Source organism: Ictidomys tridecemlineatus, chromosome 10 (assembly GCF_052094955.1).
Source record: "Ictidomys tridecemlineatus isolate mIctTri1 chromosome 10, mIctTri1.hap1, whole genome shotgun sequence".
Lineage (NCBI taxonomy): Eukaryota > Metazoa > Chordata > Mammalia > Rodentia > Sciuridae > Ictidomys > Ictidomys tridecemlineatus.
In genome coordinates, this window is record NC_135486.1 from 118,461,953 (window position 1) to 118,581,540 (window position 119,588).

Below are 119,588 nucleotides of genomic sequence, written 5' to 3' on the forward strand. Positions count from 1 at the left end.
GTCCACCAGGGCTCCGCGAAGCCCTAACCCCAGTGTCCTGGGCCACACGCCCATTCAAGCTCCTCGGCGTCACATGCTTCTCCCAAGGGGACAGGGTGGGGAGTGTGGGACCCTCCAGGTCACCAAGTCAGCAGCCAAGAGCTCGTCCGCCCCGCGCCCAGGTCCTCTGGGCCTGACCAGCTCCCAGAGGGTGGGACCCCAGGTTGTCCCAGGTCCCGCTGCCTTGGTGGGGCTCTCTTGAGGGGCCACTTTTACGCCGCTCCTACCCTGAGCCCCCAACCTACTCCTCCTGGGCAGAAAGGGGAGCCTCTGGATGCTGGAGATGTCCCCCAGCCCCCCTAGAGCTGCACCAGGGGCAGTGGCCGGTCCTGCCCCTAGGCCCCTGCCCAGGCCCCTCAGAATGTCTCTGAGTCCTCCACCTAATGCAACTCAGGGTGCCCTCTGTCATGGGGGTGACAGGTGCTGTTGGGCTTGTTAATGCCCCCCTGAGCTTAAAGCAGGAATGACTTAGGTTAGACATAGGGAGGACTGTTGAGTGTTAAAAGAGATGCCCCAACTGTGGACAGCAAGTCTCAGCGGGGTGAGGGGCCCTGGCTGGGAGCAGGGAGGGGACAGCCCCTTCCCCCCACGTAAGGTGCTCCCTTGCCCACCCTGCCCCGAGCTCTGGGAGGCAGTGGCCTCAGGCTCCTCTCTATCATAATATTTACCCACAGGGCCCCGACTGAGCCAGGCAGCCCAGCAATTACCATCACGTCACCATTATTGCTGATAATTCTGATCATAAGCATAAATTACAGACAGGAGCGGGCTCAGCGGGGAGAGCGGGAGGCAGAGACTGCTCTGGGCGGGTGATGGTTGAGGCCAGCCTCCTGCCTGGCCCGCCTCTCCCCTCCCGCCACCTCCCACTTGTCCCCCCCTAAGCCTGGCCCCAGGCTACTGTGACTCCAAGTGGCATCCCCGCCGGGGCCCTGGGCTGTCCTGGCCACCTCTCCAGGAGCCCCACTCCGCCTCCCACTGACTGTTAAGGGGCAGTTATCACCGAGATCCTCCATCCAAATCCATCTTCCGTTTCTCCCCAGCTGCAGCCACGGAGACCCCCGGCCCCATTCCACGCCTTGCTCCCGAGATTCCAGTGGAGGAGGATCGGGGGAGCCAAGGGTGAGGGCAGAGATGACAGGGACGGAGGGGCGAGGAGAGGGACGGAAGGACCAACATGGAGAGACACAGAGGCTCAGACACACCCCACAGAGCCAGAGATGCAGGGACAGAGATGAGAGGGGAGAGCCCAGAGGTAGACACAGGGGTGATGACCACTGGCTTAGAGACAGAGCAGAGAGAGACCAGTCACAAGGTCCTGACCCAGAGGGCACAGAGGGACAGAGAGGGGCCAGCCCAGGCAGGGCCCACACACGCTTTGCTGGAGAGCAACAGGCAGACAGAGAGAAATAAGAGGCCACTGCAAGGCCCGAAGGTGGACAGAGAAGGCCTGTTTTATCCATCCATCCATCCATCCATCCATCCACCCAGGTGGAGTCCTGCTGTGCGCCAGGCTCAGTGCTAGACACTGGCAACATCCAGGGATTTGTGAGCACTCAGCCCTCCCCTCGCATGGGGTTTAGAGTTCCCGGGCGATTGAGTCCCCCTTGTGTTGCTATAACAAAATACCTGAGGCTAGTATGTGATAAAGAAAAGAGGTTTATCGAGCTCACCATTCTGGAGGCTTGAGGGCCTGCATCTGGTGATGGCCTTCATGTCCCAAGGCAGTGCAGAGCTTCTCCTGGCCAGAGTCCCCAGGAGTGCACCTGCAGATCTCCTAAAGCCATCAGGATTCACTTGAAGGGACTCGGCTCTGGTGACCTTATCAAAGGCTCCCTTCTCAACACCACAGTTGGATTGAGTTTCCACCCTCTTAATACATCCAGCCGGGCCCCCGTGTCAACACAGGAGCCCTTGGGGACACATTCAGACCACATCAAGCCACAGCCATGGGTGAGTCACACAGGGATCAAATAAGAACTCAGGCAACATAAAGTTCCCCGGGGCTGAGAGCCCGGGCGGGTGTGGGTGGCCGGGGCCGTCAGGAGGGCTGAGACGGGAAAGACCAGGGGCTGACCTGGCGGGGGACCTGGGACATTGGGGGTGGGGGCGCGGCGTGTCGGGGGCCACCTGAGCCCGCAGATGGCAAGGCAGACCTGGCTGAGCCGGGCCAGACCCCTCCCCGGGGCACTAGAGGTCTGGAAGGCCGGACGCCTCCCCCGGGGCTGGAGGTGCAGGAGGTCCTGGGCTTCCAGAAAATTCTAAAGCCCCACGGAAACAGTTTAGCAGGTGCGGGGCCTCCCGGCCCTGGATCTTTGGTGTGAAGGGGAACACGTGGCCCAGTGGCTCGCATCCCCGAGGGGCTGGAGGCGTGTGGCCTTGGCGGGCCCCTCCGTCCCCGGGCAGAGTGTGGTCCCCTGTGTGCCCTCAGAGCTCAGGGTCCCTCTCGGCAGCCCAGCAGCTGGCCCAGAGCTCCCAGGACAGGACGGGCCACGTGATGCCCGACATGGGCACGTCCGTGGATCACGTCCCAGGTCGCCTGGCCCCACCAGATGCCAGGCCTGGCTGCCTGTGACTGAGGAGCTGGCACCTGGAGCCCGGCGGCACAGGGGACATGGCCCTAATCGACACGGCGTGGGCTGGTCCAGCGTGGCTGCGTGTGGTGAGACCACAGAGGTGACAGTTTAAACGTTCCTCCCGGGACGAGAAAACCAGCGCACCCCAAATCTGAATGTGCATCCGAAAAACCAGGGGATGTGTTCTAAAGTGAAGTTGTCCCCAGGCCTCACCCCACCCCTGTGTCTGAGCCACCACGTCCCTCAGGAGCGTCTGGACCCGGCTCTTCACAGGCCCCAGGTGAAGGGGTCGGGGCCCAACCTCCCCGCATCAATGGCGCAGATGGAGGAGGCTCAGCTGACTCCAGTGTGGGCTCTTCCACATGCCACGCCTGGCCCTGCCCGGTGCCAAGCCCTGGGCAAGGGGTGACCTCACTCTGACGCCCTTCTTGCCGTGCTACACTTCACAGCGCGGCTGCCAGGCGTCCTCTCTCCCCCAGCACCTCCCATTGCCTGAGGAGCTGGGGGAGAGGTTCTTCTCTAGGCCGTGCAAAGGGACGGGGGCACGGGGCAGAAAGCCCCCCCAAACTCCCGGGTCAACCTGGGTTTCCCCCCTCGTGTCTGGGGACGCTGCTTTGAGATGTTTTCCCGCCTGCTTTTCCTTAGGAGCCCAGATATTGTTCTGGATCTTCATTGGTTTCTAACTAGATTCCTTTAGCAGAGCAGCTGCTAGAAAATGGAGTCCTGCTGGTTCCCGCTAGTGTTGGGGGCACGTGGCTTGTGCACCCCAAGGAGAGGCCGGGTGCCAGGATTCAGCAAACGGGTCCCTCCCGTGACTGGTGCGGATGTGCGCGCACTGACCGGGTTACCCACTTGTCCTGAGCCCTCCCAGCGGGGGGCACGGGGCCTTCTTCCCAGGAAGGTGCCCCTCAGACCCTAAGAGGCCAGGGAGCGTCCTGGTGGTTGGTGGAGAACATGCTTGAGGCCCTGGTGCCATCCCCAGCCCCCTAAAAGAAAGAGAAAGCTCAGCCCTCTCCAACCTGTTTGTCTTCAGAGGGACTGCCACCTCCCTGGCCCCATCTTGGACTCTAATTACAGACGGGTCTCACTGAGTTACTTGGCGCCTCACTTTGCTGAGGCTGAACTTGGATTTACAATCCTCCTGCCTCAGCCTCCCAAGCTGCTGAAGGCCATTACCAAGTAGGAATGACGCATCGAAATTTCCTTGCCTAGTGTACCCCATGCTGCTTAGAGGACATTCGATGGGACATTGCATGCATGCTTTAATAAGGTGACCTTGCTCAAGGACCAAGGCGGATCCGGGTTTAGAGCTGATCAGGTTTGAGGAAGTAACCGGCTCCTTGAGTTTAAGGCGTTGCCAGTTTAAGATAATGGGTTTTAGGGAAGTTGGAGGTTGAAGATTATTGCTGGGAGTAGGGCGTGCCTGCTGCTTGTTCCCCTTGAGTTCTCGTGAGATTAAAATGGGATTTGGAGATAGCCTTGTGGGTGGGTGAATTGTGCGGGAGACAGCAGAACGCGATTGCCCCTGGACCTGCGGGGAGGCGGTGTGAGAGCGGGAATAAAGAATTGCTGTTTGAACCTACAAAGCTGTGTGGTGGCTCATGATTCTGGTGCCAAGCCGAGCCTTGGCACCAAGCCGTTGGGGTTACAGATGTGCACCACTGCGCCGGGCTCATTGTCGTATTTGGGACAGCATCTTGCTATGTTGCCCAGGCTGGCCTCAAACCTCTGGGCTCCAGAGATCCTCCTGCCTCAGCCTCTCAAGTAGCTGGGACTACAGGGAGCACAGCTCTGGGAGCACTTGCTTCAGTATTTTCCGTGGTTTCTCCACTGAGATAGGAATGAGAGATGGCGGGAATTTGAGGGTGTGTGTGTGTGTGTGTGTGTGTGTGCGCGTGCGCGCACATGTGTCCACAGGGCCCCTCAGAGAAACTAGAGGGTGAAGAGCTGTGGCGGGTGGCTTTACTCTGGCTTCCCTCTTGAATCCACTGGGCTTCTATCTGAGAATTTCCTGGGAAAAATAAAACGTGGTTTAAAAGGATCATGGAATGATGCCCTGACTTAACACTGACCCACATGCAGCCTCTGGTCATCAGTGGCTCATGAGCACTTTAAAGTCCACCCAGTCGAAATGAGATGCTCCCTGAGGGGCTGGGGATGTGGCTCAAGCGGTAGCGCGCTCGCCTGGCATGCGTGCGGCCCGGGTTCGATCCTCAGCACCACATACCAACAAAGATGTTGTGTCTGCCGAGAACTAAAAAATAAATATTAAAAATTCTCTCTCTCTCACTCTATCTTTAAAAAAAAAAAAAAAATAGATGCGCCCTGAGTGTCACATAGACGCGGATTTCAAAGACTAAATGCAAGAAAAATCATGTAAAGCTGTGCGTGGTGGCGCACATCCGTCATCCCGGTGGCTGCGGAGGCTGAGGCAGGAGGATTGCAAGTTCAAAGCCAGCCTCAGCAAAAGCAAAGTGCTAAGCAGCTCAGTGAGACTCTGTCTCTAAATAAAATACAAAATAGGGCTGGGGATGGGGCTCCGTGGTCAGTGCTGCTGAGTTCAATCCCAGTACTCTCTCCACTCTCCCCCCAAAAAGTAAAATATCTCCATTATTATTATTATTATTATTTTTTCTTGGTACCAGGTATTGAACCCAGGGGCCGTTAACTACTGATCCACATCCCCAGCCCTTTTCTGTATTTCTATTTAGAGACAGGGCCTCGCTAAGTTGCTGAGGCTGGCTTCAAATTTGAGCTCCTCCTGCCTCAGCCTCCTGAGCAGCTGGGTTTACAATCCTGAGCCCCTGCTCCACTTCGGATGCTCTTTTTGCTGTCTGAGCAGCCTGGAGGGGCCCTGGAGACCAAGAGCTCGGAGGATGTGGCCCGGCATGAGGTGAGAGAAGCTGCCCTGAGACCCGGGGATGGCACTGCTGGGGCTGGACGTTTGGGGCACAGACACGGGGCTCCCAGGGTCACAAACCTCCGTCTTGGTCCCTAGAGCCAATCCAATAACCAAGACAAGGTTTTTGGAAAAAAAAAAAAAAAAAGTTTTTCTTACTTTGCTAGTCAAGGAGAGACACAGGGAGCTCCTATCCCAGAGGCAGAGGTCCTGCCCCTCAGGGGGAACAGGGGACTGTCAAAGAGGGGATTCCAAGGCCACGTGGCAGGTGTTCTCAGTGGGAGCTGGAGATGGTCATTTCTGAGATCCTGCCGTCCCCAAGTCTGGATCACCGCATTCCTGTGGTGGGTGGTGCTCAGGACGGAGCTCTGCCTGGGGTGGGAAGGATCCTGATCCTGTTTCCCCAAGTTAGGAAGGGGGAGGGAGTAGAAGTAAACATGTCCTTCTCAAAAACAAGTCCCCAGGCCGAGCGGCAAGGCCTGGTTCAAAGCTAGAGGTGGCCTTCTCCAGCAGCACACCCGCCCGCACCTGAGCTGGTGGCCCGTCCTGGCTGGCAGGAGGCCCTGGAGTCCCCGAGCCCCTGGGTGGCTCAGCCTTGTGCTTCTGCATCCTGCTGAGACATTTTCCTGAGTCCTGAGCCTCCTCCTCCCCTTGGTCTCCATGATGGGGGACAGCACGAGGGACACGGTTGTGGATTCCAGGGGCCTTCAAGGGCTTGTTTTTTTGGTGCTGGGGACTGAACTACCATTGAGCTACACCCGGAGCTTTCAAGTCGCATTTTGAAGGGTAAATAGTCATCATCAGATAAAATCATATAAGCCTGAAAACACAAGAGAGCCATGGAGTTGGGAAAAAGAGGCAGGTGAGCCCCCAAGTCCCCGCCGCTCCCCGGGGTTGCTGGCCCTGGACCTGGAGCTTCCCACCTGCAGGACGGAGGCTGAGGGTCACTGCCCTGCCCGCGGCTCTTCTAATCACATCCAAGGCAGCACAGCCCCGGCTCTTCCCGGGGTGGCCCCGAGGTTCAGAGAAGGGCTACGTGGTTAGGGATGAGGGGCTGTCCCTCTGCCTGTCCCCACTTCCCCTTCGGATCTTACCTCTAAGGAGTCAGGAGGGGGTGTCCAGCATCACAAGAAAGGAAGTGATGTTTGCAGGAAGTCAGGGACCCGAACCCCAGGGGACCTAGAGCTGAGTCCCCTCGGGCAGCTCTGCCTGATGACCAGTTCTACACGGGGCCAGGGGAGGGGACTGGGAGGTCCCGGCTAGAGGGGCAGCAGGACCCACAGGTGCAGGCTCATCTTCTCACAGGACTGGCATCCTGCACCCCCATCTGTGATTGGGGCCCCCCAGGCCCAAGTGCTGGGAGGGTCCTCGGGAAGCTTAGGTGCCTCTTAGGTGAACCAGGGCACGGGGGCCTGTGGCGAGCAGCAGTGAACACGAGGGCAGGGAGAGGAGCCTCAGTGTCCACATCCACGTGGCCGGAGAGGGACAGGCCTGGGGGTGATGAAGCAGGACCTGCAGGGAGCCCCAGGCCCGTGAGGGGACAGGTGATTGGAACCTAGGGATTAGGGTTCTTGGGCTCAGGGGGCTTGGGGAAAAGCTCCTGTAGGCGTGGAGAGGTCACTGTGGAGGACTTCTCATCCAAACTCCCTTCAGCTGCCGAGAGCAGTTGCCACCCTTCTCAGGAGAACTTGAATTTGATAAAAATGTGAATGTTCCCGACCTTGAACTTTAAAATTCCCTCCTCTTTAGCAAGAGCCATTTCACCCAAGACTCTGGGTCTAACTCACTCTCTAGATGAAACCAACGAATGAAAGAGGAAGGTGGAAAGTCTGTGATTCCAGTGACTGGGGAGGCCGAGGCTGGAGGGCCACAAGTTCAACGCCAGCCTCAGCAATTTAGTGAGGCCCTAAGCAATTGAGTGAGACCCTGTTGCCACAGTCTGGCTGGGCACAAATAACCGAGCCACCAAAAAGCCTTGTAGGTTCAAACAGCAACTCTTTATTCCCGAACTCTCACCGGCACTCTACCCACACTTCCCGGGAACACATTCCTCTCGCCAATTCTCCCGGAACTCCAAAGTAGTGGGCGCCAGAGGCAGCAGGATCTGCCTTAATCCTGGAGCCGCCCTATTCCCAGCAGGATCCGCCCTAATCCCGGGGAGCCGCCCTATTCCCGGAGCAGGGTCACCTTTCAACCACACCCTCTGGCAAAATGCCAGGCTCATTCGGACTCAACTGTGGCTCTCAACACCCTGTCTCAGAATAAAAAGCAAAAAGTGCTGGGGATGTTGCTCCGTGGTTAAGCACCACGGGAGTTCAATCTAATCCCTGTACCAAAAAAAAAAAAAAAAAAAAAAATCAACAACAGAGAACTACCTTTTCTGAGCATCTACTATGTGTTACTGTGCCCTATGCTAAACATTTCTCCTGTATTATGACTATTATTTGCTACTAGAGGTGGATCCCAGGGGTGCTTTACCACCGAGCTACACCCCCAGGCCTTTTTATTTTTGAGACAGGGTCTCACTAAGTTGCTGAGGCTGCGCTCACACTTGTCATCCTCCTGTCTCAGCTCCCCGAGTTGCCGGTTGCTGGGATTACTGGTGTGGGCCACCGTGCCTGCCTGATTTTTGATTCTGACACAGGGTCTCACTAAACTACTGAGCCTGGCCTCAAATTTGTAATCCTTCTGCCTCAGCCTCCTGGGTGGCTGGGATTACCAGAATGCGCCCTGTATTGTGTCATTTAATCTGCACAGAAAATTCACAAAGCAAATTTACTTAGCTCTGCTTTACAGGAATGATGAGAGGAAGCGGAGGCCCCCAAAGGCCAGCTGGCTTGGCCCAGGGCACAGAGACCCAGTGCAACCAGAGGGGATGCCCAGATCGCAGGTGGCTGAGAGGGGCCTGGACATGGCAGGCTGGGGCTTCTGTTGTGCCAACTGCCCCCTGGTCTCTACTTGGCCCTTCTGGCTGTTTGGCCCTTCTGGAAGGCTGGGGTAGTCCAGAGGCTGGAGGACAGGATACCCACTCCCTCCAAGCTCACTGCTCGGCTCTGGATTCTGCCTGCAGAGGGCAGTACTGAGCGCACCATGGTGCTGCACCCCTTCTAGGCCTCATCTCCTCCAGGCCCTGGGTTCCAGGACTTGGAGCTCAGAAGAGCCCACTCAGCCTTTCCCAGGACCAGCTTCCTCCAGTAGGGCCCACTGAGGCCACGCCCTGGCTATGACTTCTCATGGGTCAGTGCAGATGTAATGGGGACACCATAGGTCAAGGGGCAAAAGGAGGGCTATGAAACAAGTCCTGGCAGTGGCCCTCATGCCCCTTGTGTGCTGAGGACTACATTATAAAGCAAGGCCACTGGTACCCACCCTGCAGAGTGAAGACTCTTAAGTGTCCAGTACCTGGCAGGACTTTGACACCGGTGACTGTCATCAGCGTTATCTACTGTGGGGTTCACACTGGGGTTGACCCCGAGGCTGTGGGAAGGGGAAGTGGAGACCCAGAGAGGGGAACTCACTTGGCCAAGGCCACGGGGGTGGTGAGAGGAAGAGCCAGGGTTTGAATCACTCACTCGTGCTGCCAAACCAGGGCCATGTGGAGTGCGTGAGGTGGGTCAGAGGGGCTGCACAGGGAACTGCATGGAATTGTCCCTGGGTCCCTGGCACCTGTGGTCTTACTCCCCATCCCAGGTGCTCTGTGTGGGCCCAAGGGCCCCTCTGGGCTGGGCCTTGGGCTCCTGCAGGAGCCTTTAGTCTGGTGGGCTGTGGGCTGGCCAGGGGAGGCCTGCTGAGCCCAGGTTAAGTTACCTGAGTTCTGGAGCACCCTGCCCTCAGGGCTGCGGGGACACCTGTGGGCTCTGACAGGACCTGGTGGCTTCTCATCTACCTGTGGCCCACTCCACCTAGGCCAGGAGCACTCTGGGGCTGGGGACCCCACAGTGGCCTATTGCAGCAAAGGCATGGCCAGGCCCCGGGGCGTTGCGTTGCGCTGCCTGGTCACTGGCCATGAGTTAGGACACAGGCTTTGGGGCGATGATGGGAGGCGTGTTCAGTAGGCCCCCCGGTGTGGGTGGGGAGGGGAAAGCCTGGATGGGGGATCCGAAGGTCAAGGTGAGACCCGGGGTCCACTAGGATCTGCTGCGACCTTGGGCATGTCACTGCAATCCTGCACAACCCGGGGGACAAAGCCTGACTGAGGGCCCAGGGCCCAGCCCTGGGAATATAGCCGGGGAAAGGCCAGAGGGAGCAGCGGGGCGGCCCCTGGGGTCTGGGGTCGGTCCCGGGGGCCGCGGGGGCCGCCGGTGACCTTGACCCGCCGACCGGGCCGGCCGGCGTCGTCCTAATCCGCGCGGGCGGGCGCAGCCGAGCTGCCCGCGGTGCCCGGCGGGCGGGCGGCGGCGGCGGGCGGGCTAATCCCGTATGTAAATGGCAGCCAATGGAGGGTGGTGTTGCGCGGGGCTGGGATTAGGGCCGGGGCGAATGGCTGGCAATCTTACTGGGATTACAGAACAAAGAGCCTCCCGCGCCCGCTCTCGGCTCCGCGCCCCGCCCTCCGCCGCAGCCGCCGGGGGTGGGGGCCCGCAGCCCCCGGCCGGCCGCCCGCGCCCTCCGCGCTCCGAGCTCTCGGCGGCGGGAGCTGAGTCCTGGCCGCGGGCCGGGCCCGGGGCGCCGCGGGCCGAGCGCTTGGGGATCCTCCAAGGTAGGAGAAAGTTTGGCGGGGGGCGGGCGCCCCGATCGGCCTCCGCCCGCCAGGTGCCGCGGGCCGGGGTCCGCGGGGGGCGCGGGCACGTGACCGGGTCATCCTCGGCCGGGGAGGCGAGGCCGGCCGCCCCCACCTGCCGGGGCCCCGCTACCGCCCCTGGCCCTCCGGCGCGGGGTGCCCGGCCGGCGCCCGCAGGCTGCCGCAGTTGGCGAATGAGGTCAGTGGGCTGCCCGCGGCTGGGGCGCGGGGCGGGGGCGGCGGCCGGGATGGGGGGCTGGGAAGGCCGCGGTCCGCCCCCCCCCAGTCCCCCGTCCTGCGCCCGCGCCCCCCACCCGCGCGGCCAGGCCCGCCCTGCGCGCGCTGCCGCGGGCAGCGGAGCCGCGGCGGGGCCTCGGGGGTCCCGGGGAGGGGGCCTTCCGAGTGGCGGCACCGAACCCGGTGGGGGTGGGGGAGACTTAGAGGACAGTGTGGGGGGGCACAAAGGGCTCCGTGCCGTGGGGGGGGCACAAAGGGCCCAGTGCCGCAAGTTGGGGGAGTGGGTCTGTGGGTGGCCTCTGAGTTCTTGCACATGGGCGGGGAGGGGGAGGAGGGGCGCCAGGGTGCCTGATGCCCCTCCACCCCCACCCTGAGCCCCTGGGAATGGTGGCCTGATAGCCACCAGCAGCCAGGGACAAGGACCGGGCCCTGGCCTGGGCCCAGGGCAAGTGGGGGTCCCGCAGTTGAGACTTCTGCCCTCCTGCAGAGCTGGAGGGGACTCAGGCTCTGTGGGCTGGCCCAGTGACCCTGGCTCCCAGGACTAGACTTCTCCTGTTGGCCCAGTGCCCCTTTCACAGCTGAGGCACGGGAGCTTGCCATGTGGGGGTCTTCCTGTGGGCATGTGGGCAGCGTGGCTCTCAGCGGGAGTGTGATAGATGGTGTGGGGATGCCCTGAGCCTGGAGGGCAGCTTCCAGAGGAGCGGGCGATTTGTGGGGGCTTCTCTTACTGCTCAGAGCAGAGGGGAAGGGCGGTCCTTGCCACCCTGGCCCCCTCCGGCCATCGCCTGCCTGGTGTGTTTGGCTGCCCTGTAGCCTGGGCTGCTGGGACCTTGGCAGTGGCCTGGGGCCTCGGGGCTTGGGAGGTGCCTTGCAGCAGCCCATTTATTTCAGCAGCGTCATTCCCACTGGGAAAGGGCACAGGCATCGATTATTTATTCGGAGCAGGAGGAAGTGGTGGGAGGCTGGTGGCTGGTGGTGGGGAGGGGCTGGTCACCAGGGCAGCCACGATGGGGGCCATCATGAATCACCTGTTTGGGCCCGGGGTGTGAGATTGACTTTGGCCTCTACTGAGCAGGTACCAGCCTGGCCCAGAGGTGACACAGAGTACCAGAACCCACCCCCAAACTGCTTCCGGGCCATGGGAACCTTGCGCCTGTACCCCATTTTGTATCTGCCCCAAGGATGACCTAGAAATGATCAGTTCCAACTCCGAGGGTCCCAGAGGACCCACTGGAGGAAATGAGGAAGGGTTGGGACTCAGCCTCGCTCCTTCCACCTCACTTGAAATATGGGAGAACTTAGGGATGGAGATGGCAGAATGGTCCTGCCCAAGCGGCGTGTTCCTGGGCGAGCTTAACCTACTTAATAGACTGTCGTCTGGGTGCGGAGAAGGCCATGTATTTGCAGTGTGTTCATCACAAATTATTTCATCTATTCCTGTGGGGGGGGTCTCCTGGGAGCCCAGGAGCCTCTGACACAGCTTTGGCGCCTGAAAGCCGCCTGGGAGGTGCAGGGACACTGGAGGGGGTCTGGGGGGTGGCCATCCTGCAGTCTCTGCAGAGGCCAGGGCTTGCAGGGCTGGGTGGGTAACAGGTTTGGTGACAGCTCCGTTGTGGAGGCCCCAGCTGTGTCTCCATGATGTGGTGGGTGACAGCTTGGGGGGATTCGTGTCTGGACTCCCAGTCACCCTTGTCCTGCGTGGCTCTCTCTGCCCACCGGCTCCATCTTTGGCCTGCCCGTTGGACCCTGCCGGCCTCACCCTCCCAGCCTGGCCTCCACACACACTGCCATCCTTGCCTGGGGTCCTCAACCTCCGGGGCTCTCCCACCCTTCGAAGGGGCTGGGGGCTTCCTTAAATGGTCCCCCTGACTCAGGTGGAGGTGTCAGTAAGGCTGTCCCAACATGGATCTCACTCGGATCTGTCCTGGTGGCGCCGGATCTCATGTCTGCCCTGGTGGCGCCGGGTGCGGTCAGGAGAGGAGGTCTGGTCCTCAGCCACCTGTTGGACGGCCACGTGAGGAAGGAATGGGTGACGTCCTGCTGCCTGGACTCTGCTGCCTTCCTGGGTTCTCATCTCTGCGGCAGGGTCCCCACCACAGGAGCTTCCGCTCCCCGGGACTGGGGGCCACTTTCTCTCTCCCCGTCGCCCACTGTCTCGCCCAGAACCTTAGCCTGAGGCTGTGCCCCCCGCACCTCCTCCATCCTGCCCCTCTCTGTTCTTACTCTGCTGTCCCTGGGCAGCCAGTAACACAGACAGGTTCTTGGGGACTAGCCCGCTCCTTGGGCCGTGCAGAGGCCCCAGGGCCACCCAGGGAGCAGGACCTGCTCGTTCACAAACACCTGGGAGCAGAGCTGGCCCCCAGTGGGGGTGTGGGCCTCATGCCCAGCTGGGTTCAGTTTACTGAGGGGCTTCTGGGAGGGAGTGGGACCCGTGGGACAGGGGACCTTCCGGGAACTGGAAGGAAATTCCCAGCAGGACCTTGGAGCTGAGGTGAGGGGACATGAACACAGCTGGCCAGGAGAAAGTGGGATGTGGCCTGTGGTCGGCGACAGGGGACGTTGGAGGCTTCTGGGTGTAGGTGTCAAGGTTCCTGGTGGAGCAGGAGGGCCAGCCTCCCGGAATCCCTCCAGTGGTCTGGGGGAGCGGGTTGTGCCCTGGCCGGGCCTGGAGTGGTCTGGACCCCACTGCTTTCTTGGAGCGATTCCCAGCCTGGTTGTCTGCGCAGCATGGGGTGTGGCGGAGGGCGGGGGTCCCCGTGTCTCCCTCCCTGGCCTGCTCTTTGGACCCCGCCCCTCCTGCAGGACTGACCTGGCCTCAGTCCCCTTCCCTTCCCTCTGACCTGATGGGCTCTTAGGTTCCCTGGCTTCAAGGATGTGGAGGATGGTCCGGGCCTGAGTGGGGTGGGGGGACCTCGGCCTGCCTTGCCCCCCACCAGGTGCCCAGGTCCTCCATCTCAGGGACATCTGACGGGGGTGGCCACTCAGTTATGTCAGACCTGGCTGAGAAGGCGAGGGGCTCAGCACCGGCTCGTGTGTTGCTGAACGCTGGGTCCTTGTCCCCTACGCAAATCCAATAACGAGGACACTGTTTTGAGAAAAAGAAAAACAAGGCTTATAGCTTTGCTGGCAAAGGAGGAGCACAGGGGACTCCTGTCCCAAAGGCTGGGATTCTGCCCATCACCGGCAACAGGGTTTTTAAAGAGGTGACTCAAAGGCTACACTCCCTGCGTCCTCTGAGTCGTAATTCACTTGTTAGTTTGGGAGATGGTCATTTCTGAGACCTTCTGGTGCCGTTCCCAAGACTGGATGGCTTCATTCCCCTGGTGGGTGGTGCTCAGGACAGAGAGCTCTGCCTAGGATGGGAGGAAGGTGACCTGTCGCCCCTGAGATCGGGGACCGGGAGGTTAGGGAGGAACAGGGAGAGGAGGAGAGACATGGCCACTTGAAAAGTAAGTCACAGTGGCCGAGCAGCAAGGGCTGTGTTCAGAGCGTCAAGTGGACACAGTTCCACGTGGAGGTGAGTTAGCGGCGAGGTTGCGCTGGGTCCCCACACGGGCTTGGTCCCCACTCAGGGCTGTCTTGAGCAGAGCCTCCTTCCCAACACCCTCCTCTTGACCCTGGCCTGGGCCGCTGACCTGGAGCTATTTGTGTGCCCACCTGTTGCCCTCCTTCAGGACCACCTGCTTCGTGTTGCCTGGTTTAGCAGACAAAGTCCAGGACGCTCAGTTAAATTTGGATTTCCGTAAGCAACAGATAATGCAGCACTGGGGACGGACTTATACCAAGAACTCATCATCTGGTTCTTACTGGGCCGGAAGTCCTCTGCCCTGGGGTGTAGCTGGGCCTGGAGTTGGGGTCTGGGCACCCCCTGAGGCTCTGGGGACGTTCTGCCACAAGCTGCCTGATCCATGGTCCACCTAACTTCCTGGGGTTTTCTCCAGTCTGTGACCCAAGGGCCCACATTAGGCCTGGGTGACCTGGAGGGTGAAGTGTGGGTAGTCTCTGGTGCTCTTGGGGGTCCCTAGCCTGGGAATCTCTTGTTTCAGGGGCTTCTGTGCCAATGTGGTCCTAACAGCATATTAGGAAATGGTGGGCTGGGCACAGTGGTGCTCACCCGTAATCCCAGAGATTTAGGAGGCTGAGGTAGAGGATCACAGGTTCAAGGCCAGCCTCAGCCATTTAGAGCCTGTCTCAAAGTTAAAAAATTAGAAGGACTTGGGCTGTAGCTCAATGGTAGTGCTTTCCTGGGTTCAACCGCTAGTACCAAAAAGAGAGAGAGAGAAAGAGAGAGATGCTGGGAGGAGGGAAGTATCCAGAAATACCCTGTTAGAATCCAAATTATGACTTTCCATCAAGATTTGCAAAAGCCGAAGTCCGAGTACTAGCAGATGGTTTCTCTGCACCTACCATTCAAAGGTGAGGAGATCCTGCTTCTGGGGGGTCTGCATTTGGGGCCTGTCCCCTCTGGTGAACTGAGGTGTCTTAGTACCTTTGCTGTTGCTGTAACTGGATGCTGTAGGCGAGGCCTTGTTAAAGAATGAAGGTATACCCAGGTCCAGGGCATTGAGGTCCAGGACAGAGGGTTGCATCTGCTGGGGACTCTAGAGTCCAGAGGTGGCCCGGCAGGTCACGTGGTGACAGCAAGCGTGCTCCCCAGGTCTGTTCCTCTTCTTATGAAGTCACTAATGCCGACCCAGGGCCTACCCTCATGCCCTCACCTCTTAGAGGGTCAGAGTGGGGTCACATTTCAGCGTGAGTTTGGTGGGACTTCCACATTGTGGCAGGTGGTCACCGGGAATTGGCAGCATCCCTCCATGTCACTTGTCACCCCTACCTCAGTCTGGGCAGTTTGCTTGGATTAAAAGTGGAAATGGTGCTTCCCGACTTGCCCGGCCCAGGCAGCCTGGTTGTGTGGGTCACCTCAGAGCAGGGCTGGAGTGCAGCCAGGGTGGGAAACCACAGGTGGCAGGTTGTGGCTGGGTGCTGGGTACTGAGTAGCTCCAGGGTGCTGAGTGGCCGTGCTGAGTGCTCAGCGAGGAGGGGAGCCAGCAGCTGGGGGCACCGTGGGCCTTTCCCCTCCCACACTCTCCTGCCGGAACCCCTTCTGGAAACTTCTAGAGGGCAGCATGAGGTTAGGCCTATTTGCTGGGGGCGGGGTCAGGCTGTATTTTCTTGCTATGGACAGAACCACAGGAAAAGGGAGTCTTGTCTGTCTGTCACCTGCCTGTCACTCCTCCAGCCGGTGAGGCACCTGCAGGGCACCAGGTCTGGGTCTCGCTGGGAGCGTGTCCTCATTCAGTTGTGGTTGGGTCTGTCTGTCGTGGAGGTCTGAGGGACAGCCTGCCAGCTGCCCCGCCCCCTGTGCCTGGTGACCCCTTTGCAGTCAGTCCCCTCCCTGGCCCAGGCCCTGCCTATGCTTCTCTGTGGCTTCTGCCTCTAGTTTTGCATTTCCAGTGTCATAGACGTGGGATCACAGACGTGGCCCCGGAGACTGGCTTCTTCCTGGCCGTCGCCTTCCCTGGCAGTGGCTCTATGGGGTCCTGGTTCTGTTACGGTCCGGGGCGAGGCAGCTCTGCTGTCCTCTAGGTGAAAACCTAGCAGACGGGCTGACTGGGCCCTGTGCCCCTGGGACCACCCAGGAGGAGAGGTGCCCCTTCCTCATTTCCACCGCGGGGCCATCTGGGGGGCAGCCCTTGGCCTGCACCCACCCTTAGCCCCTGTCGGGAGCTGACCCTGCGCCCGGAGGGCTGCACACCTCGGTCCTCAGAGCTGGAATTTCATCCGGTGTCTCTGGTGACTCATACCGTGAGCCCCGCGATGAAATTACAGCTTCCTGCTGCCTCCTCGCCCCGGAGCCTCCGAAGTCCAGGTGGGCTCTGGAACAATGGATGCTGTGGGGCTGGGACAGCTGGAGGGCGGGGGCGGCGCCAGGCGGGGAGCTGGCAGGGCCCTGTGATGTCTTGCCCACCTCTGTGCCCTGCCCCGGGCAGGGGTCCCTGGCCTGCGTCTGGTCCCTGCACCTGCAGCTGTGCAGCTGGGGATTCTGTGCTGCTTCCAGAGTGGGGGGGAGGCTGGGGAGATGGGAGGCTGCCCCGCGGCAGGAGCACAGTCACCTTGGGTGGGCTAAGTCCTCACCCCCCCATTCATGTTTTGTGTGTGTGCCAGGGATGGAACCCAGGGGCGCTTACCCCCACATCCCCAGGGTGAGTTGCTTAGGGCCTCCATGGGTTTCTGAGGCTGGCTTTGAACTCATCATTCTCCAGCCTCAGCCTCCCCAGCCATTGGGATTATAGGCGTGGCCCCCGGTTTGTGCATCTTTAGACGGGGAAGAGAACTCTTGGTTTGTGGGGCCACCGCGAACCCCAGCTGGGAGAATTTAAGCCCGTGGGTGACCAGAGAGCCTCGTGGGGCTCCAGCTTCCTGGGTCCCTTTGTGCCAATTAGGACCGTGTTCGCAGGAGCCGCCTGAGAGCACTGCAGGTGAAATTTTGGTTAACAAAACATTTGGGATCTGCTGCTGCCCGTGGTGGCCCTGCAGGAACAGTGGCTGTCCCCAGGAACCTGTGTGTGGGCAGCTCCCAGAAGCCCCTCGTAGGGCCACTTCAAGCCTGCACGGGTTGGCTGCGTGTGACGTGGCACCTGCCGAATCCGCAGGGCCTCGGATTCTCCATCTAGAAAATGGAGGTGGCAGCTAGTCGTGGGTCTGTGCGGGGTGGCTGGGTACGCATCACCAGTGGGGACCCAACCAGAGCTGTCCGTCTCCCTCTGGCAAACCCCGGGTGTCTGGCTTCATAAGACCGTCCCCTGGGTGACAGCGTGGCTGTCATGGTGTCCTAGAGTGTAGGCTTTCGGGGTCCTGGGGATGCAGCTGGGGTGGGCAGGTGGGTGCTCTGCCCTGAGTTGCACCAGCCCCGAGACTTGGGGGTTTGAACTTTGGGCCTGAGGAAGTGGACTTGGCCTTTCCCGATGAGTCAGGGCGGCCCCAGCGGCACCACAGCCCTGTGCCCCACAGCCCTGTGCCCCACGTCGCCCCCGCCCCTGTGTCTCCTCAGAGCCTGGCCTCCTGGGACCCACCCGGGCTCCGATACTCAGCGGGAGGCCTGCAGAGACTCTGGTCTGTCAGCCGGGTGCTGGGTGCTCCTGGGTGGCGGCCTAGAGCAGGTGGGACCCTGCCCGCCACCCACCCACCCAGCTCCAGGGTGGTCCTGGCAGCCCCCGGGGTCCTGTGCGGCGCCTGCTGGGGCTCTGTTTACCCAGGAGCTGGTTTTTCAGGTGTGGTGGCTCCGGGGTGAGGCCCGGCTGGGAGGGAGGCAGGGCCTCTGGGAGGAGGGGGCGGCCCTGGTTCCCCAGAGCATCCTGGCTGCCAGCGGGGTGTGGCCCGGGCAGGTGGGCAGACCACATCCTCCCCGTTGGATCTCTGTCCAGGCCCTGGGTGGCTGTGCGGGAGATGCTCTGAGAGGTCTTGGCTGCCCTGGGTTAGGCCAGGGCTCTCCCCGGCAGTGCTGCAGGGCTCCCCACTTCACAGCGGGGGGCGGTGGAGACACCAGTGCCTTTGAAGGCAGACGGATGGGACTTCAAGTCCCAGCCTGACCACTGGCCTGCTCTGTGGCCTCGGGCAAGTGACTTCACCTCTCTGAGCCTCAGGGAGCCATCGAAGTTAGCTCTGCTGTGTGGCTCGGGACTTGGGAGGCTCGCCGTTTTCTGCTGGGAGAAGCTGGCCACCATCCCAGCTAAGCGCATTTTCTCAACTTGTCACATGATGACCTCAGAGGCCAGCCCTTCAGGAGCCTCCACTCCCGCCCAGAAGGAAGCTGGGCACCTGTTCCCTGTTCTGCGATTGCCTGTCACCTGTGAGCCATGGCGGGGCTGGGCCTGGTCCTGCTTCTGCAGGGAGAGCTGCCCGCCCCTCGCCCCGGCGCTGGACTGGGTGCCAGTGTCTGTCCAGGGCTGGCACTGCCAGGCAGTGGGACAAGGCTGGTTTTGGTTTTGTTTTGCTTTGGTCCTTGGTGCAGGGCTGGCACCTGGGCATGGCGCAGGCTCTACCGTGAGCCGTGCCCCCCTGGGCTGGTGTTGGGGGCTGGCGACTCCCTCTCCATGTAGATGTCCCCGAGAGCTGGCTTTCCAAGGAGCACTGGGGTGGCTTAGGGAGCGGAAGCAGGTGGGGGTGGGCACCTGGGGGGTGACAGTGGGGACAGGGAGCCAGAGACGGGGTGCATGTGCTGCAAGCACCGTGCTCAGGAGTGACAGGAGGTTCCCTGGGACCAGCTAGGGGGTGGCGCTGGCCAGGTGGGGGCCTCCCTGCCAGGGGGCACCGTCTCCCCCAGCTCTGGGAGAAGCTTCCCCGGGGTGGCCTCATGGGGTGGTCTCGCACCTTCCCTCTGCACAGCCAGCGTAGGCCCTGCTGTGACCTCTCCTGGGTTCCCCGCGTGACGGGCCACTCTGCCAGCCACATCCCGGCCCCGTGGCTTTTCCCTGTGTGACGTCCTGTGCCATCAGCTGGGCTGATTCCTGCTGCAGACCTCAGCTTGGATGTCCCTGAGTGCTGGAAAGTGTCCCCAGCCCGTGCCTGCTCCAGGCCGCACCCCCGGCCATGCTTGTCCTGTCACCTTTACGGGCAGAGCTGTGGCCTCCCGTGGGGCTGTGGTCCCCCGTGGGTCAGGTCCCCAGTGCTGTCCCCCCTGCATCCCCTCCTGGTCCTGGAGGAACGTCCAGGAGTCAGAAGCAAGGTCACGAGGGACTTTGGTGGGAGTCCCTCCATTCCAGCCCTTGCCATCTCACCCCGTCCCCCGGGGCTGCCCGGCCAGCCTGGCTGTGGCACTCAGGGCATCAGATGGTGGCAGTGGCTCTGTGACTCCCTGAGCCGGGTACAGCCCAACTCAGGTCCCCTCTGTGAGGAGCAAGCAGCTGGTGGGTGGCTTGTGGGAAGCCGAGCCGCGGCCTGAGCCCCACACCTGATGTGCGCAGCGGGTGAGGGTCCAGGGGTCACCGGCCACGATGCGGGGAAACTTGGCCTTCGGCTGAGTCCCCTGGTTTTCAGAGTCCCTTCCAGCCCTGCGGGTGGCCCGGGGGATGGTCCACGGTCAGTGGGGGGTGCATTGCCATAGGTAATAGCAGGCCTATGCAGAGGTCGGGGCAGAGGAGTTTGCTCATTGCAAGAAAAGCCAGGGGTGGGCAGCTGAGATGGGGCTCAGCAGTGTCTTCAGGGACTTGAGTCTCTACCCTGTCACATTGTGTGTGCGCATGTCCAGTACTGGGACTTGGACCTGGGGCGCCTACCACCGAGCTACAGCTTCCTTTTTTTTTAAAAAAAAGACTTTTAGTTTGAGACAGGGTCAGGGGGTGTGGGTGGTACTTGCCTGTAATCCCAGCAACTCAGGAGGCTGAGGCAGAAGGATCACAAGTTGAAGTACAGCCTCAGCTATTTAGCAAGGCCCTAGCAACTTAGTGAGACCCTATCTTAAAATAAAAAGGACTGGGTGTGTGGTTTAGTGGTTGCATGTCCCTGGGTTCTATCCATGGTAACCCCCAAAATATTTTTTTGAGTCAAGGTCTTATTAAGTTGCCCAGGCTGGCCTGGAACCTGGATCCTCTTGCCTCAGTCTCCTGAGTTGCCGGGATTATAGGCACATGCACCCCCACACCTGACTGAATGCATTTTCTTTCTTGAGCTTGAGCCACATCCCCAGCCCCCCAACTAAATGCATTTTCAAATTAGCAGATTCTTTTCTTTTTGGCAGGGGGGCACTGGGGATTAGACTCAGAGGCATGTCACCATTGAGCTGCGCCCCCGGCCCTATTTTGTATTTATTTAGAGACAGGTTCTCACTGAATTGCTTAGCACCTCGCTTTTGCTGAGGCTGGCTTTGAGCTCGTGATCCTCCTACCTCAGCCTCCCAAGCCACTGGGATCACAGGCGTGCGCCACCATGCCTGGCCTCAAATTAGGCTATTCTATTTTCAACTTTCTTTCTTTCTTTCTGTTTTGGTACAGGGAATTGAACCCAGGGACACTTAACCATTGAGCCACATAGCTAGCCTTTTTATTTTTTGAGACAGGGCCTTGCCAAGTTGTTTAGGGCCTGAGTGGCTGAGGTTGGCCTCAAACTTGCAGTCCTGGGCTGGGGATGTGGCTCAAGCGGTAGCGCGCTCACCTGGCATGCGTGCGGCCCGGGTTCGATCCTCAGCACCACATACCAACAAAGATGTTGTGTCTGCCGAGAACTAAAAAATAAATATTAAAAATTCTCTCTCTCTCTCACTCTCTCTTTAAAAAAAAAAAAAAAAAAAAAAAAACTTGCAGTCCTCCTGCCTCAGCCTCCTGAGCTGCTGGGATTGCAGGTGTGTGCCACCATACCCACCTTGCCTATTTACTAGTATTCTTAATTAAGATATAATCACATTAAAATATTATTTATTTAGAGACAGGGTCTCACTGTGTTGCGCAGGCTGGCCTCCATCTCCTGGGCTCAGCGTCCTCCTCAGCCTCTTGAATAGCTGGGATCCTCAGGCGGGCCACCGCGCCCAGCTTGCTCTGTGCTTTTCAGCCAGGAGTGGTCGAGTTGGAAGGGACCCCAGGACATGTTGGCCTCTTGTCTTTTTCCGATGTGGAAACCAAGGCCTGGGGCTGGGCTCGATTTGCAGAGCCCTGCGGGGGCTCGGGCATGGGCTCCTTGTGCTCCTGCAGGTGCCGCCTGGTCCTCAGGAGGCGGGAGGGGCCCGTGGCAGCGGAACAGCTCCTGGCAGGTTCTGGAGCAGACTGTGGTGACTGGACAGGGACAGGGGTGCAGTCAGTGACAGAGCTTCCGAGATGCCCTGAGGGAGGAGAGGACGAGAGTGTGACGACACCACTGTGGAGTGTGGCCGGTTCTCGTCCCCAGGGACAGGCTTGGGAACGTGGCACCGCTTCGGCTCTGTTTTTTTTTTTTTTTTTGGTACCAGGGATTGACCTCAGGGGCCCTCGACCACTGAGCCACGTCCCCAGCCCTATTTTTGTATTTATTTAGAGACCGGGTCTCACTGAGTCGCTTAGCCCCTCGCTGTTGCTGAGGCTGGCTTTGAACTCAGGATCCTCCTGCCTCAGCCTCCCGAGCCAGGTCTGGGCCACCGCGCCCGGTTCCTGATTCTGCTCCTTAGAGCCCCAGGTCCCTCCAGCCCTGTCTCTTGTCCAGTGGAGCCCAGCAGGCAAGGTCCTCAGGGTCTGCTGGGTGAGGCTGACCACTGGGAAGGGCTTCCCAGGGGAGGGACCCCAGGCGCTGGCCTGGGCAGTGCGAGTCTGGGTGCTGTCCCCTTAGGGTCCTGCATCTCCATGCACCCCTGGGTCACGTCCCCCCTGTAGGGGCTGCCGAGGGCACTGGGGGTTTCTGGGCACTGGGTGTGGGGTGGCAGGTGCGCATGGCTCAGCTCAGGGCTCCCTGTTGGGTGGGGACAGTGACCGCTCTCTCCCTTCTGTGCCCAGGGCTGGTGAAGCAGGGGTGCCCTGAGTGACCCAGAGCCTGGGGGTCTCGGTCATGGCCAGCCCATTCCAGGACCTCTCCTGCCTCCGTGACCCACCCTAGATCCAGGAAAGCCTGTGACCTTGGCAGCGCGGGACCCTTCTCCTGCTGCATGGCCCACTTCAGACTGGGTGTCACCTCCATACCTGTGGGGTCCCTGCTGGTGTCCAGGGCCCACCAGGCCTCCAGAAGTCTCTCCTCAGGGTTTCCCTACAACCCGCGGCCAGGCCCTCACGCTTCAGCCCGGGAGGCGGGACAACATGCTCGGAGCAGCCCAAGGTGGGGCCGCTCAGGTCTCCTGTGGGCCAGGCCAGCGTGGGCAGTGGGCCGGATGGAGGGCCTGATGGAGCACTGTGCTGAGGCTCTGTTTAGGGGACACCGGGGACCAGGAGTATGCCTACTCTGGGTCCCAGCAGACTTGGTTTGAAGCTGCCCCAACTCTTCCTGCTGTGTGACCTTGGGCAAGTCACTCAGACATTCTGAGCTTCCACACCTCCATTTATGCCTGTTGCCTGAGCATAGCACCTGCTGATGCTGACCCTACTGGCTCGATGTGACCGTGGTGTCCAGGAAGTAGTCCCAGGCCCTGCTGGGCCTGTCCTTCAGTGAAGGGGTGCACAGACAGGCAGTGGTCAGCCCCCTGCACCAGGGCCTGGCTCCCCTCCCCTCTGCTCTGTGAGGGAGGGGCAGAGCCTCGTCAGTGTCTTTCCCAGAGTTGAAGCCTGGGGTCCAGAGAGGGCAAGCAGGTGGCCTGGCCTCACACAGCCCTGGAAAGGGGAGAGCAGCTTAACCCAGGGCCCAGGGGCCTGGCCCCTGGGGGTTCTCCAGGTGACAGTCGGTGAGCGGCTGCCCGCCATTGGTGTCAGGGACAGCTCTCAGTGTCCCTGTGGGCTGGCCGCCTGCCTGCTGGGCCTCAGCCGTCCAGCTGTGAGCTAGCTTGCAGGACCCATCCCCGTCCCCTCCCGGGTGCCCCAGGTGTGAGAGATGCGTCAGCAGAGGGACGCGCGGAGCCTGTGTGGGCACGCATGTCCCCCTATAAAGCCAGACGGTGTGAGCTGCCCTCTGTGCACTTCACCTGGGGGCTCCCTGGCCTGGTGGCCCTCAGTGGGTCTGCAGTGGGTCCTGAGTGTGTGTGAAGGGAGCGCCTGGGCTTGGGGCCTGTTGGGAACGGGCCGCGGTGTTTGTGTGCAGGCGAGATGGGCAGGTCCCAGGGGATGGACATCTGCCCAAACCTGTCTCCACTCCAGTGTGTGGGAGGAGAGCCTGCTCGGGAGCCGGGCAGCACAGATGCAGGTCGCCGAATCTCTGGGCTTTGGTGTGCCCGCCTGTAAGTGTGTGTGAATGTGTGGGCTGGTGAGAGTCCTGCCCGGCCCCAGAGAAGGGGGTGGATGATGGGAGACGGTTGTATTTTCTGTTGCTATAACAAAGTATCTGAGACTGGGTGGTGTATAAAGAAAAGAGGTTCACTGAGGTCACAGTTTGGGAGGTTCAAGAGCATAGTGCTGGTGTTTGGTGAGGGCCCCTTGGTTGTGTCACAGTGTGGTGGCTGAAGTCATGGCAGGAGCATGTGTGAGCGGGAGAGATCCTCTGCGAGCAAGGAGGGGCCAGCCTTCCTCCTTCCATGACAACCTGCCCTCCTGAGAGCTGACTCAGCATAAATCCCACCCAGGGCTTGCCCCGGGGACCCAGGGACCTCCTGCCAGGCCCCACCTCCTAAGGGTCCCACCCCCACTCTTTTGGGACCAGGCCTCCATCCAGCACAGGTGATTCGGGCCACACCCCATGCAGACAGTAGCAGTGACTTGTCACCCATCAGCACCTGGCCTGGCCTGGCCTCCAGGAACCTGCCCAGAAGCTGCTGAGATTCCTTCCCACTGCACCCTGCTCCCCCGCCCTGTGCCCTGCTCCTGGTTTCCCTCCTGAACCTCCATCTGGCCTTTGAATCCAGTCCTCCATCCTGTCCCGAGCTCTGGTCCCCGTGAGCAGTGGATGACGCTGTGGGTGACCAGGTGTCATTCAGTTCCTCCTCCCCCAGGTCAGGGTCCCGTCCTGATCTGCCCCGGTTCTAGGTGCAGGTGAAGCAGAAGCAGAGAAAGGGCTTGCACTTAGTTAGGTCCCTGGCATCCCATAGGGTGCGGGGCGCAGGGGCAGGGGCTCAGGGCCAGGGGCTCAGGGCAGGCTTGGGGAGTGCCTGGTGGAAATGAAGAGGACGGGGTGCAGGAGGGCATTTGAGGAGAGGCTGAACCTGTGTCATTTATTTTTTGGTACCGAGGATTGACCCCAGGGGCGCTTAACCACCAAGCCCCCCCCGCCCCCCCCCCGCCCTTTTTTATATTTTGAGACAGGTTCTTGCCAAGTTGCTCAGGGCCTCCCTAGTTTCTGAGGCTGGCTTTGAACTCGAGACACTCCTGCCTCAGCCTCCAAGTTGGAGGGATTACAGGTGTGCACCAGTGTTCTTGGCTGAGGCTGGACCTGTTGACTGCAGAGAGAGGATGGCTGGAGGCCCAGAGTGACCGTAGAATCTGGGGGGCGGGGGCGGGGACAGGCAGGAGGCTGGATGCGGCATGGGTGTCGGGTGGTACTCCCAGCCCAAGTTCTCATTTCACATGTGGGGAAACTGAGGCCAGCGGGGCCAGCGTCTGGCTGTGCCTGAGGGGGCGTCTGGAGCTGGAAGCCAGGCCTGCCTCAGCCCAGCCTGGCCCAGCCCCTCCTGGCACCGCTCCCCCCACCGCGTCTGCTGGGAGGCTGCGGTGGGTGGAGGGCAGGGAGGCTTGGGCAGAGGCCAGCTGGGTGGGTGGGGCAGGAGCCAGCGCCCCGGGATTAGATCACCCCGCTCTGGCTCGCACGGCCCAGCATTTCCCGACAAGAGGGGCCTGGCACTGCGCAGCCTGGGTCTTCTGAGGAGGAGTGTTGACGTCTGGCATGTGTGTAGGGTCCCGGGAGATTCCCGGGGCCTCGCCTGGCGCTGGGTTGCCCCCTTGGCCCCTCCCCACTGCCCACCTGGCCCCAGCCTGGGCCACGGCACCAGCTCGGTGGCCCAGCTGGCCCAGCACCCTCGAGGCCCTCCTTCTGTCCCCAGCTCCACAGAAGCTAAAAGCAAATCCATGTCCCTACAGCACAGGGCCAGGCAGCACCTGGCACCAGGTGCCACAGCTCGCGGCTGGCCCATTGCCAGCCTGCCACATCTGGGGACAGATGTGTTGTTGGCGGGGACAGGAGAGCCCATGTCCAGGCAGTCCCTGGGGAGGTGCAGCTTAGCAGGTGACGTCAGGTGATGCAGTTGTCACTGCCACTTCCATAAGGGGCGCTTTTCCTCCGAGGCTCTGGGCCCTCCCTGTGCAGGGATCACCCCAGCCACTGGCACCCTTGGGCCCCAGGGCTGCGAGGCAGGGAGGGGCTGAGCGTCTCCCAGGGTGACCAGCTCCTGAGAGCAGGTGCACTTGAGCCTGTGTCTCCCTCCTCCTGCCTTCAGGGTGGGGACCAGGGGTGCTGGGGCTTGGCCCGCTTCCTCCTGTGTCTGCTCGTGGACCCGCTCACGTGCTCAGCTGCGCGCCACGTGACATTCTAGTTGACCGGCTGTATACATGGTGGTGGCCCCATGAAGTCCCGCTGTCCAGTGACGTCTCAGTTTGTTCGTGATGTTGGCACCACCCAGAATCACTGCGGTGGCCTTACTCCCACTGTGGCCTCGTCCTGAAGGCGTGTGACAGAGGACCTACTGCAGACCAGGCATTGCTGGGAGCTCCCTGGGCTGTGGACACTGCTCCTGGGTAGGGAGGCGAGGTCACCGCCCTGACTGGGCCTTTGTGTCTGACCTCCACGCCACCTTCTGTGCCAGCCTCCCCTCTGTGACAGGGCCTGTGGTAAACAGCTCAGAGAGGGCAAGATTGTGTAGGCGCACAGGTTGAGGGTCCGGTCCATGGTCAGCCAGCTCCATGGCTCTGTGGCCTGAGGTGACCAGACCATCATGGCAGAGGCCCAGGTGGAGGAAGGTGGGCAGCTGGTGGCGGCTGGGAAGAACCCAAGGAGGGAGTGGAGATGGATGTAGTCCCCAGGACGCACCTCCCCTGGCCCTACCTGCCTGCAGCTCCCGCCCCTCCCGCAGGGCAGAGTGTTAGCCCTTCTAATGGGTTAATCCACCGACTGTCGGAGCCCTCCTGATTGGGCACTTCCCAATGCCCCATCTCTGAACATGGTCATATTGGGGATTGAGCCTTCAGCCCATGAGCCTGAGGGGACATTGCAGATCTGACCATAGCACCTCCCCAGCAGACGGGTCGAATGCAGAGCTCTCTGTGGTTGGGGACCCTTGGTGATCCTCCTAGGGTGGCCGAGGGGCTCTGTGGCGCAGTGTCTGGGCCTGTGAGAAGGGGGAGAGACTGGGAGTCCTGGCCTCGGGCAGGGGTCCCTCTGCAGGACCCAGGAGCCAGGCCCGTAGCCCAGGGCCAGCTGTCCCCATGCAGCCCCGCTCTCTCAGGGGCCTCTGGGAGGTTGCTCTGCGCCCTTTCCCTGCTCCCCAGACCCCGCAGCTCCACCTCCACTGCTCCCGGGCACCCTCCTAATGCCCTCTGCTGTTTTGGTGCTAGGGATCGAACCAGGGCCTTGTGCATGCAAGGCTAGCGCTCTCCCAGCTGAGCTCTGTCCCCCGCCCATCCTGATGCCCTCTGATCTGCCTCCCTGCCACCCCCAGTCCCACCTCCCTGTGGTCTCCTGTGTCTTCTTGGCCTCAGTTCCCTGAGTTCTCCATCTCCAGCCTCCCGGGCAGGGTCATCCACATCAGGGCCTCTGCTGTACCCCACGTCTCAGAGCTCGTCCCTCCAGCCCAGAACCCCCAAGCCTCCAGCCCTTTTGTGCACAGGTCCCAGAGGGTCCCCCCACCCACCGGGTCTCCACTCTTCCTTCCCAGCCCACTGCTCGTGAGTGCAGGCCAGCCCCACTTGTGCCCTAAAGCTGGCTTGCCCTCGCCCACCGGCTCCCAGGGGCCCTCAGCGGCTCCTTGCTGAAGCGCCTCCTGGGGTCTTTGCCTGACCTCTGCAGCCAGGCCCGTCTGCACCCACTGCTTCCTGCCTGCCCTGCCCGGCCCTGCCCGGCCCTGGACGCTGCAGCCACTCAGCTGGGCCTGTCCCCACCTCGCCCACTCCTGAGCCTCTAGCCAAGGCCGCTGCCCTGCTCTGCCCGACCGCGACATGTGGGCGGCCCAGGCTGGCGGTCGGGTTTCCTGGGCAGCCGGGCACTTGGCACCCCTTCAGAGCCTTGCTCAGCATTGGCATCCAGGAGAGGTGGGTGTTGTGGGGCCAGGAGGCGTCCTCCAAGGTGGTGGCATCCTGTTGGGACGTCCCCTAGTGCAGCCTGCCTGGCTGCCCTCCCCCGCCCTGGGAGCGTCACCACTGACTGTCCCTGGAGGAGGTGTCCTACTGGGGGTGGAGTGCTTGGAGGGCCCCCGGGTGACCACCGCTGGCCGTGGGAATCACCCTGCTGTCTGTTGACCCCGTGGTTTTTAATTCCAGTCATCTATTGTTCTGTCCCCTCCCAGCCTGGGGTCCCTCGAGGGTGGGAGCACCCACTGTTGGTCCCAGCGTTGTGTGGGACCAGGTGTCCTGGTTCACATAAGCTGGTGGCACATTCCCACCTGCATGGTGATCCCCTGTGTGGCAGAGGCGGTGGCCATGGGGACTTGTCTGTCCATGGGCCTGACCTGAGGACCCCTCAGCGGGGACATGGGTTTGTCCTGTTCCCCAGCCAGGGCCCCTGACAGGAGCTGCACCCGCCCGCCCGGGAGGCCCTGCGCAGGCAGCCTGGAGCCTGTCTCCAAGGCCAGGACGCCGGTTGCCATGGGCACACGGGCCCGGGCAGGGCCGCCAGGGCTCATCCTGGTCACCAGGTGGCTTCCCCTGCCCGCCAGGAGCCAGCTTTAAATAACGGGGGTGGGGTGGGGGGTGTGGGGAACCTGACCCAGGAGGGCTGTCTGCCCAGGGGTGGCCTCCCCACCTGGGGGGGGGGCAGGCCCAGGGAGCCACACCCCTCCTGATGGCCCAGGGCCCTGCAGCTGTGCCTGGGCAGCGTAGGAGGTCCCCTGCGGGAGCTGGGTCCCCTGGCTCAGCCTGCTGCCCTGTGCTGGGAGAGGTGACTGGCTGGCCCTCTGGGGGCCTAGACCTGCAGCCAGGCCCTGGCCTGCTGTCCTGCTGCCCACTCGGTTCCCTGGGAAGCTCCTGGGCCCACCTGCCGCCAAGCCTAGGACCAGGCCTGGGGACCCTTTTCCTGTGCCAGGTGGGGAGCCCAGTTGGGTGGTTTATTTTTAAAAGCACGAGGTTCCTGTCTCATCTTCCAAATGGTGATGGACAAACCACTGACTTTATAAAACACATAAAAGCAAAAGGAAGGGCAGTCAGGCCCTGGAGAGGCTGTATGCAGCTTCCCTCCCTCTCTCCCTCCTGGGGCCCCTCTGCATGTCCCTGAGGCCGTCTGCGGGGGCAGGGCATCAGGAGCCTGCTCTGGCCTGGCCTGTGTGTGTCCTGAGTGCTTCTGTGACTCACCGTGTGCTGCGTCTTTGCGTCTTGGATAATTTCTCAGGATAAAATCATAGAATGAGAGTCTTGGGTTCAAGAGTGGCGACGTGGTTGAATGTAAACCCTGTGACAGTGACGCACACGCATAATCCCAGCAACTCAGGGATTGAGTTGTCCCAGCGACACAGGCCAGTCTGGACAACTTTGCAAAACCCTGTCTCAGAATACAGAAAGGGCTGGGGATGTGGCTCGGTAGAGCCCCCCAGGTTCAATTCCCAGAGCTGGGGGTGGGGGAACAACCCCACAATTTTTTTTTTTTTTGACATATGTCAGCAGATCACCAAATTCCTTTGCACAGTGGACCGCATTGGCCCAGGGCCTGGGCAGGGTGGCTGGGGTTGAGCTGCTGGGCAAGTGCTTAGCCATAGGTGATGCTCTGCTTTTGAGAGACATTCCCTCGACTCTGGCCTGAGGAGTCCTGGAGCGGCTCCCGCAGCCTCCAGGCAAGGCCCTGGGGTGTGCAAACAGTTGAAAAGGGACAGCGTGATATGTTCGGGTGCCTGACGAGGTGTCTCAGGACCTGAGTCTTCTACAAACTTTTGTTGAGGAGAAAAAAGTCATTTATGACAAGTAGGCAGCCCCTCCCCCAGGTCACAAGCAGACCAAGAACACCCCCAGCTCCCGAAGCCCCTGTCCCCGCCCTGCTGGGCTGGCTGCCAGGGCCTCTGACGTCTTTGAACCCTGCGCTGTGTGCCCTCGCACCCGGAGTGTTTCGTCACGGTTTCGACACTCAGCCGCGCTGTTGCATGAGCAAGAGGCTGGTCCTCCCTCTGATGTCTTTTCCAGCTGACCAGGCGCCAGGGTAAGGGGGGATGCATTGGGGGCAGACACACAGGCGGCTGCCGAAGTTGGGATCCTGTCTGGATCATTGCTCATTTTCCAAGAAATAAAGTTTGCTTCCCTGAAAGCCTCCTGGGGAGCAGGAGAGGAGCGATGGGGGTGCGGCTCAGCAGTGGAGGCTGTGCTGGGGCACGAGCCCCCATGGGGTCCCCAGCACCCTCTCCCTCTCCATTCCCCCCCAAATCCCAAGCTCAGCTCCCCAGGTGGACAGAAGTCAGCTGACTGACCTCCGCCTGCTTGACCCTGCAGGTGCGTGTCTCTAGGTGCAGAGGACAAGTGGGCAACATCCAGTCCCAGAGAGGTGGCATCGGTTCATCCTGAGACGATCATCCCAGTGGGCACTGCTTCTTTGCATTTGGATCTTCAAACTGTTGGTTTTTTCTTTTTTTTTTTTTTTTGGTACTGGGGATTGGACCCAGGGGTGCTTAACCACTGAGGCATATTCCCAGCCCTTTTTTGGGGGTGGGGTACTGGGAAGTGAACTCGCGAACTTGGGCGCTGAGCCCCAACCCCAGCCCTATTTTGTATTTTATTTAGACACAGAGTCTCACTGAGTTGCTTAGGGCTTGCTTTTGCTGAGGTTGGCTTTGAAGGATCCTCCTGCCTCAGCCTCTCTAGTGGCTGGGATCACAGGCGTGCTCCACCGCTCCGCCCTTTGACCTCACAGTTCTTTGAGGTTGATGTGAGTGAATCTGGCCTTCATATGGGGCCTCGGGAGCCAGCATCATGAAATGGGGGACCTGGGAGAGGTGGGGTGAGCCTCAGTAGGCGTCAAGGGACTGGTACGTACTCAGCAATCAGGGGCAAGTGACTGTGCTCAGTAGCCGTTGCTGGTGCTCATCTCCATGGTCACTAGCTGCAGGCACCTCGTTCTGTGCCCAGTCTCCAGACGCTTTTTTTTTTTCAAAGGAGAAGCACAGGGGACTCCTGTCCCAGAGGCTGGGATTCTGCCCACCAGAGGGGCCAGGTTTTCTAAAGAGGTGATTCATAGGCCACACTCCGGGTGTTGTTGGTCGGAGTCGTAACTCACTTGTTAATTCAGGAGATTTCTGAGATCTTCCGGTGCCATCTCCAAGTCTGGGTCACCTCATTCCTGGGCTGGGTGGTGCCCAGGATGGAGAGCTCTGCCTGGGGTGGGGGGGGTGAGGAGTGATTTTGGGGGAGTGGAGTGGAAGGAGAAAACTGTCAATTTACGACTGAGCCCCAGGCGCAGCCCTGCTCCAGGCCTGAGGTGGAGCCTGCCTCACTCCCCGCTCCCCCATCCCCGCTCCCCCATCCCCGCTCCCTGCTCCCTGCTCTCGGAGTGCGCCTTCCATTCCTGGGAAAAGTGGGTGACAGCCTCTCCAGGCCGCTTCCTGTGGAGAGATGGTGAAGTTGGGGGAGGTGACCAAAGTCCTGTTCTCCCCCAGGGGGGTGTAGACAGCCCTGGGTGTTGCTGCCCGGGCCGTATGGGGGTCTGGGTTCCTCTTGGTACAGTCTTGCTGCTTGACCTTTGGGAGTGGCTCGATCCATGCAGCTTGTCTTCAGGGTCCCTCCATGGTGTGGCCGGGCCAGGTGCGTGTAGAGGGCGGCTGCTTACCCAGTAACTGGGCAGTAGACGCTGCGTGGTGGTGACGTCGTGAAGAGCACAGTTGTCCAGAGGCCGGTGGGAAGCCTGCATCCTGAATGCTCCCCACTGTCACCTCTTTGCCAGCCTTAGACGTGTGCCAGGTGGGAGGCTGGCCACCTTGGCTGGAGGGGACAAGGCTTTGTGGGTGGGGTTGTGGCAGAGGGAAGGACACCCTTCTGCAGACATCTCAGTGGGAGGAAGCAGGTGCGGCTGAACATGAGGCCCCGGGCTGACCTCCCACAATGGCAAGGTTGATGGACAGGGCAGCTCATTGGGCAGCTTGGAGCTGAGGCTTTATAAAAGTGGGTCCCATCCACCCATCGCTGCTGTCTGACCTTCCTAAGGGTGCCGGCTGGTGCCCATTCTATAGGCGGTCTATAGACGAGGTTTGGGGGAAGGAAAGCACTTGCGCATTGGACGAGCCCCCGGGAAGGCAGGGCTTCTCTCTCATTCTTGAAACGTGCCTGGAGTCGGAGCTTTGAGAGTTATGGGATTGGTCGGTTCCAGGGTGTTTGTGTCCCATCCTATTGCAGAAGTTATTTGAAAGACTCATCAAGGAGCATGGCAAGAGGGGTCTGGGGACGTAGCTCAGGGACAGACACTTGCCTAGCGCTCATCAGTCCCCCACTTCCATCCATCCCCTCTGTCATAGGCAGTGGCTTTGATCATCCTGATCTAAGGGGCTGCAGCCTCCAGGAGACGGAAGGGTTAGCAGCCAACACCTGCTCTCGATGAGAAGTTCTGCCCGTGTCTTTGGGAATGTCTCACTGGCCAGAAGCTGTCCCACGGCCATGCCTAGGCTGCAAGGAGTCTTTGGTATCCAGAGGACTCAGTTCCAGCACCCCCAAGGCAGGCACCCCAATCCAAGGAGGCTCAAGCCCCGTGGGTAAAATGGCGCGGGATTTGCCCAGACCCAGGCACATGGCCCGTGTGCTTTAAGTATCTCTAGATGACTTCATGTGACTGGCATGGCAGTAGCTGCTGCGCCGCATAGTTGAGGGAATTATGGCAAGAAAAGAATCTGTTCAGTTCAGCTGCAGGTTTTATTTCTCAAATATTCAACCCACAGTTGGTAAAAATCTGTGGACGTGGGACCTGTGGACGTGGGGACCGGCTGTGTGTGTTCCAGCCCCTTGGAGTCGGGGACAGGGGAGAAGGTGGCTGTGTGAGGCCTGAGTGGCCACAGGGTTTGCCTCAGGGCCACGCCCACCAGGGATGCACGGCCAGCACAGTTGCCCAGCCGGGTTGCTCCAGGTGGCCTCAGTGAGATGCCCCTGCTGCAGGTGGAGGAAGCCCACACAGGACATGGCCTCAGCAACGTGGACTTCTACTGTACAGCGTGAGGCCGGGAGGTGGCTGGTCTGGACTAACAGAGACCAGGTCCTTCCAGGGTCTGCTGCTCTGCAGGTGGCCCCCCCTCCTGGACGGTGGTTCTCAGGGCCGTGGTTGGGGTGCCCCTGCAGGATGAGGCCACCCCAAGACCCTCTCCAGGCACAAGCTCCCTAGTAGCTCTCTCGTTTCCGTGGCCAGGACTGGACCGGTGCTTCTCCTTACCCCAGTCCCCGCCATGGGAACTGGAGGGCCCTGATCCAATCTGGAGACCCGGCTTCACCCTCAGGCCTTGGACCATAGTTGGAAAGTGTGTTCCTGTCTGCACTCGTACAAGATTCAGTCCCCAAATCTTGCATTAGTGGCTTTAAGAGTGTGGTAACAAACCAACTAGGGTGTTTCGGGTGGGCTTTGGGAGTGGTTAAATTTGGGCACTGGGATGGGCCCCAAGCACCTGCTTTTAGGTGCCAGGGCACAGTGGGCAAGCCGGCTTAGCAGGAGGAGAAGGGCCTTTGAGGTCTGGGCCTGGGTTGGGACACAGATGTCTTGACCACACTCCAGATCCCCTCGTACCGCACTGCAGCCAGGTGTGAGACCCCCTCTGGCTGTCAGCCCAGAGCCTGGCCTGTGTGTCCTCCCTTAGCTACAATGATGGGTGGCAAAGGGGGGTGGCCGGAATCTAGTGCCACGGGTGACACCTTCCCCACTGGGGAGCCACTGGGGCAGGAGATGAGTATCCGGGGGGAGGGTGGGTCTGCCAGGGAGGAAGGATGTCCCCCGGCTGGGAGGGGAGGAATGTCATTTTGTTTGTTCTCTCGAGCTGCTTTTTTGGAGAAACAGGCATATGGCAGCACTGGCGGGGGCGTGCTTGGGTGGCGTGTGAGCGGCTTTGCCTTTTGCAGGGCTAGGTTTAGTTTTTCCGCCGGCTGCCGTCCCCCCCCCCCGCCCCCTCCCCCCAGATGGCCCGCAACTCAGAGGCGCTTCCTGGGTGTCTGGAAACGTCCGCTTCTCCAGAGGCCCTTCTGGGGTGTCCAGTGGCAAAGGGGTTGGGGAGCTCTCCAGCAGACCAGGCCTGAGCCTTGCAGAGAGGTCTGAGCTGGGGACTGCATGTCCAGGGCAAAGGGTGTGGGCAGCGAGGGCCCCCCCGAGCTTCAGGAGGCTGCCGTAGCAGGTGCAGGCTGGTGTCCCTTATCCACAAAGCTTAGGGCCAGACGTCTTGAATTTCACATCTCAAAGGATTTTGCGGTATTTGTCAGAATGTCATGACATACATGTCTTAGGAACCCGAGTCTACGCTTCTGCTTCATGGACACCTCATGCATGTGGCCTGAAGGTGATTTGTTGCTGTCATTTGTACCAGGAATTGAACCCAGGGCACGTAACCTGAAGCCGCATCACCACCCTTCTTATATTTTATTTAGAGTTAGGATCTTGCTTAGTTGCTGAGGCTGGCTTTGAACCCACGATCCTCCTGCCTCTGCCCATGGGATCACAGGTGTGTGCCACGGTGCCCGGCCCCAAGGTGGTTTCACAGTGTCTCCAGATGCCTGTGTTGGCGTGGGGCTGGGGTGGAATTTTCTGCTGCGGCGTTAGGGTCCTTGCTCAAAAAACACAGTGTGGGTCTTGGAGCATTTCAGGTTTGGGATTTTCAGATTGGGACAATCCACCTATTCCACGCATGTGGTGCCTTGCAAGAGCAGCGTATGTATTTTCACAGTTCTGGAGTCCGGAGTCCAGCGTGTCACCTGTGGGCTCAGATCAAGGTGTGGGCGGGGCCGCTGTTGAGCAGAGACTCAGCCCTTTGCTTTCCCAGCCTCTGGCGGCTGAGGCTCTCATGGGCTTGTGGCCACGTCCTTGCAGGTTCAAGGCCACCGTCTTCAAGTGTCTGTCTGCCCTTGGTCTTCGCTCCTGCCAGTTCCCCTCTCTCTATCATAGGGAGATGTGACGGCCTCCAGGGCCTCCGCAGGTCTCCCTTCTCAAGGTCCTTCAGTGTGTCACCCCCTGAAGTAGTTTTCCCTTAGAAGGTGACATTTATAGGCCCCAGGGATGAGGACAGGTGTCACTTGTCGGAGGTCACTTTTGAACCTACCAGGTGCTCCTAGGGGCAGATTTGCCTCCCTTCGTGCTGTGGTGGACAAGGCCTGGGAGAGGAGGGCAGCTGGGGATTCCTGCTGACCCTGTCCTCTCTTCTCGCCTCAGCCCTGTCCCCACTGGTCACCCTGGACACGTGCGTGTACCTAGACCGTCCACCAAGCTTGTCCATGCTCCCAGCACTGCCCCTCGGGCCTGACCTCTGCAGGGCCTGCGCTGGGTGTGCCAGTGACCCCCGAGACAAGTCGCCTGGACCTGGCTACAGCGCATGACAGTCCCCTCCTATCTCAACCTCTCCCCGCTGGGGGTTGACTGGGCTGGGCCAGGTGGGTCTTGCCCAAGTCCTGTCCCGTGGCTGCATTGGAGGGTGGCCAGGGTTGGGGTCATGTTAGAGACATCGTCAGGCGCTGGCCTGGTGCCTGGGCTGGGGAAACGGCCAGGGCCTCTTGGGCATCTCCCTCTTTTTTGGCATTTCCAGGACGGTTCCGCCAGGACAGCCGGGGTCTCGTGGCCACTGTCTCAGAGTAGGTGGGAAGTGGGGACCCTCGAGCACTCCCAGCTCCTTGGCTGGTTCAGGGTGAGCAGTGAGGCCCGACGTCAAGAGTGGGGAGTCAGTCCTCACCACTCAGTGGGCCAAGGGCCAGAGAACCCCTAAAGCCACTGCAGGATGGCAGGCTAGTGTGGAGTCCCCTGGGGCCTCTGGGTGGCCTGGAGCGAGTGCAGGCTCTGGTGGGTGTGTCCCCTCAGGCTCCAGGGCTGCTCCTCGCGGAGGACTCTGAGCGTGGCCTGCGGAAGCACAGCCGGGTTCTGGAGCCAAGGGCCGGTTCAGGTGGGAGCTCACCCTGTGGGCCTGTCCCGGGTCTGGTGGCCTGTGCGACCCAGTTCACTTCGCTGGGTGGTGCCCTCCGGGTTCCTCGTGGCGAGCATCAAAGTTCCCTTCCTGAGTCAGTGTCTCCACCTGCTGTCCTGCATGGTTTGTCACATGCTCACCTGTGGTGCCACCCTGGCTGCCCCGCGTCTGGCACTGTGCGCTGAGCCGCAGGCCTCAACCCTGTCCTGGGTCCTAGGTGGACTGTGGATGTGCAGCTGCTGGTCCCTGTGACTGTCTTAGAGGTGACGAGCAGGGGTGCTGTCCCCATGGTGGCCGTGCCCATGTCCACTCCTGTGCTATTGCGTCTAGGGTTCTGTTTACGTTTATCCTTATCAGATACATAATCGGCAAGTATTTTCCCGGATCTGCGAGTCGCCTTTTCTTCTGTCGACATCGCCCCAGACGCCCTCCCCTGTATCCCCGGATGGCCAAGGCATGCTTCTCCCTTTGCTCTGTGCAGACGACCCCGGGCTTTCTTTCACGTACCCAGAGAACTCCTGTCCCCCCTTCAAAACCCGTCTCAGCCTTGGCTGGCAAAGCCCTTACTTCCCCCAAAGTAGGTAAATGAAGGTGGGAGTAAAACACGGGCCACCTGCCAGGCCCAGGGGTGCCCCTGTTGTCCTAGTGACTTGGTTGCTTGAGGCAGGAGCATCATGAGTTCAAAGCCAGCCTCAGAAACTTCTTAGCGAGGCCCTAAGCAATTCAGCAAGACGCTGTCTCTAAATAAAACACAGAATAGGGCTGAGGGTGGGGCCCAGTGGTCAGTGCCCCCTGGGTTCAATCCCCTGGGACCCGAAAAAGAAAAAGAAAGCTTGGGTGACCCCATTCTGTCCTCCACACGAAGCTCTGTGCCAGGCGGCTTCCCCGTCCTCTCTCCGAGGCCCTGTGACTCTTTGTGAATACACTGACTCTGTGATCTCCAGCGGGCAGAAGGGGCCTTGCCCAGCACAGGCTCCAGCAGGTGCTGAGTGACCGATTGTGGGGTGGCCCGGCCAGGGGAGGCGCCCAGGCTGCTTCCCTGGCCTCCCACGGGCCACCACCCTCCATCTGGGCAGAGCCACTGCTGCTGGCCCCTCTACAGCTCATTGCTTAGACTGACCCAGTTGATGACCAGGCAGGGTGACCACTGGGTTCTGTCCCCTGGTTGGGTAGCTGATAAGACGGGGACTTGGTGACTGCCAGAGTTCAAGAGTGTGGCGGGAACAATGGGGGAGCTTTGTCCCCGTGGGGCCAATGGCCCAGGTGCCCTGCCAGGCCTCCCAGGCACCCCTGGCGCTGGGCGGGCTGGTGCCTGGAGGGGCTCAGTCTCCTGGGCGGTCCTCCCCCCTGCAGTGGCCCTGCCAGGGGCCTCTTCGCCTGCTGTGACTCGGGTGACGGGCAGGCAGCACGGAGCCCCCTGACCTGCTCACGGCTTCCAGAGCCAGCGCAGAGGCCGTGTCGTTGTGTAGGGTCAAAGGGACCTGACTTGGTTCTCTCAGGTCCCCATTGGGCACCTCCTGTCTGTGGGGCCTTTGGCTGAGGGTCTACTAGCCCTCAGCGGGGCTCCAGGGCCAGCTGGAGTGGGCTGTGGGCCCAGTACTGTGGGTGTCCCCTCTGCTGGTGACAGGCCTGCCCTGGGCCTGGGCAGCACCTGCTCCCCCAGGGACACAGCTCTCGGCCAGTCTTTGGCTCAGAGACCCCCTGGGCGGCCTGCAGGGCAGGCAGGATGCAGAAGCCTTGGAAACTGGGTCGCAGGCTCATCCCTAGGACTATCCAGGTCCTGGCTGCCATCAGAGTCCCCAGGACTTACCACGCAGCCTCCTGGACCCCCTGTTGGGGGTGTCACCTCTGAGCCTCAGGGGTCACCAGGTAGGTGGTGGCAGCCTCTGGCCTGTGGGTGGGCACAGTGGGTAGGGATGCCAAATGAGGGGCAGGTCACGGGCCACTTCACAGCTGGGACTCAGCTGGGACTCAGCACCTTATGGTGACTTCCCTCCACCTGCCCGGCTCTGCCATTGGGGTTTCACACTCAGGCCTGAGCCCCGAGTCGTGGCGTCCTCTCCCCATCTCCCCAGGTGCAGGGCCCTGCCTCCTCCCGCGCTCCGTGTCCCCCTGCCTGCGCAGCCCAGGCCTGGCTCTCACCTTGGGAAGCAAGTTCATGGTTTTGGACCCAAGGATGGACACACATCCTCCCTGTCCCTGTCTGTCCATGTTCTTTGCTGCTGAGGGAGGTGTGTGGGCGCCTGGCCCTGATGGTCCCGTGTCAAGGCCAGAGCCCGGTGACCAACTGTCCAGAGACTGAGGACACAGAACTCTCTGCTAAGTCCCGGCTGTTCCTTGGCAACTGAGGGCTAGTTGGTCACCCTGGTCAGCTCTGCATATGGCCCTCTGGTCTCTGTGCTGGTCATCGTGGGAGCACAGGCCTCCTGCCTCAGACTTTGAGGCAGACAGGACGTGTCCCCACTGTCTGCTGCTGGGGCCTGGGGAGAGTCCCCTCTCTTCTCTAAAACAGGCTGCTGTAGCAAGGACGCTCCCCAGACCGGCGGCCAGGTGATGCAGGCGCTGCAGGTCCTGGGGCAGCACCTGGAGTATGGCCAGGTCACTTCACTGTGTGCTGGAGGGACCACCCAGAGCCCTGGAACCCCGCAGCCTCTGTTCTCCATCAAACTGCTCTGCCAGAGAGGCCGCGCCTCCCGAGGTATAGGCTCCCAAGGGTGGCCAGGTCCTGCCTGCAGCTGGCCGACGCCAGGCTCCCCTGGCATGGTGGACTTGAGCGCCTGTTAGAGGCGTGTGTGTCTTAGCACCTGGGGATGCTTGGGCCAGGCTGCGGCCTGCAGGACAGACACAGCCTGTGGCCTTGGGGAGACCACGTTCCTGTGGGGACACTGGGCAGGAAGTGCATGGGCTGTGGCTTCAGATGGCAGCATGTTCTGTTGAGGATCCCAGGAGGGGTGGGTGGTGAGGGGCCGGCCTCTGCCTAGCTGGCCACGGCGGGGGAGGCCCTAGACCTGGACAGGCCTGGACCTGGGCAGAAGGGAGAGGCAGAGGGCTGTGCCCACAGGCCCACCATGCACAGGGGAGTGTCGCATTGGGTCTTTGTGCAGGGACAAGGAGCGTCTGGGCAAGGGAGGAGACCCCACCAGCAAGAGGGGAGGCCACTGCACACGCAGGGCTGGTGGGCACGACTGGACGTGACTGGAGGTGGATAGACTGGGGTACGTTTGGGGCTGAGCTAGCAGGGTCGTGATAGGAGGCAGGAAGAAAGGGGTCAGGATGTTGTCCTGCGTCTCGCCTGAGTGGTGACCCTGGGCCCCAAGTGTGTGCTGACCACTTGTGCCCTATCAGGAGCCAGTGGCCACCACGTGTTCTGGAGCCTCGTCTGAATCTGCTCTGATCTTCTTCTGTGACTTCCCGGGCTGGGGCTCCCTGTGACTGCACCATCTCCTGGGGACCTTCCCTCTGGCCTCACCGTCGACTGGTGCTCGCTGTCCCCATGGTCCCCTGTCCTCTGCACGGTGAATGGCAGAGGAAGAAGGTGTGGTCCAGCGCCAGGCCCGGGTCTCCTGGGCTCCCGCCTGCCTGCCAGCTCCAGCCACCCAGGCGTCTGGGGAGTGGGCTCCCCGCTGCCCCCGCTCGGCTGTACCCTGGGCTCCGAGTGCCCGGCTGGCGGGTGTGGACTTGGTGGCCCCAGCCCAGCCCCCTTTCTGCTCCCTCCCGGTTCCTTCTTAAGTGGATTAGGGCTTTGCAGGAAGGAGCCGGTGCAGTCTGGGCGACCGGAGGCTGGGGGAGGCCAGGGCCAGTGTCTGGGCTGCTGCTTGGCCTGATTCGATTTGGGCCTTGGCAGCGGGAAGCAGTACTCAGAGGCTGGGCTGGGAACGGCTCGGGTGATGGGGGACAGCAGCAGGGCCACCAGCTCCCAGCTGTGCCCGCTGCCTCCTTGAGGGTCCTGGGGACTATCCACACAGCAGACCCCTGGGGGGACATCATGCCACAGATTGGCCCAGGAGATGGCTGGGGCCCGCCTCCGGGCCCATTAGCACAAGTCATCTGTGGGCTTCTGTCACCTCCAGCCTGTCAGCCATCAGCACCCCTTCATTCCCCAGATCCCCAAGTTCTAAGATGAAACGCCGTCTGCAAACATTCAGAAGCATAGCGTGCGCGCGCGCGTGTGCGCGCGCGTGTGTATGTGTGTGTGTGTTATAATAATAATAGTGATTTTTTAAATTAAAATTAATTTTTAGTTGTAGTTGGACACAATGCCTTTATTTCACTTGTTTATGTTTATGTGGTGCTGAGGATCGAACCCAGGGTCTCACAAGTGCGAGGAGAGCGTTCTACCACTGAGCCACAACCCCAGCCCCAATAATTATTATTATTATTTTGGTGCCGAGGTTTCAACCCAGGGGTGCTTAACCAATGAGCCACATCCCCAGCCCTTTTTTATATTTTATTTAGAGACAGGGTCTCACTGAGTTGCTTAGGGCCTTGCTAAGTTGCTGAGGCTGGCCTTGAACTGGCGATCCTCCTGCCTCAGCCTCCCGAGCTGCTGGGATTAAGGGGTGTGCCTCCGCATCCGGCTCCAATACATGTTTTGACCAAATGCCAGGCTGGCCAGTTGCCGAGGTCAGTCTTCAGCCCTAGCCAAAGGGCTGATCTGAACCAGAACTAAGGCTGGAGCTCCGCTGCAAGCCCAGTTAGATCCTCGGGATGTTTCTGTCACTGGGGTGTCACTTCTTACCCCCTTGTGTGCGATGGCCTCTGACACCTTCTGCTGTCTGTTGGGACCATCCAGTCTGGGTTTGGACCATCCACCTTGGCCTGTCACATACCGGGACATTGAGGTGGCCCTGGGGCAGGCAGACCTGGTTTTGCCCTTGCTGAGCTTATCGTCCCTCTGGACCTTGGTGGCCTGTTTCCCTAGGCAGCAGGACGTGAGGACCTCCAGCCTGCTGTGCCCTGCCCGCCCACTTGTATCCAGGAGTCACACCCCTGGGCCTTTCAGGCCTGTTCCCTGCCCACTGCCCTGAACTGGCCACTGACCCCCAGCCAGGGAGCAGGCACAGCCCTGGGCTGAGGCCAGGGAGGGAAACCCTGGGTCACCGCTGTGCTCTCTTCCACTTGCCTTGGGGATGGGGCAGGAGCTGCCCTGGGCAGCCGGTGGGGCCTCCATCTGATTCCCGGGGTCAGGAAACGGAGAGCAGAGCCGGGGGAGGCCCAGCTGGTGGGGGAGGCCTCCCCTGGTCCGAAGGCACCAGGATGGGGACACGCACCTCTGCCTCCAGGAACCCCGTAATGACGGGACAAAGTCCTGCCCCAGGCTGGTGGAGGGGCCTCTGCCCTGCCCTGCCTGCCTACGCCCTGAGGCCCTGAGTAGATGGAGGCCCAAAGGCAGGGGCAGTAGTCTTGCTCTGGGGACATGTGGCTTGCTACAGAGAGGCCAGCGAGGGCACCCAGCCAGATAGGCTGGCAGTAGGGTTGTCCCCGCCTTCGTTGGACTGAGGCCAGGGGACCCAAACCTGCAAAGGCAGCTCGGAAGGACACTGGTGTATTTAGGGGGAAGGACACTGGTGTATTTAGGGGCAGAGAGACCTGCAGCCTAAGCTGTGGGTGTGGGAGGGCGCTGGCCAGGAAGCCAGAACACCAGGAGTTGAGCTCTCAGGGGCAGTAGGGAGCCATGGAGGGTGTGTGAGCAGGGGCAAGGCCGTGGCCAGAGCTGTGTACACATGGAACGGTGGGATTTGGGCTTATCTGGCAGAGCAGGCATGGTACTGGGCTTGGCCCAGGGCTGGTGGTGCCATGAGATGCCCCTCCCAGTGATGTCCTGGGCCCGCACCATACAGGCCTGTGCGTGAGCCGCTGTCCAGGGCTCAGATTCCTGAGGCACGCAAGGCCTTGATCTGCTGCAGCTGGAAGTCGAGGCGGCCTTAGGGGTCTGGGGATTGGGGTGGTGGCCGCCCTGCGGGCCCTCCCCCAGGGCCTGGTGCCCACTGTCCTGTCTCTCCCCTCCTCCTCCAGGTGACCATGGCCTTGCTGGGGAAGCGCTGTGACCTCCCCGCCAACGGCTGCGGGCCTGACCGCTGGAGCTCCGCCTTCGCCCGCAAAGACGAGATCATCACCAGCCTCGTGTCGGCCCTGGACTCCATGGTGAGCGCCCACCCGGCGCCTGCGCCCCTGAGCGCCGTCCTGCCTCAGCGCGGTCGCAGGGTCCGGCCAGGTCAAGTCCATAGCCTTGGGATGAACGCTGGTGCCTGGGCCTCGTGCCCTTGTCCCCCCACTCCTTGTCCTCCTAGGTCACCTCTTGCCATTCACATCCCGCGCCCAGGATGAGCCGGCCCCTGGAGGTTAGGACGGAATACTGTCCTTTTCCTGGGAGAAGCTTCTGTGCCGGGAGCTGGCAGGTGTTAAAGAGGTCCTTCTGGCATCTCTTAGCTGTACCCCTGGGTCTTAGGATGATGAAGCTGAAGCTCAGAGAGGGCAGAATAGAGCCTGGAGTCACAGGAAGATAAAAAGCAGCATTTATCAGGCGCCAGCTGTATACCACAGGTTTATAGACAGGGTTTTCCTATTGAGATGCTGGTATCTGACTGTAGGAACCCTCTGTGCCGAGGAGCTACCAGCTTAACTCTGGGGCATGGACCCACAGAGGTGGCCCAGTCTAGGGATGGCTTCCTTCCCGCCCCTGGTCTTCATTCAAGCTCTAGGTGTGGGCTTCTGTCCCCAGCTCTGTACATGGGCCAGTGGAGCCCAGTGGGCTGTGTCCTCCCCCGTGCCCTGACCAGAGGAGCCAACATGGAAGCCCAGGTCCCCTGGAGCTGAGGCAGGAGATCCCTCTAGATCTAGGAGGACCTCAGAGGGAGGAACAGAAGGTGCATCTCTTCTCCCGGCTCCATGGCCAGTCTCTGGGGGCCTGTCACTTGTCCCCACTGCGGATTCAAAGACGGAGGACGGTGGAGGGGCGGCCTCTCCCCTGCGCTGGGTCCCTGCAGCCTGAGCGGACCCCTGTGCCCCCGCCCCACCCGCAGTGCTCAGCGCTGTCCAAGCTGAACGCTGAGGTGGCCTGCGTGGCCGTGCACGACGAGAGCGCCTTCGTGGTGGGCACCGAGAAGGGCCGAGTGTTCCTCAGCGCCCGCAAGGAGCTGCAGGCCGACTTCCTCAGGTTCTGCCGTGAGTACCGCGTCCCCCCCTCCCCCGCCCCGGCCCTCCCCGTGTCTGCTCACCCTCCATGGAGTTGGCCGGACATCCGGCAGCCTGCCCAGTGGCCCTAGTCCACAGTGGCTGGCTGCGTGAGCGTGACTGAGCCACTGCCATCTGCCCACTTTCAGGCGAGGACACTGAGCCTGGTGTTTTCACCTAGGTCCTCTCAGCCGCATGTCCCTGAGCCTGGGCCAAGGGCCCTTGTCCAGCTGAGGTGGGTGGACACGTGGGCCACAAGCCCCTCCCAGTGAGCTGTCTGCCCCGGCCTCCGCCCTGGGGTGGGCACTGTCACTATGAGACCCGAAATCATCTCAGCTCCCTCCTGGAGGCTCGTGGGGACAGGGCCACGTGCTGCCCACTGGGACATGCTCGGCAGGGGTGGCCCTCGGTGGTCAGGGTGTGCTGGGTGCCCAGCAGGCTCCAGAACGTCTCCTCAGCTCACAGAGAAGGGTCGAGGCCTGGAGGGTACATGCCCCCCGTCCCCCCCGCGTGTGGTGAGATGGTGGTAGCCCCAGCTGCGGCCCCGTCTGCGGCCCCGTCTGTGGGTCAGTGGGCTCCAGGCCCAGGCCGTCCTGATGCAGCCTTGAAAATCAGGCACATGCACAGCTGGCACCCAGGGCCCAGGTCCCCTCCAAAGGACCAGCTCTCCCTCTGTGAGCGAGGATCCCGAGCAGAGGGGGCTTCTGCAGTCCCCGTGCCTTCCCGTGCCCCTCGGCCCAGGCCTGGCCTCTGCGGCCCCTCTGGACCCCGGTCCCAGGTGTCCTCTCCTCTGCCTTGGCCCCTGCTGCTGCCCCTCTGGAAGGACCTGGCGCCTCCCCCTGCCTGGCAGACATGTCCCAGCCTCAGAGTCACGTTCCGTCCTCCTTCCCCGTGCGCCCGCACCTGGGCCCACACCCGCACCCTGTGCGCCCTCGCCTCCCACCCTGTGCGGTGGCCCCGGCACCCCGCGCCCTGAATCCCTGTCCATGTGCTGGTGCCTCCGCCTCCTTAGGAGGTCAGCTTCACCTTGATGTGACCCAGGACTGGGACCAGCAGGGAGGGACCCTGTAGGATGAGGGCCCAATCCAGCCGGGAGGCCAGCAGCCGTGGGCCACGCGGCTCAGCCCCGGGGTCTGGTGAAGGTCCAGGCGCATAGGCCTGAGTGGGTGGCCTGGCCACCAGCCCCCAGCCGCCTGGTGCAGGGAAAGCACCTGTGGTTCTGTGTGTGGTTCAGAACCCGCCGCAGAGGCTCTGAAACCTGCAGCTTTTGAGTATCCTGTGTCACGTTGGGAATTCCTCACCTGCTGGTGACAGGTCAGGGTCACAAGCCCAAGACCAGGACACCCACCAGAGGCCGTGCATGCGGCAGGGTGAAACCTGGGTCAGACGCGGGTCCCTCCCCAGGTGTGTCGTGTATTCTCATGGATTTCAAAATGGGTGAACCCCAGCTTTACGACTCCGCTGCCCCATGGTGAAGGATGCTCATCCGGGGCCCTGAGGGCCTCAAGCTGCTCGTCTGTGAGGGGGCCCGTGGGTGAGCGGTTGCTGTGGCCAGCACTCAGAACAGAGCCTGCACGTTGTCCCCTGTGGCTCCAGCTGTGGGGCCACTGTCCTGAGCATTCCTGATCACAAGGGCTGCTCCCGGGGCCAGCGTGTGGGCCCTGGGCACCCCCGGCTAGGCACACCGTTGTGGGGCTTCCCCTGCCAGCACCCCTGTCCTGCTCAGCCTAGAGCCCGGGCCTTCCCGAGGTCAGGGTGGGTGCTGGGCTGAGGTGCGGCAGGCCTCCAGGGCCCCAGGTGGCCATCCCATGGGGCTGGGGCCGCAAGGTGTACCTGACCTCCTGGAGCCAGGGAGCCACTATTTATAGCCCTGGGGACTCGGGGGGCCGCGGGACCCTCCCTGTCCCCTGCTGGTGTGGCTCTGGCACATTCTCCAGGATTCGGTCACACTCCCAGGCCCAGCCCGGCAGGAATCTGCCTCCTTGCAGGCCGGGGTCTCTGTCCTCTCCACCTCTGGCCAGTAGGAAATGGGGGGCCAGGGTGCTAAGGTGGAGTGTATTAGGGTCAGAGGACAGTGCAGTGGGTAGAATTGGTGCCATGGAGCCCCCGTGGTTGTCCAGCACTCAGACTCAGAGGGAAGGGACTTACTGAGGTCACACAGTGAGGTAGGGGTGGCCAGGGAGGAGGCCACAGCTGGGCCGGCCCTCCAGGTGGCCGGGCAGGTCTGGGGCACTGTGCAGAGCCAGGTCCCAGCCTCAGGTTGACCTGGGGCCATGGGTTCACCGTGACCTCATGCTCTGTCCCACAGGAGGACCCCTGTGGAAGGACCCAGAAGGCGAGCACCCCAAGAAGGTGCAGCGGGGCGAGGGGGGCTGCCGGGGCACCCCACGGTCCTCCCTGGAGCGCGGCTCCGACGTGTACCTGCTGCGGAAGATGGTGGAGGAGGTGTTCGACGTCCTCTATAGTGAGACCCTCCTCCTCGTACCTGGGCCTGGGGGGGGGGGGTCCCTGGCTACCCAAGCTCCGCACCCAGGGCTTGGTGTCCTGCCCGCCCTTTCCTGAGCTGCCACCCATCTCCACTGTCACTCGGGCCACTGCCACTCTGCCCTGGAAATGACCCCGGTGTTGGGGGTCCTCAGCACAGTCTGGTCTCAAGTGCTCCCTGGCTTGGGGCTGACGTCTAGGGGCCCACCGCTGCTCTCCCACCCCTCCCACAGCCCTGTCTCCATGCTCGGCTACACCAGTGTCCTAAGCCACATTGCAGAGCCCCTCCTGTCCCCAGCACGCCCTTGCACTACTGTGTCATGGGCCATTGCCTTCCCCATCCCTGTCTGGGGGACTCCTGTGTCACTCTCTGAGGCCTGGCCTCAGGAAGCCCTCTCCTCCTGGGATAGGGCCTCTCTGGCACCCACTGTCCCCTCACCAGGGGTGGTGCTTGCCCTTCTGGCTGTCCCCAGCCTGGGAGTTCAGGGCCCAGCACCGCAGGGGCTCAGAGCGTTTGTTGAATGACTGAATGAACCCTGTCCTGTGGAGGTGGGGAGGAGGCCTGGCTTGGCCTCTCGGGAGTGTCAGGTTACAGGAAGTCTCTGGGCCCCAGCAGTGATCTTTACACTCCCTGGATGACCTTGGGCCTGCCCCTGAGGACCCCACCTCGTCCATTAGGAACCTTTTTATCTGTTCTGTATGTAGCTCTGGGTTCTGGAACAGACCGGAGGAAACCCGCTGGTTTGAGATGAGGAGAAGGCCAAGGGGACCTAGGGCCCCAGAGGCCCCGGGTGGAGGGCTTGTCGGCACACTGACTGGGGCGCGCTGGTCACCTTTGCCAGCCACGGGGACATGCCAAGCCCTGCTGTACCCCTGCCCATCCAGCCTCAGCCCCCCTTGCTCACCTCGAGGGTCAGGTGGCTGAAGGGTGCAGACCTCTTTCTGGCTCTGGGCAGGGACAGTGGTATAGGGGTGACCAAAGGTGTCCCTAAGCCTCGGGCCCTCTGTCCCCAGCCCTTCCTCCCTCTCAGCCCTCTTCCTTTCCATGCCCCTCTTCCAAGTCTGTTTCTTCTTGCTCTCTTCCCTTTTCCTGGGTCCCCTCCTTGTGGGTGTGTGTGCCAGGGACAGAGCCCGGGGCCCTTTACCATGAGCCACATCCCAGCCCTTTTATTTTACGTTTTGAGATAGCATCTTGCTAAGTTGCTGAGGCTGGCCTCAAAACTTGCGATCCTCCTGCCTCAGCCTCCTGAGTAGCTGGGATGCAGGCGTGCCCCACCACACGTGGCCGAGTCCCCCCTTCTTTCCCTCTCCGTGTCTTCTCTTGCTTTTTCTCATCCTCTCCCTTCATCCTGGGCCCTCTGGCGTGCCAGTCCCTTCTTCGTCCCTGCCCTCCCTTCTCTCTCACCCCTGGCCCTGGCCCTGCCCCAAGCCCTGCCTGTAGCCCCTACCCCAGGGCTTGAGTGCAGGGGAGAGGCTGTCCCGGGAACAGGTGGCTCCCCACCAGGGTGCCTGCCCTCGGGTGCAGACAGCGGGGCCCTGGCCTCAGCCCCCCAGGGTTTCCTGGGCTGGGTCTGCAGCTGGGGGCCTGTGGGGGTCCTGTGTATTTCCTGCTCCCAGCCTGGCGGCCCCCTGCTGACCCTCCTGCTCTCTCTCTGACAGGTGAGGCCCTGGGCAGGGCCAGCGTGGTGCCCCTGCCCTACGAGAGGCTGCTCAGGGAGCCCGGGCTGCTGGCCGTGCAGGGCCTGCCCGAGGGCCTGGCCTTCCGGAGGCCGGCAGAGTACGACCCCGAGGCCCTGATGGCCATCCTGGAGCACAGCCACCGCATCCGCTTCAAGCTCAAGAGGTGAGCAGGGCACGGCCTGGGCACAGGCCTGAGGCCACTGACCGCCAGTGGCGGGGCTGGAGAGGCCCAGGACCTGGTTGTGAAAGCCCCCTGAGCTAAGGCTGAAGGCCAGGCTCAGAGCAGGACCACAGCCAGGGCTTGGGCCGGGGGAGACTTCCCGGGGGACTTGTGTCGCAGTGACAGGAGAAGGGTTGCCCCGGTGGTGTCCCGGGGTCAGGGACAGAGTGCGCAGCAGTGGAGGTGGGGCCTCATGCGCGAGGATGGGCTGGGGTCAGAGTTGGTCATTAGGAGCTCCCAGGAGAGGGGTGGCTCGGGCTGGGAGGCAGGTGGGGCTTCACCTTGTACCCAAGAGCCGTCACCGGCACCCTTCCCAAGCAGAGGAAGGAAGCAGCCAGCAGCCGCCGTGACCAGGAGCCTGGAGCCCAGAGGCCCGGAGCCGGCTACAGGCTCCAGGGTCCCAGCGGTATGGCTCTGGGCGCCCCCCAGCCCTGGCCTGCAGCCCCACCCACAGAACAGGGGCTGCTCCTGGCTGTCCAGGGTCCAGGGTGTAGGGGGCTGTTGAGGGACAGAACAGGACAAGGACAGTGTATGAATGCCCCACATCCTCTGCCTCACCCAGGCCCCTCGAGGATGGCGGGCGGGACTCGAAGGCCCTGGTGGAGCTGAACGGCATCTCCCTGCTGCCCAGGGGGTCTCGGGACTGCAGCCTGCATGGCCAGGTCCCCAAGGCCGCCCCCCAGGACCTGCCCCCCACGGCCACCTCCTCCTCCGTGGCCAGCTTCCTGTACACCACGGCGCTCCCAGTACACACCCTCCGCGAGCTCAAGCAGGAACCGCCCTCCTGCCCGCTGGCCCCCGGTGACCTGGGCCTGGGGCGGCCCGGGCCTGAGCCCAAGGCCCCCGGAGCCCAGGACTTCTCCGACTGCTGTGGTAACACTGCTGCTGGGACCTGCAGGTTGGGGTGGGACACGGGTCGCACACGTGGGTCGCACACATGGGTCGCACACATGGGTCGCACACATGGGTCGCACACATGGGTCATTGTCTCAGGCGGCCAGCTCAGGCCCTGCCCACGGCTGGTAGGAGGCATGTCTGGGCTGAGAGCCAGTGGGACCCAGGCCTCTGTTCAGCCCCCTGACACCAGGTGATGCCCGAGGGGACTCTTCGAGGAGTCTGAACATTTAATGAGCACCTAGTACATACCCAGCCTGGTCAGGGCCCTGGGGAGAACAGGAGGAAGACTTGGGTTCCTACCCTGGCTCTTCTGCCCAGTGGCTGTGTAGGTCTGAGCCTCAGTTTCCTCACCTATAAAATGGGGTGCTTGTACATATTGTAGCCCTTCTCCAGAATTCTTAGGGCCAGAACAAAGCAGAAGTTTCAGATTTTCCTCCTGGTTTTGGAACATTTGCATATGCATAATGAGGTATTTTGGGGGTATCTAAACATGAACTCCTTTTCTCTTTTCATCTATACCTTATATGCATAGTCCAAGTGTCATCTTGTACTTTGTTTTTTGGTACCAGGGGTTGAACCCAGGGGTGCTCTTCCTCTGAGCCACATCTCCAGCCTTTTTATTTTGAGATAGGACCTCATTAAGTTTTAGGGCCTTGCTAAGTTGCTGAGGCTGGCCTCTAACTTGCAATCCTCCTGCCTCCGCCTCCAAATTGCTGGGATCCCAGGTGTGCCCAGCTTTAAATAACACTCTCCGCTCGCCTCCTCTGTGAGCTGGACCTGTGCCATGAGGCTAGGTGTGGAATTTTCCACTTGTAACTTAGTGTCAGCGCTGGGCAGGGCGGTTGCCATGGTTGAGCGACAGGGCTGCGGCTCCAGCAGCTCTAGATAGAGCTGGTTGGAAGTGCGGCTTCCTGAGCCGGGGTGCTGCTGGGTGGCGAGTCCCCTGCCAGGACAAGGCCCTGGGCTCCATCCTTAGCACTGCAAAAAGAGAAAGGCAGATCTCAGGGCCACATTGCTGCTCTGGGAGGGGCTGGCGGACTAAGTCTGCAAGGAGTGCCCGTGCTCAAGTGTGAAGCACATAGTAGGAGCTTTTAGTGATATTGCTATTAAGGAAAGGAGAGCAAAAGACTGAGCCCTCCCCAGGCGTGTGGGCTGAACAGAGGGGGGCTCACACCTGACGGTCCCCACCTGGACAAAGTGACCTTCCACATTTGTTCTTGTGGTATTTGGATAGTAGATTCTGGTACAGGATGACGTGGGACCCCGGTCCTAGATTGGCCTTGGTTCGCGGTCACAGACCACTGTTCTGGGGTCTCCCAGTCAGGCGAGGCTGTTACCCCAGGCCTGAGGTCACAGCTGGAGCTGGGTATGACCCCCTTGAACCTGTACCTTCTCTCCCTTGTCCAGGACAGAAGCCCCCGGGGCCTGGAGGGCCTCTCATCCAGAACGTCCACGCCTCCAAGCGCATTCTCTTCTCCATCGTCCACGACAAGTCAGGTAGGGCAGTGCCCGCGGTGGCACGGGGGCAGAATGGGCATCCGGTGGACGGTGTGGCCGAAATAGAAATGTGCCCACCGGGTCTCTGTGGGAGAAGGAGGAACAGCTCTGCCCTAGGGACCGAGTTAGCATCGGGTGTAACAGTAACCTGTGCTGCATAACAAAGTGCCCCAAGATGTAGCTCAAGGAGCATGGGTTGCTCACAGTCTCTGAGGGTCAGGAGTTTAGGAACGGCAGGTGTGACAGGTGGTTCTGGCTCAGGGTCTTCAATGCTGCATTTACAATGTCAGCCAGGGCTGCTGTCTCATCTGAAGCCTTGACTGGGGCTGGAGGCTCCCCGCCCAGGCTGCTCCTATGGCTGTGGACAGCAGGCCTTGGCTCCTCCCCACGTGGGCTGGTCTCCAGGACTGCTTGAGCTTCCTTCCCACATGGCAGCCGGTTCCCCGAGTCAGTGACCTGAGAGAGTGGGGAAGGCACGTCCTTGATGTCTTTGCCTCAAAAATTGCTGTCACTTTCCCCACATCCTATCGTGAGAACCTGAAATTTGGTCCATCCAACGCTCAGAGAAGGGTCATACTCCACCTCTTGCAAGGAGTATTTAGAAAGAAAAATAAAATAGAAATGCAGGGTCAGGGAGTGTTCTCGCCGCGCATGCTCCAGGCCTGGGTTACATTCTGCAAGATAAATAAACAAAAGCAGAATATCTGTAGGTGACCTTCCACATTTGCTCTTGTGGCATTTGGGTAGTAGATTCTGGTACAGGATGATGTGGGACCCCTGGTCCTGGACTGGCCTTGGTTCATGGTCACAGACCACTGTTCTGGGGTCTCCCAGTCAGGCGAGGCTGTTACCCCAGGCCTGAGGCCACAGCCGGAGCTGAGTACCTCCTTGAACCTGTACCCTTGTCTCCCTTTGTAAGAGCCACACAGAGGGACCGAGAGCAGGAGAGCTGTGGTTACACCAACCTCAGCAGGTTTGCTCAGAGGGTCTTCAGCTCTGCTGAGAGGCTCTTTAAGAAAACCCAGTCCCCTGGGACCACCCTACCCCCAAACAAAGTCCAGGTCCGGAAGAGCAGGAGGTTGGCTGTCCAGGTGGAGGAGCATGGTGGGAGGCAGGTCAGGGGCACACTGGGGACCTCACAAGGGTCTCTCGCAGGGTTCTCAGCTGCAGTCTTCCCGTGTACAACATGGGAGTGATGTCAGTGTCTGGAAGTTCCTGGGAGCTAGGCACGGTGGCGCAAACCTATAATTCTAGCAACTTGGGAGGCTAAGGCAGGAGAATTGCAAGTTTGAGGCCAGCCTCAGCAACTTAGCGAGACCCTGTCTCAGAATGAAAAACAAGAGGCTGGGGAGTAGCTCAGTGGTCAAGTGTCCCAGGTTCAACGCAGCACTTGGGGGAAAGAAATTTCCTCAGGGAGACTCCCCCAACCATCTGCATCCCCGGGGCAGGAAAGGCCAGGCTGGCCAGGCCTGAGCTGCACAGCACGCAGGGCACATGGGGACAGGAGGGAGCCCGTGGGGAGCCCGTGTGCTGCGGGAGGCCCTCAGAGCACCAGGATGGGTGTCGCGGGATGGTGTGGGAAGGTGGCTCTGGAGGAGGAAGCCCACCCGGGCCATGGACTGGCACCACTGTCATGGGGTGCAGGCCCAGCCGGGAGGCCCAGGGCAGCAGGGAGTCGGGGCTCCTGGGGGCCGCGCCCTGACGGTGCCCCCTGGGTTCTGATAGAGAAGTGGGACGCCTTCATCAGGGAGACGGAGGACATCAACACGCTGCGGGAGTGTGTGCAGATCCTGTTCAACAGCAGATACGGTGAGTGGGCGGCGGCCGTCACTCTGTTCCCCAACACAGCGGCGGGAGCCATATGCCAGCACCCGCCACCGGCCACGCTGCGCCAGCCGGCTGGGTGGGGGCGGCTGTGTCAATATTTCCCTTGCAGACTCCTGGGGGCGGAGCGGATGGCAGCCCTGGACCTGGTCTCCTGGGGAGAGGCAGGCAGCGCCAGTCTGGGGGACACTGAGGCCAGGACACGCATGGCCTCCTACTGGCAGGTCCCAGGCGCCTCGCCCTGCCCTGTCCTGCCTGCGACCTGCACGTTTGGGGCATAAACACCTAAATCCTTTTCACGATTCAGCGTGGGGGACCCCCTCCAGGTCCCTGGGCGTCCAGCCCTGAGGGTTCCCCGTCCTGCGTGAGCTCTGCAGGAGACATGCCTTGCCTGTTGCCTGCCCTGCTGGTCCCCAACACCAGGACAGGCCCAAGGCAGATGCCAGCCCTCCAAATCTAAGCTGAGATGCTCCCGCTGCAGGTCCTGGGGACCCCTGTCCTCCTTGGGTCCTCTGGTCTCCACTGCCGCACCCACTTGCTCAGCCTTTCTTGAGCCCTGTCCATAGCCACATGCTGTGTGTCCCCTGCCTGAGCTGGTGGCTTTCAGGCACTGGGAGGTGACACAGGCCCAGGGATCACTCTGTGACCAGGTGGGGTGTCACGATCACCTGCCTCACGCTGACCTGCACTTCAGGCTTGTCCCTCGTGTGACAGTGCCCAGAGAGCAGAGGGAGGGGACCCCCAGGGCCAAGAGGCCACAGGCTGTGGATTCAGCAGGCGCTGGCCCGGGGCCTCCAGCCAGGCCCTTTGCCCCCTGCCTGTCCCCTCCCTCCAGTCCTCCCACACGGTTGCTGGCCTCCTCGCTGGCCAGTCCTGCACAGAGCCCCCACCCTGAGCCAGGGACCATGATGGGGTGATGTGGCTGACTGTAGTCTCAGGGGCTTCAGCAAGAGGCTGGAGGTGCTGCAGTGGTATGCAGTGGTGCTCCGTGTATGCAGTAGTGCTTGGTAGTGCCCAATGGCCGGGGTTGGTAGGGCAGAACAGCTGGAGGAAGCTGAGGTGGGACAGGCCACAGGCGCAGAGTGGACTCGGTGCCCTTTGATCTGGGCTGCGCCAGGCAGGCTGGGCCTGGGCCGGGAGGCTGGTAGAGCCAGGCGTGGGCGTGGGTGGCCTGGTGCCTTTGATGTGGGCACCGTGGCCCACCGGCTCCTCCTGGGCCTCGGGCTCCTGCTGTGGAGGGCGCGTCTGCCCAGTCTGCACCTGAGTCAGCCGCACCCAGGCAGGTGTGAGCCCGACCGTGGGCGGGGGACGGAGTCGGCTCTGTCTGCCCAGGCAGGCTGGGCCCCGCCAGGCTGGCCCTAGAGGCTGCGGTCAGGCCCAGGCGCCACCAGGCCTGACATGGTCTGGACTCTAGGACGCGGAGCCTTCCCAGGCGGAGCACTGGGGCTGGATCCTGGGGGTGTGGAGCCTGGCTCTGGCTCAGGGCCCCCCCGAGGAGGAGGCAGCGCCCACCATGCTGGGCCCGTGGAGGGGGTGCTATCTGGCAGCCGAGGTGTGCATCCCCCAGACCCCGAGTGACCAGCAAATCTGGGCAGAGTGAGCCCAAGATTAGGGTGTGGGGCAAAAGAATGAGGTACGCCCCAACCTTCAGGGACTCTCAAGGACAAGAGGGACATCGTCACCTGGGAAGATGCTGAGACCAGAGGGTGCTTAGGGCCGTGCACAGGGCCGTGCACACAGACTCTTCCCAGGGGCAGGATGGGGGGTGGTGGGGTTGCTCCTCCGTCCACCGAACCCCTCATCCCGAGGAGTTGGCGCACCAGGCAGAGGAGCCCAGCTGGAGACGTCGTCACCATGCAGGGGGCTGGGGGCCCGCGACGCGGGGGGCGGGGAAGACACATGACAGCTGTTGAGATTTCAAGGGTTTAATTTGACAACGAGCTAAGTGTGACTTCACAGCGGGAACTGGCTGCCGAAGCCACCCACGCGGACCTGGGCCACATCAACAGAGAAACAGCGTCAACAGGGAGGGAGGGGGACGGGCACAGAGCTGGGGACAACTCTGGGAAGCAGATAGCACTGTGAGGACACGGCTGCGGGGACAGTGAGAGCTCAGTGTGCCTGGGCCCGTTCCCAGGCACATGAACCCCCAGCCAGCTCTTCCCCGGAGGCCTCCGCAGCCTGGGGGGCCTGGGGCCCGGCACGTGTGGGTGCTGGAGGTGTTTGGGTGAATGAGTGAGGACGGTGGGCAGGAGTGGCCCTGGGCACGGCCAGGCCCAGCTGTGGGAGACAGGGCAGGGAGCCGCGCCAGGCCCAGACCCTGAGCACCTGCTGTGGCCAAGCACCAGCCTTTGGAAAGATGAGTGAAAGGAGAGGACACACCTGTGCACACCTGCACACACCTGCGTGCAGTCCTCCCGCAGGGCTGACCTGGAGCCCATGCTGTCTCCAGGCTTTCACTCAGCTGTGGTGCAGGAGGCACACTCTGTGCCCAGCCCTGGCTGGATCCCAGGGGTGGGCACCTGAGAGGAGGGAGGGTGGCCAGGGCGGATGGAAGAGCTCATGCAAAGGTCCTGAGGTGGCTGGAGGCTGGGAGGCACGAGGCTCCAGAGAGCCAGGCTGAGGAAGCCCAGGACTAGAAAGTGGCAGGCGAGGTCAAGGGTGATGGCGGCATATGGGCTCATGGCAGGACTTCGCCTGTCACTGGGGTGGGAGCCCCTGGACATCTCTTAAAGAGCAAGGGTCGTGATTTGATGTCTGCTGCCGCACTGACCTGGAGGGTGCTGGGTGATGGGCGACTGTGAGCTTGGCCCCCGGCCTTGCTTGCGCTCAGCCTTGCCATTGCCATTGCAGCGGAAGCCCTGGGCCTGGACCACATGGTCCCCGTCCCCTACAGGAAGATCGCCTGCGACCCCGAGGCTGTGGAAATCGTGGGCATCCCCGACAAGATCCCCTTCAAGCGCCCCTGCACATATGGGGTCCCCAAGTTGAAGCGGATCCTGGAGGAGAGACACAGCATCCACTTCATCATCAAGAGGTATGGGCTTGTCTGGGGTGGGCCTCTGCTGAGCAGGGATCGGGCAGGCCTGGAGAGCAGCCTTGCTGGGTAGCCTCCCTTTCTGGGCCTCTTGGAGGATTAGGTAGAGGCACAGTGCCCAACCTGAGCAGCTGTGCTCTTCCCCCTAAAGGAGACCAGAGGCCTTGCCCTCACTGGCCGGCCTGCGCTCTACTGGGTCAGCCGCCCCTTCACACTCTCCCCTTGGGCTGCCCCGCCTGCCCTCCCGGCTTGCCCATGTCCCCCGGCCCAGGTGGGTGGGAGGACTCAGCTGCAGCCCCTGGGAGCCCCCGGCTGCCCCTCCCAGAGCTGCCGCCTGCCCAGCGAGAGCCAGCCCTCCTGCGACCCCTCCTATGTGGGAAGGAATGGAAGGGCGGCCTTCAACACAGCGTCCAGCCCCCTGCCCCTAGCCACTTCCCAGCGTCTGTCTGGGAGGTCCTGTGGCCCGGGGGTCTGTTCCACGTGCACCTCCACGTGGCCTGGTCACGCTACGGAGCTGGGCCAGGCTGTGATGCTCCTTGCTGATCCCCAGTGCCCAGCGTGTCCCCTGGCATCACAGTGCCCAGTGGGTGCTGGGGGAATGAGTGAGCACTGGCCTCCCAGAAGTAAGCCTGGCTGGGCTGGCTGCGGTCAGCACGGGCACTTCCCTGCCCAGCGTGGGTGAGGCGGGTTCCATCCGAGCAGGGGAGAAAGGGCAGAAATCAACAGGGTAATGATGGGCGAAGGACAGGCACTGGGGTGGCCGGGCACCTGTGAGAAGGTCCCTGTGTCGGCCAGAGCTGAGCAGGGCAGGGTCCAGGCGGAGGGGTGGTGTGCAGGCCACAGGGAGCAGGGAGAGGACCACTGGGGTCAGCTCTGTGATGCCCCCACCCGCAGGAAGGGCCATGGGGGGGGCTGGGGTCTGACCTGCCCTCTGGCTGCTGGGCAAAGGCAGGTCCTGGGCAGCTGGAGCCTGGGGTCCCCAGGGGGCTAAGGCCAGCGATGGAGGGGCTGGCCGGGCCCACGAGGGTGAGGCAGAGGTGGCCGGTTTGCCACATGGTGTGGGGGGTTAGGGACGTGGGCGGCGGGCACTGTGGTCTCCCTGGCTTCAGCCTTCCCCCAACAGGGGCAGAGGCAGCCCCTGCCCAGCGTCCTGCTTCCTTCTTCCATGTGTGTCCGGCCTCCAACATAGGAGGAGCTGGTGTGAACAGGCCCGTGTCAGCGGCTCTGCTTGGCCGTGGGGACAGGGACACCGGGAGTTTAGGGCACGGGGAGCCGGGTGCCTGTGTGTGTGTGTGTGTGTGTGTGTGTGTGTGTGTGTGTGTGTGTGTGTGTGCGCGCGCTTGCATGCCGCTGCCCTTCCCATACCTTCCTCTCTCCTGTCCTGGGGCACCGGGTTGGCCCGGCCCCGCATGCTGGCCTCTCACACGCGCTGACCCAAGTTCTGGACCTGGGGGCTGCTCAGGGCGCTGGCCATGATCGGAGTGAGCAGGGCCGTCCCCGCAGTGCCCGCGGCCAGCTGCTCAGGGGCCGGGGCTCCCAAGTCAAGGTCAATTGTCAGGGACTCGGGACAGAAGCCCGGCTTAGTGAGGAAACCCGTCCCTCAGCAAGGCCTGGGAGAGACCCAGGTGAACAGCGGTCAGAGGGACAACCCCTGGGGTCCCGTGAGGCTAGGGGACAAGGCAGCCACCAGGAAGCCAGCTCAGTACAGCCCTGCCCCAGCACCAGGTGCAGCCTGGCAGCAGGTCTGCAGCCCCCTGCCCGCGCCTCCTTCCCAGTCCTGGGCGCGGTGTGGCACGAGCTGGTCACCCGGTCTTCAGGCCTTCGGGCCTTCCCTCTGTCCCTGCCCGAGTCCCACTGGTCTGTCTTCAAGGCCCACTCTCCTCTGCCTCTGAAAGCCCTCGCTGACCTCATTCAGAAAGAAGCTGACCTCTGTCGGCAGGTGGCCCCCACCACCACCTTAGCAGACTCCTCCCGGGGCTGGGACTGTGGGTCCCCACTGCAGATCGATTCTGGAGGCGAATTGCGTTCTGTAGACTTTCTGTCAGGCAGTGCTTCCTTAGGGCTAGCTTCAGTTTCTCTAGTTGCCACCAAGTCCTTTTCTCTCTGTTGACTCCTGCTGGGAGGTTTGGGGAGGAGAAGGCAGCAAGGGGAGTCCTGTGTCCCCTGATGTGCCTCTCCATGGGTTTAGGCCCTGGCTGAGACTGGACTCGAGCACCCTGTTCTTTGATCCAAACTGTAGCCCACTCAGTCCTTCACCCATATGTGCCCCCCACTGAAGCCACGGGCCTTCCCTGGGCAGTGCCAGTGACATCACAGGGTGGCAGACTCAGTCCCCTCCTGCCCACAGCGGCCCTCGGGGGGCCGACACCCAGGGATTAAGTCAAGGATGCATCAGCCTCACAGGCCCTGGGTGGCACCTGCCCAGGAAGCTGGTGAGGCTTCCCGAGGAGGAGGCCAGAGCCCCTGGGGCACAGCAGGGACTGTCTAGAGCTAGGGGTGGGGGGCCGGCACCTGTGGTCCCAGCGACTCTGGAGGCTGAGGCAGGAGGAGCCCGAGCTCGAGGCCACCCTGGGCAGCTCAGGGAGACCTGGGAGTGCCACTCAGTGGTAGAGCCCCCCAGGTTCAACCCTCAGAGTGTGACTGTCCGTGCCTCCTGAGACGCTGTGACGGGTGCAGGAGGTGCTGCTGCATCTCGGGCCCCGCCCACTGTCCTCTGACCCCCACCCGATGCGCCAGTGAACAGTCCTGGCAAAGGCGAGTGGGCAGCGGGCGCTCAGGACGCAGCTGGCGGGAGTCCCGACCCGGCCCAGGCCTGTTTTGGGCATGTGAGGTCCGGGTGCTCTTGAGGGGACCCCTGAACTTGGCCTGGTTATGAGTCTCACCCTGGACCCCAGCTGGGGCCGGGCCCCGGCCTCCCCATGCCCAGCACTGTGTTTCTGACCCAGAGCGAGCACCCAGTTCACAGCTCGAGCCGGACGTGCTCCCCGAGGCAGACGTGGGAGAAGATTCCAGAACTCAGGGCTGCAGCAGCCCTCAGCCCATGTCCCCTGAGCGGGCCTGGCCGTCCAGCTGCCCAGGAGGGCTCTGACCAGGGAGCTGCGGGCGCTGCTCTGCCGTCCCGCCCCACTGTCCCCGCCCTGCGCTCCCTGATTAATAAATAACCCCTCAGGAAGGGGGCCCTGAGTGACTGCCATGGGGCCTGTGGGTGCAGACGGGTGTGTCCCAGGAGCCCCAGGGAGCCAGCCTGGCCTCCACCTCTCCGGAAAGCAGGAGGCCGCACCTGGACTCCACATGGCCTCCCTGGCTGGGCCTCCAGGGCTGACTTATTTTCACCTCCTGGGGACGCAGACCCCAGGAGCTTGGACATCCTTCACTTGTCCCATGTCACCTGGAGCCTGAGTGACCAAGGGAGGCTCTGCTGCAGGCCTCCCTCCCGCCAGCCCTGCCACCCTGGTGAGGGCCCAGGGTAGGACAGCGGGAGCACAGGTGTGTGCAGGTGACGAGCCCCGCCCCCACTGGCCTTTACTCCACTTGGCTGGGTTTCCGGCATCTTATCTGCTGACTGAGCCGCCTCTGGCTGGTCCTCCGTAACCCGTCCACTTGTGTCTGACCCTGTGGGTCCCTGGGGCCCAGTGTCCCCAAGGGGGAGGCCTGGCCTGGGTCCTGCCCTGTGTTCTGCCCTGTCTCTGGCCTCACCCGCGGGCCTCACCCTCTCACCCAAGCTCAGGCCCTTCCTCAGGTCACCCGCCCCCTGCTTGGGTCCCCTTGGCTTCTGAGACCCAGCTGAGGCCCTGCAGGTCACCCCACGTGACCGCGGTCCCTCCCCAGGCCTGGTGGGGTCCCTGAGAGGCAGGTGGTGTCAGAAGCTCGTGGGATAAGCAAACAAAGGGTTTGTAATGGGGGGTCCCTGGGAAAGGGACTTTGGAGCCAGGCGCAGTGGCACATCCCAGTGGCTCAGGAGGCTGAGGCAGGATGATCACGAGTTCAAAGCCAGCCTCAGCAACAGTGAGGCCCCAAGCAGCTCAGTGAGACCCTGACTCTAATAAAATACAAAACAGGGCTGGAGTGTGGCTCCTGGTCGAGTGGCCCTGAGTTCAATCCCCGCTAGCAGGAAAAAAAATTAAAAAGAAACAAACAAACAAAGGGACTTTGGAGTCATTCACTTGTGGCCAAGGAGAGCTGGGGGCTGGCGGAGGCCCTGGCACTGCCGTGAGCCCTCCAGGGGCACCAGGGGCTGGCCCAGCTGTCCGTGGCCGTGTAGAAACAGTGGAAGGTGTTTGAAGTCTGGGCTGTGCCCTCACCGACCCCGGTGCCCAGTCTGAGGCTGGGGAGGTGCAGGTGGGACCCAGTGGCCATCCCCTGGCACCCTCTGCGCCCCAGAGAGCCCTCGACGACCCCCCTCACCCGTCTCTCCTCTCTCCCCAGGATGTTTGATGAGCGGATCTTCACAGGTAAGGGACACTCTCTGGACCCTTCTAGAGCCCCTGAGTTGACCCGAGCTGAGCTTATTCTGCATCCCGTTCTCTTGGGCTGTGGCTTCTGCGTCCTAGGATCACTGCGGGACCCGGGTTCCCAGGTGCCAACCATCTGAAACCCCTGTGCGTGGGGCCCGGTGGGGCCAGGTGGTGCTGGCTGGGCACTAACAGCTGCCAGCCGTCCCGGGAGGTGGCCTTGCTGCTGTCCCACCTATGAAGGAAGGGCCTGAGCCCAGCCGGGAAGAGGGGCCTGGCTCTCATGCGGCTCAGCGACTCAGAGCCCAGACGCCTCTCGGGGGGAGGGACAGGCTCTGCCCAGGCCACACGGGTGTCGGAGTGCAGCCCCCACCACCATGTGACCTCCGTGTTCACCCGGAGGGACGATGAGAAGACCCCCTCCCTCCTTCCCGCCATAGCTGAAGGGATGGCGTGGTCCTGGGCGCGGCCCGGGGAGCCCCTCTCTCTCCAGGGCTCCCGATGAGCAAGTTCTCTGGGTCATAGAGCCTCCAGAGAGGGACGGGTGCCCGAGCTGGGCCTCTGCCCTCTGACCTGTCCTGGCACTGGGCCACTGTTCCTGCTCCCAGGGGAGATGCCTCTCCCTAGGACCCCTTGTAGGCTGTTGACTGGACACAAAGACCACGAGGAGGGACAGAGGCCAGACCCCCCCCACATCAGGGCTTCCCTCGGGAGCTTCGAACAGAGGCTGCCAGGTGACCCCAGCCTTTCCCTCCAGGGAACAAGTTTACCAAAGACCCCACGAAGCTGGAGCCTGCCAGCCCACCAGAGGACACCTCGGCAGAGGTCCCCAGGGCCACCATGCTTGACCTGGCTGCGACTGCCCGGTGAGCCCCCCCTCCCCCCCCCAGCTCTGAGCTGGGCCTGGGGCGGCTCCACCAGCCGATGTCCCCCAGCAGGCCCGCAGATCACCTCAAGCTACAGACCCTGCACACACCCTCCGCAGGCCAGAGAGCGTCCATGGGGGGCAGAGGAGACAGACCCCCTGTTCCCTTCCACCTGGAGACTGCACATCCCTGAGGACGAGCCGGGTGTCACTATCTCAGCCACCTCCCCTGAATACCCACCCTGGGGTGGCCACCTGTCCTGAATGCCAAGGCCAGTCTGCACTCTGCACGGCCTGGTCCTCACCCCCAGGCCCCGGCCCAGGAATCCACGTGTCCAGCCCGGGTCACCGCCAGCCATCCAGCCCTGTACAGCTGGGCCTGAGGCCTCCAGCCTGGCCGGTCCTGGGCCCTGGACCTGGAGCTTCCGCTGGTGGGAGGGGAGCAGGGGCTCAGCAGGACTGTGATCCGAGCACAATTCGGGGAGCCTAGCTGTCATGGGGTGGGGAGCGCCAGGGTGACGTGGCTGGGGGTGCTTTGAAGAGGTGTCCACTGTGGGCTCCTGACAGGCAGGAGGGTCCTGCCCAAGGCTAACACCTGGTCATTTCCTGGCTTTTTCCCCAGGTCAGACAAAGGCAGCGTCTCAGAAGACTGTGGGCCAGGTAAGAAGGGTGGGGCCCCGGGTGGGTCCTAGGCCTGCAAGCATGGAGGGTGGCACAGCCCCAGCAGGCAGCCCTGGGGAGACCAGTCCAGATGAGCCTGGGCAGCTGGGATGCACCTCGCCCACTCTGCAGAAGCAGCGCATGCTGAGAGGTCCAGGGAGGGCTGAAGACCGGGGTCCTGCCCCTGTGTCCGAGAACAGGCAGCTCCGTCTGCGGACCTCATTGCCAGGTCTGAGACCTGGGGACGCCAGTCAGGCCTGAGGCCTGCCAGCCCTCCATTCCTGGTCTTGGGCAGGAGCCAGGGCACAGGCAGAACATTCCCCAGGGCTCATTAGCAAGTCAGACGTAAGAAGGTTCTGGAACGACCCTCCCTGCCTGCCGGGCTCATACCCAGACCTGACCGGTCCCCCATTTCCTCCTCGCAGGAACCTCTGGGGAGCTGGGCATCCTGAGGCCCATCAAGATTGAGCCCGAGGATCTGGACATCATTCAGGTCACTGTCCCAGGTGAGGCCCCGAGGGCAGTGCTGTGCCTGCTGGACCTGCCAAGCCAAGCTGCTGGCATCGCAGTCCCCAGGCCACTCTCCAGCATCCATCCTGATGGCCGTCAGGGTGTCGGGGAAGCTTGGCCAGCCCCCGGCTGTGGAGGGAGCTGTTCCTCCCTCCTTGGACTCTCCTGAAGGTCACCCTGACCTTCGCCAGGCTGCCCTGGCTCCTGGCACTTGGGAGGCTGGACAAGGAGGAAGAAGGGGGGAGCACTCTGAGACTCACCCCCTTTCTGTGAGGCAGGGTGTGCGTGGCCTCCAGGGGTGGCATGGGGCCAGCCACTGGGACCTGCCCAGCCTGGGCACCGCTGGTCCTCGCACTCCAGGGCGCAGCTTCCTCCACGCGTCCTGGTCTGTGGTCCCTGAGGGACCCTGACAGGCGGAGCAGGTGGAAGACACCCTTGTTGTTTGGGATTCTCTCTGCAGACCCTTCACCCACCTCTGAAGAAATGACAGACTCCATGCCTGGGCACCTGCCCTCGGAGGACTCTGGTTATGGGATGGAGATGCTGACCGGTAAGCGGATGGTGGCCAGTGGGCGCACCCGAGGGAGGCTGTCCCGGGCGCCTTTAGAGGCCACCCAGTCAGGCTGACAGATGTATATGTTCAACTTTGAAATATCTGACATAATGGTGAGACCTTGAACCTGAGCCTGAGGACAGAGCTGACCTTACACAGAGCCCGAGGTGGTGTTGACAGTTTTTGTCTTTATTCGTTTGTTTTCTGTGATTCTGGGAACTTGACTCAGGGCTGCTCTCTGAACTACACGCTGAGCATTTTTGTGTGTGTGTGTGTGTGTGTGTGTGTGTGTGTGTGTGTGTGTGTGTGTGCGGTTGTAGATGGACAGCATATCTTTATTTTATTTGTTTAGTTTTGTGTGGTGCTGAGGATCGGACCCAGTGCCCCACACATGCTAGGCAAGTGCTCTGCCCCTGAGCTACAGCCCCAGCCCACCCTGAGCCCTTTTTATTTTTTACTTTGAGACAAGATCTCACCAAGTTACTGAGGCTGACTTCAAAATTGTGATCTTCCGGCCTCAGCCTCCCAGATCATTGGGATTACAGGTGTGTGCCAGTATGTATGTATATATACATATATATACAGCTGTATGTATGTATATATACATATATTTTTTTTTTAGCCACCCAAAACGGTTTTATTTATTATTGGTTTTTTTAAAAAAATAAATAAATGACAGCAGAATGCATTACAATTCTTACTACATGTATGCGGCACAATTTTCCATATTTCTGATTGTATATAAAGTATGTTGACACTGTGTTTATATTTTAAATAATTCTGTGGATGAAGCAGTTTCACGGTGTGGAGTCTCCCCCGTGGCATCCTGTGGGGTGCAAGGTTTGGGGATTTGGAGCTTTTGGATTAGGAGTGTGTGACTGTGTGTGTTGGCTCCTGTCCGGACTCCTTCCAGGAAACCTGAAGCAGGTTTGGTTCATAAAGTCTTTCCTCTTTCTCTGGAAGCCTTATGTGGGTGACTCACTTGTTCACTCAACCGTTGCTTATTGAGTACCTACTACATACCAGGTCCTGTGCAGAGGACAGGGCACACAGCAATCAGACAGACAGAATCCCAGATGGCAAGTTACCTAGTAAGGCGAGGGGCAGATACCATGCGTCCCAGAGGGGCACAAAGCCAGACAGGCAAGTGTCAGGGGCAAGAGGCGGTAGTTGCTCTCAGATTAGGACTAGGGTTAGGTCAGAATGGAGCTCCCTGAGACATTCTTACACTCTTTTCTGGCTACTGGCCTTCTGGCCTGTCCCCTCAGGTGGACTTTTCTGCCCGGTGGCATCACGTCCACGCTTGAAAAGACTCCGCTTCTGGGCCTTTTGGATTTGGGGTTGTCCGATTCAGGCTGCTCAGGCTGAAATGTGGCCCAGGGCCAGCGCTTCCCTCCATCAGCAGGGCCCTGGGTTCCGTGCCCAAGAGCAGAGGAGGGGCTCAGCCTGCCTTTCCCCAGGGCAAGAAGGCTGGAAGTGACACAGGGGACTCCAGGGTCGTGAGGTTTTGTGGACCACCCAGGCTCAGAGGTGGCGCCGGCTTGCATTTTGTGGGTGGAGGGTGGAGGGTGTGCGGGGCCTGGGGACAGCATCCCGGGCGCTGCTCTGCGTGTTCCGTTTCTTCTCTACCAAAAATGAACAGGTGACCGGAAAAAGAAATGGTGCACCCCGGGGGTGACGCCGTGCTCACTGGGGACGGGTTAGGGTGGGACGTCTCTCCTCCTCGATGGCCTTGGGCTGGCGGTCAGGGACAAGGGACCGGACACAGGAGGAATCGGGGAGATACGGAAGCCCAAACCGCAGAGAGCGTCGGGGCATCTGCAGGGGAGGGCCTGGCTCTGAGGAGGTGCCCACAGGTGACCCGTCCAGGGTCCTGCAGTGGCACGGCGACGGCGGCAGAGGGGGTGCATGTTACCAATGGGCCCGAGCCTTTCTTGGCTTGGGTCTGGAGCAGATCCCAGAAAGCGTCTCGAAGGGACCCCGAGTGGTGTCACCAGGGGAGTTAGTGGACTCCAGGCAGAGCTGGGGAAGCCGGGTGGCTGGTGGACCCCAGCTCCTGGGAGAGGCTCCCATGGCCTCCCAGAGGCCGGGATCTGGCCTTCCCTGGAGAGGGTGCTGAGGCCCGCAGTGCGGGTTCCTCCAGGGCCTGGTTGTGCACCAGGGTCTTATTCTGGAACACGCGACAAGCATGTTCTGAGGACAGCCTGGGATAGCCGCTCTGCCATGGTACACATTAGGGGCTGCCCTTGACCTTGACCCCTGTGGCCACGAGGGCTGGGAGAAGCCGAGCCAGGAAGCAGCCCCAGCAGCCTTCCCCTCCAGGAGCTCTGGGTCCCTGGAGTCATGCTGAGGGGGACTGAGGGGTCCTGGCCATTCTGTCCCACCTCAGTCCACTGTGAAGGCGTGACCTCTGCAGAGGTCCCTCCCCGTGGCTGGGGACGAGCGCTTCCTTGCTCAGGGATCTGGACGGTGCTTCTGAAGTTCCACCACGGCCAGAGTAAGATGCCACAGCAAAGGAGAGCAACAAACAGGCACCCGAAAGGAGGCACCACAGGGGGACACGCGCTCTCGGAGACACTGGCATCCAAGCACCTGGGGACGGGAGGAGGCGAATTCCGCAAGATGGTTTTGGAGGAAACTCGTCACCTTGAAGAGCCATAAAAATGAGCACCCTCTGGTGGCTCCAGGAATCCAGTCCCAGGAAGTGACATCTACAGCCGTGGGCAGCGTTTTCACACAAAGGTGTCAGTGGCAGTGTTGATGGTGACGGTGATGCCGGTCCAGCTGTCAGAGGACCATTAACAATCCCCTGGTGGACACTGACACGGCCACTGCGAGCTGCCCCGGGAGCCCACTCAGTGCTGTGGAGGGAGAGGAAGGGCCGCGTGGGGTTTCCTCGCTGGTCGCTCGGGCATCCCCACCCAGGAAGGAACAGGAGGTACTGGAACCGGACCACCCTGAGTCCAGGGCTCCCCTGCGCTTCTCCTTACCGCTGGGACATTTGAGTACCTTGGGAACGGAGGCAACAAGACTTGTCCAGGTGCAAGTTGGGCATGACCAGACTCGACAGCTGCCCGGGGTGGAGCCACGTGGGGACATCGGTAGACCCTGAGACAGAGCAAGCTGCCAGTGTGGCCTCGCCGCTGAGAGGTCACAGGACACCTGGCTGAGACCACAGAAGGCTGTGGGGGCTCCGCTGGGCAGAGCCCGATGCCTGCGGCCCCCGTAGAGACACTCAATGCCTTTCCCGAGGCAAAGCCCCCCTTTGGCTTGGCAGGGCAGACACGGTGTCAGCGAGGCTGACGGGCTCCCCTACCGCTTCCCCGAGCCTTAGCCCTGGACTGGAACCCAGGTTTGCAGTCCCTCCATTTCCAGAGCTCATTTCAAGGCGCCCATGACGGTCCACTTTCCGTCTCCGTAACAAGTACGTGAGATTGCCAGGGTGGTTCTGCACGCCCAGGCTCTTGGCTGCTCGGGAGGCCAAGTCGGGAGGATCGTAGTTCACGGCCAGCCTGGGCAACTTACAGAGACCCTGTCTTAAAATAAAAATCATGAAAGAGCTGAGGATTTAGCTTAGTAGCCAAGGCCCTGGGTCACTTGTGTGTCCTGGGGGCCCCCAGGGCCACAGCTGAGCTTTGGGTGGACTTGGGACTGTGGGTGTCGTGGGCCTCAGGGTGAGAGCAGCTGAGCAGGCGGGAGCCGGGACACTGTCCCTGAGAGCACTTCCCGGGGTGTCGTCCCCTGCAGCCAGTCTTGGCCCAGGCAGGGACAGCTGGGCACAGCCCCCGCCTGCAGAGTGCCAGTTTCCTGGAGGAAGGTGCAGCCCTCAAACACAGCCTGGCCCTTCCACCTTTCATGGCTGCTGACTGAGACAGACCAGACCCTCCAGAACTTTCTGGCGTGCTCTAGGCTCAGACTTGCTCAGTGGTCCAGGCAGTGTGCTCAGCCCCCTTGGTCAGTGGGGAGCAGGTCTTGACCTGCCAGCTCTCCCGGGATCCTTCTCCTCTTTCCCAAGGAGCGTCCTCTGGGCCAGGAGTCCTGAGGTTGCACATCCCTGAGTTCCCAGCCTGGCCCACCCACCCCCCCCCACAGCTCACGTGCAGTGGTGGCTGCCACGGGCCCCTGAGGGTGGGAGCAGCTTGTGCACCGCCGGCCACGCCATCCCCCACGTGGTGACAGCCCCTCCGGCCCCCAGGTCAGCCCTGGAGAGGAGGCCAGGAGCCCAGCCTCCCAGCTTGTCCTCTGGCCGCTCCCCCTCTGCACACTAGTCCACCCCAGGTCCCCTCCCTCAGGAAGCCTCCCTTCCCAGCCCCCCAGGGCCAGCAGGGGACCCTCACCCACACCAACATGGCGCTCACCTCCGGCCCTCACTGATGATGGGCAGCGTCCAGGGACGAGGTGGTCCCTTGCTGCATAGGGGTGAAGGGGACTTCCCTTCCGCCCTGAGGGTGCGGTGATGGCAGGTCCTAAAGCAAAATGAGAATAGGAGAAAGCCGCCCTCTTCAGAGGGACAGGGAGATGGTCTGTGCATACAGAGAGGAAGGGAGTGGGCGAAGGCACAAGGGACACCCTGCGGCCCTCCCGCTCCCTGTGCCGTCCTCTCCTGCAGGCTGACGCACCCTGTTGAATGAGATGGGGAGAGGCCCCAGAGGGTCCTCTGAGGAGTCAGCAGGGACATTCGGAGGAAGCCCTGCCCTGCACTGCAGGAGAGAGGAACTGGAGGGACAGGGACAGAGACCTTGGGTCCAGAGTGCCCAGCGGGACAGGCGCTGCTTCCTGGGTCAGTTCCTGAGCCCCAGCAGCTGCAGGGCCGCCTTGTCAGGCCCCTGGGCCCCGCCTGCCCCTCACTGTCCCTGTCTCATGCTGTCTCTGGCACACCAGGAGGATGGGACGTTTTTTCCTGTATATGCTCACCCCTGGGACACAGTGGCTCAGGAGTGGCCCCTGGGGACACACGTCCAGCAGTCCCTGCCTCCCTTCTAAGGCTCCCTGAGTGGAGCGGGGCACTGGTCCCCTCTGGGGGTATCGTGACCTGCCTTTGGCCTTGCAGGGACCAGGAGGTGACAGGCACGGCTCCCCGTGTCCCCTCTGCTCTGATATTTTTTTCTCTTTTGTCTGATTTTTAGTATTATTATTTTATTTGTCTCTCTGTTCTCTTCTAGAGAAAGGCCCCAGCGAGGACCCACGGCCAGAAGAGAGGCCCGTGGAGGGTGAGGCCCTGTGCACCTCCCACGGTACCCGTCCCCACGCGACCCCTCTCCTTCCCTTGTCCCTGGCTCTGCTCTGCACCCCATGTCTCAGACATCCCCCTTTGGGAGTGCTGGTGGGCTGAGCTCATAAACCTGCCCAGAGGCCCGCTGCTGCTTCCTGTAAGGGCAGTCAGGGTCATGGTCACAGTGTTCTTTCCCGAATTGCGACACACACCGCCCTGAGGCTGGGCAGGGGGAGTGGGGTTCAGGCCTGAAATCACTGGCTTGGCTTTGAGGCCGGTAGACATTGAGGGAAGGCAGCTGAGATGGGGCAGGACAGGAGGGAGGCCACAGGGAGAGGGGTCTGTTTTATCTCTGGGGTGCCTGCCCGTGGAGTGGGTGAGTGACAGAAGCCTCAGTCCCCAAACCCAACCTGGCTGGGGAGCCCTGAAGTAGCCACAGAGGCCCACTGCCCCCTGGTGGCGGCGGGCTCAAATTGCAGGCTTACTCCACACAGTGCCCAGCTGGTCTCATGCTGCCTCCCTAGAGAGGCCCAGTGCTGTTCCTAGTCCACTTGGGCTGATTTCGCCATCAGGTGGGCAAGCCCAGGAGTGGACCCGCTGCCCAGGAGCAACCACTTCTGAGCACATAGGTTGCCTGCCCCACCCCCACTTCCCCGCTCCAGGGTCCCCGCAGGGTGGCGCCTGGTGACTGCAGAACTGGGGCAGAGGCAGTGAGGCTCACAAAGTTCCTCTCCACCCTGCAGATAGCCCCGGGGACGTCATCCGGCCGCTGCGGAAACAGGTGGAGCTGCTCTTCAACTCTCGATATGGTGAGCAAGGGTGAGCGAGGGCGGCCAGGCTGGGACCTGCCACCGAGAGGGGCCACCTGCCATGTCCCCATCTCCAGATATCCCACCCTCTGCCATGCTGCCCATTGGCCTGGTGGCTGACCCCTGTCCTCATGGACAGACCCTCCTCAGGTGCTCCAAGGGGCTCACAGCAAGAACCTGCCCCTCTGCTGCCCGGGAGGCGGGCGGGGAGAAGGCACCTCTGTGTCCAGCTCCACCAGGCACTGGGCAGCTGGCTGTTTCACATCCACACAACAGCCCTGTGTCCCGAGATCCATTTCACAGATGGAAAAATGAGGCCAGGCAGTTGTGCACCTTTTCAGAGGCACGTGGCTTGGGCCTGAGGTCCAGCTCATTCTGTTTATTTTTTTCTTTTGTACCAGGGATTGAACCCAGGGGCGCTTACCCACTGAGCCACAGCCCCAGCCTGTTTTTTATTTAGAGACAGGGTCTCACTGAGTTTCTTAGGGCCTCACTAAGTTGCTGAGGCTGGTCTCAAACTTGCGATCCTCCTGCCTCATCCTCCTGAGCCACTGGGATTGCAGGCCTACACCACAGCGCCCGGCTCTAGCTCATTCCTAGCTTGGTGTTTGGCCACACAAGTTTGGGGTTTGGGGCCTCAGGGAGACCCTGAGGAGGGCCCCACTGGAAGCACAAGAACCAGTAGACTTGGGTGCATTCGACGCCAAATCTTAGAAGCCAGTGGGGGCCTCTGCACAGCCTGGCATGAGGCCTGGTCCCCACCATGTACTCTGGGGGTTCCCTGGCTTGAGCGCATATCACTATCCCTGCTGCTCTGGCCTCAGACAAGCCATGTCCCCTTGAAGCCCCAGGCCCCTGACCTGCAGGCCAGGGTGCTGCTCCTCCCCTGGGCAGGTCCACAGGGTTACTGAGTGCTGGGCTAAAGGGCTCTGGCCACCGGCGCCCTGCACAGGCGTGGGGGACAGGGGCTGAGGCTCGTGGCCCTGTGGCCCTGGGTGCCCCTACAGCAGCCGTGTCTCTGCAGCCAAGGCCATTGGCATCTCGGAGCCCGTCAAGGTGCCCTACTCCAAGTTCCTGATGCACCCCGAGGAGCTGTTTGTGGTGGGGCTGCCTGAAGGCATCTCCCTCCGCAGGCCCAACTGCTTCGGGATCGCCAAGCTCCGCAAGATTCTGGAGGCCAGCAACAGCATCCAGTTCGTCATCAAGAGGTAAGGCCTCCTGTGCCCGGGGACACCACCCGGCACCCAGCGCCCAGCAGCAGTACCAAGCACCTCCCTCTGCAGATTGGCAAAGACTCCCCCCCATTCGTTTTCAAACAAGTGGTCATTAAAGGCGTTAAAGGGGTCCAGCCATCGTCGGGCAGGCACCAGGTGCCCCCGCCCAGCCTGTTGCTGTGGCCAGACCGACCCCTGTCCCAGCCTCAGGCAGGCAGGCCCAGGTGGCCCAGCTGGGGACGGGAATGTGCCTGCTGGCTTACCTGCCCTCTGGGACAAGGGGACATTGCTGTGTGTCAGGGTTGGAGAGTCTGGTGGTGTCTTCTGGGTCCTGTGCCTCGGGCACCCCATTTTTGTCTGCAAAGATCCCTGCAGCACCCACCAATTCGTCCTGTGTCCCTGCAGGGGTCAGTGTCCCTCTGGAAGGGGCAGTGGCTGCTACAGAGTGAGCCGGGGTGCGGGGGAGGTCCCTGTCCCTCCTGGGTGTTGTTCAGGCTGGTTTGGCAGAGTGGTGAGGGGAGTCCCGAGGCCGAGTTCATGGGCAGCAGGGCCCTGGCCGGGAGCCTCGGCCTCATTCACGCCAGGTGGCAGGCTGGGGGCCCTGGGCAGGGTCCTGTGGGGCCTGGGGTCCACCCAGCTGGGCGCTTCAGAAGATGCAAGCAGCAGACTTGGGGTCCTGACCTTCAGCCAAAGTCCTGAGCACCCACAGGTGCTGGCCACAACCCAGCAGGGACATCCACCAACTACTGCCAGCCAGTGGCCTATCCACTGCCAAACCACGGCCTAAGCCTGGCGCAGTAGTGCACGCCTATAATCCCAGCAGCTCGGGACGCTGAGGCCTCAGCAAAAGGAGGCCCTAAGCAACTCAGTGAGACCCTGTCTCTTAACAAAATATAAAACAGGGCCGGAGGTGTGGCAAAGTGGCTGAGTGACCCTGGGTTCAATCCCCAGTACCCCAAAACCCCCTAGCATAGTGCCAGGCAGAGCTGAATGCTGGGAAGGGGTGTGGCTCAGGGTGGGAGGCAGAGGGGACCTGGGAACCCTCCAGGTAGGCAGCCTGGGGCAGAGACCTGACGTGCTGCTGGAGGGGTGGGGGCCTTCCGGGAGGGAAGGCTGCTGGGGAACAGACTCGCAGGCCAGAGGCAGGCAGAAGAGGTTGTGGGTGCCGCTCCGTGGTGCAGCGCCCTGGCTTCAGTCCCCAGTGCTGCACAGAATAAAAATAAACAGGAGAAAATTAGGAAGAAACATCCTGACTGGGGAGGTGGCAAACGCCTGGATTCCAGTGGCTCAGGAGGCTGCGGCGGGAGGATAACAGCTTAGCAGCCTCTCAGAAGATAAGGGGCTGGGATGGAGCTCAGCGGTGGAGCTTGAGTAACCTGCCTGAGGCCTCAGGGGTCCCCCGCGCTGCAAAAACAAAGACCCCCGTGGCCTCCCTGCCCTCTGTTTGGAAAGGGAGGCCGCTTAGCTGGTGGCTGTGCAGGCTGGAGAGGCAGCCTTCTGGGGTTAAGGCCGCCCTCAGTCCTTGGGGCCTCTGGCAGGTTGCTCAGCTGCTTGGTGGGGACCCAGGTGGCCCTGGCCCAGGAGTCCTGGCCAGCTGCCATCTCCCTGAGGCCCCCGGAGCCATCAGTCTCCCCTGAAGAGAAGAGGCCCAAGTGTAGGGCCCTCTCCAGCTCCCGAGGCTGCAGTCCTCATTCCTACCAGCCCTGGCCCCGAGAGCCCAGGTGTGCGCTGGACACTGGCCGGTGCCCAGGAGGTGACCACAACCAGAGGGTGCCAAATCCTCACTCCTGGGCACCCCTGTGGCAGAGAGCAGGCAGGTCCTACCCTGACGCATCCCTGCACCACCAGGCCCCGTCCCCAGCCCTGCCCGCAATCCCTCGGTGCCTGAAGCCCACCCTCCATGCAGGCCAGCCGGGCTGGACCCAGGCTGTGCTGGACTCCTGCATTGGGCATCAGAACCCCCCGCCCCGGCTGCTTGTTCCAGCCCTTGGCTGTGGCAATTAAGTGATGTCCTGGATCCCCCAGGTGAGGGTGTCACCCACCAGGGCAGGACCCTAGAGGGTCTTGTCCCCCACTGGCTCCTCAGTGCCTGGCGTGGCCCCCAGATCACCCGTAGGTCAGCAGGACCCAGTGCACAGGTGTAGAGACCGAGGCCCCGGAGGGTGGGCTGCCCTGGGTGCGGGGGGCCCGGGTGATGGCTGTGCTTGTGTCTTCCAGGCCTGAGCTGCTCACGGAGGGCGTCAAGGAGCCTGTGGTGGACAGCCAAGGTACCCGTCCTGGGCGAGGCGCGGGCGGTGGGGGTGGGCCCAGGCCTCTGCCAGGCCACCTCCTGCTTCCTCTGTCTTGTCCTCCTCCTCGGGACCCCCCATGGGGCTTGCCCTGCTGGCAGTGCCACCTCAGGTCCCAGAGCCTTCTCCTCACCCTGGCTTCTCTCCCCCGCCCCCAGAGAGGGACCCCGGGGACCCCCTTGTGGACGAGAGCCTGAAGAGACAGGGCTTTCAAGGTAAGGTTGAGGTCAGCTGGCCAGGCACCGTGACCTTGACCCGGTGGGGGGCTAGGCTGGGGGACCAAGCGAGCCAGGCTGGCCTCTGGGCCAGACTGTCACCTGCCAGCTCCAGCTAGATTCCGCAGGCAGGTCTGGGGAAGGCCAGGCACAGGGTGCGTGGTGGCCACCCCTGGCTGGGCCCGAGCCACTGCCCCGTCCCCAGCGGTCACCATGTCCTCCAGGCTTTGAAGTAGGGAGAGGTTCCAAGGCAGGGAGGCCCCCCTGGAGGAGGGGGCTGGGCCGGGCTGGGCCTCAGCATGAGGAAGGAGGGCCAGGGTGGCCGGGGCACTGGCACAAAGGCTCGGGTAGGGTCATGGGAGCCGGAAGGGGCCAGGGTCCTGAGGAGACAGGCCATGACCCAGGGAGGCCCAGCCTGAGGGGGGCCCATCCCTGCCATGGTGGCAATGGCTGGAAATCGCTGTCCACATCCCTGTGTCCAAGCAACTCCAAGGAACTAGCAGTGTGGCTGTGAGTCCCCAGGGGTGGGTGTCCCTAGGTGACCTGGTGTGGTCTCCATGCCTCTGAGCAGGGAGTGGTCAGCGGGGTCAGTGCTGGGAGTGGGGGGGCCAGGGAGGCCCAGATCACAGGGATGCTGCTTGTTGCCCTGGTCACTGTCCTACCAGGGCATCTGGGACATTCTGTGACGAGGGGATCTCGTGTTCTTGCCTCACTCCTTGGCCCCACACTGAACCTGGCCAGGGTCCCCCCAAGCACAGAGGTCCCTTCTTTGTCCTCCCTACACCCCGCCACTCTGCACCTGCTGGCACAGAGAGGTCCTCCAGGGATACTGCAGGGAGTGCATGGTCACCAGGGTCGCCAGGCGGCCTCCTGTCTCTTGGGCCCCGTCCCACACCACTCAGGGGTCTTAGTCAGCTGAGCTCGTGTCCCCTCCCGTCTGCGCCCGGGAGAGGAGACCCCGGCTGCCCGCCCCGGAGCCCACCTCTGGCGTGTTTATGTGTTTGGTTTTTCAAATGTCAGCAATTAGCTAATCTCCGGCTTCGCTGCTGTTGCCCCAACAGCCTGCGTCCTCGGAGCACTGGCGTCGCCACCAAGGCGCTAATGCCAAGGGCTCCCGGGCGCTCCGAGGACCTGCTAATGGCCCTGGAAGCAGCGCCCCTAATTAGAAAATCGCATTCCTTAAACGCCGCCAAGTGCCTTCCCTCCAGCAGCCTCAATCCATAATTGTCTTTGCTTTGCAGAAAATTTCGATGCCAGGCTCTCGCGGATCGACATCGCCAACACGCTGCGGGAGCAAGTGCAGGACCTGTTCAACAAGAAGTACGGTGAGTGCCCCAGCCCCGCCTCCACCGATGCTGTGCGTAAGGCAGCCAGGCCACAGGCACGCTTCCCCCAGTGGGGCTCGCAGATCTCGGCTCCAAGGCTGAGAAAGCCCCCGTCACCCAAGGGCCCTCTCCACCCTCTGTACACCTCCACCACCTCCTTCCTGATGATCAGGACTGTCCCTCTCGCCCACAGGGGAGGCCCTGGGCATCAAGTACCCCGTCCAGGTGCCCTACAAGCGCATCAAGAGCAACCCTGGCTCCGTGATCATTGAGGGGCTGCCTCCGGGAATCCCGTTCCGGAAACCCTGCACCTTCGGTTCCCAGAACCTGGAGAGGATCCTTGCTGTGGCTGACAAGATCAAGTTCACCGTCACCAGGTGCTGGGGAAGGGGGGACACAGGGTTGGCCAGGGTGGGGCCTTTCCCCAGATCCTGCTTCGCTGCTGGTTGGGGGCCTTCCCCGCACCATCCTGGGGGACTGGAGATGGACCACTGGCCTTTCCCTAAACTAGCCACCCCACTACCACTCCAAAGCAAGGGTGACCTCTGAGCACATTCTGCTCAGCACCGCCCATTGACACTCATCCCTGCTCCCTAGCGGCGAGAGAGGCCTTCATCCCACGCACACAGTCACCTGGGGTCCTTGATGAAATGCGGGCTATGCCACAGGAGGCCTGAGGTGGCCCCAGCGTTCCTAGCCCACACAGGCGTGGCCAGTGCCTCTGTGTCCCAGTGGCTCCCAGCTGTCCACCCGCCCCCACCCTGAGCCCCCTCTCTTTCTCTTCCAGGCCCTTTCAAGGACTCATCCCCAAGCCTGGTAAGAGGCCTGCCGGGAGGGGTGCTGGGCGTGGGGGGCTGGCCCTGTCCTGGGGCTAGAGGTTGGAGCCGAGTCCACTGTGGGACATGGGTTTTGGGCTCTGGACCAGAGCCAGGCTGCAGTCCTGCCTCAACTGACTATGGGGTCTCGAGCTTGGTGGTGAGACGGGGGAGCCAGCTGCCTGGATGACGAGGCCCTTGCTGACCCCTTCAGTACACCATGCCCTCTGCAGGTGGACGGGTGGTGATGTGACAGCTCCTGTCAGCACAGGGACCCCAACGAGGGGAAAGGGGAGTCCTGGCGGAGAGGGCACGGGGAGGCTGAGCCGCTCCAGGGGCTCCCCAGAGCCCTTGGATGGAGAGGGTCAGGAAGGTGGTGGTGGGTGGGCAGCTTGAGTAGCAGCTGTGGCCCGAGTGCCCAAGGTCCAGAGCTCCCTGGCGCTGGCCCACCCGGACCTTTACCATGGGCACATTTACACCTCTTTGGAGAACTTGGAGGGCCGGGCCATGTTCTGGGCTTGGAGTGACCATGGTGGGCAGAGAGGAGGCCTCTCCGGGACCCCTCAGACTGCGGAGGGGAGACCTTGGAGCAGATCTGAGTGGCAGGCAGTGAGGCCGGCAAACCAGGGACCGTCCGCCTGAGACACGTGGCTGGCAGCCATCATAGCGAGTGAACTTGGCTCATGAACCTGGTTGACGGTGGGGTGTGTGTGCCACGGTCCAAGCCTGCGCCTCGGGACCTCCAGCGCCTGGGTGTGGAGAGAGGTTTCCCGGGACCTCCAGTGCCTGGGTGTGGAGAGAGGGGACCTCATAGGCCTGAAGCCCAGGGGGATGCTGCCACGGGGGAGGCCATGACGCCTGGGACCACGGGGGGCAGCTCACAGGTGGGGGAGGCCTGGGTCACTGTGCGACAGTGTCCTGCGGGTGGGGGTGGGAGAAGAGCCACCGAGCTGCAGAGGGCCTTTAGCCAGGGCCGGGAGGGAGCGATGGCGCCTAGGGATAGTGGGGAGGCTGGGGGTGGCAGGAGGAGCCGCCCACTAGGGGTGGGGGCAGGGGGCTGCCATCTCTCCCAGGAAGGGTCACCAGACCGTGGACAGAGGGCTAGAAAGAAGAAAAGGGCCTGGGAAGTTTGATTGCTGGTCACCAAGAGGCGAGGAGGGGTCCGGGCCATGCAGGCCTGTCTGTCTGCAGCTGAAGTCCCCAGAAGGGGCAGGAGCAGGTTGGTCTCTCCGCCAGGGTGAGGCCACCTGCCAGGTTAGGCCGCCTGCTGCAGAGACCAGCCCTCTCCCCTGCACCGGGGCCAGGGAAGGGTCTGGGCTGTCACCTCCCAGGGCCAGCCGCCCACATCCTGGCAGGGAGAGCTCCCTCCCTGGCTGCCCCATACTTGCCGGGTGCCTGGGTGCCAGGCCTGGGGCTGCCCGTCTCCCCCAGACTCCAGCTGCCCTGGGAGGGAGGGAGGTGCTGTCAGGGTCCCATCCGTAGCTGAGCAAACCAAGCCTCAGCGAGGCAGAGTCTCCATGGCCTGAGCCTGGGCACTGGGGACCTGGGGCAGCAGAGGGCGGAGTTAGCAGAGCTGCGGCCAGAATCACACGGGGCCTTGACCGGAAGGCCAGGCCGGCCAGGCTGACAACAGGCTTGATTTTGTGGCATTGAGGGTTTTTTCAGCCACCCACATGACATCAGGAGGTTTTCATGGTCTTGCGGTTACCATGGTGACACAGTCCCACTGCCCGCCCAGGGTAGGCTAGAGGAGGAAGAGCTGGGCACTGGAGCCAAGGGAGGGTGGTGGGCAGCGGCAGCGAGCAGCAGGTCTCTGGTGAGGGGAAGCCAGACATGAGGAAGGTGGAAACTTCCAGAAGGGTGAAGGTGGTACTGATCCCCAAGGCGGGGTCTGCAGGCCTGGGAGATACCCAGGGACATGGGTGCAGCTGGTGGGGTCCGAGTGGTGGTTGACGCAAGCAGGGTGGCCTTGGGGTGGGGGCAGTGGCCACCCTGAGGAACAGAGCCAGTGCAGGAGCAGAGCAGAGCCAGCCACAGAGTTTGTGGGTCAGGAGAACTGAGCCAAGAACATGGGGGTAGCCAGGCGCAGGGGGCACTCATCTGTGATCCTTGTGGCTGGGGAGGCCAAGGCAGGAGGACTGTGAGGTCAAAGCCAGCCTCAGCAGCTCAGCTAAAGAAGATGCAGAGAGGTCTGGGATGTGGCTCAGCAGTAGAGCACTCTGTATCAAAAACAATTCTTTTTTAATTAAAAAAAAAAAACTTTTTTAAAAGCCGTGAAAGATAGTGAGCTCCCTGTCGCTCAAGGCATTTAAGCCAAGCTGGGGCGGCACTCACTAGGGAGGCCATTTCCGGCAGGGCTCCCTGCAGGTGGGGACAGAAGGGCTCTTCCTGCCTATGTCTGAGCCTGAGGTCCCTACCCGTGGTGGCCAGTCTGGGGGAAGGGCTAGGGTGGGACCCACTCCCCCTGCAGTGGCAGGCCGCTCCTCCCCTGTTTGGGAACCTGCTAGCCTGAGTGACAGTCTCAGGAAGCCCCTCCCAGCGCACGGGGACCTCAGAGGCAGAGCAGAGCTGCCGACTTGCTGTGTGACTCGGGCAAGTCAGTTTGCCTGCCTGAGCCTCTGCGACCTCGTCAGACAGTGGGGGACACTGCGGGAACCCCGTGCCCACCCCAGGGCCTCCCTGGGCTCCCTTCATGGCCAGAGGGGGAGGGGCAGTGGCGCTCAGCAGGTGGGAGGCGAGAGGCGGCCAGGCTGAGCGTGGAGGGCCTGGAAGGCCCGGCTTTGCAGCGTGGACTGGACCCTGCAGACCCGGCCTTGGCAAGCTCTTGCGCTGACGTCCCCGCAGCCCCCCAAGCCTGAGCAGCCCGCGGGCCCCAGCTTGATTGAGGTTGTCCCTGTGGTCCACTCGGAACGTCCTACTTAGTTTCAGTTGAAGGCAGTGTCAGGTCAGGAGCTGCTGAGAAGATGGACACTTCACTCTGCGCATCGAGGGCTGTGGTCCTGGGACCCAGGTGGACAGGGCCCCAGAGATGCTGCTAGGCCTCTCTCTGTGGGGTCTCCTGTCATCCGCAGGAGCTGGGCCAGGGTGCCCTGATGGGAAAGCCACTAGGGGTGCAGAGAGAGGGGTTGGACAGTGTCAGCAGCAGGAATAGGTCACTTTTGCCCCCTCAGGACTTTTTTCTGCCATTTCTAGCCTGTATGATCTTGGATAAGTTGACTTACTGCCTGTGAGTATGGATAAGTTAACTTACTAGCTATGATCTTGGATAGTTAACTTACCATCTCTGATCCTGGATAAGTTAACTTACTGTCTCTGATCCTAGATAAGTTAATTCCACTGGGCCTCCATTTCCTCAGGGTCTCCTGGAACAGGAGCACCCTCTGTGATTCCTCCCACCTCTCTCTTGTTCGAAACCCGAGTCCTTTCCATGTCCCTAGTCACTGGGGCACTCACCCCTCAGGGCCTGCCTCCCTTCCCCGCTCCACCCTTGCAACTCTGTCATCTTGAGAGCTCAAAATAAAACCGTCCTTCCTCGGGTTTCTAAAGATACCCGGCTCCAGCGCCAGCCATGTTTCTCTACTTAATTATCTCTGCTGTGCTTTGTTAATTAGGCCCCGGTAATGATCCCCTTCTGCCTTCCCAGGGAAAGCTGGCATCTGCCGGGCAGGGCTGAGAGGCCTCTGTGGGCAGACACGCCCTGCCCTGCATAGAGTGGGCGCTGTGGTTGGATCCCGGGGACGCGGGGGAGGGTGCTCAGCTACAGCCGTGCCAGCCCCATCCTGCCCTGGAGAGGCAGTGAGGGTGGTCCAGGCCCCCAAAGGGAGCAGTGTGGGGAGGGGGCTCCAGAAAGCCCTGGCTGAGGCCACCTAGGCCACCAGAATAGCCTGGTCCTTCCATCTGGGCTGGGCTGTACTGAGGTCAGCGCGTGGCAGGGTGGTCACCAGGCACCTGGCCTGTGCAGGTCTTGTCAATGGTGGATGTGTCTTTGAGCTGCAGAGGCAGAGGGCTGGGCGGGAAGCCAGGCTCTGCCTGTGGTCTGCTGGATGGCTTGGGTCTTTCCAGACCAGGGGGTGGGGTGGGGGACGCTCAGGTGGCAGAACGGGAGGTAGGGATGGGGACACAGCCCAATATCTGTGTCATGGGGACTGGCCAGTGGGGGCCAGCAGGGGGCCAGCACAGGCACAGTCACACTGTGAGCGACAGAGACACTGGGCCAGGTCCTGGTGTCTAAGGCTGGCCTCGTGATCAACAATGATTTAAAAAAAGAAAGAAATAAAAGTAAAAATCTGCGTCACAGGGCTCACCTCCTGGTGGGGACATAAAGGGACAATCTGGAAAGCTGGAAGTACTATGGACATGCTTGGGTGAGGGCGGGGCTTGAGGCGCTCTGTCTCCCGGCAGCACTGGGTCGAACCCGGGGCCTCACACATGTACTCTACACGGCCCCGAACCCCAGGCCTAGGCAGGTGGTGGCCCAGGAGTGGCCCCAGAGTAGAGGCCTGAAGGAGGCAGCGCTGACCAGGGAGCAGGGAAAAGCATTGCAGGTGGAGAGGGCCCCTCTGCAAAGGCCCGGGGGTCACCTGCCAAGTGTTAATAAGAAACAGCAGGGGAAATTGCCAGAGGTGAGGCAGGAACGGGAGGGAAGATGGCGTGTGAGCCGAGGAAGGGCCAGTGCAGCTCTGGGCAGGGGGGCTGGCTGCCAGGCCCAGGACAGGCAGGGCTGGGATGGCGGGAGGCTGAGAAGGCCGAGGCTGTCGGGCGGTCCCCGACTCTGGGTGTCTTTTGTAGCTAAAGCCCAAAGAATTTGCTGATGCAGGCTGTGGGGGCAGGAGGTGCTGTTGACTGAGCCAGAGGAGGTGCCAGGCCTGGGGTGGGTGGGACACTGTCTGGGGCTTCAGCTCTCAGGGCAGAAGCTGGGGTCCAGGGGAGCAGCCACAGCCCGAGGTGTAATTAGAGACTCCCGAGCTCGGACCTGGTGTTTAAAGCCCTGGGACAGTGAGGTCACCCAGGAATGTCCCAGTCTGCTTTTTCACACTGTGACTGAAAGACACAACAAGAACAATTAAAGGAAAGGACGTTTTGGGGGGGCTCAGGGCTTGAGAGGTCTCAGTCCATGTACAGCCAGATCCCTTGTCTAGGCCCAGGTTGAGGGTGAGGGGGCAGGGCCACCCCCAGGGGCCACCTCCAGCCATACCCCACCTGCTCCAGTCACCACCCAGTTATGACTCTCCACTGTCCCACAGGGGCTTCTAGGACACCGCACATCTAAACCGTGACGGAGTATGTAAGGCCCAGCACCCAGAGGCTGCTTAGTGCCCTACAGGTCGGTGGGTGCTGCTCCTTGGTGATAGAAGACGCAGTCCCCTTGCCTAGGGCTACCGCTGCCACACAAGGTGGAGAGGGATAGAAGAGATACCCTCTGTGCCCCGTGAAGTCAGGGCACCCCAAGTCCCCATTATTGGCCCCTGAAGCTGAGTTTTCCGTGAACTTTCTGCGGGGACCTGGGACAGGACAGGGAAGGCCAGAAGGAATTTGGCAGACAACTTGTGGACGCCTTGGCCAGGTGTGGGGCTCCTCGCCTTCCAGCCCAGTTCTTCAGGAGGCTGAGGCAGGAGGGTGGCTTGAGCCGGGTGTCGGGGCTGGCCTAGGCACATCGGGAGACCCCGCCTCAGGGAGGAGAGTGGGAACCTGGTCCCTCAGCGGGGCCCTGTTTGGGAGGGGGTGAGCTTTGCCCCCTAAACGTCAGGGCCCTCAGTGGACTTCAGCAAGGGGACGCCGAGCTGGGTGGATGCGCCGAGAGCTGTTTGGCAGGCGGTGGGCGCAGGGAGGCTGGGCTGTAGGCTGGACCTTTGGGACGATTCTCTGTGAAAGTGGCCCATTGTGGCGGACTGGACTTAGTGGCTTAAGACACCTGTGTGCTACCTTCTGGTTCAGAGGCCAGAAGTCCAGCGCGAGTCTCAGGAGGCTGAAGTCAGGCTGGGCTGCCTCCTCCTGGTGGATGGGGGCAGGGGGTGGTCTATGTCCTTTCCTTGTCCAGCTTTAGAGGCCTCCTCCTTCTGGCCTCCATCTTAGAAGTAGCTGCCTCCAAACTCTGCCAGCTGAGGTCTCTGGAGTGACCAGTGAGAGCAGGAGCAGGGACCCAGGAGAGGCGCAGGGAGGAAGGAGGTGTGCAGAGTCCTGGCACAGGCTGGCTGTGTGCGTGTGCACAGAGACCCTCAGCCCAAGCAGGGCCACCCGTCACTCTCGCCCCGCGTGGGGCTCGCCAGTGCACCTGCTTGTGGGTGCCCAGCGCACACCCAGACAGCCACCCTGTGCACACACTTGCTCCCTGGGCCCCGGGTCCCAGCAGAACAGCCGCGATGCTGGCTTCCAGTCCACCCAAGCCCAGGACCTCACGCGTCACCCCCCGAGGCCTGCCCAGGCTCCACCTCAGTGCCTGTGTCCTGCTGGAGGGTGTCAGTCTGCTGACCCGTCTCCCAGCTTGACACCACACCCCAAAGTTCCCTTTGGACTTAGCAGAGGCCTCACATGTAGAAGGTTCTCTGAGGCTGAATAAGTCGGGCCCGAGGTGCACGCCTGTCACCATCTGTCCGGTGGGGCGGGTAGCCTGTCCTTATGGGTGCTCAGGAGTCTGAAGGCATGTTGTGTAACCCTGATTTGCAAACATGACAGGTCACTTGGGCATGGGGACCATAATGGGGTCTTCAGGCCCTGGACTCCCCAAGGGCGGGGACAGCAGCGCCCCCTGGTGGTGCACCACCCACTGTGGAGTCAGAACTGGCAGATCTCCTGGTGTCCAAAGGACAGTGAGGCCCAGGGGGTGGTTGTGAGCCACATCCCAAGTGCCAGGGGCTCTGCCCAGTGTGTGGCAGCCCCTGTCCTGGGATCTGTGCCCTCTCCTGTCCCCACCACACAGGAAGGAACACCTGAGAAAACCAGAGCAGACCCTAGTCCTCCTCTCGGGCTGGCTGGCCTCACTCCTGTGGGCAGAGGCTGCAGGCCAGGTGACACGGTGCCCGCAGCTTCCCCGGGTTGCTGTTTGGCGGTGGGCACCATCAGGCAACCAGGACGGGGGGCCAGGTGTCTCACATGTGGCCTCCGATCGTCCTGAGCCCCACCCAAGGAGAGGTGGGGCCCAGGGCTGAGCCACCCTCTGGTGCCTCATCTCGTTGGCACCCCAGCCCCAGGCAGGAAGGCCCCTGGGAGACCGTGGGCTGCAAGTGAGCGTGGGGGGTACCAGGGCCCGCTCCTGCCTGTCCTGGCTCTGCACCCGCCCCCCACAGACCTTTAAGTGCTCTGTGAAAGGGCAACCTGAGTGCCACCCCGCAGCCCCCCATTACAGTCTTGGATTTGGGGGCTTGATAGCTCTGGTGTGTCTGGGCCCTGAGGGATTGAGAAGAGCCCTGGGGACCCAGAGAAGGGACAGTTTCAAGGGACTTGGTGGAAGGCTCTCAGGAGCAGGTCTGAGAACAACCTCTCCCCCAGTGCACGGTGAGCAGGGGGCGCGTGGTGAGCAGGGGGCACGCGGTGAGCAGGGGGCACGCGGTGCATCTTGACGTCTATCCAGACAGCCCAGGGAGCTTGAGAGCGAACTTCAGAGGCCTAGAAAGTTTTCATTTGTGAAATTTAGCTTCCTGGGACGATAGGAGGATTGAAGCCTGGAGCTAAGGACAGCAGGGACATCCTGACTGGTGGCAGGGATCTGAAACTTTCGTAGTGCTCTTCTGCATGTGATATTAGATCCTGCAAGGGGCCAGGATTCCCCCTGGAAGATGTGGACACTGAGGCCCAGAGAAGTTGAGTGACCTTCCAAGTCCCACTCAGCATTAGGGTTAGACTCAGGGTCGTCTTGCTGTCTCTCCTGGGCCAGGGACCCTCCTCATCACTGGCCCTGAAGACCCCCTTCAGGCAGGACATCCCCTTCATCTCCCCCGCGGCCTAGGCCTGCTGATGTGCCTGGATGAGTGGCCACTGCTGCCCTGACCTGCCGGCTGGGCATTTCTGTGCCTGCTCGCGGGCCCTGCTGCTGTCACTGCTACAGACAGGACTGCGAGAGGGACTTGCCCAGGGTCACAGCTGAGGACAGAGGCAGGATTTGAACATGGGCAGCCAGAGTCTCGGAAGCCCTTGGGCTGTGGCCACCCTGCGGCATCCCCAGCAGGTCCTGGGTTCCCTGATGTTTGTCTTGCCCATGAGCAGACCCAGAGGCACAGCCTGCCCAAGTCCTGGCTACTGCTGCTCACAACAGCCCCGGGCTCCCTGGTGATGGCCATAGTCCAGACAGTGGGTGTGCAAGGGCCTGATTGTGGGGAAGGGCCACTCTCGGCCACACAACCCACTGGCTGGGCCATCTGGATCTGCAGGGATCTTGGCTCCTCTTGTGGGCTGACCAGGGCATGGGGGCAAACCACTTCCGTCACAGGCAGTGGCCACAGTTCACGTCAGGAAAGGCCACGCTGCTGGGCACCTCCCTTCCCCAAGTTGCCCTCCCCGCTGTTCAGCAGGGAGGGCGGGTCCCGGGGCTGGAGAGGGCGCCCATCTGTGGTCAGGGTTCCTCCCAGAGCTGCTCCCTCCTTTGCCCGCACTGCCCAAGGAGTGGCCTCGAGTTCCCAGAGGCAAGGTCTCCTCCCCCGCTCCAGCCTTCCCTGCCCCATTTCACTCCAAAACTCACCCCTTAAGAAAAACCTTGCCGGGCTCAGTGGCTCCGCCTGTGATCCCAGCACCTTGGGAGGCTGACTCCGGAGGCTCCCAGGTTCACGGCCAGCGGGGGCCCCTGCGTGCTAAGCGAGCGCTCATCCCAGCCCAGGGCCAGGCCCCCCAGGGAGCAGGGGAGGTTTCCTCAGGGGAATCTTGAGCAAGCACCCACGGGACCCCGGGGCTCCTGGTGTCTCTTGTCCCTCACACCCGCTTCCACAGTCCCAGTGAGGCGTCTCAGCGTGTGGTGAGGCTGCAGCCCAGTTCCTCGGGTCCCTGGTGGCTGTCACCTCTGGGAACCCATCTCTGCCCCCCAGCTGGGTCAGGCCCCTGCCACCTGCTCCTGTCGGCCACTGAGTGGCAGTTGGCAGACTTGACTGCCATCTCCTAAGGCAACTAGGTGTCCCACAGCACGCAAGGGCAGGTCTGGGTGCTGGGCAGTTGGGGGTCAGCTTTTCCATCACCGGGACCAAAAGGCCTGACGAGGACAATTTTGGAGGAGGAAAAGTTTACTCGGGGCTCACGGTGTCCGATATTGAAGTTGCCCTAAGCTAAAGAACAAAGAAAAGACTTTATTTCTGAGCACTTTGGGAACAAGCAGGGGAATGTCCGGTACTGAAATATCTTCCAAATAAGTACAATCAGATTCACTGGTGCTGGGCAGAATACTCCATCCGCACACAGGACTGGCCCCAGCGCACTGGCCTCGAGGTCAGAAGGAACACTGTGGCAGAAGAGGGTGGCAGAGGGGAGCAGCTGGGGACATGGCATCAGGAAGCAGAGGGACAGGGCTCCTCCGGCCACACCCCCATCTGCAGTCACCACCCAGCTAATCCCCCACAGGCTTAACACACTGAGGGGCCAAGGATGTCACCACCCAGTGGCTCACCTCTGAACTTTCTTGCACTGTCTCACACAGGAGCTTTGGGGTCACCTCACATCACGTCCCCTGCTAGGTCCCCAGGGACAGCACCCTGTCCAGCTTGAATAGCGCTCTAGAAATATCCCTGGGGAATGACATGGGCCAGCTCTGACTGAGTCCTGGCCCTCCACAGCTGGGTGTCCAGCCCAGGACAGTGCGGCTCAGGTCTCCATCTCAGCCTCTCTGTCCACACCGCCCTCGGGCCATAGGGCCAGGTCAAGTCTGCTGCACCCTGTGTGCACAAGGCAGCCACCCCTGTCCTTGCTTGGTGACCACAGAGGCCTCAGCTCAGAGGGCCCTGTCTTAGGGGTCCCGCCCATTTCCTTTCGAGGTTCAGCTGTGGGTGGTGGGCAGGGGTCACAGGACACCCGACAGACCATGCCTCTCCACAGGGAAGCAGACTCCTGGGACCCAAGGATTGTGAGGGAGCGGAAAGACCAGGGCCGAGGTCAGGCAGATGGACGGGCACTGTCACTTTGTAGCTGGGTGACCTTGGGCCAGTCAACCTCACTGAGTCCATTTCCTCGGCTGTGATGAAGGTGCCCGTGACCAGGCTTGGCACACATTGGTTTGCAGTCCCGGCCATCTTTCCCTGTCCTGTGTGGGTGCTGCCGTGTCTGCCACCCCAGGGATCCTCGGTGGCAGGGGACAGGAGGAAAGGCTCTGCTACAGGCCCTTCACCCAGAGCCCATCTAGTCCCTGCCTGGGTCTGGGGAAGGGTCGGCTGGTTCTTACCATATCAGGGTCCTGAAAGCCATTGGGAGGGGGGCCTGGGGTGCCGAGCCAGGTGTCTTGGTGCATCTGAGGAGGACATAGTCCTCTGAGGTGGGGACATGGGGAGGGGTTGTCTGGAACAACTGACACAATAGGCGTTGGGGACTCAGCAGCCGCTGAGGGGACTCTGGGAAGGGGGGTCAGGCCAAGCAGATGCCCAGCACCATGCGGGAAGCCCCCCATGGGGGAATGCATGTGGACAGACCAGGCCTCCAGGCAGGTGGAGCCCGGCCTGGGACCCGCAGCCTGGGTCAGCTCCTCAACAGAACTGAGTCCCCAAGGTCAGAGCAGGAGTTGTCTCCCTGCAGAGGCCCGCCTGTCCCTCTGTCCCCATGGCCAGGACCCTGGCCCAACACCAGGGACTCCTCTAGGCCAAGGAGCACAGGAAGGGCACGTCCAGGCAGCCAGGAGTGGCTGCGCAAGGACCTTGTGGAGACCCCAGAGGCGGCTCCCACTCAGGCCTGGGCAAGATGGCCGGGCTGCCCGTGCCCATCTCCTCCAGGACGTTCGCAGGTGTCACCAGGCGCTGGCCCAGGCTGGGCTATCGGGCACCTCCCGTGGGCCACTCCAGGTCATGGTTGCCCTTCAGCCTCTCCCCACCCACCCTGATGGTCCTGGGGGCCACCTCAGACCTGCAGTAGGGACGGTCACCCCAATTCCCTTCCTATGTCACCTCCTGAGGGTCTCTGTTGCCCCTGGAGAGGCTGTGACTCCTCTGACCTGAGGGTGCTGCTTGGGAAGTGTGGGGGGTGGGGGAGCCCAGAGACATAGGCCAGGGGCCCCTCGCAGGAGAGGCGTGTGGGGACCCTCAAGGCCCTGTCTTCCTCGGCAGATGAGGACGACGCCAACAGGCTCGGGGAGAAGGTGATCCTCCGGGAGCAGGTGAAGGAGCTCTTCAACGAGAAGTACGGTCAGTGTCCCCTGCGGCCGCACGGGTCTGCGGGCCAGCCCTGGGACCCCCCTACAGCCCACCCGGACAGGGCTGCCCTCATTGGCCCCGCAGATTTATTGACTGTGACACCTTCCTGGGGTGAGATGGCAGCTGAGCCCTCCCCCTAGAGGTGTAACCAGGGACCACTGTCCCCCTCACCCTCCAGGGGAGGCCCTCGGCCTGAACCGCCCGGTGCTGGTTCCTTACAAGCTGATCCGAGACAGCCCAGACGCCGTGGAGGTCACGGGCCTGCCCGATGACATCCCTTTCCGGAACCCCAACACCTATGACATCCACCGGCTGGAGAAGATCCTGAAGGCCCGGGAACATGTGCGCATGGTCATCATCAACCAGCTCCAGTGAGTGACCGGCACCAGGGGAGAGGGGACTCGTGGAGACCAGCCCCGCCAGGGTTGGGGGTCCCTGATCAAAAGGCCAGAAGCCAAAAATCATTTATTTGACAGTTTTCAGATTTAAAAGCAGTACATGCCACCAGGTGCGGTGGCACACACCTGTCATGCCAGTGACCTCAGAGGCTGAGGCAGAAGGATCGCAAGTTCAAGGCCAGCCTCAGCAACTTAGCAAGGCCTAAGAAACTTAGTTAGACCCTGTCTCAAAATAAAAAATGTAAGGGGCTGGGGGCATGGCTCAGGGGTAGATACCCAGCACGTTGGTATCTACCTGCGTGCACAGGTGGCCAGGTTGAGAATTAGAACAAGGAAATAGAGACCTACAGTTTTCCTAGCACGGGCAACAAACACTGTGGTACATTTTGTGGGTGAGCATGTTGGGTTTTGGTGTTTTTGTGGTACTGAGGATTGAATGTTGGGGTGCTCTGCTGCTGAGCTACATGAAAGCTGTTTTCTATTGTTGTTTTTATATTTTTTTTTTTTTTTTTTTTTTTTTTTTAAAGAGAGAGTGAGAGAGGAGAGAGAGAGAGAGAGAGAGAATTTTTATTTTTTAGTTCTCGGCGGACACAACATCTTTGTTGGTATGTGGTGCTGAGGATCGAACCCGGGCCGCACGCATGCCAGGCGACCGCTCTACCGCTTTGAGCCACATCCCCAGCCCTTGTTTTTATAATTTTGAGACACAGCCCTGCTACGTTGCTGAGGTTGGCCTTGAACTTGGGATCCTCCTGCCGCAGCCTCCCAAGACCTCTGGGATGACAGGCGTGCACCAGTGCTCCCAGCTGGCTCAGGGTTTTAGAGATTGCAGCCCCTGGTCACTTGGGCCTGTGGCAGCACATGACAGTCCAGCAAGCTCAAGTGTGAGGACCGCAGAGGCATCTCATGTCCCAAGGCTGTAGTTCATGTTCAGGGAGGAGGTGAGGAGGGGGAGCTTCATTTCTGACCCCACCTCATCCCTTTCTTTTCCAGGCCTTTTGCAGAACTCTGCAATGATGCCAAGGTGCCAGGTGAGTTGGAGGCTGAGGCGGCCACCCTTCTGCCTCAGGGGGACCAGAGTCCAGAGAACTTAGTTGTCTGCCAGCAGACACAGGTGGCAGTATCTAGGCCGTGATAGGGGAGCTGCTCTCAGGCAGAGGCAGTGCCACAGGAGGGCATGGTGGCCTGGGGAGGTTTCTTTAGGCCACCGGTGCCACTACACCGAGAGACCCACGGTGGCACCTGACATTTTTCCACCTCCGAAATCCCAGTGACTGTATCCGGAGGCCGAGTCAGGAGGATCACAAATTCAAAGCCGTCCTCAGCGGTTCAGCCAGTCCTGTCTCAAAACATAAAAAGTCTGAGGACGCGGCTCAGTGATTAAGAGCACTTGGGTTCCAGCCCCTGTGCAGCCTTAGGTTCCCACGCGGTTAAGCCCAAAACGCGAATTCTGTAGCACACAGGACCGTGCTCAGGGGTACAGTTCTGTCCCACAGCACAAGGCCAGCCTCAGTCCTTAGCCTGGCAATAAAAGAAAGGAAGATAAAAGACTCCAGTAGCACACAGGTACAAAGCTCTGCTGTGAGTCTCGTACGTGCATATCCACTTACCTAGCAGCATCGAAATACCTAGAGTCCTACTGTGTGCTAGCCTTGTGTGCACACAATCTCTAAGTCTCACATCCTGTTTTCCCCCATTTTGGCTCAGAGAAGTTGATACATTAGGCTTCTGTGCCCCAGAGTTTCTTTCTACTGGGGTGCACCTGTTGTGCAGAGGAGCTTTCAGCTCAGTAGTCACACAATTAGGACCTGTTCCCAGTCTCTGAGCATTGGCTGGGTGCCAGACACTGTGCCAAGAGCCGTGCACAAGCCAGGCACCGTGGCGCACTCCTGTGATCACAGCTGCTCAGGAGGCTGAGGCAAGAGGATCATGAGTTCAAAGCCAGCCTCAGCAACTTAACAAGGCACTAAGCAACTCATTGAGACCTTGTCTAATAAAATACAGAAAAGGGCTGGGGATAGGGCTCAGAGGTCAAGTGCCCCTGAATTCAATCCCTGGTACCAAAAAAAATAAAAATAAAAAAGATGGGATGTGGCTCAGTGGGAGAGAGTGCCCTGGGTTCAGTCCCCAAAAATACACACACACACAAAAAAAAAAACAGGCAGTGGGGGAGAGCTTTGTGCAGTATCTCATGGGTCTCGCAGAAAGATGCAGACTGGCCCTGAACTCCTGGGCTCAAGAAATCCCCCTGCCTCAGCCTCCCGAAAAGCTGGGACTCTAGGCATGTGCCAACAGGCCCAGCTGCCTGCAAGACCTATTCATACCGCACTCCCAAGGCTGCGGGCAGGACAGGTACTGGCCCCAGGAAAGGAGCTGGGCATTCTGAGGAGCAGGAGGGGGGAGCAAGGCCCACACTGAGCCTCTGGGGAGTCGACCTGGAAGCCGCCAATGCAGGGTGAGCCAGGCAGGCAGGTGGTGGGAGCCGGAGCCAGAGCGGGAGCAAGTGGCCCTGGGTGGGTCTGCAGAGGAGGACAGTCTTGACCACCGGGCGGGCTGATGTCTGCAGTGCTGACCCTGACCCTGAAAGCCCGGCCTCCTGCAGGGAGCTCCCAGGCTGAGAGAAGCCCCCTTCCCCACACCATCCCCCCTCAGCAGCCTTTCTCCCCCCAGCCAAAGACAGCAACGTCCCCAAGCGCAAGAGAAAGCGGGTCTCCGAAGGCAACTCCGTCTCCTCCTCCTCATCCTCCTCCTCCTCCTCGTCCTCCAACCCGGAGTCTGTGGCCCCCACCAACCAGATCTCACTCGTGGTAAAGTTGCACAGACCTGGACTCCGCCAAGCTTCTCTCTGGCCTCTGCCCCTCGCTCGGGCGGGGCTGCCTGCTCCAGGAGGTGGGGTGGGGGCTCGGGGAGGCTCTGGGCTCTGAGCAGGCCCTCCAGCCGCCCTCAATGAGATAGCCCCTCCTGCCGGTGCTCCCAGACAGGACCCGGGGTCTGTCCGAGCCTCAGCGGGCTCCTCGAGGTGGGGGTGTCACCCCGCTGTATAGAAGAAGACAGCAGGATTCAAGGGTGGACCAACCCATGCTGGATGGAGAGCCCAGCTCCAGAATTCCACCCGTGCCACTGTGTTACGCGCATCCCTCTCTCCTGTCCAAGGGAAAACCCCATTAGGGACACACCTGGTTTAGGAACCCTGAGTCCAGCCAGGCACGGTGGCGCAGGCCTGTAGTCCCAGAGACTCAGGAGACTGAGGCAGGAGGATCACAAGTTTGAGGCCAGCCTCTGCAACTTGGCAAGACCCTCAAAACACAAAATCAAAAAAGGGCTGGGATGCAGCTCAGGGGTGGAGCACCCTGGGTTCAATCTCCAGTTCCAGGGGAAAAAAAATAAATCTTGAGTCCTAATGGGGGGATATTTGAGCACATTTGAAAATGACCTTAGGACTTCTTGGTTCCATGACCACACTGTCTCCCCCAACCCTTCACTGGAGCCCCCAAAGTCCAGAATTTGACCTTGTCCCTGCCTGAGTGTCCGGATGCTCATAGAGGATTCCCACCTCCACACACAGCTCAGGGACAGGAGAGCTTCCTCAGCCCCCTGCCACCATGCCCCTGACTGTCCACACAAGGAGTCTCTGGGACACAGGTGGGAAGTCACAGGTCCCCAGCCCATCCTTCTCAGCTACTGCTGAACTGTGTGACCTTGGAGAAGTCACATCACCTCTCTGGGCTTCAATGGCCCCAAAATAAATCGGGCGTAGGAAGCCCTTGATGGAGCAAGCCCTTGACGGAGCAGAGCTCAGCGTCTGGTGTCCTCTCTGTGTCACCTGGAGTCCTAACCCGGTACATTTGTCCCCTCTCTCTAGCAATGGCCAATGTACATGGTGGACTATGCCGGCCTCAACACGCAGCTCCCGGGACCTCTTAATTACTAGACCTCAGAGCTGACCCAGGACCTCACTCAGAAAGACTAAAGGAAATGTAATTTATGTACAAAGTGTATATTCGGATATGTATCGATGCCTTTTAGTTTTTCCAATGATTTTTACACTATATTCCTGCCGCGAAGGCCTTTTTAAATAAGTAAAAAAAAAAAAAAAAAAAAAAAAAAGTTGGCTTTGCTCTTCACTGTGTGTGTTCTCTTCTGGAACTGTGACTGCCACTGGGGACAGGCAGAGGAGGCCCAGTTCAGGTGGCCTGCCCAGGCCCCACTGTCTGGGGACAGACGTCATTCATTTCTTTGCCACCAGGGGAATGGGACCTGAGGACAAGAAGCCACAGGAGACAGAAGAGCCACCGACAGGCGTCCACCAGGCAGTGGCCTGAGCCACAAGTCTTGGGTCTTCTGCCAGTTACATGAAAACACCTCCCCACCCTACAGCCTACCTGTGAGCTGGGACCTGGGGGGGTCCCTCATCCTTCCTGCTTGGGGCTGAGCTAGCACAGGCAGGAGTGACAGCAGGGACCCCCTGGGCCCAGGATCTAGGTGAAGTCTGGGTGTCGAGGCATGAGCCCATAATCCCAGCTACTCAGAGGTTCAAGGCCAGCCTGGATGACACAGCAAGACCCTGTCTCGGGAGGCCTGGTGTGGTGGGGCACAGTCCCAGCAGCTCTGGAGGCTGAGACAGGAGGATGGCAAGTTCAAAGCCAGCCTCAGCAAAAAGCGAAGCACTAAGCAACTCAGTGAGACCCTGTCTCTAAAATACAAAATAGAGCTGGGGAGGTGGCTCAGTGGTTGAGTGCCCCTGAGTTCAACCCCTGGTACAAAAAAAAAAAAAAAAAAAAACCCTGTGGGGGGTGGGGAAGGTGCTGGGGAAGTGGCTCAGGTGGAGCACAAGCTCAGGGGGGAAAGGTGCTGATTAGATGATCCTTGTGTTAAGTACACGTCCAGTGGGTCACCCTGGCTGGGTGGAGACCTCTTGGGCGAGGCTTTGAGGTGGGGGGGAATCTTTATTTTTTATTTATTTATTTATTTATTTATTTTTAAAGAGAGAGGAGAGAGAGAGAGAGAGAATTTTTAATATTTGTTTTTTAGTTTTCGGCGGACACAACATCTTTGTTGGTATGTGGTGCTGAGGATCGAACCTGGGCCACACGCATGCCAGGCGAGCGTGCTACCTCTTGAGCCACATCCCCAGCCCGGGAATCTTTATTTTTTTGGGGGGGGGGTGCTGGGGATTAAGCCCAGGGCCTTGTGCCTGAGGCAGGTGCTCCACCAACTGCGCTTCATCCCCAGCCCCACTAGGAGATCTCTAGGTTCTCAGCTGCCTCTCACAGCATTTTGGTAGCAGATGAAAAATTAGGGAGAGGACAGGACTGGGGACAGGAAGAGGGGTCACAGAGCCTGTAGCACAGGATCCTCCACTCCCATCACAGGTGGAAAGGACAGGCCCTGGGGCAGAGGGCCCTGGGGCACAAAGCAGGGTGACTTCACCTTGAGCGAAGTCAGGACACTTCAAGCTGAGGCTTGGGAGGAAGCCCAGTGCACAGGTGGGGACATCTGCACTGTCCAGGAATAAGGAGGGTCTGCAGGAGCAAGAGGCTGTGCCTGGAGGTGGCATGAAGGGCTGGGTGGGGACTAGGGTCGCCTGCACCTGCTGAACTGGGTATCTCCTGGGCAGTGCACTGCAGGCCCTCTCCCTGTAGCCCCAGTGTGCCTGTGCAAGGCGACTTCCAGAGAGAAAATGAGAGTGAGGGGGGGGGCGGGGGGGGCTGCTCTTTAGGAGTGTGTTGTGTCTGGAGAAAGCAACAGAGGTGGGGTGTGAGGGGAAGGGCACTGGGAGGCCCCACACTGGTCCTCACTGGGAGATACTCAAGGGGGGGGGGATCAGCAGCCTTTAGGGAGGTGTGGGGTGGGGCGACTGGAGAGCAGGGCTCAAGGTGACCCTGAGGTCTAGCTCTAACAGTGGGCGGAGTGGCCCTCGGCTCAAGTTGGCCCAGGCGCCCCTGCCACCCTGTGGGTCTCCTGGGCCCAGCTTCCAGCCTGGGATTCCTCCTGGAAAGACTTGAAACACCGCCCGGGGCCCAGCCTGGCCAGACTGTCCCTCTCTGCTGGTGCCACCCCAGCCAGTCAGCTGCCAGCAGGCCTCCTCCTCTCCAGGCGGGCCGGAGGAGCCACGGACCTCCACTCCTGCCCACGGCCTGGCCTCCTTTCCTCTCCAGGATCCTGGTGGCCTCCCTCAGGGGCCGCACTCCCCTTGCCTGTGAAACCCCGCAGACTGGCTGGCGCAACCACCTGGCCTCCGCCCCTCCCCTGCGACAGTCCCCGGGACTCCGGATTCAAGAAACCAAACCCACTGCGGCGGCTTCCCGGCACCGCCAGGGACAAAGACGAGCCGCCGGGGCCTCCCCTTCCCGGGCGGTCCCTCCCAGTCTCTCGCGCCACCCCAGGCTGGAGCCCTGGCGGCCACTTGGCGCCCCCGCCACCGCTGGCGCCGCTGGGCCGTCTACACCACCCGCCCAACCCGGCGCGCTCAGCTTTGCAGCCTGCGCCGGAAGCGGCTCCTGGCGGGCCTCCGCGGAGTGCGGCCCCAGCTGGGCTCTGGGTCGCGCCCCCCGGGCAGGCGCGGGCGATGAAGCGGGTCGGGGCGGCCAGCAGCGCGCGATCCAGGGACGAGAGACCACCCTCCCCGCCCACCAAGGCCACCTGCGGGGCCTTCCCAGTCCCAGGCCCTGCGCGATGGGAGGTGGACCCGGCCGAGGCGGCGCGGGCATCACCGGGCGGCACGGCCCGGTCCCCGGCCCGCGCGCAGCTGCCGCTGCAGCCCCCCGCGCCCCGCACCGGGCTCTTCGCAGGGACTTGATTCCGAGCTCTCAGTCTTTAATTAAACTTCATTTACCGCCATCTGTCGCCGCTCAAAATGGCTCCGTGTTTTGCAACTCTGAATGAGGATTGTTATTGGATTTGTAAACACATTCCCCCCGACAAAAAAGAAAACCCACAAAACACTTTCAAAAGTAATAGACGAGCTGCATCTGCAACGGCCTAATTGCCGGGACGCAGTCTGCGGGGCGCGCAATCATTTTATATACAGATTCTTTGTATAAAAATCTGGTATCAATGAAAAGATCAAGATTATAGAAAATGCTGGAATTATATCAGACTGAAAACAGTAATAAAGCAATCATCAGCCCAGAGACAAAAGACGGAGGCGGGGGAGGGAAGAAGGGGATCTGGGCTCAGCCTCACCCCCTCCCCCAGGCACTTCCCTCCCGGCCCAGGTGGCTCCCTGGGGGCTCAGCCAGGAAGGTGAGCTTCCCAACAACCCTGCCAGGTCTCATCCTTTAAGGAATTAAAGCTTTAGTAATGGTGCTGGGTGAGGGGCACACACCTGGAATCCCAGTGGCTCAGGAGGCTGAGGCAGGAATACCAAGGGTTCAAGGCCAGCTTCAGCAATTTAGCGGGGACCTAAGCAACTCAGCAAGATCCTGTCTCTAAATAAAAATATTAAAAGGGCTGGGGATGTAGCTCGGTGGTTGAGTGCTCCCAGGTTCAATCCCCAGTACTCCCTTCTCCCCTCCAAAAGCCAATTCATGGTAGGGCTAGGGGGCAGGTCTCAGGTGGAGAAGGGGAGTCCCTCTTTTTTTTTTTTTTTTTTTTAGGAGAGAATTTTTTAATATTTATTTTTTAGTTTTCGGTGGACACAACATCTTTATTTTGTTTTTATGTGGTGCTGAGGATCGAACCCAGCGCCCCACGCATGCCACCACTTGAGCCACATCCCCAACCCCAGGGAGTCCCTCTTCTAAATCATTCATGTAGTAGCTCCTTGAAAGCAGAATGTTGCTTAGGAAAATAATACGCATAATTTTTCAGTGGGGACACTGAATCTTGGAGGCAAGAGACCTGCAGGAATCAAAGTCAGTGGGTCAATCGCAGGGGTCAATCTCCAGTACCAAAGGTAAACTAAAAAAAAAAAAAAAAAAAAAAAAAACCTGGGGTGTGGAATATAGCTCATTTGGTAGAGGGCCTGCCTGGCATGCACAAAGCCCTAGGTTCAAACCCCAGCACCCCCAGAAAAAAAAAAAAAGCTGGTGAAGGACTCTGAATCTCTGTGATTTGGTCCCCATCATAGGATTCTCTGATTCTTTCTTTCTTTCTTTTTTCTACTGGGGATTGAACCCAGGGGCACTTTACCACTGAGCCACATCTTCAGTCCTTTTTATTTTTTGAGACAGGGTCTTGCCAAGTTGCTTAGGGCCTCACTAAGAAGCTGAGGCTGGCCTTGAACTTGCAATCCTCCTGCTTCAGCCTCCTGAATCACTAGGATCACAGGGGTGGGCCATCTTCCCGGCTCTGGTCTCATCTTCAGGGATATCTCTGCAAACCCATCTGTCCCAGGAGGTTGAGGACCCTTTTCTCATTGTCTCCACCCCTCTGCACCTGTCCAGTTCTGCTTGTAGCTCCTTCCAGTTTTACCCTTCACTGGTCTCCGCTCCTCAAAGATAGATGCCTTTGTAGACCCCGATCTAAAAAGGTATCTCCCACCTCAGAATTTGCTTTTTCAGTTCTGAGGTCTCATACAGTCTGGCGAGTGCTCTACCACTGAGCCACATCCCCAGCCCCCTCTTCATGATTTTTAGATTTCAACTCCTTTTTCACAATCCCATTGCCAAGTGCGGTGGCGCACACCGGTAATACCAGCAGTTCGGGAGGCTGAGGCAGAACAATCATGAGTTCAAAGCCAGCCTCAGCAAAAAGTGAGACACTAAGCAACTCAGTGAGACCCTGTCCCTAAATAAAATACAAAATAGGGCTGGGGATGTGGCTTAGTGGTCGAGGGCCCCTGAGTTCAATCCCCAGTACCTCCCCCCCGCCCCCCCACAAAAAAAAATCACATTATCGCTGAATGCATTGTGCACACCTGTAATTCCAGAAGCTCTGGAGGCTGAGATAGGAGGATTGAAAGTTCAAAATCAGTCTCAGCAATTTAGCAAGATCCTAAGCAACTTAGTGAGATCCTGTTTCAAAATACAAATGGCTGGGGATGTGGCTCAGTGGTTAAGCACCTCTGGGGTCAATCCTCAGTACCAAAAAAGAATTTTTTTGGTGGGGAAGGGGTACTAGGGATTGAACTCAGGGACACTCAACCACTAAGCCACAACCCCAGCCCTATTTTGTATTTATTTAGGGACAGGGTCTCACTGAGTTGCTTAGTGCCTCACTTTTGCTGAGGCTGGCTGTGAACTCTCCATCCTCCTACCTCAGCCTCCAGAGCTGCTGGGATTACAGGCGTGCGGCACCAAACCTAGCCCAAAAAAGAATTTTTAAAAATCACATTATTACTACCAGTTGTAAGAACTATGTCATTGTTTTCTGCTGGTTTACTCTGTTTCAGGCTTGATGATGGCAGGCACTGGGTCTATCCCATTCACCAGTATCTTCTAGCACCTTCCACAGAGCTGGGGACTTAAAGGGACTCACTAAATGTGAGAGAAATGAATGAACAAACCACAGTCTCCCTGAGAAGCAGAAAAATTAGACATCTCTTTTCTGTTGTTTTGTTCTTGCTTTTGTTTCTGCGGAGCTGCAGGTGAAACCCGAGGCCTCAGGCATGTTGGGGAGCCCAGAGCTATCACTGCAGCCTGAGGCTTTAAAGAGCTGAGAGCTCCCTCAGGGCCTGGGAGCAGCTCAGGGGCAGATCGCTTGTCCAGCACGCAGGAGGCCCTGGTTGGAACCCCAGCCCTGCAAAAGTGAAAAAGTAAAAACTAAGACCACAATATTCTAAAAATCTACTAAAGCTCTACTGTCACTCAATTCTGCAAGATCTCCTCTGTGCTCTGCGAATTCTCAAAACAAGGCTAAGTCAGTATTTCTTCATTTCACAGATGAAGAGTCTGAGGTTCAGGAAGGCAGGGCTTGTGTCCTGGCTTATAGAACTAAGGTTCAGCACCAAGCCAGGATTCAGAGTGGGGCCACCCAGCACTGCCCCGGGGAGCACCCTCCTCACTGCAGCAGGCACTGTGACGGGGTGGACCAGCAGCCTGGGGCTGGGGGACCAACATTTCCCCCTCACATAATGGAAAGAGAGGAGTAAAGAACATTTGAAAACAGGCACAGAGCTTAGCGCTGGCCCCAGGATCTGGGTTCCATCCACAGCACCACAGGAAGAAAGGGAGGGATGAAAGGAGAGAAAGACAGGGAAAGACATCCTGCCACTGGGGTCCTGACAGTCCTGACAGCCTGTCCCCACCTGGTGCAGCTCTGCTGGCCTTGCCTGCCCCCAAGAGGCCCAACAGTGCCCTCCTGAACCTCCCAGCATTCCTCAGACTCTGGCCTCCACTGTGGTCAGAAAGTTCTAGACCCCTCTGGCCTCCATGCCTCCGCCTGGGAAGGCCCTTCCCTTTGCCTAAGTTCTGTTCCTGCTTCCTGCTCCTACTGAAGTGTCTCCTGTACAGAGACCCAGAGAGGTCCAGGTCCCACGCAGCGCTCTGGGGACCCTTAACACAGTGGGTTCATGTGCCCTGCAAAATTAGCCCAGGCCTGTGACACCCACCTGCAATCCCAGTGACCTGAGAGGCTGAGGCAGGAGGATCATAAGTTCAAGGCCAGCCTCAGCAATTAGCAAGGCCCAGTCTCAAAATTAAAAAGGCTGGGAGGGTCGCTCAGTGGTCAGGACCCCCCCCTTTGAAGAAAGTTCAAAGGGAACATGATGTCATATACATTTTACTCCAATTAAAAATGTCCGTGCCTTGGGGCTAGGGATGTGGCTCAAGCGGTAGCGCGCTCGCCTGGCATGCGTGCGGCCCGGGTTCGATCCTCAGCACCACATACCAACAAAGATGTTGTGTCCACCGAGAACTAAAAAATAAATATTAAAAAAAAAAAAAATGTCCGTGCCCAGCTGCAGGGTGGGGGGTGGCGACCCCGGTGGCCCTGGCCCTCAGGATCACAGGGGCACCCTCGCCCACCCTGCGACGACCCCGCTTGGGCCGGTTCCGGGCGCCCCGGTGCTCCGAGCCTCCTGAGCCCGTCGGGGGCTTCCGATCCCCCCGCTCGCCTCCACTCGCCCCGACCGGGCAGCTCCAGGGCGACCTGGGGCCCCCCCACGCCCTCTGCTCGCGGCGTCCACCTTCTCCATTTTGGAACCTGCCGCCGAGGGTTCCGCGGAGTCGGGGACAGGGACAGCGCCGCGGGCGGCCGGGCGGCAGCGCCACCTGCCGACAGGCCCGCAGATCGCAGCGGCGCGGAGAGAGGCAGGTGCGGGCGGCGGCGCAGGGACCCGGGGCCGCGGGGCAGTGGCGACCTGTCCAGGGCCAATGCGGGCGCTGGGAACAGTGCCACGTGCTGAACAGAGCTGGCAGCACCCGGGACCCCGGGGAGGTCCTGCCGCAGCCTCGAGACCGCGGAAGTGGCGGCCGAGTCAGCTTTGCACCTGGGGACCCTCCCCCGGTCCCCCTCCCGGGGAGCCTCGGGGCCCAGCCACGCCCAGGCCCTCGGAGGGGTTAGTGCCTTTCCTTTGTCTCCTTCCCCCTGGCTCCTCCTGCTGGGAAATCTGATAAGCTCGGAAAGCTGAGCCCTGGTGGACCCGTGGCCAGACTCTGCATCAGAGAACAGAGGCCACGTCCCCAAGGGGGCCACTCCACCACCAGCCGGCCTTCCGCGGAAGCCATCCTTGGAGCGCCATTTAGACTAAAAAGAGAAGAAGAAAAAATGTGTTGTTCATCTGAAGCTCGTGCGGCCCTACCTTAGGGACCACCGTGCTCCTTCCTGCAGACTGAGCCCAGGGCACTCACTGCACGGGGTCCACCTGATGTTTTGAACCCAGCCCCTGCTGCCCCGCCAGCCACTGTGGCTTTTTTAAAAAATGGACTTGTTTCTTTCTCTTCCTCTCCCTGTCCTCCCCAGTCTCAGGGGAAACAGGATCACCTTCCTGAGCACCAGAAGATCTCAGAAATGACCCTCTCCTAAATTAGTAAGTGAATTACAGCTCAGACCTAGAACACGTGGAAGGTGGCCTTTGAATCACCTCGTTAAAAGCCCCCTTGTTCCTGCTCATGGGCAGAATCCCAGCCTCTGGGACAGCAGTCCCCTGTGTTTCTCCTTTGCTAGCAAAGCAATAAACCTTGTTTTTCCTTTTTGTCAAAACTGTGTCCTCATTATTGGATTGACACCGGGGACAAGGACCAAGCTTTTGGTAACACTACCACCCAGCTATTCCCTAGGCCTTCTATTTTTTATTTTAAAACAGAGTCTCACTAGATTACCCAGGCTGGCCTCAAATTTATAATCCTCCTGCTTCAGCCTCCTGAGTCACTGGGATTACAGCTGTGATTACAGGCTGGTGTCACTGTGCCCAGTTAAGGGCCATGACTTTTCTCAGTTCCATTTGTCCCCGGACAGAAACTGCATTGAGAAATTCTGAGGAATGAAATAAATTTATCTAAATCCATGTAGGAATATGTCACACGGATCCCACTTTTATATATAATTATTATTTATTTATTTAAAAATAAACTGGGTGAGACATTGCACGCCTGTAATCCTAGCTGCTCAGGAGGCTGAGGCAGAGGAGGATAGAGAGTTCCAAAGCCAACCTCAGCAATTTAGCAAGGCCCTAAGCATCTTAGCAAGACCCTGTCTCGAAGTGAAAAATAAAAAGGTCTGGGGATGTGGCTCAGTGGTTAAGTGCCCTGGATTCAATCTTTGCTGCTAAAAAATAAGAAGTCGGCCAGGCACAGTGGCACCCGCCTGTAATCCCAGCTGCTGGGGAGGCTGAGATAGGAGGATCATGAGTTCAAAGCCAACCTCAGCAATTTAGTGAGGCGCTCAGCAACGCAGTGAGACCCTGTCTCTAAATAAAATACAAAATGGGGCTGAGGATGTGGCTCAGTGGTTGAGTGTCCCTGAGTTCCATCTCTGGTACCTAAATTAATTAATTAATTAATTAAACAATAAAAATAGAAGGAAGACCCAGTACCCAGTAGAGTAGAACAAGGAGGCCAGGGGAAGGGAGGCCTGGAGGTACTAAGAAATGAGATTGATAAAGTTATGTTCTGTGTACATAATGAATCCCACTTTCATGCGCCAATAAAAAAGAGAAATTTTTTTCAAAAGGCCTCATTCAGGAAGGAGGGAGGGGGAGGAGGAAAATGCAGTCAGATGGGGATTCTGGGAAACAGTGGCCTCCCTCCCCAGTCCCCCAGCCCCTGGGGCCCTGTGAAGCTGAATGGCCACTTCTCTGCAGGATCCCAGCCAAGTTCTGCAAAAGCAGAAATGATCCAGGCACCTGCGTGAGAAGAGCCTTGCTTGAGGAAGCCACCCAGACAGCAGAGAAGACCGACCGGAGCGCCAGCGCCACAGGAAGCAGGAACAGAGGGGCCTGGCAGGCATTGCCGCCCCATGCCACCCCCAGGGTGCCTGCAGAGGGCCCCCACCCTCCGCTGAGCAGGGCCTGCTGGAGCCAGGTGGGCCCCTAGGGAGCCCTGGTCCTGAGCCCAGTGGGCTGCCTCTTGGTGCCAGCCACAGGGCCCCCCTTGTGTGCAGCTCCCTGTGTGGTGGTCCAGCCCCAGAGCAGGGGGCCTGGGACCTACCCTTGAATGGGGACCAGTGCTACCTACCACTGCTGTCCTTCCTCTGGCTGACTGGCCTAGGCCCCAGGACCACGGCCTGCCGTACCTCCCCTGGCCCTGACCACCTCCCTCCCCTGCTAGGCTGCAGGGCCCCTCTGGGTCTCGTGTCCCCAGCAGAGGCTCTCCCTGTTGAGCTGGGCTGGCAGGCTGGGGCCAGACCCTCCACACACTGTGCACAGAGCGACTCTCACTGCAGAACCGGAGGCCACCTCTGCCTGTCCTCTCCTCTGCCTCCCAGGCCTGGTTCCCTGAGACTCCCCGTGTCACACCCCGAGCCAGGACAGCCTGATCCCGGGGCCTTACACATGCTGGGAAGGTGATCTAACACAGAGCAAAGTCCCAGCCTCCTCTCCTCTCCCTCTCTCTCTCTCTCTCTCTCCCTCTCTCTCTCTCCAGTATTGAGGACTGAAACCAGGGCCCCTCTCCAACTGGGCCACATCCCCAGCCCTTTTTATTCTTTATTTTGAGACAGGATCTCGCTAAGTTGCCCAGGCTGGCTTTGAACTTGCAACCCTCCTGACTCAACTTCCTGAGTACCCAGGGTTACAGGTGTGTACACTCATACCTGGCTTTTTTTTTGGGGGGGGGGCGGGGGGGTGTACCAGAGATTGAACTCAGGGGCACTCGACCCCTGAGCCACATCCCCAGCCCTATTTTGGATTTTATTTAGAGACAGGGCCTCACTGAGTTGCTTAGAGCCTTGCCAAATTGCTGAGGCTGACTTTGAACTCCCGGTCCTCCTGCCTCAGCCTCCTTGAGCCACTGGGAATATAGGTGTGTGCCATTGCACCCGGCTACACCTGGCTTTTTAATAAATCTTTTTTTTTTAATATTTATTTTTCAGGTGGACACAGTATCTTTATTTTATTTATTTTTATGTGGTTCTGAGGATCAAACCCAGGTCCTCGCACATGCCAGTCCAGCACTCTACCGCTGAGCCACAACCCCAGCCCTTTAATAAAGCTTTTAGACCTTATTGTATTTTTACCACTACTGGTAGATGTTTGATCCCACAATATGAACCACATAAATGCGAACTTCATATTCTTTTTTTTTTTTTTTTTTTTTAAATAGGGGGGGTCTTCCTTCAGGACAGGCATTTTTTTTTTTTTTTAAGAGAGAGTGAGAGAGGAGAGAGAGAGAGAGAATTTTTTAATATTTATTTATTAGTTCTCGGCGGACACAACATCTTTGTTGGTATGTGGTGCTGAGGATCGAACCCGGGCCGCACGCATGCCAGGCGAGCGCGCTACCGCTTGAGCCACATCCCCAGCCCGCGAACTTCATATTCTGCGGCCCGCAGCCTTCACCCTTGGTGTGAATTGTCACTGTTCCTGGGACGATCTGTGCTCTTCAGCACCTTCATGCTCCTGAAACTAATCACAAACGTGCACACATGTCAATTTTTTGCCCTCTGTTCCTTTAAATTAAAACCACCCAGCATAGGTTACTGAGGCAGGATTGCATTCAGCGCCTACAAGCAGCGCCTTAAATAAGAAATGAGGCCCATTGTTCTCGGATGACAGTTCAGGGTTAGGTGGTGCCAACTGCTGCCATTGCACTAGCACACGCTGCCCCTCTTTTAATTATTTAGTTATTTATTTTTGTACCAGGGATTGAACCCAGGGGTGCTTTGCTACTGAGCCACATCCCCAGCCGTTTTTATTTTGCTGAGGCTGGACTTGAACTTGCCATCCTCCTGCTTCAGCCTCCTGAATCGCTGGGATTATAGGTGTGCACCACTTTGCCTGGTAGGAGGAATAATCTCTAATGCATCAGAGAACAGTGGAATAAGTATGATTGACAAGAATTAATTGCGCTTTTCAAAATAGCTAGTAGAAGCCAGGTGCCATGGCACACGCCTGTCATTCCACTAGCTCCGGAGGCTGAGGCAGGAGGATCAGGAGTTCAAAGCCAGCCTCAGCAATGGTAAAGTGCTAAGCAACTCAGTGAGACTCTGTCTCTAAATAAAATACAAAATAGGGCTGGGGTGTGGCTCAGTGGTCAAGTGCCCCTGAGTTCAATCCCTAGTACAAAAAAAAAAGAAAGCTAGCAGAGAGGATGTGCCCAACACAAAGAAATGAGATACGTGTTTAAGGCAATTGGTTCACCAAGTATCCTGATCTGATCATTCCAAACATAAATGTTTGGAAATATTGCACTGGAGGGCTGGGGATGTGGCTCAAGCGGTAGCGTGCTCGCCTGGCATGCGTGCGGCCCGGGTTCGATCCTCAGCACCACATACCAACAAAGATGTTGTGTCCGCCGAGAACTAAAAAATAAAAATAAAAAATGTTGGAAATTCTCTTTAAAAAAAAATATTGCACTGGAAACCATAAATGTATACACTCACCATGTGTGGATTAAAAATTGAAGAGGACCTGGAGCTGTAGCTCAGTGGTAGAGCACTTGCCTGGCACATGTGAGGCACTGGGTTTGATTCTCAGCACCACAAAAAAACAAGCAAACAAACAAACACAAGAGTGGGTTGTTATAAAATAGGTTGTTCACAGGGCTGGGGTTGTAGCTCATTGGTAGGGCGCTTGCTTAGCATGTGTGAGGCTCTGAATTCGATTCTTAGCACCACATGTAAATAAATAAAGGTTCATCAACAACTAATAATTTTTTTTTAAATGGGTTTTTCCCTTTATCTTCTTTCTTCTGCAAATTTCCCTTCCACTTTCCACCATTAGTTGAAGCACCACAAAGCTCACCAGAAGCTAAGCAGGTACTAGTGCCATTCTCTTGAACTTTCCAACCTCCAGAACCCTGAGCCAAGATCAACCTCTATTCTTTATAAACCATCCAGTCTCAGGGTATTCTGCTATAGCAACTGAAAATGGACTAAGGCAAATAGTATCACCTCAAAGGGGCATTGTGAACATTAAATGAGTTTATATTTATCAAGCATGTAGAACAGTACCAGGCCCAGAGGGGGCATGAATGCCTGCGACCTCTTTCTGATTTGTAACTGTCCATGCCCAGTCACCCTGACAGACTGGCTTCTTGAGGGGAAGACAGGGCTTGTTCATCTCCACTTTTCTGGCGAAACACACAGCAGGGCTCATTCATGAAGGAGACATCTGAAAACTTATTTGCCACATAAATATTGTCACAGTCATGATCTTGGATGAATGTGTAGGTGTCTGAGCCATGGCCCTTGGCTGTCCTACCTCCGCGGGTCCAGTCCAGCCCCAACATGTCCACATGTCCCAGATGTAGGGAGTGCAGGCTCAGTCACCCTCAGGTGGGCAGCATGGACAAGGGCGAGTCTGCAGCCCAGAGCAGAACCAGTGACTTGCCCAAGACAGTAACCGGTCCTCCGGAATCCAGCACCTAGAGTAGGGCTCTGGGGTTTTTATGTTCATATGTTATTTAAATATTCTTTAATTTTTTTGGGGGGGTACTGGGGATTGAACTCAGGGGCACTGGACCTCTGAGCTACATTCCAGCCCTGTTTTGTATTTTATTTAGAGACAGGGTCTCACTGAGTTGCTTAGCACTTCCCTTTTGCTGAGGCTGGCTTTGAACTTGAGATCCTCCTGCCTCAGCCTCCAGAGCTGTTGGGATGACGCCTGGCTCATCTCTTGATTTCTAAACCCATTGTTCTGGTTTTCTTAACATTTTCAAACTGGCCTACAATCATATAAAACTGCAATTTGTAGGCCAGAGATTCCCAGGTCCAAGGGCACATAACAGGGTGGCAGGAATGAGAGAAAGACCCAGAAAAAAAATGCAAACATGGATTCTTGCCTAAGCTGGAAATTTATAGGAATTTTCCATGAGGTGGCAGCAGTTCTTCAAGTAGTTGTGGAAAAGATCTTGCTTTAAATTTAATTTTTTTTTTTTTTTTTTTGGCTACTGAAGAGGCCTTGTTCAGACACTTGAACTTTGCCTGACTTTAAAACCCACGATTTAAAAATGTTGAAACTCTTTTCAAGAGTCACTGTTCTCTTGACAATATTATTTTCTACCACTGAGCTTCTCCTACCTTTCAAGGTCATTTCCAAAGGATCTAATAAAAAGATGCAAAATCCAATTCCCACCGCAGCTACTGGAAAGCAGTGTTTAATTTTAGCGCTGCCAGCAAAATGGAGCCAGCGGTAAGTGATTTTGGCATCTGGAAGCGTTTCATGCTCCAGCACCGACCGGGCTCGTCCCTCCTTCTCCTCTCCCAGACTGGGCTGCCCGGTTAAATTCCATTTTCTCAAGAATTGCCCCGATCTCCATTTACAGAGTGAGGAAGGGGAAGAATGAGGAAGTCACGGAACTAGCTGGATTGCACAGAGGACCCAGGGCAGCTGGATGGGCACTTCCAGAACGGAACTGTTTAGTGTCTGGGAACAAAGGGCTGCATGGATGAGGCCAGAGGGAGCCTGGGTCCCCGCCTGCGGGGGGGCCCCTCACCTGATCTCTCTCTCGGCCTCTGTTTTCAACAATAACCACAGTGACATCCACACCCGCTCAACCGCCAGGGAGACTCTTGGAAAAACTTTCTTTTTCTTTTTGTTTTTGAGCAGGGTCTTGCTGAATCTGCCAGGCTGGTCTCCCACTCTGATCCTCCGGCCTCAGCCTCCCGAGGAGGAGCCAGGGTAACGGGGACACCACCGTTTCTAGCCTGAAGCCCCTTTGTGCTCTGCAGTGAGGCATCCGCAGTTTCAATCCCATCAATCTTTTTTCCACCTTCGCCTGCCTTTCCCACCAGAGAGACAAAGGAAGTGGAAGTGGGTCTTTCTCCTCTTCTGCACCAGCTCCAGGACCTCAGCTCAGAGTCCCCAGGGAGCTCTCCCCCCACCTGGGGCCGTCGCTCTGGGGTGGGGGCGTGAACTGGAAGCAGCCACTGGCTCAGCCCTCTGACCGCCCTTGAAGGGACTCTGCGGGTCCCTGGGTGGTCACGTGGAGTTCTAGCTGGGGACACTGCCAGCCGAGAAACCAAAGCTTTGGCTTTGGTCTGCTAAACACCAACTTCCAATTCGACCTAAGGGTTCCCCAGGGTGGGAGGCCGCAGGGCCTGGTGGAGTGAAATGAGCTGTCACTCTGGTCCTAGGACACCATTTTTACTTCATCTTTGTTGTTGTTTATTTTATTTTATTTGTTTTTAGTTTGGGGTACCAGGGGTTGAACCCCCCGGGGTGGGGGGCTACCCCTGAGCCACAACCTCAGCCCTTTTTATATTTTTATTTATTTATTTATTTTTTGGAGATAAGGTCTTGCTAACTTGCTTAGGCCCTCCCTGAATTGCTGAGGCTGGCTTTGAACTTGAGATCCTCCTGCCTCCGCCACCTCCTAAGTCACTGGGACTCTATGGGCATGTGTCACCACCCCACCCAGTTTAACTGCATCTTTGTACAAGTGCCCCACAGGGCAAGTGGTTAACTGTGACCCATAATTTGTGAGATCTTTAATTTAATATAATTATAAGGATACTCCTGAAATTCACGTCCAAATAACTGAAGGCTCCTCCAGACGACTGGTCAAGTACATCTCTTCCTCCTCCTTTCTCTTTCATGTCTCTTCCCCTAAATGATGCTTCAACCCAGAATTTACACACACACACACACACACACACACACACACATACACACACTGTTTTTTTTTTAGCAGTGCCAGGGATAGAACAAGGCTTGCTGGGCAAGTGTTCTACCACAGAGATACACCCCATTGGTTTTATTATTGTTTTTTATTTTTTTCTTTTTTTTTACTAATTTATTTGTTGCAGTGGGGCTTATTAATGAAAACATCAGTAGGTTTTAGGTCAAAGGCATTCATTAGTACGGCATCTTCAGATGGGAATAGCATGTCAAGGAATTTCCCCCGCAGCTGCTGGGGTCCGCATTTGAGTGACACCCCCTCCCACCTCCTCCCCCTGGACTCAAGCAGGAATCTGACCCCTAAGTCATATGTTAATGGATGGAGAGGGGGGAGGTCTGACCTGGAGTTGAGAGGGAGGAGGTCTGACCGCCGGGGTGTGTTTAGAGGTGAGGCCTTTGGGAGTAGTTAGGTTTAGTGGAGGTCTTTGGGGTTCAGCCCCAGGCTTGGATCCTGGTGGCTTTGCAGAGACCGGACCCACGGGTGGCACGGTGGTGTGGTTCCTGTCTCTGTCTTGTGATGCTCCCTGCCACCTTGGGACACTGCCAGCAAGGAGGACATCTCTATAACCAAGAATGCCCTTGCCCTGCCCTTGAACCTCCAGAAGTGTGTGCTAAATAAAGTTCTCTTCTTTATGGAGTTAGCCTCACTGAGGTCTTTGGCGGGATTTTGTTTTTCTTTGTTTGTTTTTTAAGCATATTAAGCAGGGTTTATTTTAAAAGGGGTAACATAGACTTGTCCTGGGAGGGAGAAGGGGGCCATGGCTGATATCCTGGTATCCGGAGAAGGAGAAGGAAAACCAGGGTTTTCTGACTTTTTTTTTTTTTTTTTTTTTAAAGAGAGAGTGAGAGAGGAGAGAGAGAGAGAGAATTTTTTTTTAATATTTATTTTTTAGTTCTCGGCGGACACAACATCTTTGTTGGTATGTGGTATTGAGGATCGAACCCGGGTGGCACGCATGGCAGGCGAGCGCGCTACCGCTTGAGCCACATCCCCAGCCCCGGTTTTCTGACTTTTTATTGGTTTCCTTTGTTCTCCTGCTCTCTCCCCCAATCTCTCTCCTTCCTGCAGGGTGACTAGGCTCAGGAATGCTCAGTGGGAAGGCCAAAAGGTGGGGAGGCATTTGGTTTGTTTTGCTGCTGGGGATTAAACCAGGGGAGCCTGACCACAGAGCAACATCCCCAGCACACACACACCCTGCCTTTCTTTTTGAGACAGGGTCTCACTAAGTTGCTGAGGCTGACCTGGAACTTGGGATCCTCCTGCCTCAGCCTCAGAGTCACTGGGATTACAGGGGTGGGCCATGGGTCCCAGTAGGCCTTCTGTTAGAATAATAAACACATACACCATCCCATCAAGAATGGTCTTCTGGGGCTGGGTCTGCCCCCTCCCCACTGAGCTCTGCAGACACAGCACAGGGCTAGTGAAAGCAGGACACTCTGGGCCTCACTGAGGAAAAGAACAGGGGCAAAGGAGGTCCCAAGAAGCCCAGAGGCAAAGGCCCGCAGGTGCATTCTTTGCGCAAACTTGCCGGGAGGAGCCCGAGGAGAAGCACCCGGATGCTCCCGTCAAGTTCCCAGAGTTTCTAAGACGTGCTCAGAGAGGGGGCAGAGCATGTCTGCTGAGGACACGGCCCGGTGGAGAGCCATCTGTGAACTGCGTGTGGACCCAATCGGCATCGCAGCCTGTGAAGAGGGAAGTCTGGAATCTGGGGACTTTAAGGAGGGGCACTCCTGCAGGCGACACCGCCCAGAGGCAGGTGAGCTCCTGCCAGGTCCCACACAGCTCAGCCACAGAGCCCCCGCAGCCTCTCAGAGATGGGTGTGGCCTGCCAAGATGCCAATCAACCTGCTGACTGCAAGACCTCACAGCAAGACGCCGCCCCTGAAACCTCATCCCTGCCTTTGATGGACCCCTGGAGTGAGCCACCGGAGCCATTTCCAATGGTTCTGTTCCGGCTCCTTCCAGGACTGAAGCAGCCGTCAGACGCTCTGCTTTAAAACGGATTCTGACTTTCTCCTATGTCTTCACGAATCACTCCAGACTGGATTTTTCTCGGGTGGCTTATCCCCTCCTGAGCAGGGAAAATTACCCTGGCAAAGTGCTGGCCATCTCGCTATACTGCCCGTGATGAAAGAGGAACGAGAACTACGTCCCTCCTAAAGGGGAAGCAAAAAGAGGTTCAAGGATCTCATGCACCCAAGAGACCTCCATCAGCCACCTTCTTGTTCTGTTCTGAGTATCGCCCCCAAATCAAAGGAGAACATTCCAGCTTATCCATGAGTGATTTGCAAAGAAACTGGGAGAGATGTGGAGCCGGGCGCGGTGGGTGGGCCACACATCTGTGATCCCAGAAGCTCAGGAGGCTGAGGCAGGAGGATCTCCAGCTCCAAGCCAGCCTCAGCAAAAAGTGAGATGCTAAGCAACTCCATGAGACCCTGACTCTAAATAAAATACAAAATAGGGCTGGGGTCATAGCTCAGTGGTTGAGTGCCCCTGAGCTCAATCCCTGGTACAAAAAAAAAAAAAATGAGTTGTATATATGGGACTGTAGTGTTCATCTTCAGTTGTCTCTTATGGAGTTTATACAAAATAATTGTTAACTGGATACCACTCTGTAAATGAAAAAAAAAAAAAAGTTGCAGCTGTTTTGTTGACATTCTAAATGCTTCTAAGTAAATACAATTAAAAATAAAAAAGGAGTTTCCTGTGGCTGAGGACACAGCTCATTTGCAGAGTACTTGGCTGGCAAGTGCAAGGCCCAGGGCGCAATCCATCCGCAAAAAAAAAAAAAAAAAAAAAAAAAAAAAAAAAAAAAAAAAATTTTATTGTGGTAAAACACACATAAAAATTGTCACTGTGAGCATTTTCCCTTTTCTCTTTTTCGTGTGCATGATCTGGAGAGGGAAATCAGGCCTCCTGTGAGCGCGCTAAGTACTCCCTAAGTACTCCCTCCACCAGGGAGTTCTGCCTCTGGCCCATCTCACCCCTGTGGGGGGTACAGCAGTGCTAAGTACAGGGCTGGGGGGGCTGGGGGCAAAGCCTGGCTTGGCAAGTGGGAAGCCCTGGGTTCCAACCCTAGCATGTGAAAACAATGAAAGGAGGATGGGGGCTAAGGGGCACGCCTGCCATCCCGGCCACTCTGGAGGCTGAGGCAGGAAGATTGCAAATTGGAGGCCAGCCTCAGCAACTTAGTGAGGCCCAGAGCAACTTGTGAGAGCCTGGATCTAAATAAAAAGTAAAGAAAAGGGCTGGGGCTGGGACTGGGGCTCAGTGGTTAACTGCCCCTGCCCTCAATCCCAATCCCCAGTGCAAACAAAAGGGTCCTACTCATCCTGCAGCCCACCTGGAGCCCACTGAGCCACTCCCTGTCCTGAGTGCAGCTGCTACAGGGGCTGCAGATGAGAGTGGGGGGATTTTTTATTTTTTTTTTGATACCAGGGATTGAACTCAGGGGACCGCAACCACTGAGCCACATCCCCAACCCTATTTTGTATTTTATTTAGAGACAGGGTCTCTCAGAGTTGCTTAGTGCCTCATCTTTGTTGAGGCTGGCTTTGAACTCCTGATCTTCCTGCCTCAGCCTCCCAAAGCCGCTAGGATTACAGGCGTGTGCCACCATGCCCGGCTTGCAAGCAAAAAAAAAATTTTTTAACTTTTTTAGTTGTAGATGGACACCGAAAACAAAAAATAATAATAATAATACCTTTATTTTATTTTATTTATTTTTATGTGTTGCTGAGGATTGGACCCAGTGCCTCACACATGCCAGGCAAGCGCTCTACCACTGAGCCACACACCTAGCCCCGTGCAAACAATTTTTAACCACAGTTTTGTCATGGGAAATTCGTGGCCAGAAAGCAGGAGATCTGGAAACTTGAACTTTACACATTACACATAAGTGGATAAAATGTACTCATATATGCACACACACACACACACACACACACACACACTCCCACATACACACACCCACACAAACATGTTTTCACACACACACACAAAAAAAAAACCCAGGAAAATGTACCTATACAATGCTCAAATGCTCATAGACACAAATCTTCAATGACACACACACATACATGTTCATCATAATGCATGGTCCCATGTATGCACACACACATGCCCTCCACAACACACATGCACACACACAGACATGGCTCACACATACACAGAGGTTTATGTACGTACAGCTCGACAGATATGCGCACACATCCACACACACATTCATGCTGGCATACACGCCATGCTCACAGTTATGCATAACAGTTGTGCGCGCATGCACACACACACACACACACACACACCCTATGACCTCTCCTGCACACCCACAAACACACCATGTTCACACTCCACCGTATAGCATGCTCACTCACATACCCAGATTCACACACACGTACATTCACACTGACACACAAGCATACACACTTGCTCACTAACTCACATCCATACACATACTCGCACATCTTCACCTATAAATATGTACGTACCCTCTCACACACACACCTACACGAATTCACTTACACAGCACAAACATCTGGGCCATCACAGACACACTCTCGGGTGCACTCTCGCATGTGCCATATATACACACATGCACACATACACACACACACTCTCACACGTGTGCCACATATGCACACCTGTGCTTCTTCCTGAGCTGAGCCTGGCTGGGCCCCTGTGGGCCACTTGAGACCTGTCTCCACAGCCTGCTGCCCAGGTCTGCTCTGGTGAGCAGCAGGGGCTGGTGGCACTGGGAAGGACCAGGTCCTGAGGTTGCATTGGAGGGATGTGCAAGAGGCTGCTCAGGGCACGATGTGGAGCCCAGGAGGGACCTGGAGCTTCCAGAGGGTCCAGCAGCCGCCTCTGAGACCAGAGCCTGGCCAGGTGTGCAAAGAGGCCCACGCTCAGCGCTCCAGCCCGGGATGCTCAGGAGAGGCTGGGCCGGCTCTGCAGGTCTGGCTGGAGGTGTGTCCTGTCTATGCCTCCCCAGGATTATCCCCACGCCCGCCCCTAGACTTGGCCAGGACCAGGGCTGGCTGGATCTGGGAAGGAGGGAGAGCGGGTGCCCCGAGGGCTGGGGCAGGAAGCCAGTCAGCCTCAGCTCCAGTCTCTGGCTGGAACCGCTGTGCTCTGCTCTGCAAGCTTTGCTGCCAGTGTCTCTGGCTGCCTGCTGGTGGCCTGGCCCACCAGGGGACCTCAGCTGGAAGCCTGGGCGTGGTGTGCCACCTGAGGATACTGTACAACTGAGGTCTGACCTTGGTTTCTCCCAGGCCTGCCCCCTTTGTTCGTGGTGGCAGGACATCAGGAATGTGCATGGGAGGACACAAGCTCCCCTTAGTTCCCTGCTGTTCTGTTGATCTGGGCGGCTCAAGGGCCCTTCTACACCCAGGAGCTTGCAGGAAAAAGGTGCCTGTGGAGCTGCAGGTCTTTGCTGGCCCCACCGCACTCCCTAGGCGACAGCCTTCCCCAGGGGCTCAGGCTGGGGAGAATTGATCATCCCAACCAACCTGTACGTGCCCTCAGCCTTCCCAGGACTGGAGGCACCTGTGGGTTTTTTTTTTTTTTTAACAGGGCTTCTGGGGTCCCTGTGATATTGAATGTGGCCTTGGGCTGGCATGGAAATAGGAATGGGTGGATAGGCAAAGTGGGGCATCCTACCCAGGTCTCTTGCCTCCTCCCCTCCACAGGGCACCTGGCTCCTTTCTCCTTCCCTCATTTTTCCACTGGCCAAAGGAAACTGAATCCAAGTCAGCCACCCCCCCCCCTCTCTCTCTCTGGGGATCAAACCCAGGCCCCCACGGAGCCACACACCCAGCCTGCCAATTTTAAAAAAGTTGAACATAAAGACCCACCAATTCCACTCCCAGCTGCCAAGAAAGTGCAAGACACCCACACAGAGAATAACATGAAAACATTCACAGCAGCTTTAGCCACAAAAATCTCTAACTAGTCAGGGATCGTGGCGAATGCCCGGAATCCCCGTGGCTTGGGAGGCTGAGGCAGGAGGATGGCAATTTCAAAGCCAGTTTCAGCAAATTAGTAAAGCTCTAAGCAACTTCGCAAGGCCTTGTCTCTAAATAAAATACAAAAAAGTGCTGGGGATGTGGCTCAGTGGTTAAGCCACCCTGGGTTCAATTCCAAGTACCAAAAAAAAAAAAAAAGCCAATTTAGACAGAGTGACATAGCCGCCCCACACAGTTCTAGAGGAGGCCAAGTAGTGACAGAAAGCTGATCAGAGATGGCCAGGTCCTGAGGCAGATAGAGGAGGTTACTGGAGGGAGGGGTCAGGAAATGTGAGTGCCACATCGCGGTGGGGCTACCTGAGAGAACCCTGGATAAGGCCTGGCGTAGGAGGCACATGGAAACAAATGCATTTTATTGTGTCAATAAAATACTTGAATAAACCTGTTTATGAAAATAGAGCCAGCTCGGCTTGTCCCACCCCCTAGTGGGTGCCAGCAGGAGCAGGAGGCTGGAGCCAGAGGCGCCCTGAGCAAGTGTCCTGCACAAACCACTGGGAAGACCCGCAAGGCCACTGAGATCCAGCCAGAGATTCGGCAGGCCCAGGTGGGGTCAGGTTCAGCAGCTCACCCACGCGGGGCCAGCAGAGCCGTTCCCTTGACGTGTGCGCACTGGGACATGTCTGTGTCCCTGAGCACCTCTGCCCCCTGTGCCTCCTCTCCAGCCCCATCCATCCTCCTGTTAGGAAAGGTCTGTGCATCCTTAGAGGGCTGTTTAAATGTCCCCTCCCCAGCTCCTGGGGACTTTTTATATTTCCTGCTGCTGGAGGGAGACAACTCAGGACTTCCAGCCTGTGTTCTCCCAGGCGGCCCTGGCCAGTGGTCACTCCTGCCCCTGTCGCACCGTACCATACTCCTGACCAACTGTCCCCTTGGCCAGATGGTGACTCCCTGGGACCAAGGTCAGTGCAAAGCACTCAGCACACTCCTAAACACTTCGCCGCGAGGCGGGTTGGCCGCCCTTGGCCCCCATTGGCGATCCAAGAAATCTCCCCAATTTGCGTAGGCGACGTGCGACAGGGCTGGTGTCTCCAGATGTGTGTGTGTGGGGGGGCAGGCTCCTAGCCTGAGCTCCTGGCTCTCGGGTGTGTCCTGAGGTCCCCCCACCTATGCTGAGCACGGCTCTGGGCTGGGAGCCCCCGCCTCCCCGGAGCCCGCCCCCCCCACCCCCCCACCCGCGGCTGAGTGGGACAGAGGCACAGGTGGCTGCCGGAGCCAAGGGCCGCCCTCCACTCTGCATGGCCGTGTTCCAGTTTGGGAGGCCGGTGTCCACCCCTTGCTTTGTCCCCTTCCATTCTGCAGGGACCCAATCCCTACAAGCTTAGCACAGCCCACCTGGAGGATGGAGGTGGCCCAGGAGGTCGGTCACTCTGGATCTGAGAGACGAGTTTGGCCAGTGGATTTGGACTCCTTTGGTGAACTTGGAGTCCGGGCTGTTTTGTGTTTTACTATATAAATCTGGTTAATTTTATCAACGAGGCTTATGTTGGCAGTGGTTGATATTCTTGCTTGAATTTGGCTTTGGAATCCCATGGTCCCCGTACACACATTTGTGTCCCTGTGTCCCTGTCATTTATAAATGGAACGACTTTGTGGCTCCCTGGTGCCTAGAACAATGCTGGAACTGGATAAAAGTTCAGAATAACTTTTGTCCATTTTGTTTTCTGAAACTTGTTTTTTTTTCCCCCCAGTACTAGAGAGAGGACTGGGAGCTTCACATGTGCTAGGCAAGAGCTCTACCCCTGGGCTTCATCCCCAGCCCTTTTTAAAACTTTCTTTTCTTTTTGGTACTGGAGATCGAACCCAGGGGAGTTTAACTACTGAGCTACACCCCAACCCTTTGTATTTTTTCTAATTTTGAAACAGGGTCTCACTAAATTACTGAAGCTGGCCTTGAACTTGTGATCTTCCTGCCTCAGCCTCCAAGTTGTTGGAATTATGGTCATGCGCCACAGTGCCTGAAGGGAAGGGAAACTTGATTTTGAGACAATGAACTTTCCTAATTAGGTTTTATTTGTTATTATTATTATTATTATTATTATTATTATTATTATTATTTTTGGTGCTGGGGATTGAACCCTAGGCAAGCACTCTACCAACTGAGCTATATCCCCAGCCCCAAGGTTTTATTTTTTTAAATCTTAAATGTCTTGTCTGTAGGATACCTCACTGATCATTTCACTTTACCTGGAAACAAAATATAACCTTTTATCTGGGGCCAAATAACCCTTATTTTCTTCTCATTTTCAATTCATTGGTACAGCAGACAAAATTGGGCCATATATTTTATTTCACGGCATACCACCTAAAACAGTAGGACCTAGCATTAGTGCCTATGTTTTACTCTAAGTTTTTATAAGAATTAGAACTGGGCTGGGGTTCTATCCTCAGCACCACATAAAAATAAATAAGTGAAATAAAGGTATTGTGTCCAACTACAGCTAAAAAAAAACAAACAAAAAACAACAACAACAAAAAATTAGAACTAACATCTAAACAGGATGCATCCAAATCATTTGCTGTTTGTAACAATAAGAATGAATCTTAAACATAAACAGGGTTGAAAGAGAAAAAAAAAAAACTTAAGTTCAGAAAAATACAGTGGATTTGTGCTGAAGGAAGTCAGTATTCAGGTTATCTCAATGGGTAGACTGCAAGGGGGATGGGGGCTTCTGCTACGTTGTCATTGTTTAATTTCCGGAACTGGGCTGGATGCGGAAAAATATTTGCTTTGAAAAGGAAAACAAAAAAAAATTTTTTTTGGCAGCACTGGAGACTGAACCAGGGGCCCTCCACTCTTGAGCCACATCCCTAACCCTTTTTATATTTTATTTAGAGACAGGGCCTTGCTAAATTGCTGAGACTGGCTTTGAACTTGTGATCCTCCTGCCTCAGCCTCCCAAGCTGCTGAGATCACAGGTGCGTGTCAATACACCTGCCACTTTGAAAATTTATAGAGCTATTCACTGTTTGCACTCTTTCTTACATGCATGGTGAATAACAAATACACACACACACAACAAACAAAAACCCACAATGAAACCAAATTTTAGTATCTTTTTTTTTTTTTTTAAAGAGAGAGTGAGAGAGGAGAGAGAGAATTTTTAATATTTATTTTTTAGTTCTCTGCGGACACAACATCTTTGTTGGTATGTGGTGCTGAGGATCGAACCCGGGCCGCACGCATGCCAGGAGAGCGCGCTACCGCTTGAGCCACATCCCCAGCCCCTATTTACTTATTTTTATGTAGTGCTGAGGATCGAACCCAGGGCCTCGCATGTGCTAGGCGAGTGCTCTACCACTGAGCCACAACCCCAACCCCTTAGTTTTTAATTCTCTATTGTTGAATGAGGGGTTTCATTTATTTTTTAATTTTTATTTATTTTTTTAATATTTATTTTTTAGTTTTCGGCAGACACAACATCTTTATTTGTTTGTGGTGCTGAGGATCGAACCCAGGCGAGGGCTCTACCGCTTGAGCCACATCCCCAGCCCGGGTTTCATTTATTTTAGTTAATGTTTTAGAACTGTTGTTCTAAAATCTACAAAATTACCTGCATCTGTTTTAATTGATAATTGATGACTTAGGACCCTTCTCAGTATGATTATTTCAGTTTGCTCTGAGATTCTTGTTTAACAGAGAAATACTTACTGGACACAGTGGCACTCACCTCTAATCCTAGCAACTCAGGAGGATGAGGCAGGAGGATCCCAAGTTCAAGGCCAGCCTCAGCAACTTAGTGAGGCCCTAAGCAACTTACTGACACCCTGCCTCAAAATAAAACATAAAAAAGGCTGGGGATGTGGTTCCGTGGTTCAGCACCCCGGGTTCAATCCCCAGTACCTAAATAAATAAATAAATAAATAAAGGCTGGGGATGTGGCTCAGTGCTAAAGCACCCAGTTTCAAAATCCCCAGGACCCTGAAGAGATCAGAATATGCTTCCCCCAAATATGCCAGTTTGCCCTGGGGATTAGCTTGAGCTGAAGGCAACCAAAGAAAAGCAAACACAGAGAAAGCTCTCTGCCTGACCTCTATCCGCCCTGAAGCAGGACATAAATTCATGAACATGTCTGCTCCCCTCCCCCACCAGGAAGGACAAAGGTTTGTCACCAGATGTGACTTTAGGCCCTTATCAGCCTGGAGAGAGAGCAAGAGGTATCCACATAAGTTGTGTGAACTAACCTTTATCTGCCCTCGGGTTCCCATATATTTGCCTTCCCATAATTTGGTGCCCCAAGAGGCTCAAAGTCCTTTTCCTGTCACCTTTCTGAAAATTTATTTGCTTAGTTTTAATTTTTCTTTCCTTCTGTGAAATATGCTATACAAGGCAGAGTTCTAAGTTCTAAGCAAGCTCTTTGAGGGTCACTCTTTTTTTTTTTTTTTTTTAAAGAGAGAGAGAGAGAGAGAGACAGAAAGAGAGAATTTTTAATATTTATTTTAGTTTTCGGCGGACACAACATCTTTGTTGGTATGTGGTGCTGAGGATCGAACCCCAGCCTCACGCATGCCAGGCGAGCGCGCTACCGCTTGAGCCACATCCCCAGCCCAGAGGGCCACTCTTTCCTGGAGTTTTCTCCTGTGCATATGTGAAATACACATGTTAATAAACTTGCTTTTCTCTTATTAATTTGTCTTGTGTTACCGTGGGGTCCCAGCGAAGAACTCAGGAAGGCAGATGGACCATTATTTTTTCCCCTCTACAATATCACTACTACGCAAAGTGATGCATAGATTCAGCACAATCTCTATCAAAATCCCAGTGATTGCCGCGCATGCCTATAATCCTGGCAGCTTGGGAGGCTGAGGCAGGAGGAATGGATCGTGAGTTTGAAGCCAGCCTCAGCAACTTAGTGAGGCCCTAAGCAACTTGGAGAGACCCTGTCTCTAAATAAAATGTAAAAAAAGGGCTAGGGATGTGGCTCAGTGGTTAACCACCCCTGGATTCAATCTCCAGTACCAAAAAATAAAACATAAAAAAATCCCAATGGTGGGGCTAGAGCTATAGCTCAGTGCTAGAGTGACCCTGAGTTCAATATCAGCCCACAAAAAAAAGCAAAAAATATTTGCAATTCATATTTCTAGTAAGAATGTATAAAGTGCAAAAGTCTCTGAGAGAAAGGGAACTCGATTTTCAAAATGGACAAAGAATTTGATGGACATTTCCCCAAAGATATACAATAACCAATAAGCACAGAAAAAGATGTCCCACACCATTAGTCCCCAGGAGAAGGCAAGTCAAAACCTGCTCCTACATGAGACCTATCCCCTTCACCCTGTGTGAGACAGTTACCATTTCGGAAAGAAAACAAAACAGGCAAGGGAAAGTGACCCGTGTGTCAAGGATGTGGGACTCGAGCCCTGGTGACAATGTGAAACAATGCAGCGCTACTGGAAAGCCTGGTGGTTCCCCCAAAAGGTAAATACAGAATTACCATGGAACTCGACAATTCTACGCCTAGGTCACATCCTAAAGAAATGACCACGGGGACTCTGCTGCTCCTGTGTCAACTTTCTCTATTTTTTTTTTTTTTTTTTAGATTTTAATTATTATTGTCCTAACAATCTTTTTTTTTTTTTTTAAAGAGAGAATGAGAGAGGAGAGAGAGAATTTTTTTAATATTTATTTTTTTTTAGTTCTCGGCGGACACAACATCTTTGTTGGTATGTGGTGCTGAGGATCGAACCCGGGCCGCACGCATGCCAGGCGAGCGCGCTACCGCTTGAGCCACATCCCCAGCCCTGTCCTAACAATCTTATAAACAAGACTTTCCTTAGCCGACTATTATAGTGAATGTTTGAGCCTAGATTTATTTATTTATTTATTTTAAGGTCTGATCTTATTTATTTGTTACTGATAAAAATTCTTATTTTTTTTGGGCTGGGGATGTGGCTCAGGCGGTAGCGCGCTTGCCTGGCATGCGTGTGGCCCGGGTTCCATCCTCAGCACCACATACAAAGATGTTGTCTGCCAAAAACTAAAATAAATAAATAAATATTTAAAAATTCTCTCTCTCTCTTTAAAAAAAAAATTCTTATTTTTGACTGGACTCAAACTTAGAAGCAGAAGCTCTCAGAGAAGACAGCCTACGTCTCTTGGTAATCATCTGTTTCTGGTGTTTTTCTTTGGCTTCTTTCATTCTCTTGGCCAAAAGTTTGGCATATTCTGCAGCCTCTTCTTTATTCTTCTTAGTATGCTGTTTCTTCAGAGCAATATGCTGGCGCTTGTGTTGCAGGACACGTGGAGTAACAAGAAGCTGAATCTTTGGTGCTTTGGTCCTGGGTTTTTTACCTTCCTTGTTTAAGGGTTTTCTGACAACCTATTGGCGGACATCATCTTCCTTAGAGAGATTGAAAAGTTTGTGGATTCTACTAGCTCTTTTGGGTCCCAGTCTTCGAGGTACAGTAGTATCAGTAAGTCCAGGAATATCCTTCTCTCCTTTTTTTACAATAACCAAGTTGAGAACGCTCAGATTGGCATCCACAATGCAACCTCGAACAGATTTGCGCTTTCTCTCTCCAGTTCGCCTGGGTCTATAACATGAGTGCCCCTTACTCAGTAGTAGACGAACAGGGACGGCCTTGGGTCAAGACACCCTGCTTCATGGGGAAACCTTGTTTGTCATTCCCACCACTGATTTGGACCACATAACCCTTCCATTCTTCACCCAGAGCATCCGCAGCAACTTCTGTGGCCATACGCTTCTCATAAAAAGTACGAAGTTTGCGTTCATCGTCCACTTCAATGAGTTTCTGACAGCCAGTGGCTGGGAAGGAGATATTCACCTTCATCTTGGAGCAGCTGATGGCCCACAAGAGGGCACGAAAAAGAGGCCCGACTTCCGCTTACTCCAGGTCACATGAGCCAAGATTTAAACCAAGTCTTTTTTTTTTTTTAAGAGAGAGATAGAGAGATTTTTTTTTTTAAATATTTTATTTTTTAGTTCTCGGCGGACACAACATCTTTGTTGGTATGTGGTGCTGAGGATCGAACCCAGGCCGCACGCATGCCAGGCGAGCGTGCTACCGCCTGAGCCACATTCCCAGCCCCGAGATTTTTTTTTTTTTTAAATACTTTTTTTTTTTTTTAAAGAGAAAGAGTGAGAGAGAGAGAATTTTAATATTTATTTTTTAGTTTTCAGCGGACACAACATCTTTGTGGCGCGGAGGATCGAACCCGGGCTGCAGGCATGCCAGGCGAGTGCTCTACCGCTTGAGCCACATCCCCAGCCCCTCATGTGTCAACTTTCAAAGCAGCATGGTTCACAACAGGCAAGAGGCAGAAGCACCTGAAGGGTCTGTCCAGGGATGAATGGGAACTAGATCCAGCATATACACCCAATGGAATATTAGTCACCCCTATAAAGGAATGACATTCTGCTGCACACTAAAACATATGGCATTGCAAACATTAAACTAGCTGGGATAGTGACTCACACCATAGTCCTGGCAACTCTGGAAGCTGAGGCAGGAGGATCACAAGTTCCAGGCTAGCTTGGGCAACTTAGTGAGACCCTGTCTCAGAAGAAAAACTGAAAAGAGTTGGAGATATAGCTCAATGGCAGAGTGCATCTGGCGAGATGGTGCACACCTGTAATCCCAAAGGCTGAGGAGGTTGAGGCAGGAAGATCTAGAGTTCAAAGCCAGGCTCAGCAAAAGTGAGGTGCTAAGTAACTCAGTGAGACCCTGTTCTCTAAATACAATAGAAAATAGGGCTGGGGATGTGGCTCAGTGGGACAGTGCCCCTGAATCCAATCCCTGGTACCCCCCAAAAAACAAACAAACAAAAAAAAAAAAAAAAAAAGGAAAATTTCTTTCCCATGTAAAAGGCTTACACAGGAGAATAAGGAAAAAAAGCCAAGACTTAATTGTGAAAATGCAAAAGATGTGAATGTTGTTTGCAGAAACAGAAATGCAAGTTGCTAATAGAAATATGGAAAGGTGCTCAGCCTGGCTGTGATTCCTGTGCCCTCAGCACAGCCTGAAGTTGCTCTCCACCAGGAGGGCAGGGATGGGGCGTGTCCCTACCCTGTCCAGGGCAAACACACAGTCTGGGTGCATAGAGGTGCATCTCTGCGGGGCAAATTGGCAGTGTGGGTCAAAGTTCCTGCTACCAAAAATATAATAAACACCAGCGGGGCAGGTGATCTATACCTTTGATCTTTTATTTTTTTTATTTTTTATTTTTTTTTAAAGAGAGAGTGAGAGAGGAGAGAGAGAGAGAAAGAGAGAATTTTTAATATTTATTTATTTTTTTTTTTAGTTCTCGGTGGACACAACATCTTTGTTGGTACGTGGTGCTGAGGATGGAACCTGGGCCGCACGCATGCCAGGCGAGCGCGCTACCGCTTGAGCCACATCCCCAGCCCAAACCTTTGATCTTTTAAAGTGAGAATTTTGCAGCTAAGAATTTGCTTTAGCCAGGCCTGGTGGCTCAGGCCTGTAATCCCTGTGACTTCAAGGGCTGAGGTAGGAGGCTCACAAGTTCAAGGCCAGTCCCTGCAATTTATTGAGGGCCTAAGCAACTTGGCAAGACTCTGTCTCATAAGAAAAAGTATACAAAGGGCTGGGGATGTGGCTCAGTGATTAAGTGACCCTGGCACCAATATATATATATATATAAATAAATATATAATCACTGTCACGTCTGCAATCTAATCTTGGCTCCTTATCTCTATACTTCTTTTTTTTTTTTTAACAGGGAGAGAGAGAGAGAGAGAATTTTAATATTTATTTATTTTTTTCATTTTTGGCAGACACAACATCTTTGTTTGTATGTGGTGCTGAGGATCGAACCCGGGCCGCATGCATCCCTCGCAAGCGCGCTACCGCTTGAGCCACATCCCCAGCCCATCTCCATACTTGTTGTGTTGTCCACTGGAGGAGTATACAGAGTGTCAGATTCCCTTATCAGGTCTGCTTGGATGGGATGTAGTCTCCTTTTGTCTTGGTGACATTCAGGCTTTAGGGGCTGGGTGTAACTCCGGTAGAGCTCTTGCCTAGTGTGTAAGGCCCCCAGTGCCGTCCTGAGCAGCACCAAGGAAAACAATCAACAACAACAAACCCAACCCTCCAGTCTGCTCATGCCCAGGATAGATCAGGGACTGGTTTTGCCCTCAGCCTGGGAGCTGGTTTCCAGCACTTCCCACAGGTGGTCAGCCAGGCCAGGAGCATTCCCCTGTGGTCCCCTTCCTCCCTGTGTGAACTCCACTGTGTGAACCCCAAGGCCAGGTCCCTCCCCAGGGTGGCTGATATAATACTTTCTCAGTGCCTGAAAAACAATGGCGACTGTTCTAAGCAAAGCCCTGGGCTAAGTGCACTGGAGTACAGTAGGGTGCTTATTGTTTCCCCCACCCCCAATCCCTTGTTTAAGAAGTCCCTTTTTCTTACCTGAAAACTTTCCCCATGTATCTACCTTATAAATAATAAACACAAGCAGGTTGGATGCTGTATACCTTTGATCCCAGGGACTCCAGAAGCTGAGACTGGAGGATCCCAAGTTCAAGGCCAGCCGGGGCAATGAGCAAGATTGTGTCCAAATAAATCAAAAGTGCTGGGGATGCTGGCTTAGTGGGAGAGCACCCCTGGCTTCAATTCCCAGTCCTGCAATTAATAAATCACAAATAATAAATAAGACAATACAAATATTAATAAACACAAGGTTAAAGGGGTTTAAAAAGGTTGCCATGGAGCAGGGACAAGTGGTACATGTCTATAATCCCAGCGACC

General features: G+C 58.5%; 1 protein-coding gene, 2 long non-coding RNA genes and 1 pseudogene across 9 annotated transcripts; 3 read left to right on the top strand and 1 right to left on the bottom strand.

Annotated features, from left to right (window-relative positions):
- The first annotated feature begins 9,960 nt into the window (after positions 1-9,960).
- Gtf2ird1 (GTF2I repeat domain containing 1) lies at positions 9,961-88,650 on the top strand. 6 transcript variants are annotated; one of them, XM_078023925.1, is made up of 28 exons: positions 37,826-37,941; positions 38,348-38,458; positions 41,259-41,387; positions 42,266-42,407; positions 44,725-44,880; positions 46,560-46,743; positions 47,363-47,673; positions 49,105-49,194; positions 50,920-51,003; positions 53,872-54,055; positions 58,481-58,506; positions 59,264-59,372; positions 59,994-60,031; positions 60,457-60,537; positions 61,002-61,091; positions 66,257-66,328; positions 67,050-67,115; positions 68,140-68,323; positions 70,547-70,596; positions 70,776-70,832; positions 72,074-72,157; positions 72,351-72,534; positions 72,945-72,973; positions 84,195-84,272; positions 84,460-84,652; positions 85,673-85,710; positions 87,350-87,486; positions 88,542-88,650. In XM_078023925.1, exons 3-28 carry the CDS (start codon positions 41,265-41,267, stop codon positions 88,608-88,610), a joined length of 2,859 nt encoding a protein of 952 aa, XP_077880051.1. In that variant the 5' UTR covers positions 37,826-37,941; positions 38,348-38,458; positions 41,259-41,264; the 3' UTR covers positions 88,611-88,650. The 6 variants fall into 6 exon arrangements, with proteins under 6 accessions (XP_077880050.1, XP_077880052.1, XP_077880051.1 ...); XM_078023924.1 differs by lacking the exons at positions 37,826-37,941; positions 38,348-38,458 and adding an exon at positions 9,961-10,210; XM_078023926.1 differs by lacking the exons at positions 37,826-37,941; positions 38,348-38,458 and adding an exon at positions 10,319-10,430.
- Positions 88,651-95,059: 6,409 nt separating this feature from the next.
- Positions 95,060-99,223, top strand: LOC144367472 (uncharacterized). 2 transcript variants are annotated; one of them, XR_013426888.1, is made up of 3 exons: positions 95,186-96,590; positions 97,863-98,082; positions 98,720-99,223. It is a non-coding gene; the product is annotated as an uncharacterized LOC144367472 (long non-coding RNA). The 2 variants fall into 2 exon arrangements; XR_013426887.1 differs by having other exon boundaries at positions 95,060-96,590; positions 97,863-99,223.
- A 2,874-nt stretch (positions 99,224-102,097) lies between these two features.
- Positions 102,098-104,475, top strand: LOC144367473 (uncharacterized). Its single transcript, XR_013426889.1, has 2 exons — positions 102,098-102,350; positions 102,484-104,475. It is a non-coding gene; the product is annotated as an uncharacterized LOC144367473 (long non-coding RNA).
- Positions 104,476-115,894: 11,419 nt separating this feature from the next.
- On the bottom strand, positions 115,895-116,694 carry LOC101972867 (small ribosomal subunit protein eS6 pseudogene; annotated as a pseudogene).
- Between the last annotated feature and the right edge of the window lie 2,894 nt (positions 116,695-119,588).

Coding starts and splice junctions, on each gene's coding strand:
- Gtf2ird1 (XM_078023924.1), top strand. CDS start 41,265: ATGGCCTTGCTGGGGAAGCGCTGTGACCTCCCCGCCAACGGCTGCGGG. Junction 66,329..67,049: donor GGCCCTGTGCACCTCCCACG/GTACCCGTCCCC, acceptor TCCACCCTGCAG/ATAGCCCCGGGGACGTCATC. Junction 67,116..68,139: donor GCTCTTCAACTCTCGATATG/GTGAGCAAGGGT, acceptor GTGTCTCTGCAG/CCAAGGCCATTGGCATCTCG.